Raw genomic sequence first — 144,179 nt, 5'->3', positions numbered from 1 at the left:
ACCTGACCTCCCTCCTCAACGGCAGCAGGAGCACCAGGGAGGGGATGCAGGAGGCATCCCTCCCCAGCGTTACCCGGGAGATGGCGCAGCCGGCCCATCTCCCCAGCAGGAGCACCAATTTTGGGAGGGCATTGATGGGCCAAATAAACTGACTGACTACGGAGTCAACCCGTTTGGGGTCTCATCCTGTGTCAGTCCAATTCGAAGGGGGGAGAATTGTGACGGAAGCCTCCATCACTGGGACCACTGGAGAAGCCTGACTGCCAGCCTCCTCCCTATTGACTATGGGCCCTGGGTTTGTAAAGTCTTCTGTGGCTACCCCCAGCAGTATCATCTCATCACTGGCTGAGGGGATTATCTCCAGCAGACAGCCAGGATCTGCAACCAGGGAGTGACCACCATTCTTTGTTTAATGTTGTATAAATCAGTCTCCCCCCTATTGTATTGTTAATCTCGTTACTGCCCCTGTTGTCTCTGGGAGGCAGATTAAGGGGGCAGTTTGTGTCCCAATATCTTGTTTTATGTAAATATGTGTTTTGCTGGATATATTCAGTCCTGTGTGTCCAAAATAAATCAGTCTTCGTTTGGTTTTACCCTACACTGAGTCTCGGCTAGTGACTGGGGAACCGGGGAAAGTGTTGTCCCAGGCTAAGGGAGCACAAGACAGCGGAGGTAGTCGGTCGGACTAGCCAGCTCCGTGACAACCATATATGCCTTATATCCCCAGATATGTCCCTCCGTCCTCCCCAGATATGCCTTATACCCCCCAGATATCTCATAGTGCCCTCATAGAGTCACAGACCCGTTCGCATCACACTGACACCATACTTTTATAAATAAGTACTGGGTTAATCTTCACTGCCCCCAGGAGTTAGATTCCCCTTAGTTTGCCCCCCTTTATCTCTAACTGCACCTTAAGTTAACTTTATTAAATTAATTAAATTAACCCTCAGTCCTCATTAAATTAACCCTAAACACCCCATTAACCATAACTACCCCTAAATTAACTCTAAATACCCCATCAACCACAACTACCCTAAATTAACCCTAAACACACCATTAACCACAACTGCCTCAAATTAACCCCAAACACCCCATTAACCATAGCTGCCCATAAATTAACCCTAAACACCCCATCAACCATAGCTGCCCCTAAATTAACCCTAAACACCCTTTTAACCATAACGACCCCTAAATTAACCCTAAACACCCCATTAACCATAACTGCCCCTAAATTAACCCTAAACAGCCCATTAACCCCCACTTCCCCTAACTTTCAGCAGCCCAAATATTAATTTTATACTTACAGTTAGATGAGTGTCACAGCCATGTGGTTCTGGAGAAGGAAGGGGTGGGGCCAGTTGTCACAGTGATCACAGGGAGGGACTGGTAAGTAGCAGCTGCTGCTGTGAGTCACTGAAACGGATTATATAATGAGGGGTATTTTTCAGAGCAAATCGATAATTAAATTCTTTGGCAACGATTTTCATTATCGATTATTATTGATTTTATCGATTAGTTGTTGCAGCCCTATATGATTTTATAGTTTTTTACACATTGTTGCAAATTATATAATATATTTTTATGAGATGCTCATTGTTGATGCCCAGAAGCAGGCAATCACAAAGCATAATATAAACGAAAGCCAATAATCAGTCCAGAAGGTCATGAGCAGGCAGCATAAGATCACATAAGGGTTAATTAGCAGAGGTCTTGGAGCAGGAAACAATCAGGATAATTGGTAAAAAGAAAGAAAACAGGAGGTCAAGCAAGTTCCGGTAGGGTAACTAGTTGTAGCAAGGACTCAGGGACAATGGTGACTGTACAAAGACAGGCTTGGGAACACTTAACCAAGAAATGAAGGGCTAGCAGCGTTTATATAGGGCAGGGGTGTCCAACCTGCGGCCCTCCAGCTGCTGCAGGACTACATCTCCCATAATGCTTTTTTCAGCGAAGGACCTGGCAGAGGAGTATGGGAGATGTAGTCCTGCAGCAGCTGGAGGGCCGCAGGTTGGACACCTCTGATATAGGGATACAAGTGATCGGCCTCCCAGTACCTTCAGGAAACTGGCTGCTCAAAGCAGGCTTGGCCAGGTATGTCCTTTATTGAAGTTTAGCTAATAAGGCAGTCCATGCCTCTCAGACAGCTGCAGCTTAATGTTTCCACTACACATGGAATTTGAAGAGTTCTGGTCTGGAGATGCAGCCTATTCTGTGGGTACACCGCCTCATGCGTACAACTGGTGGTTGAGGATGTGGCTTTTTCTGGGGCCGCACTTTTTGTATTTAAAATATTTTTATTAATACAAAAACATACACCATGCATATAGCTTGGGGCTGGGGATGCGGCCTGTTCAGTCCTGCCATATCAGAAGTAGTGATGGAAAGTCCGGATCAGTAAAGTGAATCGCATCATTTCGAGTCGTTCATTGAAATGATCCGATTCTTCGGATCACTCAGTGTGACTCACAGGAGTTTCTATTTCCCATTCCCTTCCTGTAGTCACACTGATGATTGGCCCCGCCTCTTTCATTAGAGTCTATAAATCCTCCTGCCTGCCTACTCTGGTGATGTCACTGAAGGCAGAGAGTCATTCAGAGAATCATTCAGAGATTCAAATCCTTCAGACATTCGAATCCTTCAGAGAATGATTCAGAGAATCTCACTGACACCATACTTTTATAAATAAATATTTTATTTATCTGGAGTACATGCAATTATTTTGGGGGCCGTTATGGTTAATGGGGTCTTTAGGGTTAATTTAGGGGCAGTTATGGTTGATGGGGTCTTTAGGGTTAATTTAGGGGCAGTTATGGTTGGTGGGGGGTTTAGGGTTAATTTAGGGGCAGTTATGGTTAATGGGATGTTTAGGGTTAATTTAGGGGCAGTTATAGTTAATGGGGTCTTTAGGGTTAATTTAATGCTGAGGACTGAGGGTTAATTTAATTACTATAATAAAGTTAACTTAAGGTGCAGTTAACAGTAAAGCTGGGCAAACTACGGGCAATCTTAATCCTGGGGGTGGTGAAGATTAATCCTGTATTTATTTATAAAAGTATGGTGTCAGTGAGATTCTCTGAATCATTCTCTGAAGGATTCAAATCCCTGAAGGATTTGAATCTATGAAGGATTTGAATCGCTTAACGACTCTGAATCAATGAGTCATAGTTCCTCTGTGAATCAATGAGCTTTAAGATGATCCCTGAGTCTGTGTCTGAGTGCTGTGCAGATGACTCACTCTAGGATCAGGTTACCACTGCATGATTCACAGACTGAACTGTTACAAATGAATTGTTCAGTCTACTGAACCGATTCATCCGGACCACTGAAAAGAATTGGATCAAAGGAACGATTCGTTCATGATCCAGACAAAACTAATCAAAAGTGCGAGGGGAGCTGGCAGAGCCATCTGGAGGTAAGGGGCCCCTGTGCCTAGCAGGCCTTAGCATTTGGTAAAAGGACTCTTATTAATTCACGTGTATTGTTACAAAGAAAAACACTTTTCATTACCATCTTAACAAAGACTCACGGTGAGTTGAAACTTTGACACCTGTGTTGCAATAAACTCCTCCTTCCAAGCGTTTGTTTGAAGAGTATACGGAGTGTATATGAGTATAAGAGTGCAGCCCTTCAGCAAAGTATTTGGACATGTAAGGCTTTGGTGGCAGTGTAAGTGTATTAGTGAAACACAACTCAGAGACAGTATTTCAAGAAATAATATACTGTACATGCATGCAGGGACGGCCTTCAAGTGCCCTGTGCGGACTACTTCTCTGGCGCCCCCCTCGACAAAAAAGGGGAAAAATCTTGTAACTACTTTTAATTAGAGATTATTTATGTGCAAGTGCAAACAAGTACAATAATATATAACTGGAAACACTGGTAACAATAATGTACCTTAAATATGTTAAATATAGGAAAAAAAACAATCTTTGTAACAAAAACATTTTTCCTTTAAATATTGAAAAAACTGGACTCTAGGTAATTATTTCCTTTGCACTCCCTCCACGCACCCTAGCATGCAATCACTCCCTCTGCTCTGTTCTTTCTTCCTGCAACTCCTGTAGTTCAGGTATAGATCAAATAAACAACACATGTAAACAACACTTTTGTGAATAGCATTGCAGATATAGTCCAACAAAATAACACACAAACCCAGCTTTGCGGGTATATATCAACTGGGGATCACACGTAAACTCAGCACTGAAGGTATTGATCAAATAAACAACACATGGAAACAGCACTGCGGGTATAGATCAACTAAATAAGATATACAAACCCAGGTATACATAAATAATGTAAATAATGTATGGAAACATAGCATATCAGATATAGATCAACTGGAAATCACATGTAAACTCATTAAAGGTATAGATAAAAAAAACTAAATTACAGGCATAGATCACAGGTCGCACACCCTAAAGCCGGCCCTGGTGTCTACCTAGAACTTGACCAGCACCCAGATCACACACACAAATTACAGCCCAGCCTGAGCCATCTTTGTCCCCAACCAGCCCAGCATGAGCCATTTTTGTCCCCAAACAGCCCAGCGTAAGACATCTTTGTCCCCAAACAGGCCAGCATAAGACATCTTTGTACCACAAACACCCTGCCCGTGCCATCTTCGTCCCCAAAGCTCAAACACCCTGCTTGTGCCATCTTTGCCTTTCCCCAAATCACTTATACATCTATGATACACACAAAACACTTATACAGTCACTCACTCATTCACTCTGTCATTTACACAATTCCTTCACACAATTATTCATTCTCTCACTCATTCACACAAATCATTTACACATATTCATTAATGCATTCTCACAATTCATTCTCACCATTCATCCACACATTAATTCATTAATTCTCTCATTCACACAATTTATCCACACATTAATTTATACTCACTCATTCACACAATTCATCCACACATTCATTCATTATCTCCCACATTTACACAATTCATACAGACATTAATTCATTTATTATCTCACGCATTCACAAAATTCATCCACAGATTAATTCATTTATTCTTAGGCCTCAAGTTCCCACCACCACAGTCAGGGCAGCAGTAGGGAGCAGAGGAGACAAAGGGGGCCGCATGGCACCCCATGCACGATTCCCTACCCTGCGGCCTGCCTGCCTTCCTAATTTGTGAACAATAGTTTCTTATTTATTTATTTTGTGCTTTACAAAAATATGATACTTTGTTAGTAGTGTAAGGGTATTACTGAAACACAACTCAGGGACAGTATTTTAGGAAATGATACACTGCACTCGCCCTGGCCTCCCTTACTTGTGAGGAGCAATATTTTCTCAGGATAAGTAGTTCAAACAAATGGCTTCTAATTTTAAAACGAAAAAGACATAACATTCTGATGCTTCTGATGATTATTGTAGGATCATACCCACAATATGAATTTAAAGAGATAGCCTATATTTTATCTCTGATAAAAATTCAAAATTGTTAAATGTTTCTTCAGTGCAACAGGTTTTACTTTATTCTGTCTTTTCAAACACAGCAGACATGTTAAGACAGGACATTGAGAGAACTTTCTGGTAACTTAGACAAGAAGGAAGTAGTATAAAAGGAAACAGATCATAGACCACCAGAGAGCAGAAGGAACACAATAAAAACAAGATATATCACCCCCTAGTGTCCGGAAGCAAGCAGAGTTGATTCTCTTTCCAACAAAAATTAGATATTAATTTGGCGCAATTAGAAGCAAGAAATAAGTTAAACCCATCATCCTTGATATTTAAAGAGATAAGTTTAATTCAACATAGTATTAAAAAAAACTTAATCGAGAGGACCAACAGAAGCTTATTAAGATTAAAGCAAGACTGGTACTATGACTGGGCGGTTAACATACAGGGGTATAGTCTATTCAGGAAGGTTCGAAAAAAAACGAAAAGGGGGAGGAGTTTGCCTTTATGTAAAGTCCAGCCTAAAGGCCACACTGCGGGAGAATATATGTGAGGGAAATGATAATGTGGAGTCATTATGGGTAGAAATATATGGAAAGAAAAATAATAAAATACTGATCGGGGTTTGCTATAAGCCACCAAATATAATGGAAGCAGCAGAAGATCAATTATTAAAGCAAATAAACATGGCAGCTAATCACAATGAGGTGGTTATTATGGGGGACTTTAACTATCTCGACATAAACTGGGGAACCGAGACCTGTGAATCTCATAAAGGAAACCGGTTTCTGACTATAAGTAAGGATAATTATCTGTCCCAAATGGTACAGGACCCGACCAGAGGGGGCGCCCTACTGGACTTAATATTAACCAACAGACCTGACAGAGTAACTAATGTGCAGGTCAGGGGGCATCTAGGAAATAGTGATCACAATATGATGCATTATAACTTGTCCTTCAATAAGGGAACTCTTAGAGGAGCCACAAGAACTATGAACTTTAGGAGGGCAAAGTTTGATCAACTAAGAGAAGCCCTTAACACTGTAAATTGGGAAAATGTCCTCAAAAACAAGAGTACAGACACTCAATGGGAGATTTTTTAAGAATATCTTAAATTCTCACTGTGAAAGGTACATACCGTATGGGAATAAAAGAGTCAGGAACAAGAGAAAACCAATGTGGATAAATAAAAATGTAAAGGGGGCAATAAATGGCAAAAAAAGGCATTTAAGCTACTAAAACAGGAAGGCAGTGAGGAAGCACTAAAAAGCTATCGGGAAAAAAATAAAATATGTAAAAATCAGATAAAAGCAGCAAAATTGGAGACAGAAAGACTCATTGCCAAAGAGAGTAAAACACACCCCAAAATGTTCTTTAACTATATAAATAGTAAAAAGGTTAAAAATGAAAGCGTTGGCCCCTTAAAAAGTAATGAGGGAGAAGTTATAGATGGGGATCAGGAAAAAGCGAATCTATTAAATATATTCTTCTCTGCTGTATTCACAGAGGAAAATGAAATGCCAGGTAATATACAGCAGGATGAGATAAATGCCCCAGTACATGTCGCCTGTCAAACCCAGGAAGAAGTGCAGTGCCGCCTAAAAAAAATCAAAAAAGACAAATCACCGGGTCCAGATGGCATTCACCCCCGCGTTCTAAGGGAGTTAAGTAATGTAATAGACAGACCCCTATTTCTTTTTTTTTTTTGTTTAAATATGTCTTTATTTGCTTTTTTCCATTATAAAAAGACAAAAATACATAAATCATACAAACATAAATAATAATACAATATAGAAAAAGATACCATAAAAGATAAGTACAAAAGTAAATAAAAAAGCTGCATTATGGATATTTGTAAACTGGTGGTCCCTGCTTGTTCCTTGTCCAGTAATCATTACATCATAAAGAGCGACCAGTCAACACACTCAAGCTCTATCTCGTATTTTCCTCCAGTCTAAATAACCATGATTCCCATATCTTAGATTTTTTTCAGAAATAAAATAAGATTTATAAAGCTGCCTTTCCATTTTTATTTGGAATTTCAGCTGGGAAATTACCATGTTCCATGGGATTGGAAGATTTTGTTTCCACATACGAGCAATCGTGATTTTCACCGCTATAAAACAATGACTAATAAGCTGTTTTTCCTTATTATTACAGTTTGGCCATTCTAGATGTAATAGCGCCGTTACAGGGGATCGATTGATAATTTTTGCTGTTAATGCAAAAATTAGCTCATACATTCTAAACCATATCTTTTTCACGCTTGCACAATTCCACCAAATGTGAACAAAATTTCCCTTGTCTGCTTTACATCTCCAACAGGTGTCTAAACAATTAGGATACATTTTATGCAATCTCGAAGGTACCAAGTACCATCTATTCAGTATTTTAAACTGAGTTTCAACTAATGACAATGAATGTATAGAAACCTTAACATCATATAGGGATCTAAACCAATTATCCTGATTAATCTCTATATTTAATTCTTGTTCCCATATATTAATGACTGGAGAAGTATATTCAAGCATGACAAAATTTATTAATTCAAAACATTTTGATAGTACTTTATCCACATCATTCCCTGTAAATATTTTCTTAATTCGAATTGAAAGCTCCCTACTAGGTTTCCATAGATCTTTCATAAGAAATTTTTTTATTCTCAAATATTTGAATATATAAGCACTGGATAAATCGAACTCTTGTATCAGTTGAGAAAAAGGTTTAGGTCCTATTGAAGTCATAAGTTGCTCTAAAGTTAATATACCTTTGATATTCCAATCATCAAAGTTTATATGTAAAATAAACGATTCTACAGATTTGAGTTTAGAGAAGGACAGAATCCCTTTAAGATTTAATGTTTTTTAAATAAACTCCCAAAATAAAATTAGAATTTTTTATTTTTGAAAGATGTTTTGGAGTTAAAGAGCACCATATGATATCAGCCAGATTTTTCAGACCGCCTGTCTCCCGCTCAATTGCATACCACCCTTCCTTTAGATAATTCTCTGATTGCAATCTGTATATATGAACTATTGTATTTGCCAGGAAGATATTTTTCAAAATAGGGAAGCCCAAGCCTCCATCCTTAGGTTTACGTGCCATTACAGCAGCTTTTAATCTGGGTTTTTTAGCCTTCCATACGAAACATTCAAAGCTCGTCTGTACCATTCTTATCCAAGGGTCAGGCATACTTAGTGGAAGCATTGGAAACATATATGACCATTTAGGAACTATGTAGGAATTTAATATGTTAATCCTTCCCCACCAGAAGAATTCTTTACTTCTCCATTATATTACTATTTCCAGTAATAAAGAAATAGATTTTGTTACATATATACCCAAGTATACAAAGTCATACTTTCCCCACGCAAAATCATATTCTCTTTTTATCTGATCAATTACAGAGCTTTCTAGGTTTTTTCTAATAATGTTGTTTTGTTTGTATTCATTTTATAATTTGAGACTTTACTGTAATGTTCAAATTCTGCCATAAGAAAACTTAAAGAGACCTTTGGATTAGTGATAGAAATTAGTATATCATCTGCATACAGATTCATTTTTAAATTTGAATCTCTAGTATGAAAACCTTGGATTTCACAATTGTCTCGAATACAAATAGCTAAAGGCTCAACAGATAGTATGTATAACAATGGGGACAGAGGGCATCCTTGTCTTGTTCCATTTTCTAAGGAAAACCAGTCTGAACAAATATTTGGTCCAACTGTCCTGGCAACGGGATTAGAGTATAGAGCCATGATTGTCGTGTGTATCCAACCCGTAATTCCAAACTTTAATAAGACTCTACTCATAAGATCCCAATTTACCCAATCAAAAGCCTTCTCTGCATCAACTGACATTATTATAATAGGAATATTCTTCTTCTCTGCCTGATCTAAAATATTAATAATTCTTCTGATATGATTACACAATGATCTGCCCGGAATAAAACCGACTTGATCTGAATTAATAATAGTATTGAGAATAGATTTCAGTCTGTTAGCAAGAATAGAAGAATTTAATTTAGCGTCTACGTTAATTAGAGAGATTGGCCTGTAACTAGCCGGATCTGTTGGATTTTTCCCTTGCTTAAGAATGGGAAGGATATTAGCTCTAGACATTTCAATAGGGAGCTTACCATGGCTAGCAATAGAATTAAAAGTAAGAGATAAAGAATCTAAAATTTGCTGACTAAATGTTTTAAAGAATACATTTGTAAACCCATCTGGTCCTGGTGTTTTATATTTATTTAGTTTAGCTATGGCTGCTCTAATTTCAGCTGATGTTATGTCTATATTTAGACTAGCTCTCTGTTCTATAGATATCTGGGGAAAGTTTATTTTAGCAAGATAATTTTCGATTTCTTCTATTGAAACTTTATTATTCAAATTATATAGTTTCTCGTAATATCGATTAAACTTTTCTCCAATTGATTCTGGTGTATAATATATCTTATTATCTATTATTATCTTATGGACCCGATTATTGCTTTTTAATTTCTTTAATCTGTTCGTCATCATTTTGTCCACTCTGTTACTACAGCAATAATATCTAGTTTTTAATTTCTCCATGTTGTTAACTGTTCTCTCCATCAATTTATCATTAATTCGAGCTTGGATATGTCTAATTTTTTCAATCCTATCTGTAGTGGGATTTTTTTTATTCTCAGTGACTTCCTGGTTATACAATAAATATAACTCCGCAAGATTTCTCCCTTGTTTCCTCCTGATTATACTTTTAAGCTTAATTAGATGACCTCTCAGCACTGTTTTAAATGCACACCAATTATTTTCTGGCGACGTGTCTGTGGGATTATTCTCTTTAAAGAATAAATGTATTAATTCAGATAAGTATTTCACGTTATCTTTATTAAAGAGAATGGAGTCGTCTAATTTCCAAGTGGATCGTACATTTTTATTAATATTATTTCTTATTTCCATAATAATAATATTGTGATCTGACCAAGTGTTATTTCTAATCTCTATTTTTTGGATCCTTTTGATAAGAGATGGAGAACTTAGTATATAATCAATACGAGAATATGATAAGTGGACATGGGAAAAATGAGTAAAATCCCTTTCAAGTGGATGAAGAACTCTCCAAGTGTCCATAAGATCATATTTATTAAGAGAATTGTTGAAAGCTCTTGCTTGGGACTTTATTTTTTCTTCATTGAGTCTTTTTTTTAAAGTTTTAGTATCTATTTCGCTATCTAAGACACAATTAAAGTCACCTGCGATAATACAACAACCAATCTTAATATTGTCTACTCGTTACAATATCTTATTCAGAAGATGTACTGGAGCAACATTAGGTAGGTAGACATTCACCAGAGTAAACCACTCATCGTCTAATTTACAGACTATAATTATGTATCTACCCTCCGGGTCATGAAATTCGTATTTGATTTCAATTTGAAGTATAGCAGAGAAAACTATTGCTACCCCTCTCTTCTTTTTAGTTTCATTTGAAGCATGCACCAAAATCGGATATTTCTTCCCTCCCCAATTATTATTATCTATTCTTCTCCAGTGGGTCTCCTGTAAAAAGCCCACATCTATATGCTCTCGACATAAAAAATTATAAACTATAGAGCGCTTATATGGCGAATTTAAACCTTGGGTGTTGACTGAACACACCTTTATCATTCAAAATTTCTAGGGATCACCCGTCTAGACTTCCTTATGCAGCTTACCACAGACCATATAACAAAAGAAAAAAACACATTCATTGACTAATGACTTCTATATTTGGCCCCCATGGAGCCATTAGTGCCCACATTTAGACCCAAAAGTGCATTCCATAGTGCTACTTATATAATTAATTTGTTGAAACAAAAAATTAAGAATCTGTAGCTTCAGCTTAAAAGTGCCAAACCTTTACTTAATTACTCAGTGCTTAACGCTAAATCATCCATATTTCATTTTTCTATTATGCCATTGAGCAAACTCATTCGTGTAAATCAATTGCTTTGCTATTTACTCCTATCTATAGCCCCCATGTAATCTCTAGAATTCTTGTGTACTTTATCTGTCTAGATTATGCAAACTTGTGCTACATACACAGTTCCCCTCTCTTTTTATTCAAATAACCTTACATGAAATCTATACTAAAAAAAAAAAAAAAAAAAAAGAATTAATTTGTTGAAATTATGTTTAGATTCTTGCACCATTCAGCCAACACGGTTGGGGAATCAAATGATATTATTTGACCTTCCCACCAGAGTCTCACATTGGATGAGCTAGTCCAGCTATATTTAATATTGTTCTGTCTTAATGTAGATAATGATGTAGAAAATTCTCTCCTCCATGTCCGAGTCTGATATGATAAATCTTGATATATTTGAATATTCTGATACACCTCATCCTTCAAATTAGAGTTCCTCTTTGCACGTAGCACTTGTTCTTTAATATATAAAGATGAAAAAGAAACAATGACATCTCGTGGGATTGTATCTGGTATCCCATTTGGTCGTCTAAGTCTGTGTAATTTGTCCATTGTTAAATCAGAATCTTTTAGGGACACACCCAGAGCATGGAATAAATCAAGTAAAAACGGTTTAAGTTTATCTTGAGAGACTTTCTCTGGAATGTTACGAAAGCGAAGATTTAGTCTTCTAAATCTGTCCTGCAAATCTCTGAATTTTGTTTCAATCTTATCAACTCTTTGGGTAACATTTGCAATCGTTTCCTTCATAGCTAAACAGTGTAAATCAAGATTCGAGATTTTATTTTCAACAACAGATAATTTATTAACCAGTTCATTTTTCTCCTGCTTAATTTCTATTGAGCCTTTAGATATTTCTTTCTTAATTTCTTCAAAATGAACAAGCATAAAATCTTGAGACACTGTTGAAGTTGGACTAAGACTGCTACGAGTTTGAAGGTCCTGAGATTCATCCCACTGAGACATTGTTGAGATATTTAGATTTTTTTCTTTATTTCTATCCTGGGAAGGAGAAAAAAATTCCGCCATTGATCCAAGAGGCTTCTCTCTTTTCTCTTTTTTGTCTCTTTTTAATTGTTCTTTAGGAAGGTCTCTATTCACATTCCTTTTAGTTGCCATGTTGCAAGAGGAAAGAATATCTCCACAAAACAGAACAATTTGTTATCACTGTATCAAGTATATTTCAAATAATTTAATTTAAGATAAGAAATATTCCAGATTAATTTTGATTTTGTTTTAGATTTAAATCACCCAGCATACACCTAGCCGGAATTCAGCCGTTTTCACAACTTCACCTCTTAGCCACCGTTAGATCTTTTGTTTGTTTGGCTCCCTTTTCAAAATCAGCCGTCCTCAAGCGGCATCAAACATCATCGGCCAGCATCAGCCGGCATCACAGGGAACTCCTCCTCTCCACCACCAGAGTCGACGCTGAAACCCAGCCACTTCCCCACAGGCAAGAGAGGGGGGTAGACAAACAAGTCCGCTCGTTAGCCGGGCCGGACACCCGTCCAATAAACCGTCGACCGGGCCAGACGCCCGTCCAATAAGCCGGCTCCGTTGACCTGACTGAGCACGATGCCGCTCGATATCGCTCGGTGCCGCTTGCCCAGTTGCAGGCACGAGAGCGCGAAAACATCGGCTGTCTCCGGCTACCCGCCTCTTCCTCCGAACCCTCCTTCCCCGCAGCGAGCGCGCATCTCGACCTCCTACAACGTGCGCGTCATCACGTCATTACCGTCCTCCGACAGACCCCTATTTCTAATATTCAAGGACTCTATAGTGACAGGGTCTGTTCCCCACGACTGGCGCATAGCAAATGTTGTGCCAATATTCAAAAACGGGACAAAAAGTGACCCAGGGAATTATAGGCCTGTTAGTTTAACTTCTGTTGTGTGTAAACTGTTTCCTAAGAGATGCTATTTTGGAGTATCTCAATGAAAATAAATGTATGACTCCATATCAGCATGGGTTTACAAGGGATCGGCCTGTCAAACTAACCTGATCAGCTTTTATGAGGAGGTGAGCTCAAGACTGGATCGGGGTGAATCGCTGGATGTCGTATAGCTTGATTTTTCCAAAGCATTTGATACGGTGCCACATAAAAGGCTGGTACATAAAATGAGAATGCTTGGGCTGGGGGAGAATGTGTGTATGTAGGTAAGTAACTGGCTCAGTGATAGGAAACAGAGGGTGGTTATTAATGGTACATACTCTGAGTGGGTGACTGTTGCTAGTGGGGTACCACAGGGGTCAGTTTTGGGTCCCATTCTTTTTAATATATTTATTAATGACCTTGTAGAGGGATTGTATAGTAAAGTATCAATCTTTGCAGACGATACTAAGCTCTGTAACGTGGTTAACACAACAGAGGACAGTGCACGATTACAATGGATCTGCATAGGTTGGAGGCTTGGGCTGGGATGTGGCAGATGAGGTTCAACACAGATAAATGTAAGGTTATGCACATGGGGAGGTAAATCCAGGCTGGGAATATGTATTAAATGGGAAAACACTGGGGACGACTGACATGGAAAAGGACTTAGGAGTTTTAGTTAACAGTAAATTTACCTGTAGCGACCAGTGTCAGGCAGCTGCTGCTAAGGCAAATAAAATCATGGGGTGCATCAAAAGGGGCATAGATGCCCACGACAAGGAAATAATTCTACCACTGTACAAGTCACTAGTCAGACCACACATGGAATACTGTGTACAGTACTGGGCACCAGTGTACAAGAAAGATATAGTGGAGCTGGAGAGAGTTCAAAGACGGGCAACCAGAGTAATAAGAGGAATGGGAGGACTACAGTACCCAGAAAGATTATCAGAATTGGGGTTATTTACTTTGGAAAAAAGACGGCTTAGGGGGGACTTAATAACTATGTATAAATATATAAGGGGGCAGTACAGAGATCACTCCCAGGACCTATTTATACCCAGGACTGTATCTATAACAAGGAGACATCCTCTACGGCTGGAGGAAAGAAGGTTTCTACACCAGCACAAACGGGGGTTCTTTACAGTAAGAGCGGTGAGATTATGGAACTCTCTGCCAGAGGAAGTGGTAATGGTAAACTCAATAAAAGAGTTCAAAAGGAGCCTGGACGTGTTTCTTGAAAGCAATAATATTACAAGCTATGGATATTAGATTAATAGGGACAGAACGTTGATCCAGGGATTTATCCTGATTGCCATATTTGGAGTCGGGAAGGAATTTTCCCCCTGGTATGGGGCAATTGGCATCTGCTTCCTCTGGACCAACACAGTAGGGACACAATATGTATATAGGTTGAACTTGATGGACTTTGGTCTTTTTTCAACCTTATGAACTATGTTACTATGTTACTATAGTAGTAACAGGGCCAGTAAAATCTTGACAAATAAAATTAAAAATCAATCCAAAAAAAGTAGAATTAACAAAATTATCCTAAATGGTACACATCATGTAACCCCGAAACAAATCGGGGAAGCCTTCAGGACGTACTATAATTCACTTTATAATCTACCAAATATAATAAAAAGTAAATCACAAATAAGCTCTTTTCTCGACACATTGAATTTACCTAAACTTTCTCTAATGAAGAGGGCTAAATTAAACGTTCCTATTCAATTGTCAGAAATAAGGAACACCATACGTAAACTACCGAAATCTAAAGCCCCTGGCCCGGACGGGTTTTCCGCCCCTTTTTATCAGCTTCTGGACCAGGTTATTTCTCCAGTTATCTAATCTAATCTAATCTCCACAAGATCTAATACATCCAGATCAAACGGGATTTTTATTAGGTAGGAACGTGGAGGATAATACACGTAGAATCTTAGACCTTATATACAAATTACAAGACTCAAAACAACCTGCAGCTTTAATAGCTTTAGACGCCGAAAAGGCGTTTGACCGAGTCAATTGGTAATTTTTAGAGGAAACTCTAAAGGCCTTTGGTCTAAGCGGAGATTTCTTTTATAACACTATGGCTTTATACAAAAACCCACAAGCTAAAATTTCAGGAGCCAATTTAAATTCTAATTTCTTTAATATCAATAATGGCACAAGGCAAGGGTGTCCATTAGCCCCGCTCCTGTATATACTCTCGATTGAACCCTTAGCGGTTATAATTCGACTAAAATCAAAGGAGTATTAACGGGCCCATATGAACATAAAATCGTATTATATGCGGATAACATTCTCCTTATTACAACTTTGCCTGAAATCTCAATTCCTGAAGCTATAGACAGTATTAAAGAATACGGTCTATATTCCAATTACAAACTCAATATAGATAAATCTCAGATTGTAGACTTTAATATGGATGTTTCTCGATCACAAAATTTGAAAACTAAGGTAGCTTTTTCCAGGGAACAGACTTCTATTAATTACCTAGGCATTCAAATTTACAACAATCTCTCTGATATAATAAATAATAACTACATGACTCTTTATGAAGACCTGAAAACTCAGTTAGTAGAGTGGCAACGACTAGAAATTTCGTGGCTTGGGAGATTAAATACTTTAAAATCATATGTAATACCTAAATTAATAAATCTATTCAAAAATATCCCACTCCCTGTCCCCTTTAAGATATTAAATCAATTTCAAAATCTTAATGAAAGATCTATCTAAAGATGGACTTAAGTTTCCCAATGTAAGAAATTTATATAAAAACTGTATGTTCTGTCACTTCTTAGCTTGGGACGTTAAACGAGACCATGATCTACCATGGTAGAAATATGAAAAATGGAAATGCCGTAATCTTGACCCTTTTCAATTTTATTTAAAAAATTAGATTTAGATTTAGCCATCTTTTATCCGATAGAAGTCTGGTATTCCGCTTGGACTAATGTCAGAAAAGCTATACATTGTATAAATCTTCACGAACAGTTTTTCAAATTACTGCATAGATGGTACCTCTACTCTATTTAAAATATTAGGCACTAACTCCAACAAATGCTGGAGATGTAAAACCGAAGTAGGAACAGCGGTTCATATCTATTGGAACTGCGATAGACTAAATAACTTAAAATTTGAATTTATGAATCTCTTTAAAAAATTATTTGGAACACAATGGAATCTTTCTCCTGAATCCTTTGTATTTCATATAGAAATACCTCTTAAAAATAAATCAAATCTTTATTTAGCTATCAATATATTTGCAGCCACTAAAATCTGTATTGCGCGTAATTGGAAGTTAGAAGTAGTTCCGACTTGGTCACAAATCTTGAGCCAAATTGATCATCAATATAATATAATATGGAGAAACATTACTTTAGAGCATATCTTAAAAAAATATGATCTAATCTGGCTACCCTGGCGAAAAATATATCCTGATACGGTTGACTCAGTTCGACTTCATTCCCTTGGCATTTAGGTCTACTTTGTTATACCCCTGATAGTCGTCAAATTTGAATGTGATTACAATTTGGATGTAAGTTAGTTTGCCATCTGATGAATGAATGTTTTTTTGTTTATTTCAATTTTTAGTAGTATGCATCCCAATTTGGTTACTGAAGAAAGATATAGGATATACAAGTAAATTTGTATTACTGAGAATATCTCTTTGATAATCTATGATGATGTGATGTATTCTTAAATATTCCTTTTTATGGATTGTATGTAAAAAAAATATTTAAATTTAATAAAAAGAAAAAATGTAAAAATTAGATATTATATCACCACAATACTTAATCCCGGTATTATTTATTGTGAAAACTCTATCTACGAATAATCTATATGATCTGTGCAGTGCAAAAGATAAAATAGAAAAAATATTAATCATGACATAAAATACAGCGGATTCTTGATTGGTTATCAGGTATGAATCACTGGCTTATGGATCCAACACATACAAGAATGCAACACGTGAAGCAGCACATTGCATAAACATCTCTGATTTATCAGAATGATGTCTCTTTATATAAACAGCATGTGTTAATATCAAATCAGTGGAATTCACATTCATTGAGATTAATACTGTCTACTCCCTAAAATTTCTCATACTTGGCATCAAAGACTTACTTAAACTATTTCATAAAAGCTTCTTTGTTCTCAATAAGAGAGAAAAAGAAAAAAAATCCTTTATATGATTTAAGGAATACAAGATGGCTCTGACTCCATTTTGTGTTTGTGCGAGTGTAATATGCACACTGCCCACATAGAACCTGACCAGCACCCAGGTAGCATACATAGGACTGCCATCTTTGTTCCCAAACAGCCCATCCTATGCCCTCTTTGTCCCATAAACACCCTGCTTGTGCCATCTTTGCTTTTCCACAAATTAATTATACATCTATGATACACACAAACACTTTTGCAGTCACTCTCTAAGTCACACATTCATTTACATAATTCATTCACACAATCATTTATTCTCTCGCTCATTTACACAAATCATTTACATATATTCATTAATGCATTCTCACAAATTCATTAATTCTCTCCCTCATTCAGACAATTCATACAGACATAAATTCATACTCTCACTCATTCTCATAATCTACCCCCTCTCCTCCCCCACTACCTTAATCTACCATAATCTACCCTTTCCCCCCTTTGTAGTTCCCTCACTTTCCAGAAGTCCTGCGGTGGGAGCGCGAGGCCTCTGTATTAGACTTGGGCGCCAGGCCAACTCTTCGTGTTCGTGTTTGTGGGGAAAAAAATCTTCGTATTCCACGAATATTCACTCGAATATAAAATATACTTTACAGAGAAATTCACCAGTATCTTTAAGCAATCCCAGTTGAGAGGATAGTTGCTCAGTAATCTTTCCTTAACGAACACCGCGATATAGCGTATAAACAACACTTCCTCGTTCGGCTTACTAACTCCTCCTCTTCCGTAACGGTAAAAACGTGATGATGCACAACGCGTTTCGCTGCAATAGCTTCTTCAAGGTGCATAGGAGTCTGTCTTCACATCTTTATATAGTGATGGTCCAATTGTAAAGGTAATTCCCTACCTTTACAAATCTAACAATGAGTGGATGTCTATTAATCAATAAATTCATGTCTATACATAAAACACTCCTAACAATAGATCAACACTATTATAATATCTTAAAAATATTAAAATTATATGTAAAATACCATGATTCTAAAAATAAAAATAAGTTAATAATCATATAATTAAATTAAAATATCAATGGGGTGCAATTTAATATGATCTCTATTAGGGAACATAGGAAGGATAAGACACACATAAATACACAGAAAAACACCCTCTAAAAAAAAGCGATGTTGTGAAGAATAGGTGGAAGATATTACCATAAAAGTTTTATAAGAAACTATGTAACTCAAAGTCACTATTTAAACCCTTTGTAGAAGTGTCTTCAAATTAAACATTATCCTCATCTCTTGCTGACCTACTTTTTTAGACAGATCATATCCCCTCCATGATCTCTCAACTAAAATTAACCCTATAAATTTTAGACCCTTAGAGTCTTTTAAATGGCATGTATTAAAATGAACTGAAAGACTATGTTTTGAAAAAACAGTTTGGGTATTAGGAAAATATGTAGTGGACGTGATGTCTTTCCTATATATTGAAGTCCACATGGACAAGTTAGCATGTAAACTAAATTTTTAGAGTGACACGTTTCAATTTGATTTTGGGAGCTCCTCTTAACACAACCTTAGGTGTTGTACTAATTATTTTTTTTTTATTCACTATCCTTTTGTAAAAGTGGCCAGTGCTTCTTTATAATGTTCTTCGATCCAATATAGTCCAAAATTATAGGTACATCTACTTTATTTTCTACTTTCTTTTGTTTCTATTCGTGTACATTCTTCTTTTTTGTTTTTTTTTCTTACGCGTTACGCACTACGCAGCAGCTTTGGCGCCAGGATTTTAAAGGTCTGTCCGAGCAACTCTATTGGTCGCTGACAGGGGCCTCCTCTGCCATCAACCAATGAAGTGCACCTTTGTTGCTGTTGATCCAAAAGAAGGCAAAAATATATAAATATATACACCTGTATGTGTGATCTCATGCACTTCATAGTGTGTCCCTGAATGGCAAAAATAAAATGTGGTCACCCTATTTCAGAGAACCTCCTTGTAATTGTGGGAAAGAGATGTGGGCACTGATAAATTATCACAGGTGAGGCTGATCCTGTCATGGTAATGGTTCCATTTTTATACTCTTTTCTCCCACTTCTTTTTTTTTAATTGGTATTATTTTATCTTGTGCTGTTCTGTATCAAACGTATGAGTGTATATAGACCACTGAACACTTTTTTCAGGCAAAATTGTGCTTGATGTAAAAAATATTCAAGGGTGCCTCTAATGTTAATATTTTTTTACTAAATCCAATATCTCAATCTTAACCTGTTTGAGATTAATTAACACTGTGTATTATGTGACTTCTATGCTTTCTTGACATTCATAATGTAACTTCACTATTTTTTTTTAAGGGCAAAAGAGAGTTTGGCAACTTCAAATGCACATACATTCTTTTATTGCTTTGGAAAATATGAATATTTCCATACTGGAAAAATCAGTAAGTAACAAAAAGAACACCTGAAGGGTAAACATTTTGGGGCACAACAAGATACAGGAGCATCTCAATAGTAATTGGATAATACCTACAGTAACTTTTGATTGGGCAAAGTTGTACATGGGGAATAATCATCATGGAAACAAGGTAACGTCAATTTGTGATTGTGCTACATCTAGCACAATTGAAAGGTAAGGTAGTTTACACAGACAAATTAACTTTTTCAATGTCAGACTAAATTAACCCCTTCAGTCAAAGGGTTTTTTCAGTACCTTATGTCCTGGAGATATTTTGACATTTTTACCATATATGGGTATCATTAAGGTTCCCTTTTACATGTTTGATGTACTCACACATAGTACACATCCTTTTTTCCAGAACAAATTGAGTTTTCATTTAAAACCATAGAAACATGTAAAAATTAATAACTGTGATTGCTAAGATTTTTTTTGCAATTTTCTTAGAATTTCTTTTACACTTTAGGTGCCTGTGTTGAACAATGACTGAATTGATGTTCAACACCATCCTCTGATTACAGACAATTATTTTTAATAATTATGGCTAAACAGGTCTGGGGGTAGTGAATAGGGGAGGGGGCTATCCTTTATAGATGTAGAGCTAGGTCAATGGGATATCAGGTTTTCTTTTTTAAATTATTATAGTTTATTTTATCTTTTTTTTTTCAACAAACATGTTTTTATGCCAGTGATGTCACAATAACACCACTTAAGCTCACTTTATTTTATTTTTTAAAATGTATTTTATTATTTTTTAGTGATTAAAAAAAAAATATGAAACTTTTTTTTTCCTTTTTCTACTTGTGGGAAGAGGGAGAAACATTTTTTCTCTCTCTCTTCTGTCATCCCCCTGCACTGATCACCAAGCAAGTCTCCATACACTTGCACTGAGGATTGTAATATGCCACTTAAATTATCTTAATAAAGTGATCCGCTCATTCACAAAACATTTGCCACAAACTTCCAAACTAACCACTATGGAGAACAATTCTATGAGGATCAAATTCTTAGTTCAAGAACTTCAAAACCAATCTTCAGGCCACAATCCAGGAATCCAAAAACCTTTATAAAAACCATCATAACCCACAGCACCCGATGCGTCCAACCATACCAAATGGCCATTTTATCCCAAGAGAAAAATCTCCCACACTCTCAGATCTTTTCTGTGCCAGATTTTCAATCTAATGAAATAATGCGGCAACCTTACACCTGCTGTTGCCAAGGATAGCCTCCTACAAAAATATGTTTGCCAGTGTTTGCATGGGCACCAAAGTGATTTTTGGAGCCCCGCTAGCTTTTGAGACTAGCTCCTTCAATTTCAATACCTTCGTAGTAATTTATTTTGTGTTCAGCAACATCCCCCGAGTACAGTGATACCCCACATGAATGGGTTTGTTGGGTTGTTTGGGAGGTAAAATGCCACATTTAAGAATGTCCTAATAGGGCCATTTTTGAAGCCGGCTAATTCAATTTATCCTATCAAAATATATATTTTTGAAAACTAGACACCCCAAGGTATTTCAAATGCTAGTATTTTAACCATTTCCATGCATGAGATTCTACAACTAGCATTTGCCAAAGTTTGTGGTAGTAATTTTTTGTATTTTTTTAAACAAATTGTACTTCAGGTATAAATTTATAGCTCCAGGTATATGTCACTATCAAACTACACTCCTGGGTACATTGATACCACCCATGCATGGGTTTGTCTGGTGCTAAAATGGGGGGGGTGCTAAAAGACCACTTTTGGGCCCCCCCCCATTTTGGTCAGTCTGTGCCTATGCCCTATCTTTGAACCCGGCCACTCCAATTCACCCCATCAAACCATTCATTTTTTTTTAAATTAGACACCCCGTTGGTATTTGAAATGTTTGTACTTTAACTATTTCCATGTCAAGATTATTGGGAAGATACAGTGCTAATTTTAGCATTTGCTCATAATAATAAACTTTATTTTTTTATTTTATATATTCTTTTTGGACTTTTTTTATATTTTGCTGGAACTGGATGCATAACTGGATGCATAATTATTTTTAAATAGGGGGCATACACATAAGGCTAGCATGACTGGGCTGGCTGTCAGTCACCCAAGACAGCCCTCTTCCTGAAGTGTAGGCCAAATGAGGGCCTTCTCTTAGAATCACCCCCACCCAGGGGTATTAATTGCACCACTCAGAGGATCCCCCCACTTTAGAATAAATACCTCAAATTCAGAATAGGGGACTGGCCCTGCCTGAGGTGCCTGTCCCCTTTTCTAAATCTGAGGTGTTATCCAGCCACAATATTCCTTAGACAACTTCAGCTGTGTTCTCAGCCACAGCGCCCTGTCAAGAGACTTTCCAAACTGTGTGTTACCTGCAACCTTTATCCTGTTCGTGCATTGTTCTTCTGTATAAACCAACCCTGTCTCTAATACCTGATCAGCTAGCACTCATCAATAAAGTTTTTTCTTGTGAACCAGCCTTGTATGTGACTTTAGCCTCTTGTCTATACTTAACCTGTCTGTTGCTATGTATCCTGGAGTACAGACAAAAGTATCAGATATCCCCTGCAACTGGGCACCTACCCTGATTTTCTTACCCCTCCCACAATGTTTCCCTACCTTTGTGTATCCAATCTCCGCTTCTTCTCCTACTCCTTCTTCTTTTTTCCTGTTCTCCACTTCTTCTTTCTTCTCTAGTGATCCAATTCTACTAAGGGTTAGCTGCATTGCCCTGGTCTCCTGGAGCCCTTCTGCATCAGGGTGGAACCTCAGTGATTATCATGGGGATAACCTCTCCCACTAGCAGCATTGCTTCTTTTTCCTCCATGGATCCGCCTGCATTATTTTGGCCTCTTGCAGCACTTCCACATCAGGGCAGTGCTCCAGGATGCCAGGGTAATGCAGGTGATCACCAAATAAGAAAGAAGACATGGAGAACAAGAAGTGAAACTGTTGAAGTAGATGAAAAAAAAACAGGGAGACATTGAGAGCATGACAGAGAGTGTGAGAGAGCGTGACAGAAGGTGACAGAAAGTGAGTGTGGATAATGAAATTCAAATAAAAATTCAGAGCTTCTTTTTAATTTTCATGTGTTTAATTGGGGCCCCTCTGTCACGGAAGCCCCCATGCCATGGGCCCCTGGAGGAGACTAAGTGCCAGGCTCCTTCCTACAGATGATGGGCCCTGGTACGGAGTGCCACGTTTCCCAAAGTACCAGAGACTCTACAGGCTGTGGAGCTCGGACAGATTTGGGGTTCCTGCATTTTGGGGGGGGGGTCATGTGTGGTTCTTGTTTTCCCTGTTGTATACCCAGTGCATCACGTCTCCTTTTGTCTGAACGGGTCCTGGCCATAATCCTCTGGAACTGTTTCTCGGTGTGGTTCGGAGAGGGGCCTCCTAGGGATCCCTAGTCGCTGTGACTTCCAGGAGAGCGGGGGTCAGCCGGCATCCCGGGAAAACTTTAAATTGCTACTGCTCGGTGTCCCCACAGCTGTCCATTCTTTTTGGACAGAATATTCTAAGGACCCCGAGCTATCCATTGGTACCCTGGGATCACTGCCGCTACCTCGGGATCAGCCCAAGAGTAGCGGTTTGGGGTTATACGGACATTGCGAGGCTTGGTGGCCTGAGTGTGGGGCCGGGCTGTCTGAGCAGGGCGTGGATATGTTAATGTGATTTATGTCCCTTTCATTGTTGGACACCTCAACATAAGTGTTGTCCGATGCTTGGGGTGGGCTGCTATGATCCCTTATTGTCCTTTTCACTGTGTAGCTAGCATTCGGCTATCCACAATGCCGATGCAGCTCCGGTGCAGCGACACCCCCCCTTCTATCTACAAGGCTGGTTCTGTCTGGCTCTGAAGGGGTTAATTGTTGGTGTCCCGGCAGGATGAAGCATTGATGGCATCAGTGGGATGCTTCCTTCCTAAGGGAATGTCCAAACCACCATCGGGACTAACGGGCCTGCTGACTGCGGAGATGCGACAACATCGGCGACAGCTGTGGCAGAGGAAACGGCAGTGGTTGCCCCCCTGCTGAATTTGGAATAAAGTCGCAATGCGACTTTAAATGCCACGCATTTAAACGCTGTCTTTTTTTTTTTTTTGATGCGGAGGAGAGAGAGGGACAACTAGCAACCGCTCAGCGCCCCTTTTCTCCACCGCGAGGTCTCTACTTCTGTCGCAGTGCCGGCATTTCATGCTGAGCATCGGAATATGACGTCTTATTCTGGCACTCAGCAGTGAAGCAGCGGGCACCGCAGCAGAGCAAGAGGACAGAAGCTTGTGCTCCCCTCGCTGGACCTAAAGGTGAGAGAACTATAAAGGGGGAGAGGGTAGATAGTGAGTAGGGAAAGGGGAGGGAGAGGGGTTAGAAAGTGATAAGGGAGGGAGAGGGGGTAGAAAGTGATAAGTGAGGGAGAGGGGGTAGATAGTGAGAAAGGGGGAAGAGAGGGTAGAAAGTGATAAGGAAGGGAGAGGGGGTAGATAGTGAGAAAGGGGGAGAGGGGGTAGATATTGAGGAAGAGGGTAGTAGGGAAAGGGGAGGGAGAGGGGTTATAAAGTGATAAGGGAGGGAGAGGGGGTATATAGTGAGGAATAGGGTAGTAAGAATATTGAAATAAGTAAATAGTGTGAATTAATGTGTGGATGCATTGTGTGAGTGAGGGGGAGTATGAGTTAATATGTGGATGAATTGTCTGAATGAGGGAGAGCATGAGTAAATATGTGGATGAATTGTCTGAATGAGGGAGAGCATGAGTTGTCTGAATGAGGGAGAGCATGAGTTAATATGTGGATGAATTGTCTGAATGAGGGAAAGCATGGGTTAATATGTGGATGAATTGTCTGAATGAGGGAGAGCATGAGTTAATGTGTGGATGAATTGTCTAAATGAAAGTGTGAATTAGTGAGTGACTGTAAAAGTGTTTGTGTGTATCATAGATGTATAATTGTGGAAGGGCAAAGATGGCACTAGCAGGATGTTTGAGCCTTGGGGACCAAGATGGCACAGGCAGGGTGTATATGTGACAAAGATGGCACAGGCCTGTCTGTCTGGGGACAAAGTTGACTTGTGCTGGGCTATTTGGGGACAAAGATGGCAAATCTTATGTGTGTTATCTGGGTGCTGGTCAGGTTCTATGTGGGCAATGTGGACGCCAGGGCTAGCTTTGGGGTGTGCAATCTGTGATTAAGGGGGTTTTAAATATACCTTTAATGTCGTGGTTTTGTGTGAATTTATATTGATCTATACCTACAAAGCTGGGTTTTGTGTTATTCTGTAGATCCATATCTGCTATGATATGTTTCCATACATTATTTATGTATACCTGCAAATACAGGGTTTGCATGTCTTATTCAGTTGATTAATACCTGCAATGCTGTTTCCATGTATGTATTTGATCTATACCTGCAATGCTATGTTTCATATATTAGTATTGTATACCTGCAAATACAGCATTTGTATGTCTGATTCTGTTTATTTGTTTATTTGATATATACCTTCGGTGCTGAGATCACAAGTGAATTTCAATTGATCTGGATTTGTGCGTTAATGTGTTGATCTATACCTGCTATCGGCAGCAGGGTTTTTAATAAAAGCTATGATTGAGAACGATATTTTGTTTTAATTTCCTTTTTTTTCAACCTGCCCCCCCAGTTATGCACAACTGCCCCCTGGCTTGCCACTCTGCCCCAGAAATGCCTTATACCCCCTATATGCTACTGTGCCCGATGATATGCCTTTTAGCCCCCTATATGCCACTGTGCCCCATGATATGCCTTTTAACCCTCTAAATGCCACTGTGCCCCATGATATGCCTTTTGACCCCCTATGTGCCACTCTGCCTCCAGAGTTGCCTTATACCCCTATATGCCACTCTGGCATTTAGAGGGTTAAAAGGCATATTATGGGGAAGAGTGGCATATAGGGAGGTTTAAGGCATTTCAGGAGGCAGAGTGGCGTATAGAGGGTTAAAAGGCATTTCTGGAGGCAGAGTGGCATTAAGGGGGTTAAAAGGCATTTCACAGAGCACTCTGCCTCCAGAAATGCCTTATGCCCCCCCATTTAACACTCCCTCCCCCTCCCTCCTCCAAACTTACCGGAGCTTCTGAGTCCCCGGTGCGTAGTCCGGACAGCGTATAGAGCTTTACGTGATTTGTGTACACAACTTCCACTGCAGCCGGGAGGAGGTGCGGTTAGCAGCGGGGTTGTATGCGTCCATCGCGCTGACCTTCTCCGGCTGTCAGAGATCACGGGGAACTCTGATCTCTGACAGCCGGGGAAGGTCTGCGTGATGGACGCAGACAATCCCCGCTTCCCCCCGCTGGAAGATGCCATGGAAAACTGGCACAGCTGCTGAGACAAGAACCTACCCACCCCAGAACAGTGCTTCAGGGAGCTGGTTAAGCTGTGGCTTTGCTTGATGAGGTGGCAGCCCACCGAGGAGGAAGTAGCCGAACTGAAGCGGTTGTTGGAGAGGGAACTCGAGCTTGGGGACCTATACCGAGCATTATATTGGGCTGCAGGCCAGGAGGAGTCGAGGTCAGAAAGTCACTATTCTGGGGAAGGTGGGGACTACGGCGTCCCTGGCTTAGATTGGGAAGCTTTTGAAAAAAAATAAAACTTTGGTAGCTCAGAGAGCTATAGATTCTGGGACCTGTACAGAGACCGTAAGGAAATACTGCCGTTTTCCCGGGATCCGACCCTGACAGCTAATTTAGAAATGCTAGTCCACAGGGAATGGTACCTGGAGATGGACTAGTGTCTGCTAGAAGGCGGCCTCTCCATGACACTAGAGTGGGCAGATCCCATAGCCCCAGCTGAAGCTCTGGCAACAGGACAGAGTGCCACTATCCTCTGCCCCGCACCTGCAATGGCTACAGGGATCCAGGGAGATGTGGCAGCCGGCACATCTCCCCAGCGGCAGCTCACTATTCCAGTATTGTCCTTCCTCCCCAGCGGCAGATGGGAGCGGGGGAAGCAGAAGATCCCTTAGCCCCAGCTGAAGCAGTGGCACCAGGGCAGAGCACCGGAAGCCTCTGCCCAGCACCTGTCAAGGATGCAGAGATCCAGGGTGATGCGGCAGTCGGCCCATCACCCCAGCGGCAGCAGGAGCACCAGGGAGGGGATGCAGGAGGTGGCATCACTCCCCAGCGGCTGAGTGTGTACCAGGGAGATGGCACAGCCGGCCCAATTCCACGGCAGCAGCTCCAAGGAGGGGATGCTGGCGGCATCACTCCCCAGTAGCTGAGTGTGCACTAGGGAGAAGGTGAAGCTGGTCCATCTCCCCAGCGGCAGCCAGAGCACCAGGGAGGGAATGCAGGCGGCATCACTCCCCAGCGGCTGAGTGGATTCCAGGGAGAAGGGGCAATCGGCACTTCTCTCCAGCGGCTGGTATGTTCAATTGGGCTAGGGGACCAGTTGGGACTGGATGGACTGACTAACTTCAGAGTCAACCCGTCTGGGGTCTCCTCTCTTTGGGAAGGGGACTGGAGTTAGCCCACTTTTGAAACGATATTTACAAATGTGCGCATATTATCTGGAGCTTGCCTCCCAACAACAAATCCTACTTAATACAGGTTTATTAAGGATGGAAAACCCTGATTCAACCTAAATTTTGGAATATAATTTAATATCTGAGTCAAGTACTAAAATTGGGCGGAAGTTCTCGCATTTCCCTGGTTTAGGGATCATTATGATGTGAGTGTCTAAGATCTCACTCTGTACAGTACCCTGAGTAAAGATGTAGTGATGTAGTTCATGAAGGCAGGGCCCTAAATGGGGTTGAAGGCATCTATAGAAAATGTTAGACAGGTGCTTTACCAGCCTTGAGTGCTTCAACTGCTGTCTGGACCTCCCCTAGTGCTTGTTTGCGAAGCTCCGACCTAGCCTAAATAAAGGCAGGTTTAGCTGTCTCAAAAGGCTTCTTTTATGTTGGAGTTCTAATGTAGCCAGTGCATTTAGCAGGGTGGGGTATCGTTCCCTATGCATTTTCTGAACATGGGAGCTGTGTTAAAATATCAACCTCAGAGGTATAGTTATCGGCAAATAATTCCTCGATCAGTTTATACAGCTTTGAAACAAGCTCCTTATCATTAAGCAAGGACTCATTTAGACGTCAAGTGCTATGACCCCTAACCGCAATCAAGAAGGGCAAACCTACGAATACCGGTGTGTGATCAGACCATGTTATATGACCTAACTTAGATGCTTTGAGGGCCTGTAAATGTATGAAGTCAATTCTCGAATAGCTGTTATGAGCTTCCAAGTAGAAGGTGTAGTCCTTCTTATTACTCAAAATCTGCCAAGCATCAAAAAGCTCATAGAAAATCCATGGAAACCCGTACATAATTTTCGTAAGGTTAATTTTAAGTACCAAGGTACCAAGCTTTGAAATGGTGGTGAGCAGGTGTGTAGGCTTTTAAACATTTACAAGATCCATATTTGGGAAAAAAGAGCATCCATTGGCACACACTCGTTGACCCAGAAATGATCTTGCCTGATTTCTTTCTCCATTCTAAGCAAAAATGGAGTTTATATGGGCTTTTGTTTTCCTTCATCTGTACTAACAGTGATATTTGGGCTATATTAGGTTATACTTTCTGGGCTTATGCCATTTTTTAAACTTATGTTAGTGAGAAACTGGTTACATTATTTTAGCCATAACTCAATGCCATTTGGAATATAAATAATTAAAGTAGATATTGTCCCTAATGTTATTAATTTGTTGTTCAAAAACAACATAAGGCTTTGGCGTCCCAATTGGTGTGCTACTTTACAGTTAGCAGTGTTCAAATGGTCCTTTCTATAATAATTATCTACTGTATTTTTCTTTAAGATACTCTCTGCAACATCTTCATTGCCAGGGCAGACTACTAAAGAAGTAAAAGTAAAGAAGGTGCTGAAGTTACAGTGAAAGACTAATTCAAGGTTGGTGCCCTACTAAAACAAACACACTGAAAATAAATGAGATAGTAGGATACAAAATAATATTGCAAGGAAGAACTTAAAAACAGAAATAGATGGCAGAATTCAGACACTTGGACAAAAAATGATGACAAAAAATTAAGATGATAACAAGAAAATATAAAAATTAGGAGACGCCAGGTATGTTACAATTTGATCAAAATTATTTCAATATATATATGATAAAGGGCCAACCCCTGTGAGTGCCTTTTGTGGGAAGTGTTTTATTAGTCTTGAACAATGTATAGATAAATTGAGATTTCAGGATTCCTTGTGACATTTTGTCTATGACAAACTTTTGTTAAGGGGAGTATCTGGCAAAGAAGCAGAGAAAATTGTTTTGATTCATTTTTGGCCTATTCGTTTTCACTTTGGCCAGCCAAAAATTCTGGGGCATTTTTAATTCAGGAAAGAAATTTGTTGCTCGGTGGCCACATTAACACTTACACTCTTTAACACTATCATTCTCGTTCACTCTCTCTAAATGTTTCTCTACCTTCTCTGCCAGCCACTTCCATTTCTGCCAACCATTTCCGCTTCCACATCATCTTCTACCTGTTATCTTCTCTCTTCAATCTCCTATCTTCATCCACATCTCCAATCAGGGGAGAGGATGTCTGTTAGGCCTACCTGGTCCATGAGAGAAGGAATCTTGTGCAGAAAGGCCGAATCTTGTACTACCCACTAACTAGAAGGCAGGATGGCAGACTGCTAGTAGTGAGCTGAGCAGGGAGTGGATGTTGGAGAGTGTAGCAGGCGATGAGTAGACCACCGGAACTCTGGCGCAGGAGGTATGGTTCCCAGAGATGTGAGCAGTAGTCAACAGACTGGATGTTAAACAACAGCAGACCAAGGGTTAATGCTGGCGCAAACAAAAGAGAGATTTCTGCTCCTGCATGCTTGATAGACTTGTGCATTCGGATTCGTCCTACTGAATTTTGGTAAATTTGTCAATTCGTATGACGCACCGAAAACAAGGCCAGGACCCCACACGAACTGGACAAAAAGAAAGCAAAAAGCTCAGATTTTTTTCAGATATTCAGGGGAATACATTCACTCACACTCTCTCAATCACTCTCTCAAACTCTCATTCACTTTTTTCATTCTCTTATTCTTGTTCACTCTCTTTATCATGCTCTCTAAATGTGTCCCTACCGTCTCTGCCAATCGCTTCCTCAACTTCATCGCCTTCTATCTTCTCCCTTCTCATCCCTCTTCTATCTGCTATTTTCTATCTTCGTCTGCATCTCCGCGGACATAACCAGGTGGAAACGTCCAACAAAATGGGGATGCTTGTGGTCATTTTGCCTTTTGGTTATATGAGTCGGCCAAAGCATAATTAAGCTCACCCGCCACGTCAAGGCACACTCTCAATAGGGTGAGAACCTACTCTCACCTCCTACATAGTGGGCACACAAAGCAGTTTATACTGTTACCAAAACCTTATTAATGTGTTGGGGAGGTGCAATTAAACCTCCTCCCTATTAACCCCTGGATAGCAAGCTGCAACCAGACTGATGAGGAGCCAACAACCTCAAATATGTGCAAACAGGGAAAAGAAAAATGTCGGTGCGCTAAGCTAGTCACAGGCTCAAATAATACAAATGTATAATACGAGGCCTACCAAACAGGTGTAAGCATGCTGCAAAAACAGTGTATTGGCTGTACAATGTATACAAAAAACAAAAACTGTCTGCGCTTCTTACCCTAATAAAGTTGGCAACAAATATGTAAACATGATATAAATGAGAGGTTTTGGTTATATGAGTTGGCCAAAGCATAATTAAGCTTACCCGACAAGTCAAGGCACACTCTCAATAGGGTGAGAACCTAGATAAAAATTATCTTTGCTTGCAAGTTGTATGAATCTGAACGCACAAGTCTAATATGCATTGACACTTTAAGTGCCAGAAGTTGGGGTACATTTTTTCTCTTGGGTGACTGGGCCAATTTTCCTAGTTTTTTTTGTATGGATTTAGATGACCTCAGTTTGTCCCTCTCCACCAAGAGACGACTTCTCCCGCTAGGTTGACAAACCACCGCAATCCGTCAGCAATATCCTCAAGCAAAGTAAAGGGATATCGCTATCCAGTACCCAAATAACCAGACTAGTCTTTAGGTACAACTAGATGAGAACTGATTTAGTTTAGACACAGATGGCTGGATATATCCAGCAAACACACATTAACTTAAAACAAGATACTGGGATACAAACCGCCCCCTTAATCTGCATCCCGGAGACAATGGGGATGACAAAAAATTAAGATGATAACAAAAAAATATAAAAATTAGGAGACGCCAGGTATGTTACAATTTGATCAAAATTATTTCAATATATATATGATAAAGGGTCAACCCCTGTGAGTGCCTTTTGTGGGAAGTGTTTTATTAGTCTTGAACAATGTATAGATAAATTGAGATTTCAGGATTCCTTGTGACATTTTGTCTATGACAAACTTTTGTTAAGGGGAGTATCTGGCAAAGAAGCAGAGAAAATTGTTTTGATTCATTTTTGGCCTATTCGTTTTCACTTTGGCCAGCCAAAAATTCTGGGGCATTTTTGTCCTGATTTGGAAACCACCCAATATGGCCAGGATTTTCATCTATTTTGACCAGTATAGGGCAAATATTGCAAGGCATGCATCACGTTTTTAAAATGTAATTTTTTTCAAATTTGGCATGGTAGTCTAATAACTGCAATAGTTGTCACAGATACTGATTATCCCCCCAAAATGATATGTTTATGAGCAGTAGATAAGTCAAGGTGTACAACTAGGGTAATTTTGACACTTTTCAAACAGGGATTTTATCGCCAATTGCTGCCAAATTTTGAGGTATTTTTATATTTTTTTTGTTTTTTTGCATATGTTGCAATGTTGCTTTAGATTTCATATTATATTTTGTATAGAAATATGTGCAACTGCAGAAAAAAACACCAAATTGTGTTCACCAACATCTCCCGGTTCCAACAAGGGCTCACATGCATGGTTCATGCATTTTTTGAGGAAGCTATGAGGGCAAAATGCGCATTTTAGTTTTGGGGCCCATATCCCAATAAAAGTGTATATTTATGAACAGTAGAGAAGTCTTCACTGATGTCTGCCAAACTTCACAGGGAAATTATTTTATTGCGTTTTTTAACGCATAAATTTCAATGTTGCATTGAATTTCTTGCACACCATAAGTGCAACAGTGGAAGAAAACACCACATTTTGTTCACCAACATCCCATGATTCCAACAAGGCCTCACATGCATGGTTCATGCATTTTTTGAGAATGCCATGAGGCTATAACTGGAACATGCGCAAATTTTCAGAAATTGGTTTACTGGGCCCATATCCCATTTGGAACATTTTGGAAGGCCCCCGCCCCCCACTGTAAATTACCCCATAAAAGTATATATTTATGAACAGTAGATTAAGAAAGATTAAGAACAGTAGATTAAGAAAGATTAAGAAAAAATGGCAACTGTATGAAATTCCTTAAAACAGTTGCCAGTTTACAGACCGGGCTTATCAGGGCAACCAGAACAGTAAAATACTGTGTCCTTCCTGTGCCCTTTGGCATAACACACCCTGCACCGTTTCTGTGTTTTAGATTTTTTGGAGGTTGGAGGAAATTTGAAAGGAAAATGTTCTTCCTGAATTATCAGAGACACTGGAGGGCCTTGTTCAGATGGAGCTAAGATTTCCTTGAGTAACATAAACTGAAAAGATAAAAATGTTTTTTTTTTTGGGCAGGGTGTATTTTTTTAAAAAGTAAGAAGGCATTGTGAGTTGCAATCTGCATTAAATAAATGGCTACCTTCTTATACCACATATTTGTTTTTCTCATTATGAGGTATGGCTGCAATAACTGATCGGCCAAATCCACTCCCCCCCATATGCCTATTGTAGGCCTTGATGCAGGTTGGCTTTCTCTGGACCTGTGTTTTGCCCCGGACAGGAACAGGAACAGTAGCACCATCATGGATAGTGCTTAACATGCACACATCCTTCTTGTCCCTATATTTTACAGCCAAAAGTTCTTCTTGGCGTAAAGCTAAGGATGCCCCAATTTTTAATTTGGTTTCCCTAATCTGTTTTGGGACACCTATTCTGTTCTGCCTCATGGTGCCACAGGCCAATGTGTCCATGCAAAACAACAACTTGAACAAAGGGACACTTGTGTAATAGTTGTCCATGTACAAGTGGTACCCTTTGTTCAATAAGGGGCAAACAAGGTCCCAGACATTTTTTTCACTTATGCCCAGATGGTCTGGGCAACCTGGTGGGTCAAGCTGGGCATCTTTCCCCTCCTACACCCGGAAGGAATATGTGTAGCCACTACTGCTCTCACATAATTTGTAAAATTTAACCCCATACCGGGAGCGTTTAGAGGGAATGTATTGCTTGAACCCTAACTGGCCTTTAAATTTCATTAGGGACTCATCAATACAAATTTCTTGCTTGGTGGTATAAACTGTAGCAAATTTGGTTTGGAAGTGAGAAATAAAATTGCTGGGCAACACACAAGTTAGTGTGGTAAGCTAACGCCTCCCAAAACTCATTGCCCATGAACAGTGGTGGAACTACAGGGGTCGCAGGGGTCGCGACTGCGACCGGGCCCCGGTGGCAGGGGGGCCCAAGCCAAGGGGCCGCCCGAAATCGGGCCCCGGCGGCAAGGGGGCCCAAGCCAAGGGGCCGCCCGAAATCGGGCCCCGGCGGCAGGGGGGCCCAAGCCAAGGGGCCGCCGGAAATATTTTTTCCGTATTTTTTTTTTTTTAAATAAGGCAAGCCGGGCCACGGAGCTGGCGACGGCCGCCTAGTCATTGATGCAGCGTGAGGGGCGAAAGCTCCGCCCCCTCACGCTCAGAGTCAGAGTCAGGCCCAGGGCCGGATTCACGCAGGGGCTGATGGAGCTGAAGCTCCAGCCCCCTACCTTAAAATAGGCCCAGTCAGGACCGGACTGACTGGGCCTATGTGGCCTCTACGGCCGTCTATAACTCAGGGCAAAAGGGGCACTTGCCCCTTAACCCTGCAGCAGCTGCGACCGGGCCCACCACTCTAGGGGGCCCGGGCAACCCCCACGATTAATTCCGCGGGGCTGGCAGACGCGCGCGAGCCGAGGATGCCGGGGACGCAGGAATCCAACAGTCACGTGACGTACGTGACGTACGTCACATGACCCTGCCGTGCATCTGCTTCCTCCTGTGCACTGAACAGGTTGGTCTGCGAGCGCCGAGCGGCACATACTTTTTACATCTTGGGTTGTTCAGGTTAGGGGAGGCTGCATGAAGGAGTATTTGAAATTGAGTGAGAGAATTAATGAGTATCTGTGAAGGAGTGAGTGAATGAATGTTTGTGAATGAGTATATGTAAATGAGTATCTGAATGAGGGAATTAATGAGTATCAATTTATGAATATCTGAATGATTGAATGGATTATCTGTGAATTAGTGAGTAAATATTTGTGAATTAATGTGTGTGTGTGTTTGTGTGTGTGTGTGTGTGTGTGTGTGAGATAGCATGGATGTGTAAGGGGGGGGCAAAGATACCACAGTCAGGCTGTTTTGGTGGAAAGATGCCACAGGAGGGCTATTTTGGGGCCAAAGATGCCACAGGAGGGCTGTTTTGGGGCCAAAGATGCCACAGGAGGGCTGTTATGGTGGCAAAGATGCCACAGGCGGGCTGTTATGGGGCCAAAGATGCCACAGGCGGGCTGTTATGGGGCCAAAGATGCCACAGGAAGGCTGTTATGGTGGCAAAGATGCCACAGGAGGGCTGTTATGGTGGCAAAGATGCCACAGCGGGCTGTTATGGGGCCAAAGATGCCACAGACGGGCTGTTATGGGGCCAAAGATGCCACAGGCGGGCTGTTATGGGGCCAAAGATGCCACAGGCGGGCTGTTTTGGTGGCCAAAGATGCCACAGACGGGCTGTTTTGGTGGCAAAGATGCCACAGACAGGCTGTTTTGGTGGCAAAGATGCCACAGGCGGGCTGTTTTGGGGCCAAAGATGCCACAGGTGGGCTGTTTTGGTGGCAAAGATGCCACAGGTGGGCTGTTTTGGTGGCAAAGATGCCACAGGCAAGCTGTTTTGGGGCCAAAAATGCCACAGGCGGGCTGTTATGGGGCCAAAGATGCCACAGGCGGGCTGTTTTGGGAGCAAAGATGGCAAGTCCTATTCTTCCAATCTGGGTCCTAGGCAGGTCTGAGTGCCAGGTCTGATTTGATACTAAAGTGGGGCGGCTGGCATAAATACACAATGTAGGGCTGGCTGACGGGGAAATACGCAAGGGCATTAATGTGGGGGCATTAATTCACAAGTGGGTGCTGGCTGGGACATCAGTGCATCACATAAATCAATACTAAAGTGGGGCTGGCTGGGGGGCATAAATACACAATGGGGGGCTCTCTTAAGTGCATAAATACACGTGGGGGCTGGCAGCTGCGGCCATCACATAAATCAAAGGGAAAGCGTCCGTGGAAACCCTCCAGATGCGGGTGTCAGCCTGTCCTGGTGTTTGTGTATAGCACTTTATAAATTGCATGACGTTATGATTAATTTATTATATATTTATGTAATGCTAATTGATTACAGTGACAAAAGCATGCGGAAATATAACTAATAGACAACAAGAAATGGTATATTATATTTGTCAGAATTTGGTTTAACAAGAAATAAATAAATAAATAAATAAAAATGGGCTGCTCAGTCTTAAATGCCCGGGCCTATTTTTTGTCCCAGTCCGGGCCTGCTCAGAGTGCAGGAGCGCCGGATGTCGTGTCACTCACTGACATCCTGTTTGAAAATAAAACGGCAGTCTTCATCTATCAGGGCCCCAAAGTGGAAGGAATATGTAGGTCAGTACAATAATGTATTTAAAAAAAAAATTGTATGTGTGTATATGGCATTAAATTATTATTTAATTATTATTTAAATTATAAACATAAAAATAAATCTGTGTGTGTGTCTGTGGAAGGGGACAAAACGCATAAAGTTTTTTTTTTTTAATTCTTAAAAAAATGGAGATTCCTAGATTTATTTTTATATAGATATAATTGTCTAGACACATATATAAACACTTATATATAGATTAGACACACAAGTTCAGCTCCCCAGTGTCACCTTTGTCCCCATCCAGCCAGACACAGGATGGGCTGTTTGGGGACAAAGATGGCAAACCCTACGTGTGTTATCTGGGTGCTGGTCAGGTTCTATGTGGGCAGTGTGGAGGCCAGGGCTGGTTTTGGGGTGTGCAACCTGTGATCTATGCCTATAATTTAGGGGGTTTTATCTATACCTTTAATGCAGAGTTTTTATGTGAATTCTATTTGATCTATATCTGCAATGCTGGGTTTGTGTGTTATTCTGTTGATCTATATCCGCTATGCTATGTTTCCATACATTATTTATGTACTCAAAGAAAAAGGGGCGCATGTACAAAAGGGGCCCTATGTACATGCGCCCCTTTTTCTTTGATTATGCCCTTTGTATATGCGCCCCTTTTTCTTTGATTTTTTTTACAGATATGATTCAATATGTAAATTGAATTTGTTGAAAAAAAATTGTTGGGTAAAAATCATGTTTTTTGGGGGGGGTGAGGGGGTGGGGGGGGGCCCGGGCCCTTAACAGATTCTCACACCCGGGCCCTGAGGCGTCTAGTTACGCCCCTGCCCATGAACAGCTCCATAAACTGGCATGGGGTAAATTCTGTGACATCCGGTACGTCCTGGTCCTGAAGGGGGTTAAAGCAGGTTATCCATTTTATCAATAACCATGATGAGAAAATGTTTCCTTTTTGCTCTAATTGCTCTACTTATATAATGTAGCATGGGCACTGCACCAGGTAGACTACTAAGATTGAAATGCTTGTACACAACCCTTTATCTTATAAAGACTTGTGACTGCAAGTGACTGCACGTGGATCATCTACCACACTTATAGAAACCTTCCAATTTGTATTTTTATTATGTGTTTTTTCTTTTGCAGGTAGAACACTCGAAGCCAAGACATCCTCTAAGCTACAACATATTCTACAAATTATTTGTGGAGAAGTGGGTATAATGTCTCCTAATAACTCATCCTTCTTCAAAATTGGCTACAGTGTTTAAAACATATTTAACCTCACTGGATTTTCTATTAAACTGTGTGATCATCTGTGTTTTCCAGGTTACATTTTGCTATTTGTTTTCTTTTAAATATACCCTGTCTATCATATTTTATTTGTGTGAGGCTTTCTTCTAACATTTTTTTTGTGGAAAACCATTCTCTTGTAATTAAGTTTAAATCACATAGGCTCATTAACAACACTAAACTCTGTGCAATTGGAATATTTGGAAAATATAACTTTTGGAATATTATTTAGCCATGATTCTGTTACTATCTGATGTTTTTTACATTTGTTTTACATTTGACATGTTTTCTATGTAAAAAAAAATAGATAAAAAATGATCTGATAAGGCTCTATAAGTAAATCTCAGATTATATTGAGTGTCATTAATAAAGTCTTAAAATGAATAAATTATATTTATTTTGACATCAGTTTTAATAGGGTGCTCTCACTTATATTTGAGAAATCTTCATCTACAAAAGCGAATTTAAAAAAAGCCTGTTAAATAGAGTTTAAAAACACCCAATGTTGGTGACTAGCAACCAAACGTAAAAATGGAGTCAGTGTCTTCGTGAGGGCCTCAGTGGGGTTCCAATGTATGGACATTTTGCGAGACAAGTGGGGTCGTTACCTGTTATTGTCGGGACTTTTACAAAACAAACCAGCGGTCATCTTAAATGTTTATGCCCCCTCACCCAGTCGGCCCCCTTCTATCATCACCTCTCGAATCTTCTCTTGCCGTTCCGCAACCACATGCTTACTGTAGGAGGCGACTTTAATACCTATTGGGATGCATTCGTCGATAGGAAAGGTGAAGCTGTGAAGATGAGCTTTTCTCCAGCCTCCAAACAATTTAGGGACTTTGCGAAAATGCAAAACTTTGGACTACACCTTCTTCTCACACCCACACAACTCCTACTCCGGGATAGACTATATCCTTCTCAGTCAACACCCGCCTTCCACGGCTCTTACCTTGCGGATTCACCCGATCTCATGCTCATTTTGCCCCGCAGACTGGACGCCTGGAACCCATAACTGGCGCTTAGACAAGTTTCTGCTAACGGATCCAGCAGTGATAGCCGAAATCATCACCAATCTCGGTGATTTCCTCCAATTTAACGATACTTCTGATATCGATCCACAATTACTATGGGTTACGCACAAGGCTTTCATCCGTGGCTCGCTCCTCCGAATAGCTGCAAGGAGGAAAAGGTTGCGACACCAAGCTATCGACCCTCTCACTGCTAAAATCTCCTCATTAGAACAGATACATAAGAAAACTCTGGACCCCACTACTTTACGAGACATCATCCAACTACGGGGCGAATTAAATGTCCTTTTAAGCAACGACGTTCTACATTCATTAAATCATACCAAACAAAAATTCTTCGCGTCCGCTCATAAACCTGATGCTATGTTGGCGCGCAGACTACGATCTCAAAGGAAGATGCAAAATATCCATAAGATCATTGATTCTGATAACAATAGTTGGGTATCGCCCAAGGACATTGCTCAGCAATTTGCTAGTTTTTATAGCAATCTGTATGATGGCAATAGGGCCCACAGCAATCAACATGAGGGGGACATATTCGCCAATTCTTGGACTCTCTGCCCACCATGCGACTCACAGAATCCTTCCTTGAATCAAGAGATTTCAGAAGATGAACTGCTTGTAGCCATTTCCAGTGTTAGACCAGCCAAAGCACCGGGGCCAGACGGTCTCCCAGGGTCCTATTATAAAAAATTCAAAGATCAATTGCAGCCACAATTACTGCGCTTTTTCAATAGCTTCTTGGAGGGCACTATCCCCAAGCCTGAAATGATGCAGGCTAAAATTATTGTCATTCACAAAGAAGGAAAGGACCCATCTCAGTGCGGCAGCTATAGGCCGATCTCGCTCATTAACGCAGATATAAAGCTCTACGCTAAAATACTGGCCATCTGCTTGGGCAAGATTATCTCCTCCATAGTTCATCCCAATCAAGTAGGCTTTATTCCACACAGGGAAGCGCCAGACAATATCAGACGCACGATTGACCTAATTAAAATGGCGACGCTTACCCATCAACCGACCATGTTGCTAGCGCTCTATGCCGAAAAGGCGTTCGACAGAATAGATTGGACCTACATGTGGGAGACCCTGGAATGGTTTGGTTTCCGTGGTAATATTGTACGCGGTATCCGTGCTCTCTATAATGACCCGACGGCCTCAGTCGCTCTGATGGGACGTGAATCTCAGTCCTTTAACATTCTCAACGGCACAAGACAGGGGTGTGTTAGAAAAATGCTTGTGTTATCGTAAATATTATTGCTGACAAAGACATACGAAAGCAGCTGACCAACTGACTCCGAACTGACTATGATTTTTATAGAAAGCCAAAAGCACCAGAAGCACCTTCAAAGTTATAGGATAGCACAACTAGTACTACTACTAGCCCATTGAGTAAAAAGAAGTGCCTATTGTCCCCAGCAGCATCTTCCTCATCTATGAGCAGCATGCAAGGTACCAAGCAGAGCAAGTTTAGCAGCAAGACTTAGTGTGGTGTTCCCAATCCCAAGCCATCACATTCTTTTTCATGGAGGCTTTTTGTAGATAATGCGCCTCCCAAGGCCACAACCTCCACCATCACTAGTACTGCGCCTGCTGTTCCCACCGGTACCGCCACACCATTTTTTTCTAGCACCACCTCTAGCGATCCACCAAGTCCTTACAATATTTTTGTAAAGACAGTTAGAGAGGGCTACACTCCATCTAGCAAGGTACCAGAGGAGTGTGAGACTGAGAGGCAAAGTTAGGCTCTGTTCTTCCTCCTAGTACTACTAGGAGTCAAACTAGTCATGATATCAGTCTTAGCTCCAGCCTAGCAGGAATTCCATTTGTTCTGGAGGAGAGAATAGAGGAGATGAGTGGTCAGGAATCAGATTCCTCAGGGAACAATCTACAAATGACTAGTGCACAATTTGCCCCTGAGCCTCCACCTTCTCCGCTACTACTATGATGGTGATACAACAAAACCTGGGCGTGGCCTGAGACCGGAGCTGATGGCTTTGTGATTTATGAGCTCCGCTTAACTTACACCAAAAACGGCTCTAAAGGCGGCGATTCAATGCTAAAACTAATTGCACAGATAAGGCAACCGACAAGGACCAAAAGCGTCTGGCACCTCCAACGACAGTAAAAGACAAAGTAGCGGTAAAGAAGACCGCATGGCGGCGGCCATTACGAGGACTAACAAGTAATTGATGGAGCGAACAGAAGGTAATGCCGTGGCACTAGATGCACTCACAGTGACTTCTACAGTTCGCGCATTGCTGCAAGAACTGAGGTAGGAGGTCAAGGGAGACATAAATGCAGCTACAGCAAAATTAGCTAAAGAGATCCACGATAAAGACCAACGCACTGACCATATCGAAATCAAGATGGACGAAATAGTGGATTCCCACAATATACTTGTAGATAAAGCTGATACCCTTGAGACAGAAGTCGCTAACCTCACTAGGAAGCTCGCAGACATGGAGGATTGCGGCAGGCGCATAAAAAATCTATAAAAAATGAGCAACTAGAGGAATATTTCAAAGACTTCATAGCCTGCATATTGCCGGACATGATTAAGGCGGATATGGTAATTGACCGCATACATAGACTCCCAAAAAGTTGTCTGGCTCCAGCGACTGCTCCCAGGGACTCTATAGGCCGAATCCATTTTTACCAGCACAAAGCGGCACTGCTGACAGCTTTGAGGAAGGCCAAGGACATTCCAGAGAGATACCAAGCTATAGAGGTGTTCCCGGATCTGTCTACATACATGCTGGAGTGGAAGAAGCAGACGAAGCCCATAACTGAGATTCTACACAAGAAAAGAATTCTATACTGCTGGGCTATCCATGCAGATTATTAATCATCAAGGGAGGTAGAAGTCAAAAGAGTGTGGCATGTTGGATACAGTTGTTACACAAAAGATACAGAGTGATTGACAAAAAATGCCACAAGGTGCGGGACAATCCAGCGACTCTCACAGTTCACCGCAAACACCTCCTGTATTATTAAGTTGATAAAATAGATACTATTACTTATGATTGCTATAAGCCTGGCACAATAGTAAATTTAGCAAAATTGATAACTCTTATAACTACTGTTAATACAATGTATCGGTAAATGTTGCAAAGTTGGAAAACTATAGAACATACCGTATAAGACGACCCCCCAAAATCTGAATATTAATTTAGGAAAAAAAGAAAAAGCCTGAATATAAGACGACCCTATAGGAAAAACGTTTTACTAGTAAATGTTAATTCATGTAAACTATATTTTTTAATAAAAGCTATGATTGAGAAAAATATTTTTTTTTGTTTTTATTTCCTTTTATTTTCCAACCTGACCCCCAGTTATGCACATCTGCCCCCAGGCTTACCACTCTGGCCCAGAAATGCCTTATACCCCATGATATGCATTTTAACCCTCTAAATGCCACTGTGCCCCATGATATGCCCTTTAATCCTCTATATGCTACTGTTGCCCATGATATGCCTTTTGACCCCCTATGTGCCACTGTGCCCCATGATATGCCTTTTGACCCCCTATGTGCCACTCTGCCTCCAGAAATGCCTTATACCCCTATGTGCCACTCTGGCATTTAGGGGCTTAAAAGGCATTTAGGGAGGTGTAAGGCATTTCAGGAGGCAGAGTGGTGTATAGAGGGTTAAAAGGCATTTCTGGAGGCAGAGTGGCATAAAGGGGGTTAAAAGGCATATCATAGAGCACTCTGCCTCCAGAAATGCCTTATGCCCCCCAGTTAACACCCCTCCCCCAAACTTACCAGTACTCCTGACTCCCCGGTGTGTTGTCCGGGCAAACGTCTACTCGATTCGTGTAGGCAACTTCCGCTGCAGCCGGAAGGAAAGAATTCCCCAGTGAGGGGAACTCTAATCTCTGACAGCTGGGGAAGGTCTGCATGATGGCCGCAGACAACCCCCACTACTAACCGAACTACTTGCCTAAACAAATCGAGTGACAAGGGAGTCAGAAGCACCGGTAAGTTTTTTTTTTTGGGGGGGTTACCAGACAGGAGGATCCAGGTCCCCTGCAGCGCTGCGGGGGATCTGGATCTTAGTCTCATAGTCAGACCTTGAGGTCTGATTATAAGACAACTCTGATTATAAGAGGAGGGGTATTTTTCAGAGCATTTGCTCTGAAAAAAAACCTTGTCTTATAATCGAGCAAATACGGTATATCCTTATGCTTATACCTCTTGTAATGTCAATTCATGAATTGGCATTTGGTATGTCATATAATGTGTTTGTGTATGTTGTTATAGTCATTATTGTGGGCTTTGATCAGGTCTGTCTAACACCAGGCCTAAGCCATAAAATGTACTTAGAAGAGAAGGATCACCAGATCCAAATGTTTCATTGGCTTCATTGGGGCTTATTATATATATATATATATATATATATATATATACACCGTATTTGCTCGATTATAAGACAAGGTTTTTTCCAGAGCAAGTGCTCTGAAAAATACCCCTCGTCTTATAATCGAGGTCGTCTTCTAATCAGACCTCATTCTGCTTCGGCCGTGCGGCTTACCGGGCTTTGATCGCGAGCAGCGTCTGTGCTATTAGCAGCAGGAAACAGGAAGCTAGCACAGTCCTCACATAACTCTACATCCTTCCTCTCGGGGCGGGGCCAGAGAAGTTGCTCGCATAGCCGGGCCCCTGCAGAAGTCTGCGAGTGGGAGATCTGCAGTTCAGGTAAGGGGGTGGGGGGTTTGAGCGTGTGTGTGTGTGTATGTGTGATTAATGGAATGAATGAGTATTTAAGTGTTTGTTAATGAGTGTGTGTGTGACAGCATGGATGTGTAAGGGGGGTGGGGGTGGTAGCATGGCATAGGGAGGCTGTAATCACACTTCTAACATCCCCAGGTTCCAGCATGTACTGGCTGCCTTGGCTTGATAGGAGTGTGATTGCTGTTAGCAGTATATATATATGTATATATATATATATATATATATATCTCTCCAGAAATGCATTTTAACCCCCTATATGCCACTCAGCCCCATGATATGCCTTTTAACCCCCTAAATGCCAGGGATATAAGGCATATCATGGGGCAGAGGGGCATATAGGGGGTTAAAAGGCATATCATGGGGCACAGTGGCATATAGGAGGGTATAAGACATTTCTGGAGGCAAAGTGGCATATAGAGGGTTAAAAGGCACATCATGGGGCAGAGTGGCAAATAGGGGGGTATAAGGCATTTCTGGGGGCAGAGTGGCAAGCCTGGGGGCAGATGTGCATAACTGGGGGGGGGCAGGTTGGCAAATAAAAGGAAATAAAAAAATATATATTTTTCTCAATCGTAGCTTTTATTAAATATGAAAATTAGTTTACATTAATATTTACTAGTAAAACTTTTTTCCTATAGGGTAGTCTTATATTCAGGCTTTTTGTTTTTTTCCTAAATTAATATTTTGATTTTGGGGGGTCGTCTTATAATCGAGCAAATACGGTGTGTGTGTGTATATATATATATATATAAAAGGTTCGGGAAATGAACTTCCCAACATTTCCTATAACTAACGGGGCTAGGCAGGGGTGTCCCATCAGCCCGCTTATTTATATCTTATCACTAGAGCCGTTAGCATGCAAGATCAGGGACTCTGAAGATATAACAGTACTTGTATTCACAAAAAGTTATCCATGCTTGCAGACAACATTTTGCTAATGTTGACCAATGCACAAACATCCTTGAAGGGGTTACAACTAGAACTACAGGAAAACAGTAGTATTTCCTATCATAAGATCAATGTGAAAAAATCCCAGATTTTACCCCTTAATCTACAAAAAGAAGACATTTTATTAAATAGGAAATATTTCTTGAATGCTTTGCCCTGGGGGTTTAACAGGTGAGTGGGTTGCCAATTGCACACTCATTCACCTTTTCCATTTCCAGTGCTGCTGGTGGTGCCAGTGTCTCTTCTCTGCCAGTTCGCTTCCTGGCTAAAGTCAGGCCCAAAGTGCCCCCAAGGGTAATGGTAGTATTACCCTCCCCTCGCATTTGTTTGCAGTGTGGCAGCGCCTGTTCCCTCCGCCGGAGTGGCCAGCTTACGCTAGGGCAGGGGCGCACTCATTTTTCACTGTGAGAAAATATGGCCTTTAATAAGATATGCAGATTAAAAAAAAGTAAATGACACAAAACCTTTACTTTTCCTCTCACTGATTTCTGGGCCTAGAAAGTTTTGCGACTACAAATTCAGGATTCTGGATAAGTAAAAATAAAATAGTTCTATTTATTTTAGCGATGCACTAAAATGAAAATTCTGGACCAAAACCGAAAATTCAGGGTTCACTTAGCCGAAACTGAAAATGACCCCACCCACACTCTTAATAAAAGTAAGTTACACACCAAAATTGTACAAAAAAATTATATATTATGATTGTTAACAGCAATATCAGGCATACCCAGATTCCAGCATGTACTGGTTGGCTGGGCATTGTACCAGTATTTTGTCCAATTTTAGTGTGTAACCACGCTTTTATTAAAAGTAACACACCACAATTGGACAAAACAAATCAACAATATGACTTGGCATGATAGGAGTGTGATTGCTAACAGCAAACACCCTCTTTTTATACCCAGGCAACCAGTAAATGCGGGAACCTAGGCATGATGGGACTGTGATTGCTGGTAGCAGATTGCTGTTAGCAATCACACTCCTATCATCCCAAGTCAGCCAGTACATGCTGGTACAGGGTGGCTGTAAGTGCAGACCCCATACTGCTGGCAGCATCAATACACAAGGGGGGCAGCTTGCCAGGTTTCAGCATGTACTGGCTGACTTGGCATGATAGGAGAGGGATTGTTAACAGCAATCACAGTCCCATCATGCCTAGGTTCCAGCACTTACACATCCATGCTATCACACACACACAAATTCATTCATTCAGATTCATTCCCTCACTGACAATCAGACATACTCATTCAAACATACTCATTCAAACACCCTCCCCCACCCCCTTACCTGCACTACAGCGCTCTCAATCCCGATCACAGCCTTCAGCAGGGGGCACGGCCTCCCTCGTTCTCCCCACAGAGGAGGCAGGACTGGAGCAGAGAATAGACCCTCCCACAAGTAAGCAGCAGGGCTCTTGTGATCCTGGCTGCCGATCTCCCGCGGGCCGCACGTTGGACGCCCCTGCGCTAGGGCCTAGTGTTGAGCTCTGGAAGTGCGCTGCCAAATGTCATTTGATACATGAGTATAAAGACAAATAAGTCGATGTGGCCTGATGGGATAACCCCAAGTTTTTAAACAAGCTTGGTGGTGTACTAGCAAAGCCGTTTACCGATTTATTTAACAAATCATTGGTAATGGGATTTGTCCAGAGGATTGGAAAGTAGAGAGTATAGCACCTTTTCACAAAAAAGGCAGTAGGGAGTAGTCAGGCAACTACATGCCAGTAAGTCTTACATCTGTAGTGGGGAAATCAATGGAAACTAGACTTGTGCATTAATCTTCACGCAGTGCGTTTTCATGTTAGTTTCAATGACAAAGAAAAGATATCGCTGGTGAAACGTAGACACAACAAAGAATCTTCGTGATAGTCTACTTATCTCCCTGGTCCCTTCCCCATCTAGCCTACCTTGTCTTTGCGGCATCGCAGAAGTTGACAGAAGCGGAAATCCGTAGGTTTGCCGTCAGGGGTTAAAGGGCAGTGCGCGTGAGCTTATTGGTTGCCTGCAGGGACATCCTCTGGCATCAACCAGTTGGTCGATGCCAGAGGAAGACCCTGCAGGTGACCAATAGAGTTTTTAACTTGTAAACCCCTGCAATGCTGCGTTAGGTAACGGGAGCGGAAATCCATAGGTTAAAGGGCCGCGCAAGTGACCAATAGGCTCACTCACATGGCCCCTTAACTCCTTAAGGTGCAACCTGACCACTGGTCTCCCTGCTGCAAGTTAGAAGTCCATACGAACGACCAATGTAGTCACTTGTACCGACAATTAACTGATAGAGCAGAGATCAGTGGTCTCTGCTGGACAAGTTGCTGCATTAGGATTTTAAAATTCTATACGAGCGACTATTGGTTACTGTGGTGTTTTCATGATTGCTGTTGCAAATTTCTATTTAGTCAAATCAATCCACCCCTTAAGGCTTTGTTCCAAGTCCAGTTGCTAGCATCCCTGTCAGTATTCTTGGTATACTTTATTTTCAGCCTTCTAGGTCTTAAGTGTGTCCTCAGGTATAACTATTACATTATGGGTCTTAGCATAAGCTTTGCTCCTAGTCTGCTGCAAACCTTGGGCTGTCAATGCCTGGATGTAATAAACTGACAAAGTTATCAGCACAGATAGGGTTGCAAACAGCTCGGGGGAAAACGTAGTATTAAATAACTCCAGTAGTTCGTGCCATCCGAGATGTTAAAAATGGGGTCTATGCACTTCGCTTGTCTTGAAGCTTTTTGCATACAGTAAGTAAAAGTAAAGCCATTATTATGGACAATTTGTTACACTGCACTTAGGAGACAAGAATTTTAAAATGAGTGAAAAATAAAAATCTGTTCTAAGACAAATGACTACTTTTATTGCATAACAAAGAAAAATACAAAGCCAGCTATGACCGCGGCCAATGATTAGTCAAACCACCAGTTAAAAGCAATTAAACATTTTTTGTTACATACCAGTTAATGTCCTTAACACATCTTAATGAATATGGTCAATGTTGCAAACGCATGAGAGGATTCTGCAGAATCTCCAAGTGCATTTGCCCCTTCCTGGCTAAATGCCCCGCAGGAGATTCATTCAGCCAAACGTCAATCTCCCAGCATGTGATGTATAGCCTGCAAATCCAGGAGGGCTCTGGTGAATGTCGCATGCAGGAGTCTGCATGTTTCAAGTATTCCCACTGTTCATTGGGAGCGGTTTCCTGCCACTGATCAGTGACAGCAGAACAATCCCATTGATTTTGCTGAAAGTACTTGGTCTAAAGCTGACAGCAGTACTCGGTGGCAAGAAGTTTCTGATCATGTAGGATAGAAATTTGAGTTCTGTGCCAGGCAATTGTTTTATTCTCACCCCCCACAAGTCTGAACGCATATTAATTTACCCCACAGTTTAAACATCCCTGACACAAAAGACCGTTTAAGACAAGGGGAATACCATTTTAACATTTTTTTAAAAAATTTAAACATTCACAAACCTAACACCCAATAAGATGAAAACATTGTTTAATTGTGATTGCAAAAAATACACAAAAAAGTAAAATACAACAAAATGTTTTAATGATTTGTCTTTCACAAATAGGAAACTGCCACAAATTAAGGAAAGACAACATTTTACTACAGTATAACCACCAAAAATTGTTATGGTCCTCCGGGAGGGGAAGTGTGTCAAGATGCCCAAGGCTCATTGTGGAGATGACAATGAAAACTTATTTAATATGTTCTGAAAAGGGTAGCGAGGTGGTTATTTAAATTTCTCTGTTGAAGAAAGGGAAATATTAGGAGGGGGAAAAAAAAAGTTTTTTTTAAAAAGTCCTGTTGTGTTTCCACCTCCCACTCAAACCCAGCTCATTGGTTTATTCGTATCTTCAGCTACCAGAAGTCTCGGCGGTGATAGCCATCAGGATCACAGTATTTTGTAACCACAACCCTATTAGCAAATTTGCGTCCTGTGAGTCCTTGCATGGCTTTCTGGCAATCGAACACAGATGTGAATTCCACAAAGATCTAAATAAAAAAAATAAAAAAGACAGCAGAGTGAGTTTTTCTAACACTTACAAAAACAGAATGTCTACAAGTTCACTAGACATATTTTGAAGTATGTTACAACCATAACATGCACTTTAAAGCATGATGGCTCTGTGACTGCTAGAAGTGCTGCAGAATCCCTCCATTGCACATCTGCCAGGCTATTTTCAACGCAAGAGAAGTGTGCAGCTTAACAGCTCTCATTGCAAGAGATATACTCAGTGAGATTTGGCTCAGTGAATGTTGCGCTTGGAAAGTGATCCTATGAATTCAAATGGAGTGCTTTCCTACCAGACAGTGGCAATTGTCATTAGAACATGGCAAAGGGCAGTTCCAGCCCCAGCCCCTCAGGTTGGTGCTCTTATCTTCCCATTTTGAAAGCATGTTGGCAGATGTGTGCTGGTGCTAGGTAAAAGTATTGTTACTAATCTTACATCTTCCTAGTGATGCCACTAATAAGGTGATTTGCAAGGTTTTGTGCCAAGATCTGTAATGCTATTGATAAAGGCATGTATGTAATTTTTAGGTCATTAGCAAAAGCACATGTGGGAGCAAACAACTTCATAAAATGTTATTTAGTATTTTCCCCGTTTTCATGTCTTCAACTGAGAAATTAAGTTTAGAATTTATTTTTCCATCCTATAATGGTAGATGTGTAGTTTCCTTCTACATGCCACTGACATGCACAGATCCTGCAGTTCAGAAGTTTAACATGCTTAAAAACATTCTTTAATGGGTTGCTTTACTGACAAAGAGTATTCCCCAGTAGATAAAATTCAATTTCTTCCCAACACTTCAGATAATACATTACACACACTAGTTATGTTTATTGATCTACATACAGGTGAAGCTCAGTAAAATATATATTTAGATAGGCACGCAGTATACAAAACAAATTTAATGAGAGGCCGTTTCTGAAAGTTTTGAAGTAGTGTAAAGGAAATACATACCTTTCCACAACCCGGTACCTCAACACCATCAACTGGCCGTGGAATTTCAATGGACTTGACTATGCCGTATTTACTGCATTCCTCCCTTACATCCTCTACTATTTCTTCATATTCATCATCATCCAAGAGTTCTTCTGGCAGCACCATATTCATAAGACATAAAACCTCTGTGGGATGCCCACCCATTTGAACCTGTGAACTCATTAATCCAGGAACTTGAAGGGTCACAGGAGTCTGGTTTATTGTGCTCTAAAAATAAATAAAAAAAAAAGTTTAAGGACATCTTAAATGCAGTTTTTTTCCTAATAGCATTTTTGCAGTGTTGTAAATTAGTCAATTTATATTAAACATCTCAAATGAAGATTCTAATGGAAATGTGTTTTCTTTTTACTTTAACAGTTCTGCAAGTCCAACTTGCTGCACCCATTTCCTCTTGGCTGCCCATTATGCTAGAATTGTATCAGACAGATGCTCAGAGGCAAGTGAATTGGGAACCTCACATCTAGGGTAGAACCCAAGAACAGGAAAGAAAGCTTTGCTTACTTTAGGATTTTTAAAAACAAATGTTTACCATCTATAGCACTTGCAGGTTCACAATATAGGAAGCTGATGGGGAACTGCTCCAGTTGGGGGTGATTTGTTTGTAGAGTGTAATAAAGACTAGTCAGCTGTGTTCAAGGTCATTAGTAGAGTATTTTGGCATAAGGACAAATGTGTAAGGGGCAACATTTTAAGGGCCAGAAGTTTAGATTAAATTCCAGATGGTAATGAGATAATTAGTCTAGTAGAAAAATGGACTGGAGCAGTGAAAGGTGGGAGAAGAGAAAAGCCAAACAAAAAAAAACATTTTGCTCAATAAGAAGCTATAAACATGTATACTAGTCTTTTTACATAGACAATTAGGTTGTAACACATTTCAGGTACTTTGTACTTTCCTAAAAAGAAAGCTAATTGAAATATACACGCATGAACATAGATATATTTGTTCAAGCATCAGCAGCATATGTATAAATATCTTACCAGTGTTGCATTTTTTGCCCCAACACTTGCTCTTTGAACCAAAAGCTTTTTGTCTCCCAACTGCATCCCGTTTAACCCAGCTATGGCCTAGGAAACAAATGGTTTTGTTGAGAACATTTTAACTTCAAGCATATTATATTTATATGCATATATGTATTACACACAAAAACATTAGGATATGTACTTATAAAAGCAACTTCTACCTTTAGTACAATCCCATCCACAGTTCTCTAACCAAATTCATTAGAACTACCCAGCATGCACTGCTTATGTAATGCAGGACTGTAAAAATCGACAAATATTTAAAGGACCAGTCTTAACTGGCCTCACTTTTTTAAATTAAGAAATATGCTGCTTAGTTTCGATTAAACTCCCATCAACTTCAGCCAGATTGATGAGAATGGGTTGTCCACAAAAGCAGGTGCACCACAACAGCAAAAGCCTCACTGTATGAGCAAGACAGATGTGGGAAATCTAACATGCAAAATACATAACATTTCAATTTGCTTATGGAACAAACAATTGTTCTACTAAAATAACCTGGCGATCTAAAAAGTAACCTATGGAATACCCAAACCCAAAAGTTGAGTGTTATGACAACTAGGTGTGAACTGTTCATAGACTGCTAGCGTTTACTACAAAGCTTTTCAACTTTAACCTAACAGATCATACCTGGTCTGTTACGTTTATATCCACATATTCACAAAAAGCATATCCTTTTGAAAGCCCTGTCGCACTGTCTTTAACAAGATTAAATGCTTTTAAAGGTCCAAAAGATGTCAGCAATTCTTTAACCTGCAAAAGTAAGCAATTGAAAAATGTTTAATACACGAAATCATTTAAGTGCTGTTACAAACATGTTTATTTTACTACTTCTAGTATCACACAATTCTACATGAATGGACAGTGTAAACAATTAACTTTTACAAGCAGAAATGGGACAGGCATGGATATAAGCAATAATGTTCTGTGATGCCCATCTAGAGAAATAGAATAAAAACAAAACTTCTGTTTTAATGCAGATGAAAGCTGTGGAAAAAAAAAAGGTAAAAAAGTTTGCATACCCACCCAAAATATTTTAGAAAAGGTGAAGTGCAGTTTGTGCACTTAAACCCAGATAACCCTCTTATCCCTAGAGTAAAAGGTAGTGCCAACACAAACAGCACAAGACTCCTCATGCTGCTTGCCATTGACACTCATTACTCAGAGCTGAACTTGTTTATTTGTCAATTGTCCATTCAACCTTATGGCCTCCCTGCAGGCACTGACAACGGGGAAGCCGGATGCAATGGAACAAGGGAGGTGGGTCAGTTACTGTGACCTCATTTTTCAGCAAGGCCGCCAAATTTAATACATTCCCACGTATGAAAAATAACAAATAAGTAAGCCTGAAATTACCAACCCATAGGCTTAAGGACGCCATGGTTACCTGGTCATCATTCAGATAGTTGGGTAAACCTCCAATGAAAAGCTTGTGTGCAGAGTCTGGGACAACAGTGGATACCACTCCTGTTAAGAAAGGAATGATATTTGGAGAAAAAAAAAAACTACTTAACATTATGCATGATTTGTCCCTTTTTACATAAAGGACATTTCCATCTATGCCTTTTCAGACAGAACTCTTGGTCTGAAGTGCACTGCTCTCTAGTAGGTAAAAAGTAAAGCATGTTAAAGTATTAGAGACAAGAAGTTTAATTGAAACACGTGCAATTTCCTGTAAAAAAAACCAAAAAAACAAAGGAGTTCAATAAAAAAATATCAATACAAACAGTAAAAAGGCTTACCTGGTACATATACAGATGGGTTTTCAGACATGCCAGGCAAAGGCTGGTAATCATGTGGGCGTCGAATCTTAAGTGATTGGCCCTGGAAAATTATGCCATCAAATGCCATTGCCTGTGTCGTCTCATCAACAGAACGGAACTGTTAAGAAAGTTGATAATTGTCTCCATTAAAATTAGTTCTTAAGCAACCCATCTAAAAATCAAAATATCCTCCACTGCTTGAACAGCTGAGAAAAAAAAGCCTTGCGTCTGTTCTCTATAAAGCAAACAAAACAGTATATTTTGACCATGGCACAGAATGTCACATCTGAAATATGCATTTCGGTGCTGTCAAAGGTCACTTGACCACTGGCATTATAAAGTTTTCAGGAGCACTCTGATTCCCTAACCATCACACTTTACTACTTCACTATATTTCACTGTTCTGTTCCTTATTGTGATTAGTGCTGCATCCACAAAGATATTTACAGCAGGATGTTTGTTTTTTGTGGGCTTCTAGTTTTGTTGGTTGATTGTTCTTAGCTACTAGAGAATGTAAAGCTGAAAAATTGGTATTGTTATTCATACTAAATGTATCAAGCATCGTAAAGGAATACAACTTGTAATAGATGGAATTTATATTAAATGCATACTCACCTCCAGAAAAGCAAAGTTCTTGTCTTGATTAATTTGGACTGCAAGGACTGGGTTTCCAGGGGCTTGTGTTAATCCACCAAGGCGCATTTGTGCATTAAAGAAATCCATCATAGCCTCCTGAAAGAAGGGGGGGGAGTTTTACAAATAAATAATGGTTAGAAGTCTAATATTGCAGCCAAAAATAAACATTAACATTTTAGGATCTATAATTTCCTACTTGCCTTGCATGATGGTAGCAAACTTATTTTGCTACGAAGGGATTTCAGCCCCACATTTTTCACTTTGAAAAGAAATGGAAACAACTTTGATCGTGTTTTTCATTTTTTTTTTAATCAAATTTGTTTGTAAAATAGTGTATTAATAAATCCATTTCTGCAAACATTGGGCTAACAGCAGCATACAAGAGGAACATCCAAGAACTGGATAGTTAATTTTAGGCAATCACATTTGATATCTGAATTACTATCAAGTTATTTACAGTCAATATTGTGGACTGCTGCTGCTCTTTAAGAATTACACACGGCAGAAGTATTTTTTTTTTTTTTAAACGTCTGAAATATTTGTTCAATTTAGTGATTTCCTAAATGCAATAGATGCTAAAAAATAAGACCTTTTAGAGACATTTCTAGGTGTCAATCTGTTAGGCACTTTAGAAATTCACACTTAAGGCTACATTGGTGAGTGGATCAGAAGAACCAAAAAAGGTAACCATTTCAAATGTATCCATCAGCAAATGAGAAGATTACCAAAACCAAATGATTACCAACCATAAAATGCAGATTCTTTTCTCTGCTAACTATAACAGAAATTAAGCTAAAGTACACAAAGTACACATGGGCATAGAATTCTGCAATGCAGCTCAGCCAGTCTTACATGCCAAGCTTCAGATAAAGCATTACCAAGATTTTAAAGAGCAAGTTGTTTTGTTTGCCATCATTAGCATAAATATAATGTGCTTCTTTATAATTAAATTCAGTCAATTTAAGTGTATGCCACTGGCATCCATTAACTAAGGCAGCAGGCATGAGTGGTAGTTTCAACTCACCATGTGTACTTTATATTATGAAGGCCCAACCCCAATTAGCTTCTCGGCAAGAGGAAATAAGGATGGTCCTTGGGCCATAGTTTAGTGTGTAAAATATCCCGAGTTACATTAACCCCTTAAGGACAATGGGCGGTCCCTAAACACATTGAAAACAATGCATTTTGAGCCCTACATGTACGGGCTTTGTCATTAAGGGGTTAAAAACATAACAGAATTACACAGTGCCAGCTCAATCAAGTAAAGGAATTTGCTACTGATGGTTCTTTATCATGCATAGTAAATTGTGTGAGTTGAACACCTATTTGAATAAGGCCCAAGTCTAATAAACCCTATTGTTTCTGAAAGAGAAGTAAATTATTCAGGGGTGGGGGATTATCAAATGGAAGCAAAATTTGACTTAAAAACAGTCAAACAGTAATACTAACAATCAAACCCAATTTTGAGAAGAAATTACATAATACAATGTATACTATATGGAAGTGGAACAGCTTTGGGGATTTTTGATTTATTTAAATATGGCGCAGCAAAGTTAAATTTGGTGCTCTGTTTTCCACATTTACAAGTGATGGACCCAGTATTAATTTACAATATATAAAGTAAAGTAATTCAATAAGGCATTTCGTTGCAACCAGAATTTTCACATGTTGAGGGCGTTCATTTACAATATAGTTCAGAGTAAAAAAAAAAAATATGTCTGGGTAATACATCTAGAAATCACAGTGTGGAAAAACCAAATCTATGTTTAACACAGAAGTTCCAGGAAAACAGATGTTATGTCGTAAACGTGGCTGTGTAAAAAAAAAAAAAAAGTAAGGATATCTAAAACTCCCAATGTTTCTATTACGGATGCACAATTGCTAGGCATTACATGTTACAACAGGGACTAATTTGAACTGAACAGAAGAAACTCTTGATACCTCAGTGATGCCAAAGGGTATGTTTCCAACATAAAGGCGGCGAGCTTGTCTAGTCATCTGACTACCCACAACAGGCACAGGTGTGGGTGTAACCGCCAAACCATCAGGTGTCATTGTTGGAAGAAGAGCTGTAGCAGGAATCTGGCCTGCAGCTGTTGGAAGGTACAAACACCATACAAATTAAACATGCCATGGGAATGAAGAACAGGGTTCCTAATTATGAATCCTATTGCTTAAAGAGTAATAATGTTAAAGTACATTCTCAAAACAAATCTAAACTTTCAGGAAGAGTAGGGCTAAAATTTTTTCATAAAGATTTATTCACAGTTTTACAAGTCTAAAGTATTCACTGGTAGAATAAATGAAGATACCAGAGCTATATTTTGTAGCTTTCATGAATTTAAGAACACATTCCTATATAAATTTTCATTTCTTACCTAACCCTATTTTCTACTACCTACAACCTGATTTACATGGGGGATCTTATGGTCAGGTTATTTTTTGATAAACCTTAGGAATCACTTTTTTTTAGTGGAAAGAGGTGCAGAGAATCTGCTATAGAATGAATTTGCCAGTCCACAGTAGCCGAGACCCTTTTAACTTTTTTTAATAAAATGTTTTTTTTTTTCCAGGACTTACCAGCTTAATCATGAAAAGATGTTCCCTATAGGACCAATGATGTACCTGGTAAGTCATTGGTTATGAATGATAAACATTTAATGTGACTTTCCCTTAGAAGCATACTTTAATCACAGAACCAGTCAGCTTCTTGATCCCAGGGTCTGAAGTTTTCCCTATTTAGCTACTCAACTACTGTAACAAAACAATTTTTAACACATGTATTGGCCCAAAACTAGATTTAGCGGATTGAAAAGGCGCAAGCTTCACTAAAGTAAACTAGACCGCAAATTTACATAGCTGTGCTAAGGAAATACTCAAAATGCTTGCTTGCCAGGTGTTTGTACAGAATTAACAAATGCTTACCTTGCATGGCTTTGTACTGTATTGGTGTGATATGTTCAAAACCAGGAGGGGGGACATCCCAGTATTTACGGACCTTCTTCTTCTTTTCATGCCTTGGTGACCGACTAAACAATTGTGAAAAAAAGCACGATGTATTACATTCTGTACAGAATGTGTGTGTTTAAGTACTCACTGCTTCAGATGCTTAAGACAGATTCTTCCAACCACACTTAAGATACTCACCCAAACAATTAGAAAAACCTTACAGAGTGAGAAGGCATAACTGTACATGTTATTTGTAAACCAAAATAACTACGAACACCCCAAGGGATGCAAAAAACATGCGTAAAACTTTTTTTTTTTATTGTTAGATATCTCCCTCAAGATTGTAAGCAGGGCTCTCTCCACCTAATGTATCTGTTTGTCTTAATCTGTCAATTCTCGTCTTGTCATACCCCTTGAATACCATATTTGCCCGATTATAAGACAAGGTTTTTTTTTCATGCTCTGAAAAATGACCTCGACTATAAGACAAGGGCTATCTTCTAACCAGACCTCAAATAGCTGAAAAAATGTCCACCGGGGCCAGGCTGCTTACCAGTGCTTTGGTCGCGAGCAGCGTCTCTTGTAATAGCAGCAGGAGAACAGGAAGCCAGCAGAGTCATCACATGACTCCGCCTCGCTCCTTCCTCTGGGGGCAGGACAAGAGAAGTTGCTCATGCAGAAGTCTGCGAGTGAGAGATCTGCAGTTCAGGTAAGGGGTGGGGGGAGTGTTTATGAGCAAGTATGTGTGGAATGAATGAGTATTTAAATGTTTGTGAATGAGTACATGTGTGATAGCATGTGTAGGGGGGTAGCATGGCATAGGGAGGCTGTACTCACACTCCTATAATCCCCAGGTTCCAGCATGTACTGGCTGTCTGAGCTTGAGATGAGTGTGATTGCTGTTAGATCTATATATCCCTCCAGAAATGCCTTTTAACTCCCTATATGCCACTCCACCCCATATGCCTTTTAAGGCATATCATGGGACAGAGGAGCATATAGGGGGTTAAAAGGCATATCATGGGGCACAGTGGCATATAGGAGGGTATAAGACATTTTTGGAGGCAGAGTGGCATATAGAGGGTTAAAAGGCACATCATGGGGCAGAGTGGCAAATAGGAGGGTATAAGGCACTAGTGGGGGCAAATGTGCACATAAGAGGAAATAAAAAAACAAAACATTTCTCAATGATAGCTTTTATTAAATATGAAAAGAGTTTACATGAATATTTACTAGTAAAACTTTTTTCCTATAGGGTAGTCTTATATTCAGGCATTTTTTTTCCTATATTAATATTTAGATTTTGGGGGGTTGTCTTATAATCGAGCAAATACAGTATATGTATTATACACTAAATTCTTGGCGCTATATAAATAAGGTCCTTAACCCCTTCAAGACAATGGCTGATTTTATTTTCTGTACTCTAAGATTGCAGTGCTTGTGTTTAGCTATAATTCTCTTCTCATTTACTGAATCCACACAAGTTATATATTGCCAGGAACACTCTTTAGATGCCTTTGACTGCATCATAACTTACTGTAAAAGAAAAAAAGACTGACATTTACTGGAAAAAATATTTTACTATATTATAAAAGCTAAGTTAAGAAAACCCAATTTTTTCTTTTTGCAACTTGTAGGGAAATAAGTACAAGCACCGTTTTGCCATTTCAAAATCTTTTCAAATCTGGTTATTCTGCCTCAATGTGCTATTTGGGACATCTTTAAAGCTGGCCAATTCAATTTACCTCATAGAACCATATATGTTTCAAAACTAGGCACCCCTGGGCATTCCAAATGCTAGTATTTTACCTCATTCCATGTACTTATTCTACCACAAGTCTTTGTCAAACCTTGTAGTAATTTTTGTGACCTCCCCTTCCACACAGTGTACTTTGACAGAGACCTCCCAGGAGCTGTAAAGTTATACCAAACACCCCAATAGGTGTTCAGCAACATCTCCTGGGTACAGTGATACCCCTATGCATGGGTTCGTTGTGTTCTTTGGGGGCTAAAAGGCCACATTTGAGAGAATTTTGACATGTTGAAAATTCTGCCCACATATCTCATTTGGGATATCTGAAGCTAGTCTGTTTAGTTTGATATAATATATATATATATATATATATATATTTTTAAATAAGCCAGGGTTTCCTGTGTCGCTGAAGGCATCGTTATAGGCATCTTTTAAACCAGTGTATGTCTGGGGAGGGGCCTGCTGCCAATCTCCATGTTGCTGAATGCCTCGAAACCAAGGCATTACAGCAACACCATTAAGGTGAAGAAATGTAGAATGTAAATAGCGTTCTACAGCTGTTTAGTCATGACGCACCAGGCACATCAATTGCCGCCAAAAGGATGCTTTACTGTAATGTGCCTGGCACGGTGTAAAGGGATTAAACAATATTCCACAATTTATGCATATATAGACAGATGGGAGAAAAAAATAGCACAATGTCTCATTTAATATTGGAAATTTGGTAACTGAATGACGTGGAGATTCCCTAAACAGACTTCAGTCATTCTGATCTAACTGGGGAAAAAATATGCCTCTTTCATCCCTATATATACATATGTTGATATCTGAAGGGCACACTATTTAAAGACGACCTGTAAGTATATTACAATCCAAAACTTGTTTTACACATCTTTTTATATCACTGGGGCTATTATCATTTTTGTAGATATTTTGGTTTACATATATACACATATTCTATGCTAACTCACTTTAAGTTTTTATAATATTACATTCTGTGGCTAGTCAAGGTTTATTAATGATGTGACCCCAGCACCATGGAGCGATGTATCTTATTCAAATGTGACCTGTATGCATGTATCTAAACTGATAGATAAGATACTGGTCAGACCTTCATCTTGTGTTAGGTTAGCTACATGCAGGTTTAAGCCTTTGACTATGGATATAGTACTAAGTAACAGAACAGCAGTAGTTGATACTATGTCATTTAGCATAGCTTTGACACTCTGATCTTCCATTCTGCCAGCTGGACCTTTAAAAGCATAGGGGCTTTTAAAGGTCCAAAATTCCTAACCAACATTCTCTTAACCATGATATCATTGCTAATCCTCGGGTCTGAAAACACCCCACATTGGATCTTTGCTTATGTTATCAAGTTACAATAAAGTATTAGCATACCTGCGTCGCCTCCGATCCCTGGAGCCACTGCGCTGCTCTCTAGCTCTTCGGTCTCTGCTGCGACTCCGACGTTTTCGTTCACGGCTTCTAGAGCGGCTATGGCTGCGTTTTCGATGACGATTCTCCTTGTCACGCTCTAGCAAGGAAAACAAATAGTACCACGTTGAATTTAACTACTGAAATGTGTCATTTACACAAACTTAGTCCCAACAAAGTGGTGTTACAGAAACTGTAGTCTAGCCAGAGTAAGAAGGGGAAACCAGATGGTATTTGGATGGGGATGCCAGCCAAAAAGAAAAAGCGCTTCCCTTAGCATAAAACTATTCACTGCACAACAACGGCATTGTAGCCCTCAGACGCAAGAACCATGTGCTTGAGGGGTGTTATGTCGTTTGTTGCTTAATATAAATTGAGTCTTTAACTTTGTAAATTCTTAATAGTTTATATAAGTTCCAAACGTCATTAAAATCAACCTGCTCGGTCAGTGCATGTGTACACCTGGTTAGGTTTCATATGGAGAAAGGCATAGACGAATAGAGATTTTTATAGCAAGTGATTTCAACAAATGCAAAAATTGGGTAATTTAAATTGTGGTGCAGCCAACTACCCAGTAAGAACAGAAGTACTTCCCTTTTCATTTTATTAAGATACATTTTTGTAGTTTAAAGTCAAACCATTTATATTTATTTCGTTTACATAGCTGCTCAGCACCCTTAAAACTCACATTTTAAGAGTAGCAGCATCTTGTAGATGCACAGCAGAAATTGACTTCACAGATGTGTCTTTCCCCTCCTAGATTACAATGATGTGCAGAATGTATTCATATGCACATAGTATTGACATTTGAATATACTATTTTCTTCAGTATTCACAAATGTTAGTGTACATACAATGTAATGCCACTTTAAGGATCTCTGGACACAGTGTTGTGTCCAGCTCTGGTGACACAAGGATAGTGAACTTATACAGTTCAAAGGACTAATAAAATTGAAAATTGCAGGTTAAAAGTGATCAAGAACACCTAAACAACCTCAATATGTGTAGCTTAAAGGAAGATGTGCTAACATTTACAGACTTAAAGGGGTTTCAACAGAAACTGCTTCAAATTCAGAGATCTTAGAAAAGATTATCTATAACCAGAGGGTCAGGGGTTTAGGGATTTTACTTAAAATGCATAAAGCTATCATGAATGAAAGACAAGGACTGGTTAAGGACCAAGTCTTTATATTAGGAAAACTGGGCAGACCAGATAGAGTAAAATGGCGCTCCTATTCGTGTGGAGTGGTAGCATTGTTACTGCACCCCAACATCTGCAGTATTTGCATTTTAATTTCTAATGAATTGCTTTGTAGTTAACAGAACGCAAATATCAATTAAAGCTAACTAAGCAAAAATACGGTCATACATTTTTAAATGCAGAAGCATCCTATAACAAACGAAAAAGCTTAAACTTTGGTAGGTTTAGCAAGGCAATATCAAACAATGTTTCTCAAAACTAAGCATCCACACGTTTCGCGAACGGCAATTTGGTTCTGGGCCTTGTAACAGAAACCATCTGAAATGGCGGCCCTGAAACAATGTTAAAAATCACACAGCAAATACTCCGATGCTGCGAAACCATAAAATTAAGAGGGTATTTCACCAATAGTTACGGTTAATTTTAAGACACGGAGCTCTGATGATTTTTGCAGCGAATCTCTTAGCGAAAGAACAAAATTTTACGAGGTGGCGAAACAATGAATTACGATACCGCGTTTTCTTGACAATTAACGTAACGATCAATGCAATCGCTCACAGACTGAACATGTAACACAAGCAACAGCGTTAACGTCCTACATAAGGAAACATGAAAATCCCAAAGCCCAGCTTGGTCTCGGCGCTCCACAATCCTAGGCCTCTGCTTTGGGCCGGTATGGAACACGAGCTCCACCCCATTTGTTATAGCAGGCCGCAACCGCGCACACCTCCATACTTAGGCCATAGCTACCTAAATTTAAAAAAAGAAAAAAGGAGAAAAAAATCCGGCGCTCACCTTGCTTATTTTCGTTAAGCTGCCGCTCAAACTCATCGAAGTCAGACATGTTTTATCGAGGGCGACTCTTCAAGGCCGCTCCACGCTATTCTTCACTCGAGGAAGACGAAGCACGGCCACTACACTTTATCAAAAAGCTTCGACTGTTGCCGGAAAGGAGGGTGGGCCTTATTCATAGCTTCGGCTATTGCCGGAATTGAGGGGGGAGGAGCTTGAAGCTTCGGTTATCTCCGGCATCAAATGAGGTGTCGGTCAACCGCTCTTTCCGTCTTCGGGTTTTTCCGTAAAAAAAAAAAAAAGTTTAGAGATCCGGTTTCGCGGGTTTCTCAAAGTATTTTTATCGAAACACAATGACCCTTTCGTTTCTTTTCCAGACAATAAGCATTGCCAAAAGCCAAAAACTGTGGCGGTTGATTTAATTAACCCCTTAATGACAAGATTGTTTCTTACTCGTGGTACATTTTGGGACAATGGCTCTTTTAAAATTTTTCAGTGTTGCTGTTCAGTTGTGATTTTCTTCTTTCTCATTTCGTGCTCTCACACATATTATGTATTGTTTTTTTCAGGACAAACAAGGCTTTCTTCAGATACCATTATTTTTATCATATCATCTAATTTACTATACAAAATTATAAAATATGGTGATTTTTTGTTAAAAAAATGACCTTTTCCCACTTTTTTAAAAAAGACTTTTACTCATCTGGAAAAACTAATGAAAAAACCTGCTAAATAGATTCTACTATTTGTCCTAAGTTTAGAAATACCCAATGTTTTCATGTATTTTTTTTTTTGCTTTTTTCTGCACATCAGGGGCGTAACTAGACGCCTCAGGGCCCGGGTGCGAGAATCACCCCCCCCAAAAAAACATGATTTTTACCCAACAATTTTTTTTCAACAAATTCAATTTACATATTGAATCATATCTGTAAAAAAATCAAAGAAAAAGTGGCGCATGTACAAAGGGCATAATCAAAGAAAAAGGGGCGCATGTACATAGGGCCCCTTTTGTACATGCGCCCCTTTTTCTTTGAATACATAAATAATGTATGGAAACATAGCATAGCGGATATAGATAAACAGAATAACACACAAACCCAGCATTGCAGATATAGATCAAATAGAATTCACATAAAAACTCTGCATTAAAGGTATAGATAAACCCCCCTAAATTATAGGCATAGATCACGGGTTGCACACCCCAAAACCAGCCCTGGCCTCCACACTGCCCACATAGAACCTGACCAGCACCCAGATAACACACGTAGGGTTTGCCATCTTTGTCCCCAAACAGCCCATCCTGTGCCTGGCTGGATGGGGACAAATGTGACACTGGGGAGCTGAACTTGTGTGTCTAATCTATATATAAGTGTTTATATATGTGTCTAGACAATTATATCTATATAAAAATAAATCTAGGAATCTCCATTTTTTTAAGAATTTAAAACAAAAAAACTTAATGCGTTTTGTCCCCTTCCACAGACACACACAGATTTATTTTTATGTTTATAATTTAAATAATAATTAAATAATAATTTAATGCCATATACACACATACAATTTTTTTTTAATACATTATTGTACTGACCTACATATTCCTTCCACTTTGGGGCCCTGATAGATGTAGACTGCCGTTTTATTTTCAAACAGGATGTCAGTGAGTGACACGACATCCGGCGCTCCTGCACTCTGAGCAGGCCCGGACTGGGACAAAAAATAGGCCCGGGCATTTAAGACTGAGCAGCCCATTTTTATTTATTTATTTATTTATTTCTTGTTAAACCAAATTCTGACAAATATAATATACCATTTCTTGTTGTCTATTAGTTATATTTCTGCATGCTTTTGTCACTGTAATCAATTAGCATTACATAAATATATAATAAATTAATCATAACGTCATGCAATTTATAAAGTGCTATACACAAACACCAGGACAGGCTCTGCCACACTGACACCCGCATCTGGAGGGTTTCCACGGACGCTTTCCCTTTGATTTATGTGATGGCCGCAGCTGGCTCTCTTGTGTATTGATGCTGCCAGCCCCCACGTGTATTTATGCACTTAAGAGAGCCCCCCATTGTGTATTAATGCCCCCAGCCAGCCCCACTTTAGTATTGATTTATGTGATGCACTGATGTCCCAGCCAGCACCCACTTGTGAATTAATGTCCCCACATTAATGCCCTTGCGTATTTCCCCGTCAGCCAGCCCTACATTGTGTATTTATGCCAGCCGCCCCACTTTAGTATCAAATCAGACCTGGCACCCAGACCTGCCTAGGACCCAGATTGGAAGAATAGGACTTGCCATCTTTGCTCCCAAAACAGCCCGCCTGTGGCATCTTTGGCCCCAAAACAGCCCGCCTGTGGCATTTTTGGCCCCAAAACAGCTTGCCTGTGGCATCTTTGCCACCAAAACAGCCCACCTGTGGCATCTTTGGCCCCAAAACAGCCTGCCTGTGGCATCTTTGCCACCAAAACAGCCTGTCTGTGGCATCTTTGCCACCAAAACAGCCCGCCTGTGGCATTTTTGGCCCCAAAACAGCTTGCCTGTGGCATCTTTGCCACCAAAACAGCCCACCTGTGGCATCTTTGCCACCAAAACAGCCCACCTGTGGCATCTTTGGCCCCAAAACAGCCCGCCTGTGGCATCTTTGCCACCAAAACAAGGCTGTTTTGGTGGCAAAGATGTCACAGGCGGGCATCTTTGCCACCAAAACAGCCTGTCTGTGGCATCTTTGCCACCAAAACAGCCCACCTGTGGCATCTTTGGCCCCAAAACAGCCCGCCTGTGGCATCTTTGCCACCAAAACAAGGCTGTTTTGGTGGCAAAGATGTCACAGGCGGGCATCTTTGCCACCAAAACAGCCTGTCTGTGGCATCTTTGCCACCATAACAGCCCACCTGTGGCATCTTTGGCCCCAAAACAGCCTGTCTGTGGCATCTTTGCCACCATAACAGCCCGCCTGTGGCATCTTTGGCCCCATAACAGCCGGCTGTGGCATCTTTGCCACCAGAACAGCCTTCCTGTGGCATCTTTGGCCCCATAACAGCCCACCTGTGGCATCTTTGGCCCCATAACAGCCCGCCTGTGGCATCTTTGCCACCATAACAGCCCTCCTGTGGCATCTTTGCCACCAGAACAGCCTTCCTGTGGCATCTTTGGCCCCATAACAGCCCACCTGTGGCATCTTTGGCCCCATAACAGCCCGCCTGTGGCATCTTTGCCACCATAACAGCCCTCCTGTGGCATCTTTGGCCCCAAAACAGCCCTCCTGTGGCATCTTTGGCCCCAAAACAGCCTGACTGTGGCATCTTTCCACCAAAACAGCCTGACTGTGGTATCTTTGTCCCCCCCCTTACACATCCATGCTATCTCACACACACACACACACATATATTAATTCACAAATATTTACTCACTAATTCACAGATAATCCATTCAATCATTCAGATATTCATACATTGATACTCATTAATTCCCTCATTCAGATACTCATTTACATATACTCATTCACAAACATTCATTCACTCACTCCTTCACAGATACTCATTAATTCTCTCACTCAATCTCAAATACTCCTTCATGCAGCCTCCCCTTACCTGAACAACCGAAGATGTAAAAAGTATGTGCCGCTCGGCGCTCGCAGACCAACCTGTTCAGTGCACAGGGGGAAGCAGATGCGCAGCAGGGTCATGTGACGTACGTCATGTGACGACTGTTGGATTCCTGCGTCCCCGGCATCCTCGGCTCGCGCGCGTCTGACAGTAAGTAGCGGCCCCCTGCGGAATTAATCGTGGGGGTTGCCCGAGCCGCCTAGAGTGGCGGGCCCGGTCGCAGCTGCTGCAGGGTTAAGGGGCAAGTGCCCCTTTTGCCCTGAGTTATAGACGGCCGTAGAGGCCGCATAGGCCCAGTCAGTCCGGTCCTGACTCCATTCGCACAGTGGCTCCATTCGCACAGAGCGGTTCGCTCTGTGCGAGTGGCTCCATTCGCACAGAGCGGTTCGCTCTGTGCGAGTGGCTCCATTCGCACAGAGCGGTTCGCTCTGTGCGAGTGGCTCCATTCGCACAGAGCGGTTCGCTCTGTGCGAGTGGCTCCATTCGCACAGAGCGGTTCGCTCTGTGCGAGTGGCTCCATTCGCACAGAGCGGTTCGCTCTGTGCGAGTGGCTCCATTCGCACAGAGCGGTTCGCTCTGTGCGAGTGGCTCCATTCGCACAGAGCGGTTCGCTCTGTGCGAGTGGCTCCATTCGCACAGAGCGGTTCGTGAGTGTGGGTGCAGGGCAGAGTGGGGGTGGGGGTGCAGGGCAGAGTGGGGGTGGGGGTGCAGGGCAGAGTGGGGGTGGGGGTGCAGGGCAGAGTGGGGGTGGGGGGTGCAGGGCAGGAGACTGGGTGCAGGGCAGAGTGGGGGTGGGGATGCAGGGTGTGAGTGTGGGTGCAGAGCAGAGTGGGAGACTGGGTGCAGGGCAGAGTGGGGGTGGGGATGCAGGGCAGGGTGTGAGTGTGGGTGCAGGGCAGAGTGGGTGCAGGGCAGAGTGTGAGTGTGGGGGCAGGGCAGAATGTGGGGGCAGGGCTGGGTGCAGGGCAGAGTTAGAGACTGGGTGCAGGGGCACAGTGCAAAGTGCTGGGTGCAAAGTGCCAGTGCTGGGTGCAAAGTGCCAGGGCTGGGTGCAAAGTGCTGGGTGCAAAGTGCCAGGGCTGGGTGCAAAGTGCTGGTGCAAAGTGCTGAATGCTGGGTGCAAAGTGCTGGATGCAAAGTGCCAGGGCTGGGGCAAAGTGCTGGGTGCAAAGTGCTGGGTGCAAAGTGCCAGGGCTGGGTGCAAAGTGCTGGGTGCAAAGTGCTGGGTGCAAAGTGCAAAGTGCTGGGGCAAAGTTTCTTGAACAGTAATAGTCCACCTCTTTTCAGAATGTTTGGGGTTATTTTGTTTCATAAATATTGTGTTTGGGTTCTTGTACTTTGAAAATATTGTTTTTTATTACATCATAACAAAATAAGAATGTTAATGTAAATTTTAAGTTGTTTTTTAACATCCAGTTCATTAAATTCTTTTAAATAAACGAAAAATTTGCATATTGTTTTTTTTTATCCGATTAATCGATTAATCGAAAAAATAATCGGCCGATTAATCGATTATTAAAATAATCGTTAGTTGCAGCCCTAGTTATAATAATTTTCTACATGCGGATTGTTGGTGGAATATCATACTGACATATGCCAGGGAAAACATCTGACCTGTTTCTGATAAGAATCTGGTGATAGTTACTTTTCTACATGGGGACTATGGGTGGGATATCATGATTACATTTGCCAGGGTACATATTTCACCTATTTCTGATATGAATATGGGTATAAATATTTTTCAACATGGTTATTATGGGTAGAAAATTGTGGTTACACATGCCTAGTAGTATATTTGATCTATTTCTGTTAAGAATATGGGTATAATTTTTTTCCTACATGGGGATTATGGGTAGAATATCATGGTTACACATGCTAAGTAACATACTTGACCTGTCTCTGATAAGAATATGAGTATATTTATTTTTGTACATTGTTATTATGGTTGAAATATCATGGGTACTGTAATGGTGAGATGAGAGGATATCAGGGGCAGAGACTGGCACAGTTGGACACATGAGAAAAGCTGGCTAAGTAGACCAGCAAGTATCGGGGACGACAGGACAAAATCAGCAGAAAACAAGGTCAGGCAAGCCGGGTAAATAATCCGAGAATCTGTGAATCTGTGGAGCCAAATCAGAAATCAAACACAGGGTCAAACAAGCCAGGTCAAAAGTCCATCAAAATCACACTGGAGCAATACTAACATATACACCAACCAAAGATAACTGTCTAGAAACGGATGGGGTTTAAATAGTGGACTTCCGGGGTCAGTTGAGGTCAAAACCGCCATGTATGGGCAACCTCCTGGCTTCAGTGACGTCACAGATGCGACTGCAAGCTCGCGATCACGTAACTGTGCTTTGCTTAGTGCCACGATCATATGACCAAGTCCCGCGATCAGTTCATTACGGCTCTCCAGCCGTGTAGGTGGCTGCCTGACGACGTGGGACACGGTTGTTGGACAGGTAAGTCTTTACAGGTACACATGCCAGGTAACAAATTTGTCTTGTTTCTGATAAGAATACGAGTATATTTATTTGTGTACATGGGGATTATGGGAGGGATGTCATGGTTTCACACGCCACATAACATATTTGATCTATTGCTGTTAAGAATATGGGTATAATTATTTTTGTACATAGGGATTATGGGTGCAATTCCATGAGTACACATGTAAAGGTAAGTATTCAACCGGTTTCTGTTAAGAATATGGTTATAATTACTTTTCTACATGGGGATTATGGGAGGAATATCATGGTTTCATGTGCCAAGGAATATGTTTGATCAATTTCTGATAAGAATATGGGTATAATTATATTTTTACATGGGGATTATGGGAGGAATATCATGGCTATACATGCCAAGGAACACATTTGATCTATTTTAATAATAATATGGGTATAATTAGTTTTTTACATGGGGATTATGGGTGGAATATCATGGTTACATGTGCCAAGGTATCAGGAACTGACTTCACCGGGACTTGAAACCTGAGTTCCATGTTACTGACTTTCTTCCTTACCGGTTCGTCAGCCTATCTCATAGGTTAGTCTCTCAGTTCTGGTAACCATAAACCTACAAATCTTGTTATAATTGCCAACTCTCCTCGGCTGTCAGGTGTCTGACTCTCTGCCTATAAAAGCAGCTTCCTGTCATTATACCATTGCCTGCATTATATGACTACACTGTCTTCTTCTTCCTACTGACCTCGGCTTGCCTGACTACGCTTCTACATTCTTTCCAAGCAACTCAGCTTTGCTAAAGACCAGATGCCACTCAAAGCTCAGGGGCTCAACCACCTGCGTAACAAGTGGTTACGTCTGGCAGAAGACTTTGCTGATCTGGTTGCTGGACTCCAAAACCTGCTCACATCAGAATCATTACAAAATAATCTGGCCATAACGTGGAGTCCACTGGATCAGATTCTGCATTAGCCCAGTAGGGTGCATTTAATGCAAGAACTGTGCAGACCCAAGCACAAACTAAGCAAGTGATGAAGGATCAGGTAGCTGTCCTACAAAATGAAGTTCGTACTATGCATAATGAATTAACCAGCTACAGATCACATGATGTTGCAGAGGCTGCTGCTGCCGTCACTGCTACTGCTGCCCCTGCACAAGATGCCCACTTGCCTCAGCCAGAAAAGTTTGGAGGTGACCACCGAAAATTCAGGGGTTTTCTAAATCAATGTCATTTGCATTTCATGATGTTGCCCAACAGATATCTATCTGAAGAGAAGGTGGGATTTATTTTCTCCCTATTAAAGGATGAAGCCCTGGCCTGGGGATCCCCTCTACTGGAACAGGACAGCCCAGTCTTGGGAAATTTAAGAGACTTTCTTGATGCCATGAGTCTAATTTTTGATTACCCTAATCGCTGTGCTACAGCGGAAGCCACTGTCCTTAATTTACATCAAGGGGGCGCTCTGTGGCTTAATATGCCGCTGAATTCAGGCAGTTGATTCCTGATGCTACTTGGAACCAGCTCAGAGGTTCCACTTTCAAAGGGGGCTTTCAGATACTATAAAACATGAACTTGCTCTTGTTGACCTTCCTGATGAGTTTGATACTTTTGTACAGTTGGCTATCCCTATAGAGACTCAGAAAGAAGATTGGAAAGACAGGGCTCTTTTAAATCAAGTGCTAGTCTTGCTTTCCATTCAAGACTTTGTACCCAGACCCCACAATTATCTGCAGACTCCGAACCAGGGGCTATGCAAGTAGATCTTGTCAGGCGCCCAATCCCGCAGCCGGCGCCCAATCCTGCTCTCTCCTACCCTGACCTCTGCTTGTTTACCGACTCCGCTTTTTGCCTAAACTTTTGCTGTGCCTGCCACCCTGCCATTGGTCTCCAGCGCATCCCCACAAGGACCAGACAGATCTAATCTGAAGAAAAACAATGGCGATGCAATCACAATTTATGGTTTTATTGTGGCAGTGCAGGGCATTATGCTATCCAGAGCCGGCCTTAAGTGTTCTGGCGCCCTGTGCGGACTACTCCTCTGGCGCCCCCCATCCCCCCAAAAAAGGAAAAAAATCTTGTAACAAACAACTAGCTTTCATCATAGATAGTTTATGTGCAAGTGCAAACAAGTACAGTAATATATAACTGAAAACAATGGAAACAATAATATACATTAAATAGAAATTAAAGGAAAAAACAGCTGTAACAAAAACATTTTTTTAAATATTGAAAAAAATTGGACCCCAAAAAGCATTTCCTTGGGCCCTGCTCCATGCTCCCTAGCATGCAATCACTCCCTCCGCTACCACACCAAAAAAAAATTGCCACAATGACTGCAGATTAGGGGAAGACTGTGAGAGTCAGTGCAGTCTTCCCCCTTCTCACCCTGACCATGACTTTGAGAGGTCCCCTCCCCTGCAATCATTCCCAGTCCCTTTGTCCCTCATTCACTAAGCCATACCTTTCCTTCCTCCCTGTGAACTATAGATCAAACACATATAAACAGCACTTGCATGTATAGATCACATACAAACCCTATATTTACAGGTATGCATAAATGATATATGGAAACATAGCATAGCAGGTATAGATCAATTGAAAATCACGTTAACTCAGCATTGAAGGTATAGATCAAATAAACAGAATGAGACATACAAACCCTCCATTTGTAGGTATACAATAATAATGTATGGAAACAGAGCGTACCAGATACAGATCAACAGAATAACACACACCCAGCTTTGCAGGTATAAATCAATTGGAATTCACATATAAACTCAGCATTAAAGGTATAGATAACCCCCTAAATTACAGGCATAGATCACAGGTTGCACTCCCCAAAGCCAGCCCTGTTGTCCACACTGCCCACATAGAACCTGATCAGCACCCAGATTACACAAAAATTACAGCCCAGCCTGAGCCAACTTTGTCCCCTAACAGCCCAGTGTAAGACATCTTTGTCAGCAAACAGTACACCCTTCATGTGCCATCTTTTCATTTCCCCAAATCACTTAAACATTCATGATAGACAAACACTTACACAGTTACTCGCTATTTCACATAAATTATTTACACATATTCATTAATGCAGTCTCACAAATCATTCAAGCAATTCATCCACACATTAATTCATTAATTCTCGTACGCATTCACGCAATTCATCTACACATTAATTCATTCACTCTCGTACGCATTCACACAATTCATCCACACATTAATTCATTCATCCACTACCCCCTCTCCCCATCTACCCCTCCCCTTCTTATCTGCCCCTTCTCACTATGTACCCCCTTCTCATTATGTACCCCTCTCCCCTCCCCTTCTTATCTGCCCCTTCTCACTATGTACCCCCTCTGCCCATTCTCACTGCCCCCCCCTGCCCCTTCTCACTATGACATCATATTCCGGCGCTCAGCATGAAGCGCTGGCACCACAACGGAGTCACAGAGAGTGAGGGGCGCCAATCGGTTGCTGAAAACTTCACAAGCGACCGCTCGGTGCCCCTGCCCGGGACTTAAATTAAAACATCTGGGTTTTTTTTGTGTTTGTTTTTAACTTTATTTAACAGCCTCCATGTTAAATTAAGTTAAAAAAGAACTTTATTTAACATGGAGGATGTTGAATAAAGTAAAAAAAACACACAAAAAAACAACGTTTTAATTTAAGTCCCGGGCAGCTGCCCCTGCTGCCATGGCGCCCTGTGCAGTTGCACACCCCTAAGGCCAGCCCTGATGCTATCAATTGCCCTAGCAAACCTAAAAGAGCAATAGCTGTGACTGCTGAAGGTGCACAGATGCAACACCAACTCCAGGCTTCAGACCAACTGCATTCTGTCACACAACCCTTGTTTTCTCTGGCACGCAGTAAAGAGGGTTTGATGACTCCTCATTCAGTGGTAACCATCACTTTGCAATATGGTGATATAGAAAATTCAACTTCAGCTATAATAGTCTCAGGAGCAGGAGGCAATTTTATGAACATTAAATTTGCAGCAGGAAATGAAATTCAGTCTAAAGCTAAACCTTCACCTGTGTTAATGGAAATGGTAGATGGTTCTCCACTTACTTCAGGCCCGGTCACATGAGACTGTGCCTTTAGAATAGTTTCTGGAGGTAAATCATCATGAGACCATATCTTTCCAAATAATTTCCTCAACACAGTTTCCAGTGATCTTTGGTATACCTTGGCTTGCCGTTCATAACTCCCTGATTGACTGGAAGACTAGAGCCTTGTCATTCCCTTCAGAACACTGCTTACTTAATTGTCAACCTTCTACAACTATCCGTGCTTCTACAGCAATCAATCTGTAATCAATATGTAATCTCTCCAGAAGGTTTGAGCATTGACACAATTAAAATAAAAGCTGTATTGGACTGGCCAATTCCCAAGAATGAAAGATATTCAGTGATTTGTGGGGTTTCCTAATTTTTACAGGCGTTTCATTAATATTTTTTTCTGGAATAATTGCACCAGTCACCGAACTCACCCACAAGGGCACCACTTTTTAGTGGACCGACAAGGCTGATGCTGCATTTTTACAATTAAAGACTCTGTTTACATCTGCCCCAATTCTATAATCAAATCTCCTTTATTGAATATATGTATGCAGATAACACAATATCATACATGTCAATGCAAAGTCCACAAATATACAGTTGTGCAGTAGGGACAGTGTAATACATTATGATCCAAGATGTAAATAAGTTCCATAGATAATACATCAATGACATTGCATACACACCCAATTATGTCAGATAGTATCTGATGACCAAACAATGCTACAGAGAATCAAAAAAAAGCATAGCTTCTATCGTTAGGCAAACGTTGACTGTGGTACAGCATAACTGTTATTGTTATATACTGAGGCAAACATTGACGGTGGTACAGCATAACACCTATCACCATATACTGAGGCAGACATAGACACTGGTACAGAATAACTGTTATCATTATATACTGAGGCACGCACTGACGGTGGTACAGCATTACACCTATCACTATACATTGAGCCAGACATTGACAATAATGCAGCATAACCCTATAACTATATATGTCAAACATTGATGTGGTGTAGGCCTACCACTTCAGTGGCTGGCTTAGTATAGAAAGGGATGCACCGAACTGAAAATTCTGGACTGAAACTGAAAATTCAGCATTCACTTGGCTGAAACCAAAAATGAACCCCCAACCTTTAAAAAACAAACACCCCCCCCAACAACTTTTAGTAAAAGTAAGTAACTGTCACGTTACAATGAAGTTGGAGACACCGGAGTCAGGTAGGACCCAAGGGTACTTGAAAGTTCAACAAGCCGAGGTCAGGATTCCGGAAGACAGGATAAACGGGTAAACATGCTAAGGATGCCAGAGAACAACGTAATCGAGGAACAAGCCGAGGTCAAACACGAAGGACAGCAATATATAAACGCACTCTGAGGACAAGCACAAGGCTTCTGATGACCATCAGAAGGCAATGATTCTTCACACAGAAGGGTTTATATAGGAACCGGAAGTGCAGATTTCAGATTTGCCGCCAAAACAGTCACTTCCGGCATCAGGATTGGCAGCCATCTTGTGTGTGGCGTAATCTCCCATCATATAGACCTGCAGTTTGGGAAACAGGTTGCCACGCAGAAGGAGGTCCCCCTCTCCTGCGTGGCTCTTCAGAGAACTGCGGCGGTGAACGTGCGGTGGAGGGGGTCTCCCTCTCCTCCGTGGCGGCTGCTCCGGAGGTGGTTGTGCGGTGGAGGGAGGTCTCCCTCTCCTCCGTGGCGGATGCTGTGGCTGCTGTGGTGGAGCGGGGTGTTACAGGGTCACCGTACTCAAGGCTGGGTACCCCTGTTTGAGGGCTGAGGAATCACCAGTCAGTACCCTCATACGGATAGCACCCAACCCCCAATCCCATCAGCCACATCCCATCACAAATCCCATCAGTATACAGGGGATGTATAAGGTGAGGGGATTAAGGAATACAATGGGTTCCCCCACCTGTGTTATCCCCCCTGTAGTGCGGGTGCCGTCTGGGCAGACAGGGTTGTGCTGGCTGATTAAGAGTTCCAGCCGGGTTACCTGATTGTCTCTGATTGTACCTGATTACCTGATTGGGCCGAATACACAATAAAACATCTTATAAAATATTACCTAAACTTCATGTGAACATATGAGCCAGCTAGCCTGGCCCTGTCACAGGGTAGAGCAGCCAGGGTTGGTGGGGACTTGGGTCGGAGCTTTTGGCTTCCTCCTCCTTCTTGCCGACGAGGACCTTGGTTCCTCTCACAAAGGCAGGGGCCGCGGAGTAGATGGGCAGGACCTCGGTCCCACTCCCGCAAGTTGAAATATCATGCTCCCGGTCTCCTTGTAATTCCTGGAGCTCCACTCTCCACAGCAATTCTTTATAGAATTATAGAATAATCCCTAAGAGATTGTTGGTCAGACAAGTGCGTTGTTCTCTATTTTTCCCCAGGTTCAATTTTCTGATTTCATATGGGCCTGGCTCCAGAAATAGTAAGGCTGATGCTTTGTCCAGCTCCTCATGAAATAATATCTGACAGGGGGGTACAGTTTAAGTCACACTTTTGGAAATGTCTCCGTTTTTGGAATTAATGTGAATCTGCTTTTCATCCACAAAGTAATGGACAGACTGAGCGATTCTGGAGCAGGATGACTGGCAAGACTTTCTACCCATGGCAGAGTTTGCCTACAACAATGCCCAATACTGCTCCACCTCTTAGAGCCCAATTTTTGTCAATTACGGTTACCATCCAACCTTTGTAGTGAGTCTGCCAATTACTGCTTCAACTCCTGCTGTGTCAGACCGGCTTACCACCTGTCAGGCTCTATTCAGGCTGCAGAGCTGCTTCTCGCTTGAGCCCCCCCCCCGTCTTGCTAGAGTCCCCCCCCCCATCTCGCTAGAGTTACCCCTTTGCTGTAATCCATTCCTGGATTTCCAGTTCTGCTCTTTGCTTCAGCTCTGTTTCCTTTATAAAGTGTGCCCCACCCATTTGTTATGTTTGTCTTAGTCAGCAGTCTAAAGGTATGTCCTTCTTGGTTTTGTGTTTAGATGCAATGTTTAGTTTTAGCTTATTCATAATTCAGTAGTTAGGGTTTAGTGCTAGGACCCACTGAATAGTGGAATACTTTGGCATAGTGGTGGGCTAAGCATACTATGGCCATAAGATGTTACTAAATCTCCAATTGTTATCATATAGTCCTAGGCTAGTCCTGTATTTATGTGTGTCAGTCTTGTGCGCCTTTGCCCTCTTTTCCTTGAATCATCTGAGGATCTCGGTTCCTCTCTCCTCTCCCCATGTCCCAGTTAAGATATCCTATCCTTGCTTAAAGGAGACGTGTCTGAGGATCTCGGCCCTTCACTCCATCCCTTGTTTCCTGTCCTTTGTTATGTCATGTACATGTATGTACCCTTGCTCGCTCTGTCCCCTTTGCTTGCTATGTTCAGCTGTTAGTCTGCTTAGCTTGCCAAACCCCCAGCCTGCAGCAGCCTTCACACTCGTCTGGAGAGCTCATGCCTGCTCCAGGGTCCCTTTATCACTTTGTTTTGTTCTGGACAACCTCCGCTGCTATGTCAGGGCCCTGGTATGTGGCCGCACAACCCTAGATGCCCACTCGGGGGAGTGCAGTCACCCTGCACCAGGCCCTGTCTATCTCCGCTAATGTGCAATAACTCCTGAACACCATCTTTGGGCGCTCTGGGTCATTACAGTCGTCTGTATGAAACCAGTCCATACAGATGACACCACCTTACAAGAATCCCAGGAACTATTGAAAGAAACACTATTGGAGGCTAAGGACTGTTACAAAAGAGCTGCTGACAGGCATAGAAAAACGGCCCCAGTTTATCACATTGGTGACAAGGTTTGGCTTTCCACAAAAAATATCACACTTAAGATTCCTTCTCATAAACTGGGTCAAAAGCTCATTGGGCCTTTCAAGATCATTGCTCAGATTAATTCTGTCACTTTCCATCTACATCTTCCAGATTCCGTAAAAGTGCATCCAGTATTTTGCATGGCATTGCTAAAACCTTTCCACGCAAATCCTTTCACCAGTGCCAGTCCTGGTGGATGGTGAGGATGAGTATGAGGTGGAAAAAATTCCAGGGTCTTCTGTAATAAACTACAATACCTGGTTCACTGGAAAGGCTATGGTGATGAGGATAGATCATGGGAGCCTGTAAAGAATGTTCATGCTCTTCATCTTGCTTTTCACTGACTGTACCCTGATAAACCAGGGAAAAAAGGCGTCCAGAAGCCGCTCATGTAAAGGTGGGGGTAATGTCAGGAACTGACTTCACTGGGACATGAAGCTTTCTTCCTTACCATTTTGCCAGTCTGTACAAATCTTCTTATTATTGCCAACTCTCCTCAGCTGTGTCTGGTCAGGTGTCTGACTCTCTGCCTATAAAAGCAGCTTCCTGTCATTATACCATTGATAAGGCAAAAAGGTGATTTGGAAAAAGCTAGGTGCGTTCCAATGTGATAAAAATAAAAATAAAAATAAGAATCAATACTTTCCCTTCTGTTTCTTGCAGCAGCCACCTTAAAGAACACCTCTCTCCAGGTGTTAAAAGTACAATCGATTCCGTTGAGCGGCGCTCATGCAAGAGAAGGTAAAACAATATAATAGTGTAGGGTGTATATACAAACATCAAAAATTAATGTGATGTTAGTTGCACCTATTGGTTGTGTCTGAAAACAGAAGAGACACAACCAATAGGGTAATATTGTTGGTTCCAAATTTATAGAATGAAATGAAAAAGAATGCACTCACAAGATTTCATGCACATCCACTATGTGCAAAGGACGCTCAGGGGGAGGGTATAAAACCCTTTCTGTGTCTTGAATGGATCCTCCAATCTCATATGTTGCATTTCTCACCAACCGAACCCAGTAGATATAGACAGACTCCGGAAGTAATAAAAATATAAATTTATTAAGGGAGTGGTAGGAGAGAACTGCAACAGTAACTCAAATAACCACATGTTACAACCAAGGTATGTAGAATACCATCTCTGAACGAACAACACGTCAAACCTTGAAGCAGACGGGCTACAGCAGCAGAAGGCCACACCAGGTGCCACTCCCATCAGGACAATGGAAGACTGAAAGAACGTTCCCTGGTCTGATGAGTCTCGATTCCAGCTGCAACATTTAGATGGCAGAGTCAGACTTTGGCGTAAACAACATGAAAGCGAAGATCCATCCAACCTTGTATCCATGATTCAGGCTGGTGGTGTTGTAATGGTGCGGGGGACATGTTCTTGGCACACTTTGGGCCCCTTAGTACCAATTGAGCAAAAGCCTACCTGAGTATTGTTTCTGACCATGTCCATTCCTTTATGACCACAGTGTACCCATCTTCTGATGGCTACTTCCAGCAGGATAATGTACCATGTCACAAAGCTCACATCATCTCCAACTTTTTTTTTCTAAACAATGACAATGAGTTCACTGTACTCCAATGACCTCCACAGTCAACAAATCTCAATCCAATAGAGCACCTTTGGGATGTAGCGGAATGGGAGATTCACATCATGGATGTGCAGCCGACAAATCTGTACCAACTGAGGAATGTTTCCAGCACCTTGTAAAAAGTATGCCATGAAGAATGAAGGAAGTTCCAAGGGGGGCCAACCAGGTACTAGCAAGGCATACCTAAAAAAGTGGCAAGTGAGCGTATATATAAATGTTTATTTTTATGAGAGTTAAAATACTGGCATCTTAAATGCCAATGGGGTGTTGTTAGTTTTAAAAAAATTGATGGGGTAAACTGAATTGACCAGGTTCAACAATGTCAAATTAACACAGGGGGCGGGATGAGCACATGTCAATTCCCAAATGTGGCCTTTTAGCCCCTAAACAACCCAACAATCCTATGCATGGGTATACCACCTTTACTGTACTCAGGAGATGTTGCTGAAAACATATTGGGGTGTTGTTTGACAGAGACATATACCAGGAGCCGTAAATTCATACCTAAATTACATGTGTGGGAAACATACATGCAAAAAAAATACTACTGCAAATCTGGCAAAGGCTGGCGGTAAAATGTATGCATGGAAAGAGTTCAAATGCCAGCTTTTGAAATACTCTGGGGTGTCTATAAATATTTGGTTTGATGGGGTAACTTGCATTGGTCAGCTTTGAAGATGTACCAAATAGGGCATGGTGACATGATCACCAAATGTCATAGTTCAAAAATTACCAGATTTGGAAAAAATGTTTTTGAAATAGCAAAATGCTACTTGTAATTATTGTAACATAACATGCATAAAAATCCAAATAAACATTAAAACACTGGTTATTTCTAAACTCAGGACAAGTAATACAATCTATTTAGAAGGTTTTTTTCATTAGCTTTTATAGATGAGTATAAGATTTTTTAAGTAAAAAAAAAATTCCTCAATTTTGCAACATATTTTATACTTGTTTGTATAGTAAATGATATGGTACAATCAAAATAATGACATCAAAAGGAAATCATTTTTGAACAAACCAGCATATAACTTGTGTGTGTTCAGTAAATGTGAAAGAAGAAAATAAGTTAAACACGAGCGCAGCAGAAATGTTAAAACATTGTCAGGAGGGGAACAAAAAAATAAAATCAGCCATTGTCACGGAGGGGTTAAATCAGTAATCTAGCCCTACAAATGTTTTGACTTATTTTTCTAGTATTTCTATAGAATTTACTATGATTCCATTATAGAACTGTATATACTTATATCGGCAAGTGAACAAACAATTGCAGCTTCTTGTTGGAACTTAGTAGTTGCAACTTAGTATCAAGCAGAACGGAAAAGTATGTATGTGTGTGAAAAGTGTACTGAGCATTGCAGCCAATCATCCCATCATCCCAATTTGCTGTTTATTATGTCCCCGTTTTTTTTTTAAATTGGAACCTGACTTTTAATTCAAGCGCAGAAAGTAACCGAATATCAATATTTAAACGCCTGCATTTTTCAAAAAGTAAATAAAATGTCTCATTTCCTGTAATATTCGTAAACAAAATCTTTATAAGGGGAAAATGTACTGTGGAAAAAAAAGAATCAAACGAGCAGCCAACTTCCAGCCCAGTGTCAGTAGGGGGCACATTTCCCTCCCACAACTCCCAATGTCACGGCTAGGCCATGTAACGTCACGTTTTGCGACCCTGCTGAAGGTACGCCTTCCATAGCCCTGTGTTAAAGGACAAGCTGTGCCGGCCCTGCTTCCTGAAATCTAACTGGTAAAGCAATTCCTCAAATTAAAATCCCTTTCAAAATAAACACTTTTGACGCAAACTGGCTGAGTATGTGTATGTGCTGTTGTCAGATCTTTAACCGTGTAGCCGAGGTATATTTACTGCTGTTTTTCACAGATGGTGATACTCCCGTAACCAAAGAGAAAATATAGGTTTTCCTTATGTATACTAAATGCATAGGTATACGACCACTAGAATAGCGTTAAACGCTAAGTAGTCCAGTTATGAAAATTAAATACCTAGTACATATGCTCATAATAAAAGAAAGGTCGTATGAATTCGTTTCTGGTTAATCGGGAACCGAAGTTCCACTTAAGTCGTTTTGACTTGTGTTTCCATCAGGACGAATTCGACTGAAACACCTTTCTCTTCCTATGCAGAAATGCACACTCCCGCTGAATCGCTGTTTTGCAAACGCGAATCCATTATTAAGGCAGGACAATTCAGGAAAGAAGCTTTACATAGAAGAGCCCATGATTACACGGAACGCTCACCTGACAGCTAGAAGCAGCAAGTGTGAAGAGGAGCCGTCTGACCAGGACAAGTAGCATATAACAATGGAGTGGGCTGTTTAGTGCTGTACCTATATGCACAATGCTCTGTTGCACGTAAGTTGTATTATATTATTTTCTCACATTTAACCTTTTCAGTTTCCCAGTTTATATTCTTATCCTGTGTTCTTATCTGATAATCTTGTTTACTTGTGAACCTTATTACATTTTGTCCCAAATTTGCTGAATCTATCTTGAATATTATTGCTCTTTGGACGGGGAAATTTCACAATCACCTTCAAATTGGCCTGTTTTGTAAGCAAAATTACCTCCCAGAAAAAAAAAAGTATGAAAAGTTCATTATTTCAAGAATGTTTACTGTTAAGTAACTGGCTCGTCAATTAATGAGTTCATGATACTTAAGCGAGAGGTCTCTTTAAATTTACATTGTGTCCCCCTGGAAAGTGCATGATTCTTCATATACCGTATTTGTCTGATTATAGGCCACCCCCCCTTTAAGTCTTTAAAGTGGCGGTGCGGCCTATAATCGGGGTTTAGTGCAAGGATGCGCAATCGCCCGACACCTGGGACATGCGGTTCCAGGCGCCGGGGAGGTGTTTTAACCCTGCAAGCAGCAGGGTTAGGATCCAGGGGATCCTCCTCTCCAGCAGCCGGTGGATGTCCGCATGATACAGACAACCCCGCTGTCACATGTATCAGGAACTATAAATTTTATACCTGAATTGCAATTTGTGTGAAAACCCCACAAATTAATACCCCACAAATTACTACCACAAGGTTTGCGAAAGGATGGTAGTAGAGTTAGTGCGTGTAAAGGGTTATAATACCAGCATTTGAAATACCTTGGGGTGTCTAGTTTTGAAAAATATGTTTTGATGGAGTAACTTGCATTGATCAGCTTCAAGATTTCCTAAATAGCAACTGGGGCAGAATGACCAGATTTGGGAAAAGTAGTTTTGAAACAGCAAAATGCTACTTGTACTCGGTAACCTCCTGAGGCTGAGGATACATGGGAGTGTGTTTGAGTTTGGGAGGGGGGCACTGGTGTATTCCTGGGGAGACTGCTTACCTGCCTGCCCAGTCACCTCTTATGTCTTTGTAACCCTGTGCTCATTGGGGGGCACAGAGTAAACAGGAAACCCTGCCTGTTCTGCTGGAACCAGACTCCTATGAACTAGCCGGCAATAGGGGCTCTACAAGCTAGGAAACACTCAATGCGCCTGACCGGGACCTAGCCAAAGTAAAAAATGATTTGGCGGATAAATAAAGATCAAAATTGCCTAGAGACCCCCAAACTATAAAAATAAAGTAGTTTAACTAGCAATAAAAAATAAAATGTAGTATTCTAGCTAAATGATAACTGTGGTAGCCAATGTTACCACAGTGATCATATAGCTATGAAAAGTCACATTCCCTTTTTAAAAATGGCCGATACTAAATTTTAATACCAACAAAAAGAAAAACAAGACCAATGGTGTGGTATATTCTTTCAGGTATGTATAGCATAAATAAATAGTTGAACTCACAAGATTCACTGCACATAGAACCATGTGCAAAATGTGCCTGGGAATGATATATTATTTTATTGTTTTATATAGCACCATCAAATTCCGTAGAAGATGGGATCTGTATGTCTCCTTCCGGTGCCTTCTTTCAGTGGCATCCAAGCGCCAAAACCCCCCCCAAAAAGACGGGATCCAAGGGTGTAAAACTTACCAACCAAAAGATGGGGTGTTTTTGGTCAGTGTGAATCCAAATAAAGTGCTGTTGCAATAAATATGTGTATATAAATCAATTTATTATGAGACTAGCCCTTAAAAATAATTTAGATAATTTAAATATACTTGATAGCTAATTATAAAAAGATGAATCTAAAATGCATAATATACATGTATTTAAAAAGTCTGAACAAAAGTGCTGTATTTCCCCATGTATAAGACGCTCCCATGTATTAACCCCTTAACGACCTTTGACGGTCCTGAACCGTCATTAAATTAAATAAGCGTAGAAAGTGATCAACAATCACTTTCCTCGCGTAAACGGCGTTGCTGTAATGCCCCGATGTCGAGGCATTCGGAAACACCGAGATTGGCATCAGGGGCCATGTCTGGCCCCTCCCTGGGGCGTCAACATTCGCCATACATTGTATGGTGGCGGACGCACGTTTTAAAAGAGTTTAGGAGGCGATCAACGATCAACTCCTAAACTTCAATGGTGTCGCTGAAATGCTAATGTGCTAACATTTACAAATAATTATGCAGTGATGTCATCAGAGGAACCATACTGTACCAGCAAAATGTAAAAAAACAATTCCAAGAAAGATTCCAATAAAATAACTAAAATAAAAAATAAAGCTTATTATTTCGATCAAGTGCTAAAATTAGCGCTTTATCTTCTCAGAAATCTTGACATAGAGTACAAATAAAAGCATTTCAAATACCCAAGGGGTGTCTAATTTAATAAAAATGAATGGTTTGATGGGGTAAATTGGAGTAGCTGGGCTCAAAGATAGGGCATAGGCACAGATTGACCAAAATGGAGAGAAAAGCACACTTCCCAAATGTGGCATTTTAAATCCCAAACAACCCGACAAACCCATGCATGGGTGGTATCACTGCACTCGGGAGATGTTGTTTAACAGTGACATTTACCAAGACCTGTATATTTATAACTAAATTACAATTTGTGAGAAAAAAAAATACTATTACAAAATTTGACAAAGTGTGGTTGTTATAATTAGTGCATGGAAAGGGTTAAAATACCAGCATTTGAAATACCCTGGGGGTCTTGTTTTCAAAAATATATGGTTTGATTGGGATAAATTGAGTTAACCGGCTTCAAAGATTTTCCAAAGAGGAGATGGAGGCAGAACGACCAGACTTGGAAAAAACTTGTACTACTTGTACTTATTACCCTATAACTTACGAAAAACAGCAAAAAAAAAAAAAAAACATAAAAACATTGGGTATTTCTAAACTCAAGACAAATAGTAGAATCTATTTAGCTAGTTTTTTTTGCTTCCTTTTGTAGGTGAGTAAAAGATTTTTCAAATAAAAGTCATAAAAGTTGTTTTTTCACATTTTCACCATGTTTTTTTTTAATATAGTAAATAAGATATGATCAAAATAATGGTATCCGAAGACAGCCAATCTTGTCCCGAACACAACAACATATAACTTGTGTGGGTACACTTAATGGGTGAGTCCCACAGGGTACAAAAAGAAAAAATAAGGGGTTCATTTTGGGGCCCGAAATTAAAAAAAAATGTATTATCATAAAATTCATACTCATCATCCTCATCACTCCCATCCATTAACTGCCCCTACATTAACCCTAAAAACCCCATCAACCATAACTGCCCCTACATTAACCCCCACCTCCCCTAACTTTCAGCCCAAATATTAATTTTATACTAACTGTTAGATGAGTTGCTGTCTGAGCAGTGTGGACGCTATAAGGAAAGGGGCAGGGCCAATCGTCAGTGTGACTGCAGGGAGGGACTGGGAAGTAGTAACTACAATCTACAATCTACAACCACTGTATAAAACGCACCCAGTTTTTATTTAAAAAAGGTGCGTCTTATACATGGGGAAATACGGTATATTCTTTGCTCAAAGCATTTCGCCGTATTGGGCTTCCTCAGGTGGTAAAAAGATCCTTCTTCCTTCGTTTGGTTGCTTTATATGTATGTCGGTTTATTCATTTGTTTACATCAATTTAGGTCACTCCTTGATGACGTCCATGCGTCGTTCCTCTGTGACATAATGACGTCCGCGATCTTTTCTGTTTGTTTATACTTGTTGCCTTAGATACACTTTCTCCCTTCAATTTGAATTTGGTCCTCTCTAAGCCTGACTTCTCCTCCTTTCGAGCCTCTAGAATTCTCACCTGGAAGTTGGTCCTGTTGTTTGCAGGACACCCATTACTCTCACACACTTACTAATCCACTCGCACTGAATGTTTTCCTACCATTTCTCTGTCACTGTCACTCTTCCTCTTCGTTCTTCCTCTTCTTCTTCTGTTTCCTGTCCTTCCGCTGCAGTAAGTGCGGAAGGCTGTAGGCGTGGCTTCAGTGTTGTGCGCCAGGATATGACATCAAATCCCGACGCACAGCGTCAGTTGCCGTGCGCATCGCACAGGAGTAGTATCGGATGTCTGCATTAACAGACCTCTCACTCCCTTGATTTTCTTTAAGGCGGTTAGAGGGAGATCCTTGATCTCCCCAACCAAGCCTGCTCCTCTAGCGGCGGACATAACTGGAGTATTGTGTACAGTACTGGAGACCGTATCTCCAGAAGGATATAGATGTGACGGAACCCTCCATTACTGGGGCCCCTGGAAAGGCCTGAGAGCCAGCCTCCTCCCTACTGACTATGGGCCCTTGCCTTGTAGAGACTTATGTGTGTGGATACAGGGGGTCAGTTTCTACTGATTTTATCCAGGTACAGGTTTTGCCCAGGTCAGCTGGACATCCTGTTGTAGGAAGAAGGCTGAATGTCTTTGCATTGGGTACATTCTTGATTTGTATAGGTGTGACGTGTTTCCCCTGTTACTGTGTGAGTTAGCCCTTGTCTTAAGACCCCTTGTAGGTATGACTAGGTGTCACTGCTCCATACCTAACTATCAATTACACAACAGGTAGCTGTTAATCCTGTGAGCTCCTGTTATCTCTGTGTCCTAGCCATTGTCTGTCTCAAGCCAATTATATGTCTATCATCATTCCATGTCTATGTCCCCAACTTATGTAATTATTTATGTCTCATGTCATTCTGTCCTTCCCCCCGGATATTGTGTTGCAGAATTTGATCTAATTACTTCCTTCCTGACATGGTAATTAGATCCTGTGATATCTGCCTTGCCCCTTTTCTTACTTGTGTACATATAGCTCTGTATTTGGTTTAAATAAAGGAGTCCTGTTTTCACCTCAATATGAGTGTTGCCTGATGCTTCACACACTTCAGTTTTAGTTTTGTCAGTCTGTGAGAGAAGTAATACAGGGGGATCTTTTAAAAATTATTTTACAATGCCTTTAGATGTAACCAGTGAGAGACAAAGTACCTGTATAACTTGAGTTGGTGTTTATATAAAACTATTATTTCTATGTAATTTAAAAAGGAACACACAGAGCAGAGGAGAAATGCATTCATTTATCAACGCCACAATGACAATATATAAAATATGTTTCCTGAAATATAAATCGAGCCTTGTTTCAAGACGAAGAGTATCCTGCCGTATATAGAAGCAAACTCAATCACGTTATGCTTCCAATTGGGTTTCTAATTCCCATCATGCTCGTCAAGCCTTTGGCAGCCAATTTTGTAGAGGCAAATGCCTGCATGGCTGAAGTCATTCGCTAAACCACCTGAATCAACACGATAAAGGAAGAGCATTTATTTAAAAGGAGAAATACTACCACACCAAGAGGACATAGTCTTAAGCTAGAGGGGCAAAAGGTTTATTATGATTATCTTTTATTTTTATAGCGCCAACAATTTACGCAGCGCTTAATACAATACATAAATTCAAGGGGTATGACAAGACGAGAATTGACAGACTAAGACAAACCGATACATTAGGTGGAGGAACCCTGCTCGCAAGCTTACAATCTTGAGGGAATGGGGTGACAAACATAAGGCACAGAGAAAGGGTGAGAGGTAGTGTGGGGGGGTATCAGTGATGGGTGAGAGGTAGTGTGGGGGGTATAAGGCACAGAGAAAGGTTGCGAGGTAGTGTGGTGGTTGTCTCAATGACAGCAGCTAAGGTGGAATGCTTCTCTGAAGAAGTGGGTTTTGGGATTTTTGTTGACTTTTGGGAGGGAGAGCGAAAGCTGAAAGTTCAGTAGAAGTAGATTCCAGAGATATGGGGCAGCTCGAGTGAAATCTTATAGATGGGAAAAGGAAGAGGTGATAAGTGAGGAGGTGAGCCTTTGTTAGGGAACAGTTAAGGACTGGAAGGAGTTTATGGTTGGAGATGATAGGAATAAAATTGGTTAGGTTGACCATGTTGGTTATGCTTGGTGGTTGCGAGTGATAGGAATAAGGGGGAATATGTGGGGGACAGAAGTAGCAGAGCAAACACAGGCAGGTTTCACATATAAAGGTTAGTGTAGAGGTACTGGGATAACTGATGGCAGAGAGATGGAGAGGGATGGTATTTGGAATAGTTTAATGGGGAGAAGTGGGTACTAAAGGGATCCAAAGAGTTGGTGCCCTCTACTGGCACGTTTAAATAGATCTGGTAGTTAACTGTCTATATATTAGGCCAACACTGGGCAGGTGGGAGAGGGGCAGGGAGGGTGAGCAAAAAGTCAGTTGTTGTGGGGAAGATGGAGTAGTATATTGTAGGCTTTGAGGGCTGTAATAGAGAGTGTTAAATAGTGTTAAAGTGGACGGGGGCAGTAAGAGGGCAGATATAGGAGATAAGGGGCAGAAAGATAGAAAGTAAAATATAACACACTTAAGTAGCGACGGGCATGACATAAATGTTACCAAATAAAAAGAATCAGTGAAAAAATGCTGCAATTCCCAGTATGGGCATTCCTAGGCTATCAAGCACAGATAGACAGAAAAGGGTATAGAAACAGGAAAATTATAATAACAATACAGAAAACAATAACAGATAATTATGGAAATCTCTTGGTCCAGTCTGTATACCTTTTTAGCAAAGTATGGAGGTTTGCTTAGGCTTCAGTTGTTGTGGGGAAGATGGAGGAGTGTATTGCAGGCTTTGAGGGCTTTTAGCAAAGTATGGAGGTTTGCTTAGGATTCAGTTGTTGTAGGGGAGATGGACTGTTATTCCTTATCTGGACAATTGGTTGCCCCCTCAAAAGAACATCTCTGCATCCAGTTTTTTTCTCTTCCTCATACATTGGCTGGATTATCTATTGGGAGAAATCCCAGCTCTCCCCATGCAGAGAGAGAGTCTGCAGAGAGAGACTGTTATAGGTGTGATTCTATACCTGACTATCAAGAGAACTTTTTTTCCTCTGGAGAAATTCTGGAAGCTCCAGTATTCCGTCCACCAGGTCTGAAGGCAATATCTCATCTCAATCCTCTGTATCGTGTTGCTTTTGGGGCTTTTGACTTTGGCCAGTTTTGTGGTTCCCTGGCCCACATCCCACCACAAATTTCTCCACTCCCTAAAGTGTTGGACTCTTGAAGGAATATCTTGCAAGGTTTTCCATGGAGATTTCTTCAATGGACTCTTGTCTTCACAGACGCCAGCCTTCACGGTTGGGGTGCCACTTGAGGAGATTAGTCCCGGTAAGGGGTCCAGTCTCCCAAAGAAGGCTGTCTCTCAAACAACTACCTGGAGTTTCTAGCTGTTTGGAGAGCACTGTGGTCATTGATTGACTTTCTGGGGCACAAAGCAGTCCATATTTTTTTCAGAAAACGCTACCGTCCAGGGTTTCACAAACAATAAAAGGAGAACAAAGAGTAGAGCATTGTAGTCTCTCATGTCCCAGATATGCTCTTGGGCAGAGGCAAACATACCTCCTTTGTTGGCAGTTCCTGTACGAGCTACCAACATGCAGTTTTTTCAGTGTGCCAGCCAGCTGATCTAAATATACAGTAGATCAGCTGTCAACCTCTTTACACAGTTTTTTTTGTTTTTGCTTCAACTGTTCTGAGGTTCTGGAATGGTCTCTTACTGATCAGCAGAACTTACTACACATGAAAGGAGCATTATTTTAAATATTTTTTTTACTTAGTACAAATTAATGAAGCATCGTGTTCACGAGGCATCGATTAAAAATGAAAGTCTCGCTTTATCATGCAAGACTTTTGACACAGGGAGGGTTAATGACTGTGCCCTGTACCGGGTAGCAGTGTGAAAATGTGTGTGAACCACTACTTTCTTCAGGGTGTTCCTTGGTAAGCAATATAGCTATGTAAAAATGACATAGGTCAAAATTTGGGGTACTCTAATGTAGTGGCAGACTAAGCAATATATGGCCATATAGTGTGATGGAATCCCATATAGTATTCACTGGGTATGCCCTGAATTCAAAAGAATTGAAAATATGTATAGCTATGATTAGTAGCTAAATTCAGTAAGCTGAATGCAGATCTAATGTGCCATAGTGCATTACCTTAACTCGTAACGGCCCGTTAATGTGCGTGGCACATTACAGCATTAAATGAGCATGGTAAGTGACCAAAGGCTGCTTTCTCTGCTCAAATGGTGTTGATGTAATGCCTCGATATCAAGAAGAATCCCTCCCTAGTGCGTCAATATGTGCCATATACAATATGGTGGCAGTGCTCAAATTGTGTTGCTGAAATGCCTCAATATCAAGGAATTCAGTGACACCAAAACTCAAGCCCAGGACCCACTGTCCTCGCGGCTGTATCTAAGAGCGAGCACGCCCCCTTTTATTCATCCCTGAGTGGAGAAGGCGGGGAACGCGTGTTGACACTATGTACAGGGGTGTGTCGCGACCCCTGGAGGTGGATTTAAAAACCAGCACTGACTTTTGCTTGGTGTTCAGTTATTGTGCCATACAGAGCTATAGTGTGCGTTTTCTAGTATTTTGATTCCTGTTACTGACCCTTGGCTACTGTTTACTGACTACGCTGCTCTCTCCGTTCCTGACCCTTGGCTACTGTATTTTGACTACACTGCTCTCTCCGTTCCTGATCTTGCTGTGTTTGCTAATCCAGCCCTGCCTGTTGGGTATTGACCTGCATACCAGGTTTCTCCACCCGATCCCGACATAACTGAGCCACGATGGAACATGCAGGACTGTCTGAGACAATTGCTGCCCTTACTCAACAGTTGGCTAACTTCCAACAGACGCTGCAGGAGATTCAAACCGACCAGCACCAACTAAGACAACAGGTGCATCACCTTCCGAGACAACAGACTGCATCCACTGAGCAAGCTCCAGGTACCCCATCTACTGTAGCATCTCCAGTTGTCGAAGGCGCCACTGCTCTAGAACCTCAGGTATCCCTACCAGAACGATTCACGGGGGACCGAAAGAGATGCATTCTGTGAGATTTTATTCTGCTTGAAACCGCGAACCTACGCTACTGACAGCATCAAGGTGCATACAGTTATTATCGGCCGAACCCCAACTCTGGGCGCATCACCTATTGCACACCTATTGCTGTTGGACTCCTGGCGCTCTTTTCGTGAAGCTATGGATACACTCTGAGGACCCATACAGGGTCTCCTCTGCTACCACCACATTACGAGCTTTAAAGCAAGGCCGGCGGCCTGTGGAGGAGTACATCAGAGTTCAGACACCTGGCCCTGGAGACAAACTGGAACGAACCGGCACTACACGATCAGTTCCGTTAGGGTCTATCAGAGGACGCCCGTACCGTTATTCCGTCATCCTTGGAGGACTTTGTCCGCCTTGCTACCCAGATTGATAGGAAGCTACAAGAGAGGCTCACCCCAGGGCCCCATCTCCCCCCACTACTGAAGAACCTATGCAAATAGGTCTTGTTTGAGGACCACTCTCGACTGCTGAGAAGGACTGTCTTAGATCTATGAACCTCTGTACAGGCCACATGTACAAAGACTGTAGAGCCCGTACCCGTTATGCTCAGGGTAAGAGACAGACCGTCTTACTTCATACTAATTCTGGAGGAGATCCCTACCTATCACCTCATCTGTCTACTTCTGTGTTATTGCAGTGGACTAAAGGCACAGCCCGTTTCACCGCCATGATAGACTCAGGGGCCAGCAGAAACTTCATCAATATCGAGATACTTCAAAACCTGACCATCCCTACATGCGTCAAGAAGAATCCAATTACTATCCAGCTGGTGGACGGAAGTCCTCTCAAGACCGGTCCTATTGTCAAAGAAACCATTCCGCTGATCCTCAAAATAGGGACTGGCCATATCTAAACCATCCGGTTGACGTTGTTCCCTCTCCAGTATCTCTTATCATTTTAGGCCTCCCATGGCTCAGGAGACATAACCCTTATATTAACTGGGAGACTGGTGTGCTTCGGTTTTCATCTCGTCACTGTATTAGTCACTGCCTGAGGGCTAAATCCATCTGCCTCACATAGACCACTTATCCCAAGAGATTCCCCTTCAGTATCAACAATTTAAAGATGTCTTTGAAAAGAAGAGTGCTGTCAAACTTCCTCCTTCCATATCATATGATTGCCCCATCGATCTCCTTCTTGGTGCTGCTATCCCCTTCGGCCGTATTTACCCCCTCTCCGAACCAGAACTCAGTACCTTAAAAGAGAACATAGAAGGCAACTTAGCGAAAGTCTTCATACGTCCCTCTACTTCCCCTGCTGGAGCCGGGATCTTTTTTGTACACAAGAAAGATGGGGGATTATGCCCCTGTGTCGATTACCAGGAGCTCAACAACATTACAGTAAAGAATCGTTACCTATGATGGAACCCTTCATCACTGGGGCCACTGGAGAAGCCTGAGAGCCAGCCTCCTCCCTATTGACTATGGGCCCTGAGTTTGTAAATACTTCTGTGGCTACCCCAGCAATATATCATCCTATCACTTGCTGAGGGGATTATCTCTGGCAGACAGCCAGGATCTGCAAGCAGGGAGTGACCGCCATTGTTTTACTTTATTATCAGACTCCTCCACCCCATGGTGCATTATTATGTTGTCGTCCCCCTTCCCTCCAGTTCCACTACTACAAACATTTACCCCGGCCATCCCTGGAACTGATTTGGGCCTTTGGGCCAGTAATAGATAGTGGAGTTTGGGACCCTATAGTATTGTTAATCTCGTTACTGCCCCTGTTGTCTCTGGGAGGCAGATTAAGGGGGCGGTTTGTATCCCAGTATCTTGTTTTATGTTAATATGTGTTTTGCTGGATATATCCAGCCGTCTGTGTCTAAAATAAATCAGTTCTCCTCTTGTTGTACTTAAATTACTGGTTATTTTGTACTGGATAGCGATATCCCTTTACTTTGCTTGGGGATATTGCCGACGGATGGTGGTGGTTTGTCGTCCTGAAGGGAGAAGTCGCTCTTGGCATCACATTACCCTTTGCCACTAATCCCGGAGCTGTTAGAACATGTATGATCCGCCAAAATCTTCACCAAGCTTGACTTACGTGGGGCCACAGAAGCCATACACACTCGTAGTAGGCACATCCGACACCGCTGTGGGTGCAATTCTCTCTCAGAGACAAGACTCAGATGGTCAACTTCACCCTGTAGTTTTCTTTTCTAGAACTCTTACCCCCACCGAGAGAAACTATTGCAGAGGTGAACGGGAACTACTAGCCATAAAATTTGCTCTGGAAGAGTGGCGACATCTCCTCTAAGACGTTGGTCATCCAATCACCGTTTTCACGGATCATAAGAATCTGGAGTATATGCTCTCAGCTTGACATCTGCAACCTCGATTGGCGCGATGGTCACTATTTTTTTTACCCGGTTTCCATTACATATTACCTACCGTCCAGGGTCTTGTAACACCAAAGGAGACTCATTATCCCGGATGTATGAACTTACCTCATCATCCCCTTTGGACCAGGACACTGTCCTCTCCCCAAACCATTTCTTGGGGATGACACACTCGATATGGGACTCTGTACGTCAACATTCAAGGAGATCTAATCCCCCTGATATTCCTGGGTTACAGTATCAGCATGGCTACTATGTCCATAATGGCCTTGTTTATGTTCCACCCGAGGATCGCCTTCTGATATTGCAATCATTCCATGACACACCTGTTGCAGGTCATGGTGGCATCAGACAGACCCTTGACCTGATCCAACACTCCTTCTGGTGGCCCGAAGTAAAGAAAGATGTCACAACTTTTGTATGTTCATGCCTTACCTATGCCCACTCCAAAGAAATACACAAGAGACCTGCCGGCCTTCTGCAACCCCTTCTGATTCCTTTGAAACCCTGGACCAACATTGCAGTGGATTTCATCACCGACTTACCCCCTTCCCACAGTCGGTCTGTGATAATGGTGGTGGTCAACCGCTTTACTAAAATTGCTAATTTTATTCCCATCGATCACCTTCCTTCTGCCACAGAGACAGCCGCTTATTTCATACAAGAGATATTCCACCTCCACGATTTACCAGTAAATATTGTGTCTGACCGCGGCTCTCAATTCACTTCTCGTTTCTGGAAGGCCTTCTGTGAGCAGTTACGTATACAATGGTCACTATCCACAACGTTCCATCCTCAGAGCAACAGGCAGACTTACGTCCCTTCACCACCCACCTCCAGGACGACTGGGACAACTACTTACCTTTGGCCGAATTCGCTTATAATAATCACATCCATCGCTCCATCAACATGTCCCCCTTTTATGCCAACTATGGGTACCATCCTTCTATGCTCCCAGGTTCTCCCAGTTCCTGCACGATCCCCTCAGTTTCTGAACACATTGGCAAACTTACCAGAACATATGGCATACTACACGAAACACTGAAAAGAACCCAGCAACAACACAAATTTTTTGGCGATCAACGCTCTAGTGTACCGCCCGGGTGATAAAGTTTGGTTGCCAACCAGGCATCTTTGTCTTGACTGTCCTACAAAGAAACTGGGTCCAAGATACATAAGACCTTTTCGCATCTCTCACATCATATCCCCTCTGGCTGTGCAACTCAAGCTTCCTAGCACCATGACAATACATGTTTTTTTTTCACATCTCACTCCTGAAACCATGGACTGCTTACCCTAACCGTAATTCCAGTCCACCTGCTCCAGTCCTGGTCAACGACATGGGAGAATATGAGGTTGAGGAGATACTGAATTCTCGACGACATCACAGCCGTTTGCAATATCTGATCCGTTGGAAGGGATATGACCCCAATGAAGATTCTTGGAAACCAGCCACAAGGTGCACGCTCCTGATCTCATCTCCGATTTTGACCAACGCCATCCACTCAGTGCTCAGTTATTGTGCCATACAGAGCTATTGTGTGCGTTTTCTAGTATTTTGATTCCTGTTACTGACCCTTGGCTACCGTTTACTGACTATGCTGCTCTCTCCATTCCTGACCCTTGGCTACTGTATTTTGACTACACTGCTCTCTCTGTTCCTGACCCTTGGCTACCATATTTGACTAAGCTGCTATCGCCGCTCCTGATCTTGCTGATCCAGCCCTGCCTATTGGGTACTGTCCTGCATACCAGGTTTCTCCACCTGATTTCGACACCTTAACACAACATCTAAAAGGTATAACCCTCCTGCCCCCGTTCACAACCCCCAAACCCATTAAGCCATAAGCATAAAAATTCTACGAATAATGTACATTATTTTTAAATTTAGTAGAATGGTAGAACAGTATTTTACCTAATGAACAGGCATACATGTATTTTAAAATTTTTGGTATCTATTATACAGTTAGTCTGCATATGTTATATACAAACAGAAAATCAATAGCCATTTTAAGGTCCCCCTTTATTCATAATGCACCTTACTTATAGGTATTCCCCTCTGCCCCTGATATGCCACTCTGTGCCCCAGATATGCTTTATAACCCCGATATGCCACTCTGTCCCAGATATGCTGGCTTCTGCTGTCAGAGGGGAGTCTAGGCTGTCAAATGGCAGGACGTACTGGTATGTCATAGGGGGATTCTTGAAATGCGTTTTTTGGACATACCGGTGTGTCCACAGGGCACTGAAGGGGTTAAGGTCTTAGGTACTTACCCAATTATCTAAACTATCGGTCCTTAAAGATACAATGTTCTTATTTTTCAAAAATAAAAAAGTTTTTAGGGCACTGATTCCTAAAACTGATATAATCATTTACATACAAAAACCATACAAATATAAAAACAATTTCCTTTAATAGGAATAAAAATAAATATAAAAATAAAAATAGACCTTCAATGGCAGTTTGAAGGTATATTTGTCAATGTGATAAGTCCCAAATATATAAAGAATGTACATGGAGACGTGTAAATATCTAAAACACAGACGCATATTCAATATCAATAAAAAAAAAACTATGTGTTTAGCAACGTTTCGGTCAAACAGCTTGACAAAGGCCCTGTTTGGCCGAAACGTTGCTTTTTTGTTTCGCTTTCTCTGAATAAAGTAACCTAAGGATTGGAAGCTATTTGGAGTGCTGGGATTCTTTTCTGTAGCAAGTGTGACATATCTATGGACTTCATAATTTAGAAGAAATTCATAAATACAAGAATTATTGCTGTGGCGAGTATTGTCCCCACAGGAAGGACAATAAAACGAAAATGAGTTATTTTGGCTGTTTCCACAACATAAGGGGGAGAACATGGTTCCTACAGGTACACCTTCCCTCCGCTTATACCACCTCTGGGCCGGCTTGGAAACTTGAGATGAACTGGAAAAAAGTAAAAGTTTAATGATAGGGAATCAGTCAGTGTGCTTACTAGGGGCCAAGATCTAATTTTGAGTAAGTCGCCATCTTTCCTTGCCAGAGGCCTACAGACAGAAAAACTGTTACTTTACCATTCAAGTGAGTAGTTAGGTTTTCTGTAATTTCTCCTTTTTATTTTATCTGTTTGGTGTAAATAATCTGTTTATTATCTTTTTTGTATACACTGTGACTATTTTTTGTTCATAATAAATATTCCTTTATTAACCCCTTAACGACAATCCCCGTACATGTACGGGGTTGCCGTGCAACGTGTTAACGACAATGCCCGTACATGTACGGGCTGCCGTTAAGTAGCTGCATCGCCGCTAGTGAGGCTGACCGTGGCAGCCCTCCCCGGAAGAAAAATGGCCGCCGCCGCACCGATCATTGCGGCGGCACCCGGCTAAAACTGCTTAGGAAGCGATCGGAATCGCTTCCTAAGCATAAACTGTGTTGCTGACATGCCTCAGTATCGAGGCATGTCAGCAACACTAACCCCCTACCCCGATCGCCTTGTGATTGCTCCGAGGAGCAACCACAAGTGCCATCCTGTGAATGATGTTGCCGTCATTCACAGGATGGCATTAACAATAGATCTGAGTTCACAGAGGGTCTATCCAGACCCTCTTGAGAACTCTCGAGCTCCTCCTGCAGGTTGAATGCAGGTACGGCATCCGACCGTGCAAGGGCAATGGAGCCCAGCTCACTAATGAGAGTGACTAGTAATGAAAAAAAAAAAAAAAATTGGTCAAAAATGTTTTAAAAAAATGTGGTAACATGTAAAAATCCCCACTGTCACCAAAAAAAAAAAAAGGTTTTTAATAAGCAAGTCCTAAAATTCTTTATCTTTACAAAAATTCCAGCATGGAAAGAGTTAAAATATTGGCATTACAAATGCCCATAGGGTGTCTAGTATTAAAAAATATATGAGTTGATGGGGTAAATTGAATTGGCCGGGTTCAAAGATGTCCCAAATATGGGACATGGGGCAGATGTCTAAATGGCAAAAAAATACACACCTCACAAAGGCGGCATTTTACCTCCCAAATAAACCTACAAACCCATGCATGAGGGGTATCACTGCGCTCAGGAGATGTTACTGAACACATATTGGGGTGTTGTTTGACACGGACATACACCAGGAGCGATAAATTTATACCTGAAGTACAACGTGTGAAAAAAATACAAAAAATTTTTACTACCATAAAGTTTCACAAAGGGTGGTGGTAAAATTAGTGCATGGAAAGGGTTAAAATACCAGCATTTCAGATACCTTGGGGTGTCTAGTTTTTAAAAATATATGACTTGATGGGGTAAATTGCATTGGCCGGCTTCAAAGATACCCGAAATGGCACATGGGGGGAAGAATTACCAGATTTTGAAAAAAAGGTTTTGAAATAGCAAAACGCTACCTGTACTTATTGCCCCATAATGTGTAGAAAAAAGCAAAAAAACATAAAAACATTGGGTATTTCTAAACTCAGGACAAATAGTAGAATCTATTTAGCAGGTTTTTTCATTAGTTTTTGCAGATGAGTAAAAGTTTTCTGTTTAAAAAGTGAGAAAAAGTAATTTTTTAACAAAAAAATCCCCATATTTTATCATTTATTTTTTATAGTAAATTAGATGATATGATAAAATGAATGGTATCTAAAGAAAGCCCTGTTTGTCCTGGAAAAAACAATGTATAATATGTGTGGTAGCCCGAAATGAGAGAGAAGAAAATCTCAGCTAAACAGTAACACTGAAAAACGTTAAAAGAGCCATTGTCCCGCAATATACTACGAGTAAAAACTCCTATTGTCCTTAAGGGGTTAAGTTCTGTCTGGTAAAGACTCACGTTACCTGATTAGACCAATTTATTGGTAATTTGACATCACATAATTATTGTGATTAAAGTATATTGTGTGGGTTTTTAGTCTAATTTATAAATTGTCTTGGTGGTGGCAGCGTTATGATATTAGTTATATCTTTATAGTTAATTGCGGGTGGTATTAAGGGTGGATATTTTTATTTTTTATCACTATTTCTAGGGCAGACAGTGAATTTTAACCCTTTTACTACCAGAACCAAGTCACACGCACGCTTGGAGTGTGGACATTATTGCAAGTTTTCCACTTTACTGCTTGAATGCAGTCTGAAGTCTGTATATTATTCACCATCTTTAATATATTAACAGCACACCATTATTGCTATTTATTTTTCATCTTGAAGTGTGTTTATTAATTTTTATTATTGCGCTTGATAGCACGTTCAGCGGATCTTTAGAAACAGAGTCTGCTTCATTTTGTTATTTTGTGACAATTTAGATTTTTTCAGAGAGCGGAGGTAAAGGCAAAATGGTTACTCAGAACCAGGAGGGAGCCCCTCATTGTAGGCATGACACTCGGGTATGAGCCAAAGATGGTTGGACTCTGGGAATCATTTCCAGAGGTTACAGACTGTAGTTTGTCAGGACACCCCCAGCAAGATTTATGATTTCAAGACCTCCAGCAGATTCAGTAATACAATTTGCTTTTCAAAAGCTGCAATGTGTACCTGTTTGAGTACCAAAGGGCCAGAAAGGAGAATGTCTCTACTCCTCTGGAGGTTTCCGGTTGGCAATAATTCTCAGGTTTCTGAATCACTTTATTGTCTACAGGAAATTCAAGATGGAATCCATCAGATCCACAGTAGTGATTCACTCTCAGGGAGCTTTCATGAGAACGCTAGATTTGAAGGACGCCTACCTTCACATACCCATTCTAGATGAATCTCAGAAGTTCCTAAGAGTGGCAGTTTCTCCTTCTGCAGGGATCCTTCGTCTGCAGTTCCAACCTCTACCTTTCGGACTTTCATCAGCCCCAAGAGTATTCGCAAAAATCATGGCAGCAGTTTCGACTGCTCTCAGAAAAGAAGGTACAAAAGTAATTCCCTATTTGGATGACTGGCCGCTGGCAGAAAGCGCTGAGAAATGTCTAGCACTCCACAGTCAGAGGACTATGTCCCTTCTTCAGAACCTCGGATGGATTATCAACTTTCGAAAATCATGTCTGCAACCAGCTAGAAGAGTGATCTTTTTAGGTTTTATGATAGTGACCCTGCAGTAGATTTTTCTCCAAAAATATAGATAAAAAAATATACCAGACTTACCCTTGCGGTTTTGAACCATCACAGTTGCAGTCTGAGATTATTGAGACTCTTAGGTCTCATGACCTCAACCAGGATGGCTCTTCCTTGGGCATTCATTTATATACATGCTCTTCAGGACTCCATCCTCTGAGTACAAGATCGATTGCTTCTCTAGAAGAGAAGTTTGTTCTCCCTATAAAAGTAAGATACTCCCGGTGGTTGCAAAGTGTTCTTTGGTCTGTCATGTACATGGATGCCAGGGCTGTGGTGCATACCTGGAAGGGCAATCCCTACAAGGTCACCACTGCTGGGGATCTGGAAACTGCTTTTGATCTGGCAAGACAGGCTTCACAGGAAAGCAATAAAGGTACTATCCAACAACCGTACCGTGGTGGCGTACTTGAACCACCAGGGAGATATAATAAGCTTTCTTCCGGGAGACCTTAGCTTCTGGATGTTTATATCAGAGGGACAGAGACTATATCAGTCGATTGCTTCAGCAGAAGACCCATTCTGCCAGAGTCTGAACCACTCAACCTTTGAGACTATTTAAGATCAGTGGGGTTCACCAGAAATCGACCTCATGGCCTCTTCGGCCCACAAAAAGGTGAATCAGTTCTCCTCTCTGTCTCCAGAAGGTCGGCTCTTAGCCATAGACGCCTTTTCCCAGTGATGGATTTTCAAGATTGGTTACACCTTTCCCCGCTACCCCTCATAGCCAAAGTTCCGAAGAAGATCAGAGAAATGCCTGGAAAAAATTATAGCTCCAGATTGGCCCAGGAGGATCTGGTACCCGTAACCTTTGGATGACAAGTCAAATCTTCTTCAACAAGGACCGATCTGTCATCCAAATCCAGCACATCTGAAGCTGACAGCCTTGCGATTGAAAGGGAGAGACTGATTAGACTTTGTCTTTCTCGGGGGGGGGGGCACAGGGAAAAGTAATTGCAAAACATCATCTGTGTTGGCAACTACGAGGGAAAATCAGTAGAAACTGTACCCCCTTGTACTCACACACAGAAGTCTTTACAAAGCCAGGGCCCAAAGTCGGTAGGGAAGAGGCTGGCTCTCAGGCCTCTCCAGGGACCCCAATGGTGGAGGGTTCCTTCACACCATTTTTGTAGCTCTCCTCTGAACTCTCTCCAATGTGTCAATATCCTTCTGGAGATGGGGTCTCCAGAACTGTATGCAATACTCTAGGTGAGGCCTGACGTTAGGTGTGTAAAGTGGTATAATCACCTTCCTCTTCCTGCTATGGCCCGCACGGTGCAGCTTTGTGAGGGGGAACCGGCCATCTATGACCGCTCTCATTCCCCAGCCACTCCCCCAAGTGGCTCTGTCTTGACACGCCCCTTTGTTTCCGTTCCTGGCCTGCTACCACTCGTCTAGCCCGCCCCGTTTTGCATCTTCTGGAATTTCTAGCTCTGCTCAAGGTAAGGAGGAAGAAATAAGTTGTCTGGGAGTGAGTTGTGATGTGAAGTGGCTGGGTGTGGTAGGAGTGAGTTATGTGTATTGGCTGGGTGTGATAGGAGTGAGTTGTGATGTGTGGTGGCTGGGTGTAAATGGGCATTATATGTGCTGGCTGGGAGTCCTAGGAGTGGTGTGTGATTGGAATGAGGTATGATTAGAGTGAGGTGTGATAGGAGTAATGAGTTGTGATGTGCTGGAAGTGATGTTTGGCAGGTCAATGTACAAGAGAGAACTTTACTAGGGCTGCAACTACCTATTATTTTCATAATCGATTAGTTGGCCGATTAATTTTTTTTTTCAGATGAAAATTTTTTTTTTGTTTAAAATAATTTTATGAAAAAAAAAAATCATACCATTAAGACCTTCTGTAATATTAATATGACGTCATATGCCGCCGCTCAGCGTGAAGCGCCAGCACCCAAGACTCACACTCCCACCACTGTGGTCGGGGCAGCGCTGAGGCAGGCGGCGGCAGGGAGCAGAGGAGACAGAAGGGCGCCGTGCGGTTGCTGGAAACGACCGATCGGCACCCCTTGGGCCCCCCTGGCTGGCAGAACTCCAGGGTCTGGTAGCAGTCGCGACCCCGGTAGTTCTGCCACTGGGGTAGTTATTTCAGAGGATTGCAATAAAGCAGCAGGAAATGCTAGCAGAATGTTTGGTTGTAGAGGTATTAGCAGTATAAAGAGGGAAGTGCTTATGCTGTTGTACACAGCACTTAGGAGGATCCAGGTCCCCCTCAGCTGCGGGGGATCTGGATTTAAGTCGTCTCATAGTCAGACCCCGATTTATAATGCCTAGTCTTATAATCGAGCAAATACGGTATTTTTATTGGGTTTTACAATTATAGCAGGAGGTGGGGAAAGGTGTAGAGGGGAAGAACAATACACCAAAAAAGAGAAGGGGAAGGAAAGCGTAAGTCCCGACGCAGCGGGACTGGCAGAATGTAATAGTCATATAAGAGATCACAGGAGGTACAAAAAACAATGCAAATACAAAACGACAGTAGCACGTAAGTGCGTCCGTAATCAAAGTACAACCCTCGGCTGGCAGCAGCGTGGAATGAGCTGACCAGCAGAATTGACATCACAAGCGAGGAACAGAAACATAAGTCCCGACGCAGCGGGAGTGGCAGAATATAATACATTCACATAAGAGATCACAGGAAGTACAAAAAATGCAAATACATAACGACAGTAGTATGTGCTTGCATCTGTAATCAAAGTACAACCCTTAACTGGCAGCAGTGTGGAATGAGCTGACCAGCAGAACTGACATCCCAAGCGAGGAACAAAGAAGACAAGACAAGGGGCTACAGGAAGAGGAAAGGAAACAGAGAAACTGGGCAGTACGGAGCAACGGTAGGGGAAAGAGAGATAAAAAAGGGGGGGATAGGGTGAGTAGGGAGAGCCTCTTCAACAGCACCCCAAGCGCCATGCCCACACCTAGAGTCCCAGCACGGACCGAGCATCCGGACTCACGACATACTCCATCCAATACTACCACATTCTACTGTATTTCTCACTCTGATCATCAGAGGACATAGCTAGTTCCTCCAGTGTTCGTATGCTTTCCACTTTCACAATCCACTTCTTGAAGGAGGGAGGCAAGGGGTCCTTCCAATGAAGGGGGTATAAAGCTTTTGCAGCATTTAAAAGATGAGGAACTACCGACTTCCTATAACTGGAGATCAAACTAGTGGTGTTGTTCAAAACGGTATGGAGCAGTCTGTGAACCTCGGCAAGAGCGCATGAATCTTTTGCCAGAAGGGAACTATCCTCGGGCACTCCCACCAAATATGCAATAGCGTGCCCACCCCCGTCATGCTCCTCCAACAAGTATTGGGCACGTCTGGAAAGGCGCCGTGAAGCGCTTCAGGGGTCCGGTACCAGCTAGTAAGAAGTTTATACGAAGTTTCTTGCAACTTCGTGCTACGTGAACATTTGTGAGGAAGAAGAAAGATACTTTCCCACTCCGGGGGGCTCAAGGTAAGCTGCAAAGCCTGCTCCCAATAGCCCTGAAAGTGTAGTGGGACTGTGGTCAGAGATTGTAATAGGAGCTGATACAACAACGAGATTCCATGAGCAGGCAGGGAAGGCCTGGTACAGAGAAGCTCAAAGCTAGTAAGTTCCCTGGTCAGAGTCCACTTCCCGGGGAACCGTAGCAAAAAAAACTTGTCAAAAACTTGCCGTCAGCCAAAACTCAGAGATCAAGGCCCTGTCCATCGGTGTTGTTGAGAGAAAGGGGCCTGTACTTTGGCCAGGAGGAAAGTCAGGGTTGTTCCTGATAGGCAGCAAATATATCTATATCTCATACATACACAAACACGTACACACACACTTATATGTGTGTGAACACTTATTTAGGTTCTCTAAAGTTACCGTATTTGCTCGATTATAAGACGACCCTGATTATAAGACGACCCCCCCAAAATCAAAATATTAATTTAGGAAAAAAACAAAAAGCCTGAATATAAGACTACCCTATAGGAAAAACGTTTTACTAGTAAATATTAATTCATGTAAACTAATTTTCATATTTAATAAAAGCTATGATTGAGAAAAATATATTTTTTATTTCCTTTTATTTGCCAACCTGCCCCCCCTCAGTTATGCACATCTGCCCCCAGGCTTGCCACTCTGCCCCCAGAAATGCCTTATACCCCCCTAATTGCCACTCTGCCCCATGATGTGCCTTTTAACCCTCTATATGCCACTCTGCCTCCAGAAATGTCTTATACCCTCCTATATGCCACTGTGCCCCATGATATGCCTTTTAACCCCCTATATGCCCCTCTGCCCCATGATATGCCTTATACCCCTATATGCCACTCTGGCATATAGGGGGTTAAAAGGCATTTCTGGAGATATAGATATATATAGATAGATATAGATATCTATATATATATATATCTATATATATATATATATAGATATAGATATATCTATATATATATATATATATATATATATATATATATAGAGAGAGATATATAGAGAGATATAGATATATCTATATATATATATATAGATATATAGATATATATATATATATAGATATATCTATATATATATAGATATATATAGAGAGATATCTATATCTATATATATGTATATATACTGCTAACAGCAATCACACTCCTATCAAGCCAAGGCAGCCAGTACATGCTGGAACCTGGGGATGATAGAAGTGTGATTACAGCCTCCCTATGCCATGCTACCACCCCACCCCCCTTACACATCCATGTTATCACACACACACACACTCATTCACAAACATTTAAATACTCATTCATTCCATTAATCACACATACTTCACACATTAATCACAAAAACCCTCCCCCACCCCCTTACCTGAACTGCAGATCGCCCACTCGCAGACTTCTGCAGGGGCCCGGCTGTGCGAGCAACTTCTGGCCCCGCCCCCAGAGGAAGGATGGGGGAGGTAGAGTTATGTGAGGACTGTGCTACCGTCCTGTTCTCCTGCTGCTAATAGCGATCAAAAGCACGGTAAGCAGCACGGCCCCAGAATGAGCAGAATGAGGTCTGATTAGAAGACGACCTCGATTATAAGACGAGGGGTATTTTTCAGAGCAAATACGGTATAACAAACTTGATGTTTCAGCTCCAGTCTGGGGCATTTATCAAGAGAACTCTCTTGATAATATTGGAGAAAAATCAATTTATTATATAAAATTGATAGATGCATTATTACATTATTAAGCATAATGTAAGCAAGCTGAAGCCAGAAATATACTCAGAGACACACACTAACCCAACCGGACACTCATGTACACATTCCCGGACACACAACACAGGCCACGCTACTCCTGTGGGGTCAAGCAACACAATGTAATGTGACCCTACTGAACCCGACCTCCTTGGTGCATGTCTTGCAGAACCCTAGGTGTCAGAAGGGCATTTGGCAACATGGCATCTGGGGTTTGTCAGGCTCCAGTCAATGACATACATATGAGAAAACATCAGAAATTACACTCTAAGTTAAATTTGACATCACTAAACATCTCATCCAGTAACATTTGTAGTTATGTGACTGTGTTGCTGTATAATAGTGTTGTAAGTTTTTTGTGTCAATGGTGCTTCTAAGTTTCTTTCTGCTCCACTTACCCCTTATCTCCTATACCTGCCCTGTTACTGCCCTGTCCACTTTATAACGGTATTTACCACTCTCTATTACAGCCCTCAAAACCTGCAATACACTCCCAACAACAACTGCAGCCCAACTTTTGCTAAAAGACATTAAAGAAATAGCTCTCTCCTGGATCTCCTCATATCTGTCGAACCGCTCCTTCTCGGTCAGCTTCTCTGGCAAGACATCATCACCCCTTCCACTTTCGCTTGGCATCCCCCAGGGTTCAGAACCTGCGGTTCTCTCTTTATACTTCATCTCTTGGCAAAATAATCAACTTATTTGGCCTCCAGTATCATCTATATGCAGATGAAACCCAAATCTATCTGTCTTCTATCTGTCCTATATTACCAATTGCTTGTATGCTATTTCTTCATGGATGTGACAACGCTGCATGAAACTGAATCTTTCTGAAACTGAACACATTATCTTCCCTCCTTCCATATCCACTCCACTACCTGAATTCTCTATCACCATTAACAACACAACTATCTCTCCTACTAACCAGGCCTGGTGCCTTGGGGCCATCCTTGACTTAAACCTCTCCTTCATCCCTCGCATTCAGTCCCTCGCCAGATCCTGCAAAAAAAAAAAAAAAAAAATCTTTCACATCCGCCCATTCCTCACCCAAGAATCCACAAAAACTCTGGTTCATTCGCTTATGCTTTCCCGTCTTGACTACTGCAACGCTCTTCTGGTTGGCATTCCACTGTCTCGACTCTCTCCTCTGCAGTCTGTCCTACATGCTGTTGCTAGGCTTATCTTCCTTACACGCCGCTCCTCTTCTGCTTCCCCTCTCTATGAAATCCTCGACTGGCTCCCTATTACCTTTAGAATTATATTTAAAATCCTGGTACTAACAAATAAGGCCCTTCATAATACTGCTTCTACATACATTTCTGCCCTCATAAGCAAATACTCTCCTACTCAATCCTTACGTTTTTCCCACGGGCTAAGGCTCTCCTCCTCACTTATCACCTCTTCCTTTTCCCGTCTACAAGATTTCACTCGGGCTGCCCCATATCTCTGGAATCTACTTCCACCGAACCTTCAGCATTCACCCTCCCTCCCAACATTCAAGAAACATCTCAAAACTCACTTCTTCAGAGAAGCATACCATTTTAGCTGCTAGAACTTCCTTGTCACTGATACAACCACCACACTACCTCTCACCCTTTCTCTGTGCCTTATGTTTGTCAAGATTTCATCAAGGTTGTAAACTTGCGAGCAGGGCTGTCTCCACCTAATGTATTGGTTTATCTTAGTCTGTCAATTCTCATCTTGTCATACCCCTTGAATATATGTATTGTATTAAGCGCTGTGTAAATTGTTGGCGCTATATAAAAGATAATAATAATAAGTTGGAATTCATGTAAATTTTTAATGCTATTAGTTGCCAAGCATTTTGTTAATGTCCAACTTTTGTGAGTGTTGATTCTAAATGGAGAAATTAGGTTTTTTACCAGCACTTTCTATCCTTTGATGTGTATTATTAGGAAAGTCATTTATTATACCTTAGGCATTTTGATGAGTTATAATATATGTGATAATACATGTGGTGCTATGTCTGTTAATAGCATTGAGAGAAAATGTCTACGTGGCCTGCCTTTCCATTTTAGATTATATTTTATGGCATTCAGCTTGATGAACAACACGCTTTGTCTTTGTACTGTTACTGTTATATAGCTGTCTGCGCAGGAAATATCCAAGGAAGCAAATATAAAGGCTACGTTCTTGTGTTCAGCTTAGTAAAAAACAAAATAGCACATGATATACCTCATATCTTAATAGATTTTTGTTTTGACAAAATACAAAAACACCTTTTATAAAACTGTACAATTACGGAAATGTGCATTCATAATAAAATAGATTTCTGTTGTAATTTTTCATTCACAAGTACCAACTCTTATACATATTTGGTTTTGATAAATTTGATTTTAAAACGTGCGATAATGTTTTCCGACTTTTAACAAAACTTTGTTGCTTAGGTATTCTAATTTCTGATTTTCCTTTAAATATATTTTACAGTTTTGCAAATGGATACCGAACACAGAAAAAAAAATTCAACTGGCTTTAAATTCGTTAAACAGAAGAGCAACATTGCTGAGCAAAAGAACTTGCTTGGGAATCAGCACGTGAAACTCAATACAGGGAAATTTCTAAAGAAAAAAGCCAGTTCAGGGGAACCGAAATGTAAAACTTGTCCAGAAAGTTCATGGACTGTATGTAGCCTCACTTCAAGAGAACAAGAACAAGGTGAGAGTGGCATACTTCATCTCAAAGAATCTGATATCAAATGGATCAACAAATATTCAGAAAAGAAATGGACGCATATGGAGCATATCAAAAACATGGAAATCAGCAACACTCATGATTCAGAAATTATAGCAAAGGCTAAGAAGTTGCCTTTTGAAACTAGAAATGTTGGTCATTTGTTACTTCCGCAAACAAATATACTAAATGTGTCGAGGGTGGATGTTAAACAGAATCTGTATCACCCCTTTCATGCCAAAGATTCTGCTCCAACCATATCGCAGTTAGCTAAAGTACAGGGGAGCAAACACACTTTAACAACGGAAACTATTTTGCATGGTCATGATGGTGACCTGTTTGAAGAATCCGCTTGTGATATTGAAATTCCTTTTTGTCAGCCCCATAACAACATTCCTGATCCTAAATCTTCTGTACAGCCAATAGATAAAATGCACAAAGACCTTTATGATAAACATTTCATCTCTTACAGAGATATGCCTTCTGTGAATACTAAATTTGAAAATAAAGATACTAACAATAATGTATCTTTCAGGACAACAGTAAGTACATCTGTTACTGAACATAAAGAGATAAAAATCAGAAGGTCATCTCCATCTCAAGATAAGGAAAAAGTAGAAACAATAGTCAACAAGCAAAAAGATAAGCCTGCAGAGAACTCGATATACAGGAGATTTTTGCTTATTGACAGCCAAGGGCTGCCATACACTGTGGTAGTTGAAGAACCAAAATCAGTAAAAACTAGTAACCTATATAATCAGACAAATTTGAATAGTTCATTTAATGGTGCATCTAAATCTTTAGCACCTCGTAAAGTTTATACATGCCCAGTGTGCTTTCGGATATTTGAGTATTTTTCCTACCTCCAGAGGCATAGTATTGCCCACTCCCAACAAAAACCTCATCTGTGCAAGATTTGTGGTAAAGCATTTAAGAGGACTTCTCATCTTACACGCCACAAATATACTCATTTTAGAGGAAAACCTTTCCAGTGCCAGATTTGCCAGCACACTTGCCGGGACATGAGGGAGCTGACACGTCATAAGCAAATCCATACTGGAGAAAAACATCAGTGTGATGTTTGCTATATGAACTTTAGCGACTGCAGCTCTTTGCAATGTCACATTTCCTATCATACAACCATAATATCTGGGGATACAGAGTTGAAATAACTTTATGTGGATGTACAATCCCAGATTATTTTAGTTTACCTTGGACAAGTTGGTAAAGATCAGGCTCCATGTTATGGAATAGTATGGAACTTGTGGCTTTATCATTTGCTCTCCTAAGGACAGCTCAAGCAAAATATGTTAAATATGCATGTGTTTATTTGATTAGCTGTGAGAACACATTAAATACCTAATCAAATATTGTATCGTATATATTATGTTACTGCTTTAGCAAATTGGTTCTTCCTTATTTTAACTTTTTGCTATGCACATTTGCGTAAATTAATGATGCCAGAATGCAGAGTAAAAATGTATTTATTACTCGTAAGTATGCATGTGTCGGACCATAAAATATGCAGAATAATCCAAGTAGCAGATCTGAACTCCTGAAAATCTTTTTCTTATTGTGGACATGCAACAGAACTGAGTTACAATCTTCTTGAGGAAGCCACAGTCTGCTATATTTAACATTGTGGATATTAAGAACATTTTTCAGTTCTTCTGATTTTTATCTGTTGTTCTATCATCTATCTACATGTTACCTATTACAGTGAAAGTGATGGCACTAACATGCAAGTGCTTCTGCCATCTAATATTTAACTATTATATATTCATTGTGTTTTACATAGTTTATTGCTACTGTCTGATATATGTATTCTGATTTAGTTCTGTAATTACTATAGTAAGTGATTGTTCAAAATTTCATGAGTGACGTTATAATCCCAGTGGCAATGTTTTCCTACAGTCACAACCTTTAATATTAGTTTTATGATGGTGTTAGGATTACTGACCAGTTCTAGTTATGACAGCATTATTCTGTATTAACCTTTTCATATAGCAAAGTTAATGATCCATAAATTGTGTTGAAATATTTGATACAGTTGTATTAGTGTAGCATAATCTACATGTTTTATATTTTCAACCTTCTTATTATATTCTCACTAAAGCATTTATAGAATAAAATTCCTTAGTTTATTGTCATTATTAAGCACGGTCCACTATGGCAATAAGGCTCAGGAACTGATTTGTGGCAAACTGTGCACAAAGCAATAACCCCCCCCCAAAAAAATCATAAAAATAAAGCCTAGTACCCAATAGAGCCAGACTAGCCTAAACTGACCAGCCTAAACACATACTAATATAAACATCCCTGTCAGGCCCACCTAAGTCAGGCTTTGGAAAACCTCCCCCAAACAAAACACACATATAGAGGCATATTATTATTATTTATTGTTTTAGATAGCACCATCAAATTCTGTAGCGCTATAAAATAGGTAGACAGGATATAAGTATATAACATAATTTGACTTCCAGAAACAGGTGAGGAGGGCCCTGCTCAAACAAGTTTACAATCTAGAGGGATTATGGCACGTATAATGCCACACTTTGCTGAGGGACCTCTACTTTGATTGCGAGACTTGTGTCAATGGCCTTCATCTGTTACAAGCTTCAAGAAAATTTAGGACTGGATTATATTTATTATTATTATATAGCACCAACAATTTACGCAGCGCTTAATACAATACATATATTCAAGGGTTATGACAAGACGAGAATTGAGAGACTAAGACAAACTGATACATTAGGTGGAGAGCCCTGCTCGCAAGCTTACAATCTTGACGAAAATGGGGTGACAAACATAAGGCACAGAGAAAGGGTGAGAGGTAGTGTGGTGGTTGTATCAGTGACAAGGAAGTACTAGTAGCTAAGATGGTATGCTTTTCTGAAGGTTCGGTGGAAGTATATTCCAGAGATATGGGGCAGCTAGAGTGAAATCTTGTAGATGGGAAAAGGAAGAGGTGATAAGTGAGGAGGAGAGCCTTAGCCCATGGGAAGAATGTAAGGATCTAGTAGGAGAGTATTTGCTTATGAGGGCAGAAATGTATGGAGGAGGAGTGTTATGGAGGGCCCTATATGTTAGTATCAGGATTTTAAATCAGGATTTTAAATTTAATTCTAAAGGTAATAGGGAGCCAATAGAGGGTTTCACAGAGTGGGGAAGCAGAAGAGAAGCAGCGTGCAAGGAAGATAAGCCTAGCAGCAGCCTTTAGGGCAGACTGTAGAGGAGAGAGTTGAGACAGTGGAATACCAACCAGAATATTGTTGCAATAGTCAAGACGGGAAATGATAAGTGAATGAATCCGAGTTTTTGTGGATTCTTGGGTGAGAAATGGGCGGATGTGAGAGGAGATTTTTAGGTAAAAGTGGCAGGATCTGGCGAGGGACTGAATGTGAGGGATGAAGGAGAGGTTGGAGTCAAGGATGACCCCAAGGCATCGGGCCTGGTTAGTAGGAGAGATAGTTATGTTGTTAATGGTGATAGAGAATTCGGAGTGGAAATGGAAGGAGGGAAGATAATTCAGTTTTAGAAAGATTAAGTTTCAGGTAGTGTTGTGACATCCATGAAGAAATAGCAGACAAGCAATTGGTAATAAGGGACATGAGAGATCAGGAGAAGACGGGTAGATTTGTGTATCATCTGCATATAGATGATACTGGAGGCCAAAGGAGTTGATTAGTTTGCCAAGAGATGAATTATAAAGTGGAAGAGGTGATGATGTCTTGCCAGAAAAGCTGATAGAGAAGGAACAGTTAAACTGATATGAGGCAATCCAGGAGAGAGCTGTATCTCCAATGCCTGTAGAAGCAAGTGAGTCAAGACGAAGATTGTGAGCAACAGTATCAAAAAAAAGGAAAGAGATTTGTTAGAGCTGTTTCAGTAGAGTGAAGGGGTTTGAAACCAGATAGGGGGTCAAGGAGGTAATTAGAGGAGAGGAAGTCAGTAAGGCAGGGCAGTAGGTAGTCAGACAGATGGGATCTGAGGAAGGATTTTTTTAGAATGGGTGTGATTAGCGCATGCTTGAAGGTTCCAGATGACAGAGAAAGATTAAATAGGTGGGTAAGTGATGGAGCAAGTGATGGACATAGAGACTTTGTGAGATGGGATGGGGTCAAAGGGACAGGTTGCTGGATGAGAGGAAGAAAAAAGAGTGGCTACCTCTTCTTCAGTTACAGGGGAAAAGGCAGTTAGTATGGGATGAGTGGAGAAAGTGGTGGTGTGTGGGAAGGAGGGGGTTGTAAAGAGGAGAGGTCTGGTCTAATAGTCTTAATCTTGTCTTTGAAGTAGGTAGCAAGATCTTGGGCAGTGAGAGAGGTTTGTGGTGTGAGTATGGAGGGACAGAGAAAGGGAGTTGAATGTGGAAAAAAGCGGTCACAGGTTGGAAGAAAGGGAGGATATGAGAGTGGAAAAGTAGAGCTGTTTGGCAAGAGAGAGGGCAGAGTTGTAGGTGTGAAGCATGAATTTATAGTGACTACAGTCTTCGCTGGATTTGGATTTTCTGAATAAGCGTTCAGCCGTGCAGCAGCACTCCTCAAGAATCCGTGTGGTTTTGGTATGCCACGGTTGGCATTTCAGTTGTCGGGGGTAACATTTAATTGGAGCTATGCTGTCGAGAGATGTTATAAAAATAGACTGCTGAGTCTGGGCAGGAAAGGGTTAAAATGGTATTATGTATTATAATGGTATTATCTGGTAATGGCCTACAAGTATGAGGTGAGCTCTGCAAGTTTGTTTTGTTAGGGGTTAGCACTGGAGAAAAGGATAGAAGGTGGTGGTCAAACAGAAGGAAGGGGGAGATGGAGAAATCTGGAGAAAACCAGATCTAGTGAGTGTCCTTCAATGCGTGTAGGGTAATTAGTCCATTGAGAGAGACCAGAAGAGGATGTCAGGGAGAGGAGTTTGGAGCTAGCAGAGTTGTTAGATATATCTAAAGGAATGTTAAAGTCACCCATAACCAGACAGGGGATATTAGGAGAGAGGAAGGGAGCCAGGCAGAAAAGTGGTCAAAGAACTGTGAGGTAGGACCTGGAGGGCGATAATATTACTGCAATTTGAAGAGAAAGTGGAGAGAAAAGACAGACTGTGTGAACCTCAAATATACAGAATGAGATGGAGGGAGGATGGAGGGTATATGCTGGTAAGTGCAGTGAGGTGAGAGAAGGATGCCTATACCACTCTTTTTGCCATCAGGCCTAGGAGTGTGACTGAAGTGTAATCCTCTGAAGCAAAGTGCAGCAGAGGCGGTAATATCATGGGAGGGGATCCAAGTGCTGTGAGAGAAAAAGATCATGTATACAAGCGAGTTTGTTGCATACTGAAGCAGGCATTCCATAGGGCACAGTTAAAGACGAGAAGGAGTTTGTGGTAGGAGATGATAGGGATAAGATTGTTTAGGTTGCGCATGTTGGTTGAGTTTAGTGGTTTGAGTGATAGGAATAGGGAGGAATATGTGGGGAACAGAAGTAGCAGAGCAAACAGAGGCAGCTTTCACATATAAAGGTTTAGTGTTGAGGTACTGGGGTAGCTGTGAGGGTGGAGAGATGGAAAAGATTTAGAATGGTTTAAGTAAAGGTTAATAAAGGCATCCAAAGAGTTGGTGCCCTCTACTGGCATGTTTAAATAGATCATGTGATTAACTGTCTATATATTAGAACAACACAGGGGCGGGTGGGAAAGGGGCAGGGAGTGCGGGTAAATATTTCAGTTGTTGGGAAGATTGAGGAGTGTATTGCAGGCTTTGAGGGCTGTAATGGAGAGTGTTAAATACTGTTAAAGTGGACAGGGGCAGTAAGAGGGCAGATATAGGTGATAAGGGGTTAGTGGAGCAGAATGATAGAAAGTAAAATATAACACACTTAATTAGTGACAGGCATGACATAAATTTTACCAAATAAAAACAATCAGTATCCCAGTATGGGCATTCCTAGGCTATCAAGGACAGATAGACAGAAAGGGTAATAGACAATTCTGGCACAGAAACAGGAAAATAATAACAACAATACAGAAAACAATAACAGATAAGTATTGGAATCTCTTGGTGCACTCTGTATACCTTTTAGCAAAATCTTGAAAGTTTGCTTGGGCTTCAGTTGTTGGGAAGATGGAGAAGTGTATTGCAGGCTTTGAGGGCTTTTAGCAAAATGTTGCAAGTTTGCTTGGGCTTCAGTTGTTGGGAAGCTCTGCTAGATGCCCACTTGGTCCGTGAGTGGGTCCAGAGAGCATTCTGTCTCCTAGGGAATGCCAACTGCGCCATCTCTTTTCAAATTGGATGCAAAACTTGCTGAGCTGGCTCCGAAGGAGTTAGGCCCTGAGCCAACGACCTCCTCTTCGGGGAGAAATTCATGAAAGACTTAAGTCACCATGTGAATGTATTCGCTTCTTTGAACAAGGCTCGGTCATCCATGAAGCGTGTCTTCCGTCAAGGGGACCATTTTTCCTCCAGGGCTGGTCGGCAGACGGGTCATGCCACCAGCAGAGTCGCCTTCAGCTCCAGACCCCAATTCCCACACGCCTCCGCGACCTACCGGTCCCAGGACCGCACCCCTTCTCCCGGGGCTCCAATAGAGGCAGAGGCTCCTCCACCTACCGAGGGAAGATGTCTGCAGGTAAGAGTCTGCACCCCATTTCCCCTTATTCCTGTAGCGGGCAGGTTGGCGTACTTTTCCCACGCATGGTCCGTCCTCACGTCCGATCCCTGGGTTCTCGAGACTGTGGCTGGGTTTCGCATAGAGTTAGTTTCCCCTCCTTGTCAGGTCTCCCCACCCTTTACCCCTCGTCTTCCGCGCCACTCAAGGGCCCTTATTTATTTGGAGTTGGCCTCTCTACGATTGAAGGGCCCAATAGAACGAGCCCCCGGTCCCCCTTGCTTCCTGAGCAATATTTTCCTTGTGAGGAAGAAATCAGGGGAGTTCCGTCCTGTTATCAACCTCCGTTCCCTGAACTCTCTGGTCGTTTACCGTCACTTCAAGATGGAGGGCATCCATCTTTTGCGGGATCTCCTCTGCGAGAACGACTGGTTCACGCAGTTGGATTTGAAGGATGCTTATCTAACGGTTCCTGTTCACCCGGAAGACCGGAGATATCTCCAGTTCCGTTGGAAGTGTCTGCTATGACAGTTTACCTGCCTTCTGTTCGGCCTCAGCTCCGCCCCGTGGTGCTTCACGAAGCTGCTGAAGCCGGTGATGGAGTTTCTTCGTGCTTGCGGTGTTCGGTGCATCGTCTATTTGGACAATGTGCTCCTTATGGCTCCCGACAGAGATTCCCTGATTCGAGACACAGCCTTGGCGGTCCGCCTGTTCCAGGACCTCGGCTTTATTATCAACGAGACCAAGTCGGTCCTCGTCCCCACTCAGTCGATCCAGTTCCTTGGATTCACCGTGGACTCTGTTGCGGCGATGCTCCGCTTGCCACGGGCAAGGTTCTGGCCATCAAGAAGGAGATTCGGAGACTTCTCCGATCTCTGTCTGTTTCCCTCAGATATCTGGCGCATGTCATAGGTCTTCTATCGGCCTCCATTCAGGCCATATTTCCCGGTCCTTTGCACTACCGGGCTCTTCAGAGGTTGAAGACTCGTCATCTTCGGGCTCCTATGACCTCTTCGTCCCTCTCTCCGAGGAGGCTCGGCTGGAGCTTCATTGGTGGCTCTCCCACATGGACGCCTGGAACGGGCGAGCCATTTTCGGCTCGGTTCCAGATCTCGTCCTGGAATCGGACGCCAGCCTGTTTGGCTGGGGTGCTGCATGCGGAGACATGGCAACGGGGGGGTCTTTGGTCCGACGAGGAGCGCGGACTTCACATAAACTGTTTGGAACTCATTGCGGGTTCCTTTGCCATCCGCAGCTTTACCAAGGACGTCACTCATTGTTCCCTCGTCCTCCGCATGGACAATGTGTCCGGTTCGGTACATCAACCGGCTTGGGGGGACGAGGTCGCGACTCCTTACGGAGCTCACCAAGGACCTCTACCAGTATTGTCTGGACAATCACCTGTACAATCATTGTACCTGCCCGGCAAAGACAATTTGGTGGCGGATTGGTTTTCTTGCCACTGGAGGGATGCCAGCGACTAGCGTCTTCTTCGGGAGGTGTTTCTAGCTCTGGATCACTGCCGAGGTCCTTTTCACCTGGATCTCTTTGCCTCCAGGATGAACCGTCAGACAGATGCCTTTTTCAGCTGGCTGCCGGACCCGCTCTCCCTGGCGGCGGATGCCTTCCTGCAGACCTGGCTCCCTCGGGGCGCCTATGCCTTCCCACCATTCGCCATGATCCTGCGGACGATCCACTGCCTCTCCAGGAAGAGGGTTACGGTTCTCGTAATCACTCTGCTTTGGAGGACGCAGCCGTGGTTTCCGCTGCTGTTGCAGTTGTCCTGCGAGGACCCTCTTCTCCTTCCCTCCTCTCCGGATCTACTCCTAGACACGGAGGGGAACCCTCATCCCCTGATTCTTCAGGATCACCTGGCGTTTGTGGCCTGGCTGGTTTCAGGGGATCCTGAGACGTGTCGGGACTATTGGCGGCGGCTAGGGAGCTGCTCTGGGACTCCTGGGCCCCTGGAACCCGGAATTCCTATCTCCAGGCCTGGGGTGTGTGGTGTCGCTGGTGTGCGGAATTCGGTTTCGATCCCGTTACGGCTCCTATAGTTGCTGTGCTAAACTTTTTGGCGCACCTTTATTCCCAGGGTAAGTCTTACTGGTCCATCAATTTGTTCCGGTCGCTATCTCTGCCGCCCATGTTCCCGTGGCTGGCCAGGGCGTAAGGATCCTTCGGTGTGTCTCCTTCTCCGTGGGATCCAGAGAAGGTCGCACGCCCCCCTTAGGCACGTTATTCCGCTTTTTGTTATTCCGTCTTGCGGGTCCTGGACTTTCTTGAGGCATGGCCGGATAAGGTCCGCCTGTCTTTCCGTCAGCTTTCGGCTAAGACTGCTCTGCTGTTATGTCTGGTTTCCTTTCGGCGGGTGTCCGACGTTTGTGCGTTTTGATGTGGATTCTTTCTCCTTTTCGCCTGTCGGGGTCTCCGTCTCTATTTCTCACAGGACTAAGTCCAATTCGGTTTCTGTTTCTTACCCTTATTTCCCACATAGACCCAAACTTTTCGTAGCGCAGTGCGTTCAGGCTTATCTTTCCGCGTCTCGGCTGTTTCGTAGTCCTTCCTCGGGTCCTCTCTTTATCGCCTATGTACGTCCGTTTCGTCCTGTCTCTGCACCGACTTTGGCCAGGTGGATTCGATGGATCCTTAGATTGGCTGGTGTTGAGCCTTGGTTTGGGGCTCACTTGGTCCGGGGCGCTGCTGCCTCAGCTGCTTTGTCTCTTGGGAGTTCCCTTTCAGACGTCCTTTCGGCAGCAGATTGGTCCCAGGAGTCTACTTTTCGCACCTTTTATTTCCGCCTCCTGTTTTGCTGTAAAATTAGGGATTAATCTAGCCTTGGTGCAGCATTAATCTAAATTTTATTAAAGACAGGAGGCGAGTATTTTCCCTCCCTTTCTCTTTCCCTCCCTGTTTGGTTGTGGGGGATGTATGGGGTTGTCCCTGTTTCAGTTGTTCTTATGATGATATGTGCCAAGGATATCCATTTGTGTGCCTGGTATTGTCACTTTGCCTCTGTTTTTCAGGCCGTTCTGCGACTCTGAGTGGTTCCGGCTCCATGCTCCTGTTTACCTGCGACTTTCCTGTCTGTTCTGACGTTTCTGTTCCAGTCTTCGGCTTCTTGGTGTTTTGCCTTCCTGTTCGGCATCACCGCAAAGAAAGAGGAGGAGTTGCTGGATTTTGGGACTGTTATAGGGTCCTGTCTGTTTTGATTGGTTGTTTTCATGTTGGTTGTTAACTCCTTTGCTGCTGGAGGTTATTCAGTAAAGAAGGATAATACAAAATACTCGCCTCCTGTCTTTAATAAAATTTAGATTAATGCTGCACCAAGGCTAGATTAATCCCTGATTATTGTTTCTTTTTCATGATTGTATTTTTTTTGTTGCATGCATATTTAATAAAACAATTTCCATTTTATACATGGATCCCTTGAAAGTAATTGCCCGCTGTACAAGACTTTAGACAAAACTCAGGTAAGAGGTGCAGTAGCCAGATCACCACTCATGGACAGCTGTTTTGTCGTTAATGGGACTCGTCAGCATGAGGTTGTGATTCTGGCTTAATACTTGAGGCTTGGGTAGCACGAGACTTACCATTACATAAGTTACGGTGGGTAAAGAACTTATGTATTAGAAAGGTGAAGTAATTTGTTTTAAAATAAATAAAATAAAAGTGCAAAAACTTTTTGAACGCCCCTTGTATATACAGGGTGTATAATATTATAATATATATATATATATACATACACACACACGCTGTTTAACCCCTTGATGAAAATTGACGTTCTGAGCATGTCATGCACTAACAGGTGCAGAAAGTGATCTACGTGCGCTTTCGGCACCCAAACGGCATCCCTGAGGCATCAAGTACCACGCCTGTTTTAAAGGAGTTTAGGAGGCGCTCAACGATTTCAATGTCAATGGTGTCGCTGAAATGCCTCGATAGCAAGGCATTCAGTGACACCGAAAACACCTACGACTCGCTGTGAAAAAGTTGGTCTCTCCAGACCCTCCTGAGAAGTTTGGCTCCCCTTGCAGGTTGAATACTGGTACTTAATTCAACCATGCAAGTCAATGGAGCCCAGCTTTCTAATCACAGTGTGATAACTAAAATAAATAATGGGAAGGAAAAAATGGTAACATGTAAAAATAATTTACCCCCCCAATAATATATATATATATAACAAAATATTTCTATGAGCAATTCCTAAAATTAGAGCTTTATCTTCAAACAATTCTTGCATGGAATGAGTTAAAATGTCTATGTTTAAAAAATTTATGATTTCATGGGGTAAATTGAATTGGCCGGGTTCAACAATGTCCCAATTAACACACGGGGAAGGATGACTACATGTCTAATTTCCAATTTGAAAAATGTGGCCTTTTAGTACCCAAACAACCCGCCAAACCCATACATGTGGGGTGTCACTGTACTCAGGAGATGTTGCTGAACACATATACATATACCAGTGTGTAGGAAAAATACACACACAAAAATACAGCAAACAAAGGCTGGTGTGCATGCAAAGAGTTAAAGTACCAGCATTTGAAATACCCTGGTTTTATTGGGCACACTGAATTGGCCAGACTCAACGATGTACTAAATAGGGCATGTGCAGTGGATCGTCAAATGTCCTAGTTCAACATTGAAAAATCCGCCTGCATCAAATGTGACCCTTTTGCGCCCCAAACAGCCAGGCAAACCCATGTATTTTACCCATCATTGTACTCGGGAGATGATGCTAAACACATATTGGGGTGTTGTGTGACGGTGACGTATACCATATAAATGTATACCTAAAGTACAACGTGTGTAGGAAATATACACACAAAAAATACCACTGCAAACTTTGACAAAGGCTGGTGGTAGAATTAGTACATTGAAAAAGTTTAAAAAAAAAACAAAAAACTTCCTCACTAAAATCACTCTGTACTACCGATTATAAGACGACCCCCCAAAATCTGAATATTAATTTAGGAATAAAAGAAAAAGTCTGATTATAAGACGACCCTATAGGAAAAAAGTTTTACTAGTAAATAATAATTCATGTCTATTTTTTTTTGTTGTTTTTAATTTCCTTTTATTTACCAACCTGCCCCCAGTTATGCTCATCTGCCGCAGGTTATGCACATCTGCCCCCCAGGCATGCCTTACCCAGACACTAATATACCCACCCAGACACTTACCTACCCACTGAGACACTTCCCACCCAGACACTTACCTACCCACTCTGACACTTACCTACCTACCCAGACACTAATATACCCACTCAGGCACTTCACTCACCGCGATGCCTCAGCAGGCGCTTGCTGCAGCTCCCACGGGATTTCAGCATGACGCTGTTTGACCCCGCTAGGCCCCGCCTCCTCACGAAAATTGAAGAGCTCTACTGGATCTGCTTTGGGACAGCACAGTGCCGCCGGGTCCCGGTCCTGCAGCAATCTCCACAACCGGCTCTGCTTCCCCGCAGTGGGAGGGCTATCCCGGGAGCAGGAAGGTACGCGCGTATGCAACCTCGGCTGCTGCCGGCACTTTCACCGGCGCTCGGTGATAGACGCCGGCAGCAGCTGAGGTTACCGCACAGGAGGATCCAGGTCCCCTGCAGCGATGCGGGGGATCTGGATCTTAGTTTAATAGCAGACCTCATTTGAGGTCTGATTAGAAGACGACCCCGATTACAAGACGAGGGGTATTTTTCAGAGCATTTGCTCTGAAAAAAACCTCGTCTTATAATCGAGCAAATATGGTAATAATATGGCTAATTCTTCCTTAAAACAGCGACATCTGGTGGTCACTAGGAAATCTAAAACTGAACCACAAGCTGTGAAAATAAATTCTATAATAGGGATACCTATGGGTCAATAACCCCCTGAACTCCTCAAACTCTAACCAAATTAGGTCAAACAAGTGAAAACAAAATAGAAAAACTGTAATGTGATACCTTTTGGGCGTAGCCAGAGTAACCAATTCAAAATTAATTGATATTTGATCTGACAAAAATGATCACAGTGCTTAATCCAAAATAACGGTAAGAAAGAACATACAAAAATCCACAATACAAAACAGTATAAACAGAAACACTGATAAAAATATAGAAAATTTACATAAAACAAAGTAAAATAATCCATGGGAATATCCAGATTTGTTCAAATAGGAAATTCCCATTCTTACAGGAATCTTCTTCCTTCATCTCTGGAAGACTGCACATTTGGCGCCATATGGGGAGGGCAGTGTGTAACCCAGACACTTTACGACATTTCTAATGAGCTGTGCTGTAAACCCTGGCAGCAAACTCCTGCCTGATGTTTTACTACATCATATTCTTAAATTATCATACCACGTACATTAATAACGCTGGGGTGATCACATCTCCCATGTTCTTACAAGTTTACAGGGACCAAACAATCTACCTATAATAAAAGTAACTAGGTGATCAAGTCTTACTATTCATGCCCTGTTTAACCCTCCCCTGCCGTGTTACAAAGCATTCGCCGGGTCATATTATCAGCACACAGAACATGTTCAAGTTATGATTCTGTTATGGAAATTAACCATATTGTTCAAAACATAACTCTGAAGATGCTAGCTGCTGCATCACCTCCATGACCCCAGTCCCTGGTCCCCTGTAGGATTTTATGGCACCCAGAACAGGACATTCTTGAAGATGCACTTCCAGCCCACAATTTTATGTTGTTCGCACAATAGGCCTTATTAACCCTTAAAGCATTTTTCATGACATTTCCCATTAACTGCTTTTTTTTCTATTTCAATAGCAGCCCACATCTAATTCCTGTAGGTAAATATCTAGTTCTATTATTACTCTTAACATTTTGTTAAGAAGATAATTTTTACAAATGAAATAACCTAACAGAGCCCTTGTGGGACTGCAAAATGTCCAGCCAAAGAGGGCTAGTTTAGAGGTCACATACATAGTGATATAGTTACATAGTTATGTAGGCTGAAAAATATCCTAAATCTGTTAATTTGTTGCTGTTGATCCAAAAGAAGGCAAAAAAACCCAGTTTCTCTCTTTCCAATTTTGCACTAACCTGGGAAAAAATTCCTTCTTGACCCCAAAATGGCAGTCAGATTTCTCCTTGGATCAATAAGCCGTTTCCCCATAATTAAAGATTATATCCCTGAATATTATGTTTTTCCAAGTATCCATCCAGTTGCAGTTTAAACGTCTGTACAGACTCTGATAAAACTACCTCTGCAGGCAGAGAATTCCACATCCTTATTGTCCTTACTGTTAAAAAAAACTTTCCTCTGCCTTACACTAAATCTCCTTTCTTCCAGTCTGAACGCATGACCACGTGTCCTGTGCATAGTCCTGTTTATGAATTGGCCCCGAATAGATTTATATTAATGTTATCATATCCCCTCTGAGGTGCCGTTTTTCTAAACTAAACAGATTTAAATTTGTTAACCTTTCTTCATAACCATTCCTTTTATTAATTGTGTAGCCCGCCTCTTCACCCTTTCTAGTGCTATGATATCCTTCTTTAGAACAGGTGCCCAAAATTGCACAGCATATTCAAGGTGCGGCCTTACCATTGATTTATACAGAGGCAAAATTATATTTTTATCCCGCGAATTGATGCCCCTTTTTATACACGACAATACCTTGCTGGCCTTAACAACTGCTGACTGACATTGCACAATGTTGCCTAGTTTGTTGTCTATAACAATTCCCAAATCCTTCTCATTTGTCGTTACCCCTAATTCACTACCATTTAGGGTGTAAGTTGCTTGTGCATTCCATACCCCGAAGTGCATAACTTTACATTTATCTACATTGAATTTCATCTGCCATTTGTGTGCCCAGTCCCCCAGTCTATCTAGATCCCTCTGCAGCACTGTAATATCCTGCTCGCCCTGTATTACTTTACCTAGTTTAGTGTCATCTGCAAACACAGAAACATAACTTTCAACGCCTATTGCGTTAAATGGTGTTGCTGTAATGCCTCGATGTCTAGACATTCAGCAACACCTAGATCGGCATCATGGGCCATGCCTGGCCCCTCCCCGTGGGTGTCAACATCCGCCATACACTGTATGGCAGCGGACGACCGTTTTAAAACTTTAGGAGGCGAACAATGATCACTTCCCAAATTTAATGGTGTTGCTGAAATGCCTCGATCAACACCAAACAAAACAAGGGGTGTCTAATTTAAAAAAAAATTTGGAGTGGCCGAGCTCAAAGACAGGGCATAGGCACAGACTGACCAAAATGTGAGAAAAAGCGCACGTCCCAAATGTGGCCTTTTTATCCACCTGACAAACCCATGCATGGGTGGTATCACTGTACTCGGTGTAGTGATATGTGCATATTAAAGGACTGTGTTGCTTTAATAGGCAGGGGATTCCCTGAGTAGGAGGGGTTTATGTGAGCACATGTTGATGTTAGTTGAGCAAGGACTCTACCAGTGATGTTGTTACTGATTAAAGAATAAACTGTTCATCTGAAGTGAGTGTCAGCATTAATTATTCTGCAAGAACCATAGAAAACACAACATGGTGTCAGAAGTACAGGATTGAAGGGAGAGTTTGGTGTCTGAAAGTCTGCTAAAGAGTGTTCCAACAAGCTGCCATCTTGCTGAGAGCTGCATAAAAAATCTGCAAAAAGCAAGGTAGGAAAACATGGAAGCTCTGCAACCACCACCAAAACTTCAGTTAACTGGGGATGTTGCTGCAAATTGGAAGAGATTTAAACAAAGATTTGAATTATATCTGCCTGCAATTGATGCTGACAGAAAAAGTGAGAAAATGAAATCCTCATTATTTCTGCATGTAGTGGGTGAAGAAGCACTGGAAGTGTACAATAACTTTGTGTTTCCAGAAGGAGATAATCTAAAATTAATCCCAATAATGGATAAATTTGAAGAATATTGCATACCTAAAAGGAATGTCACATATGAAAGGCACAGATTTTTTACATGCATGCAGAAGCCAGGAGAAATGATTGATCAGTATGTAAATGAGCTGAGAAGTCGCAGCAAAACATGTGAGTTTGGAGAATTAACAGATTCTTTAATAAAAGACAGAATTGTTTGTGGGATACCAGATAATGGACTGAGAGAAAGGCTACTAAGAGAGCAAGACCTGAATCTGGACAAGGCCTTAGCATTGCGTAGAGCAGCTGAAACAGTTAAATCACAGGCTAAAGAGTTAGTTACTGAAACATGCACTGTAGATCAACTGAGGAGTGAGCAAAAAAGTAAAATGGAGAATAAAAAGATGCAAAACAGAAAAGGAAGCAGAGTGAATATAGATAAGCAGCAAAAGCTTTGTAATAGATGTGGTACTGAACATGAACAGAGAAAATGTCCCGCATATGGACAGAACTGTAATAAATGTGGTAAATTAAATCATTATGCACGCTGCTGCAAAAGTGCAGGAAAGCAAGTTCACACACTGAATGAAAATGCTGTAGAGGAATTCTATGTAGACACACTGCTGCAGAATGAGAAACAAACAGAGGACTGGATCCTTACACTGCAGGTGCAAAATATAAAGTTGCCATTTAAATTAGATACAGGAGCGCAAATTAATGTCATATCAGAGTCTGTGTTTAATCTGATGAAGCCAAGACCAACACTACAGGAGACTAATATCAGAGTTACAGGATACTCTGGTGCAAATATACCTGTGAAAGGCAGATGTTTAGCAAAAGTGACATATAAAACTAAAGTGCACACTCTATCTTTTATTGTTGTTCCAAAAAATGTTCAAGCAATAATAGGTTTATCATATTGTGAAAGACTGAATCTAGTGAAAAGAGTACTTGTGCTGGAAACTGGAAGTGATCCAGAATATGAAGGCTTATTGGAAGAATACAGTGATTTATTTAATGGGCTTGGTTGTCCACCAGGTGAACACACATCAGGATAGACAAAACGGTACTGCCAGTGGTACATCCCTGCAGAAAAGTGCCATTTGCACTTCAAGACCAACTCAAAGCAGAGCTTGATAGAATGGAAAGCATGGGAGTCATTGCAAAAATAGACGAACCAACTGAATGGGTAAATTCCCTAGTAATAGTAGATAAGAAAAATGGAAAATTGCGTATTTGCCTGGATCCTCGCGATTTAAATAAAGCCATAAAAAGAGAACATTTTAAGTTACCTACTCGCGAAGAGATCATGTCGCAATTTGCGAATGCTAAATATTTCAGTAAATTAGATGCTTCCTCTGGATTTTGGCAATTGAAGTTGGATGAAGACAGTTCAAAGTTGTGTACGTTCAACTCACCATATGCCAGATACAGATTTCTGAGATTACCATTTGGTATTGCATCTGCCCCAGAAGTATATCACAAAACTATTCACATGCTATATGAGCACATTGAAGGTGTGGACACATCCATGGATGATATTATCATATGGGGAACTACTAAGGTGAACATGATTCTCGTCTCAGGAAAGTTCTAGAAGCTACTCGACAAGCCAACTTGAAGCTAAACAAAGAAAAATGCCAATTAGGACTAAAAGAGCTGAAGCTTGTTGGAGACATCATCAGTGATCAAGGTGTAAGGCCTGATCCCATGAAGATATCGGCAATAAAATACATGAAGAAACCGCAAAACGTAAAAGATGTGCAGAGGTTTCTAGGTATGGTAAATTACATGGGAAAGTTTATACCCAACCTGTCAGAGAAAATAGCACCGCTGAGATGGTTACTAGAAAAGAAGAATGCATGGAACTGGAATCATGAGCAAGAAACAGCGTGGCAACACTTAAAGGAAGTGCTTACGCATGAACCGGTGTTAAAGTTTTATGATCCTGCTAAAGCCATTAAAATATCGTCTGATGCATCACAAAATGGAATAGGAGCAGTTCTACTACAAGACCATGATAGTACCTGGCAAGCAGTAGCATATGCTTCCCGCTCCATGTCTGGTGCTGAAACTAGATATGCTCAGATAGAGAAAGAACTTCTTAGTATATTGTTTGCATGTAACAGATTTCATCAATTTATTTCAGGACAATTGGTAAATGTGGAAACCGATCACAAACCGTTGATAGCATTGTTCACAAAGTCTCTCAATGACTGTCCTCTAAGGATTCAAAGAATGATGATCAAATTGCAACGTTATACCCTAAAGGTGACATACACACCAGGGAAAATGATGTATACGGCTGATGCATTGTCCAGAGCAGTGGATAAAAGAGATGGTCAAGATGACAAAGTAGCTGAAGAAATTCAAGCTTACGTGGATATGGTCACCTCAGCTATGCCTATTACAGATGCAAAGATGCAGATGATCCGTCAAGAAACAGAGAAAGATTCTACTTTGGATAGAGTTAAACGTGCTATTCAAATTGGATGGCCTGATGTCAAACAGAGTTGCATAGTTGGAGTCCAAGAATACTGGAACTGCAGAGCTGAACTGACTGTCGTAAATGGAATCATCTTTAAAGGCAGTAAGATTGTGATTCCTCATTGTCTCCGCAAGCTAATGCTGGAGAAAATCCATGAAGGCCATTTAGGCATTGAAAAATGCAGGAAACGAGCAAGAGAAGTAATGTTCTGGCCACGAATGAACCAAGACATTTCTGATATAGTGTCCTCCTGTGATACATGCTTAAAGTACCACATGTGCAATGCAAAAGAACCACTGCAGCCACATCCAGTTCCAGAAAGGCCATATCAAAAGGTTGGTGTTGACTTGTTTACATGTAACAACACAGATTTTGTCATTATCACTGATTACCATTCATTATATCCAGAAGTGTGTGGATTGAGATCAACTTCGGCTGAGAATGTGATTCGATGCATAAAGTCAGTCTTTGCTAGACATGGAATTCCTCAAGAAGTGTTTACTGACAATGGCCCACAATTTGCCAATGCCCGATTCACACAGTTTGCCAAAGAATGGGAATTTGTACATACTACATCAAGCCCATATTTTCCACAGTCCAATGGACTAATTGAAACATCTGTTGGAATTGTCAAAAAACTAATGCAGAAATCTGAAGAGAGCAAAAGTGAGTTTTATAAAGCGCTGCTTGCATATCGCAGTACGCCACTAGCATGTGGTTACTCGCCTGCACAACTTCTTATGGGAAGACGCCTGCGTACTAATCTACCTATGAAGGATGACCTGCTTGCAACAAGGACTGATGCACAGGTAAAGCAGTTTAAAGTGAATCAGAAGGAGAAACAGAAAGTATATTTCGACTCAAGAGTTAAATCTTTACCTGAGCTGCATAAGGGAGAAAAGGTGAGGATTAAGGACAAGGACAATACGTGGACACAGAAAGGTTCCATAGATGAACAAGTGCAACCTAGATCTTACACGATTCGGACAGAGGAGGGAAGGATTATTCGAAGAAATAGAAGAGACATTCTAAAAGAACCAGAGCAGAAATGTTCCAACACTGAATCGGATGGAGTACTATATTGCAACACGGAGACGGAATCAGAGACGGTCTACACGTCGAAGGAAAAGTCCTGAAAGACTGATAAAGTCATGTTAATATATCTATATCCAACAAGTGAGACAGTATGCATACGTAATTATTAGATAGATAAATGTTTGGTTATAACATGTTTTTCTTTTGCATGTCATTTTCTTAAGAGAGGAAGGTGTAGTGATATGTGCATATTAAAGGACTGTGTTGCTAGGCAGGGGATTCCCTGAGTAGGAGGGGTTTATGTGAGCACATGTTGATGTTAGTTGAGCAAGGACTCTACCAGTGATGTTGTTACTGATTAAAGAATAAACTGTTCATCTGAAGTGAGTGTCAGCATTAATTATTCTGCAAGAACCATAGAAAACACAACACTCGGGAGATGTTGCTAAACACACATTGGGTTGTTTGATAGTGATGTATACCTGGAGCTATACATTTATACCCAAAGTACAATTTGTGTGAAAAAAATACAAAAAAATTACCACCACAAACTTTGGCAAAGGCTGGTGGTAGAATTTCATGCATGGAAAGGGTTCAAATACCAGCATTTGAAATAGCTTGCGGTGTCCAGTTTTCAAAAATAAATGGTTTGATGGGTAAATTGCATTGGCTAGCTTCAAAGACACCCAAAATGTCTTTTATGTCTATTAGTGTTGCCAGGAATTACTAAGTGTGGTGTCATTCAAAATATCACAAAGGCTATCAATGGTAGCCTCCAGGTAAAATACATTTATTGGATTAGCTAAAACTGTTTTTGTCAATGATTAATGTTCATTACTGTATGCAGCGCTGTATTTGATGGAGAGTTTTTCCCCACAAGACCCCGCTTTTAAAATATGTATTTTTAAGCAAAGAATACAGGGCCCTTCAAAATTAGCATTACAGAACCGTTGTGGATGCGGCGTTGTTTTTAATGGTACTGTTTGTACCTTACCCTGATAAGTAAAAGCCCTTATTTTAAGAGCTGTAATGATTGCAATTCTTCATTTAAAAAAAAAAAACATGACATGGCACCCTGACAATAACTCATGTTTAAGTTTGGGGGAAAAAAATAATAATAAAAAAAGATATATATATACACTGCTCAAAATAATAAAGGGAACACTAAGATTACACATCCTAGATCTGAATGAATGAACTAATCGTATGACATACCGTATTTGCTCGATTATAATACGACCCTGATTATAAGACGACCCCCCCAAAATCTAAATATTAATTTAGGAAAAAAACAAAAAGCCTGAATATAAGACTACCCTATAGGAAAATAAGTTTTACTAGTAAATATTAATTCATGTAAACAATTTTTTCATATTTAATAAAAGCTATGATTAAGAAAAGCATATATTTTTTTATTTCCTTTAATTGCCAACCTGCCCCTCCCCAGTTATGCACATCTGCCCCCAAGGTTGCCACTCTGCCCCCAGAAATGCCTTAATCCCCCTTTATTTGCCACTCTGCCCCATGATGTGCCTTTTAACCCTCTATATGCCACTCTGCCTCCAGAAATGTCTTATGCCCTCCTATATGCCACTCTGCCCCATGATATGCCTTTTAACCCCCTATATGCCACAGTGGCATATAGGGGGTTAAAAGGCATTTTTGGAGATATATATATATATATATATATATATTGCTAACAGCAATCAAACTCCTATCAAGCCAAGGCAGCCAGTACATGCTGGAACCTGGGGATGATAGGAGTTTGAGTACAGCCTCCCTATGCCATGCTACCACCCCCCCTTACACATCCATGCTATCACACACACACTCATTCACAAACATTTAAATACTCATTCATTCCATTAATCACACATACACACGCTCAAACCCCCCACCCCCTTACCTGAACTGCAGATCTCCCACTCGCAGACTTCTGCAGGGGCCCGGCTGTGCGAGCAACTTCTCTGGCCCCGCCCCCAGACGAAGGAGGGGGAGGCAGAATTATGTGACACTCTACTAGCTTCCTGCTGCTAATAGAAGAGACGCTGCTCGGGACCAAAGCAACGGTAAGCAGCCTGGCCCCAGCAGACATTTTTTTGAGGTCTCATTAGAAGACGACCTAAAAAAAAAAACCTCGTCTTATAATCGAGCAAATACGGTACTTGCGTCTTTACATAGTTGAATGTGCTGACAACAAAATCACACAAAAATCCTCAATGGAAATCAAATTTATCAACCCATGGAGGTCTGGATATGGAGTCACACTCAAAATCAAAATGGAAAACCATACTACAGGCTGATCCAAATTTGATGTAATGTGCTTAAAACAAGTCACAATGAGGCTCAGTAGTGTGTGCGGCTTCCACATGCCTGTATGACCTCCCTAAAACGCCTGGGCATGCTCCTGATGAGGTTGCGGATGGTCTCCTGAGGGATGTCCTCCCAGACCTGGACTAAAGCATCCGCCAACTGCTGGACAGTCTGTGGTGCAACGTGGCGTTGGTGGATGGAGCGAAACATGATGTCCCAGATGTGCTCTATCGGATTCAGGTCTGCGGAACGGGCGGGCCAGTCCATAGCATCAATGCCTTCCTCTTGCAGGAACTGCTGACACACTCTAGCCACATGAGGTCTAGCTTTGTCTTGCATTAGGAGGAACCCAGGGCCAACCGCACCAGCATATGGTCTCACAAGGGGTCTGAGGATCTCATCTCGGTACTTAATGGCAGTCAGGCTACCTCTGGCAAGCACATGGAGGGCTGTGCGGCCCCCCAAAGAAATGCCACCCCAGACTCTGTCACGCCTGTCACACGTGCTCAGTGGGAACCTGCTTTCATCTGTAAAGAGCACAGGGCGCCAGTGGCAAATATGCCAATCCTGGTGTTCTCTGGCAAATGCCAAACGTCCTGCACGGTGTTGGGCTGTAAGCACAACCCCCACCCAGGGGCGTAACTAGAGTATTTGGCACCCGGGGCGGATCCTGTATGTGGCACCCCCCCCACACACTTTAAAACTACCTGGCCGAAGCTGAATATGACCTCCCCACACACCATAAAAAAATCTAACACTTTTAATTAAAGTAAGTAACACACCAAAATAGGACAAAACAATTAAATAACAATATATATATATATATATATATATATAATTGTTAACAGCAATCACATTCCTATCATGCCCAGGCATACCCAGATTCCAGGAGGCACTCGCAGACTTGGCATGATAGGAGTATGATTGCCCTATCTACCCCTTCTCGCTCCCTTCTGCCCTATCTATCCCTTCTCATTCCCTTCTCCCTATCTACCCCTCCTAACTATCTACCCTCTCCCTCTGTCTCCCAGCTCTGCCACTGTATGGAACAGTATAGAGTGATGGGAGTTGTGATGTACTTTAGAGCATAATTATATAATGAAAAATACATTGGAAATGGTACAGCATAACACCCATCATTCTCACACACTTACCAATCCACACAGGGCCGGCCCTACAATGGAGCTGCCTAGGGCAACAGACCTCCGGCTCCCTTGAGTGATTTTAAGCCGGGTTCAAGGGAGATCCTTGAACCGGCTTAAAATCACTCAAGGGAGCCGGTGGTCTGTTAAAGACCTCCGATACCGCTCCCTTGCGAGCCTCCTCCTCCAGCGGCGGACATTACTGTCCGTCTCTGGAGGGGTGCCGGCAAGTTGGCACCCCCCTGATGAGTGGCACCCGGTGCGGACCGCCCCCCCGCTAGGTACGCTACTGCCCCCACCTGTGGACGTCAGGCCCTCATAGAGTCTGTTTCTGACCATTTGAGTGGACACATGCACATTTGTGGCCTGCTGGAGGTCATTTTGCAGGGCTCTGGCAGTGCTCCTCCTTGCACAAAGACAGAGGTAGCGGTCCTGCTGCTGGGTTGTTGCCCTCCTCCACGTCTCCTAATGTACCGGCATGTCTCCTGGTAGCGCCTCCATGCTTTGGACACTACGCTGACAGACACAGCAAACCTTCTTGCCACAGCTCGCATTGATGTGCCATCCTGGATGAGCTGCACTACTTGAGCCACTTGTGTGGGTTGTAGACTCCATCTCATGCTACCACTAGAGTGAAAGCACCGCCAGCATTCAAAAGTGACCAAAACAGCAGCCAGGAAGCATAGGAACTGAGAAGTGGTCTGTGGTCACCACCTGCAGAACCACTCCTTTATTGGGGGTGTCTTGCTAATTGCCTATAATTTCCACCTGTTTGTTCCATTTGCACAACAGCATGTGAAATTGATTGTCCATCAGTGTTGCTTCCTGTGTGGACAGTGTGATTTCACAGATGTGTGATTGACTTCGAGTTACATTGTGTTGTTTAAGTGTTCCCTTTATTATTTTGAGCAGTGTATATATTCATACCTGGGAACTTCTCAGCTCCGGCTACCCAGAGCCTCCCCTTGCGGGACGCGTCTCGGATTGCACACTGACGTCGGGGGGCGGTCCCGCTGCCATCGGGGGGAACACACCCATGTAAAGGAAAAAATGGGCGGGGAGTGTCAGGACCCCGTGACCCAGAGGATTTGGGTCTTGATCCAGAGGAGCAGCGCTCACCCAGGTATGTATATATTTCACACACACACACACACACACACACGTTTCAGTGGCATATATATGCAGTATGATTGTGATACATGCTAATGTGTATAAACACACAACCCATGTTTGCTATTAATTATCTTACTTCTAATTGAACAGTTATCTAGACAATTGACCTGAGTTAGGACTACAATGTTATATAAAAGACAAACAAGTTACAGAATTTTAGTATGATTTTATTTCACATGTGAAATAGATTATAGTTTAGAATACCATATGTTGATCTACATTTTGTTTCCAATAAGCCATGTAAACTATATCATTGAACGTAGAATATGTAAATATAAAACATCCCAATCATTAAACCATTAATTGTTCCTAGAAATCTAAGTTAGGAAAATGAAAACAGCAAGCCATTGCATACAGAATGACTGAGAATTTTTTTATTATTATTAGAACAGGTCTGTTCAGCTCAGACAGTGACAGAGACCACATTACTCTAGGAAAATTCAACAGTGGGTTGAGTGGGCTTAGTGGCACTATACCAAGTCTATTTTTTTTCTTTTAAGTTTCAATTGACATTTAAAGAAATAGCATAATAGACATGTAAAAATTAAGTTGTAGGAAAATGAAATACATGTATTTTTTCTAGGGGCTAACACATCCGGAGTGTGTGAAAATGGGGAAAGCATTTAACACAAGATTTTGAAATGTACAGTTTCCGAAGTTCTGTCTCTCCAATGTTTTCCACTATTTCTGTATTGTTATTTAGCTTATATTAATGTTTGCCTATCTTTTGCAAGAAACCATACCATTACACAAACAGGGTTAAAAAATATCCACAAAAAATAAAAGCTTCATAAGCCAAAAAGGAGAACAAATCATTATTTTAGAGATATCTGGAATTTAAAACCACTTGTTTTGGTAGCAAGTGGATGTTACATTGGGTGAACATTTTTTTCCCCAGGACACATTTTCACATGCTACTGACCAATCCGCACAACCTGTATAAACCATGGCTTGACAAGTCCCAGGAGCCAGCTAGCCATAGCTTCTAGTTGTTGTAGAGTGATGTGAACGGGGGTACTGGTTTCTGGTCCCTAATTTCCATATTTATCTGGCTACTAACCGCTGCACAAATGTGTAAATCCGTGATATAAAACTCAGATGGGAATTGGTTACTAGTGTTATACATCTCACAATGTAGGTCAATATGTATAAAAAAAACAAGCTTGGGCCATCATTTTTGGCCTGATTACCAAAGATGTCTAGCGTGATTACCAAAGGTGTGAGAGGTAGCGGGGCTGTGCCATGTGCTACTCCAGAAAGACAGCGGGAGATTAGGCAGCTAAATGCATGGCTGAAGTCTTGGTGTAAGGAGGGCTTTGGGTTTTTAGAGCACTGGGCTGATTTTGCCTTGGGGCACAATCTGTATAGTCATGATGGATTGCACCAGAATGCAAGTGGGTCCAATGTTCTTGGGGAGAGAATGGTTAGATATTTTGAACTAGGAATGGGGGGGGGTATAAGTGTCAAGCTAGACAGTATAGAAAGGGAAGGTATTTTAGTTAGTAACCAGGTAGGTGGATCTGGGGGCTTAGTTTGTACAGATAATAGGGAGAAGCATATAGAGTGTCCCCCAAACCAAGGACAGAAAGTGCTTGCAGCATGCATGTGTGTGTTAAAATGACAAGCTAAAGGCATGTCTACAAATGCTTGCAGTTTAGGGAATAAGATCCACAAACTTGAAACATTAATGGCAACTGAGAATGTTGATTTAGTGGCTGTTACTGAGACATGGTATATGGAGAAAAATGACTTGGACATACCAGGGTGCTCTTTATATAGAAAAGACAGAAAAGGCAAGAAAGGGGGAGGGGTGGCCCTATATGTGAAAAAATAACAAAATCTAACCTAACACAACACAAATGGTGAGGAGAATAGGGTCAGTTTGGGTTACATTGCAATTTGGTAAGCACACAGTAACTCATGTAGGTGTATTTTATAGACCCCCTGGACAAGTAGAAAAGCTTGATAATCTGACAATTGAGGAAATAGCAACGACAGTGAAGGGGAACGTTATAATCATGGGTGACTTTAATCTTCCTGATGTGAACTGGAAAACCAAAGTAGCTGGTTGTGCCAAGGGTGCAGATATTCTAAACTCCCTACTGGGATTATCTTTAAAACAAGCAGTTGAGGAGCCATTAGTAAGGAGGCCATATTCAATTTAGTGTTCACAAATGGAGATACAAAAAACACAGGAAGAGACAGATCTATTAGATTAGGCAGAAAGAAGCAAAGCAAGTTCTAAAAGCTGCCAAAGCACACACACAGAAGAGAGAATTGCCCTGTCGGAAAAAGGGAGATAGAACGCTTTAGACATATAAATGAGAAAAATTTAAAGTGAAACAAGGAGCGGTAAGATTAAACGCAAAAGGAAGGTATGTAGAAGAGGTTAAAGGTCTAGCTGACTGCTTCAATTAATATTTCTGTTCAGTGTTTACAGATGAAAACGAAGGAAAGGCACCTCAGTTAGGAAAAAAAAGACTAAGTCATTTGATACATGTGAGTTTATCGAGGCAGAGGTTCTACTTCAATTGTCTAAGATAAAGACAAGCAAGTCGAAGGAGACAGATGGGATAAACCCCAAGTTGTTAAAATAGCTTGGTGGTGTACTAGCAAAACCATTATTCTTTAACGAATCAATAACGGAAGTAGTCCCAGAGGATTTGAAATTAGCAAATTTTCTGCCCATTCACAAAAAAACAATAGGGGGAAGTCGGGCAACTACAGGCCAGTAAGTCTTATATCTGTAGGGGGGAAATTAATGGAACCTATGTTAAAGAATAGGATTGTTGAACATCTTAAGTCAAATGAGTTTCAAGATCAAAAACAACATGGGTTTACCTCAAGAAGATCATGCCAAACTAATTGTATTGTTTTTTTTATTGGGTGGCTGAAATAATTGATCAAAGTGGTGCAGTAGACATTGCATATCTAGATTTCAGCAAGGTTTTTGACACTGTCCCACATAGAAGACTTATAAATAAACTGCAATCTCCGAGTTTAGATCCCAATGTTGTTGAATGGATTAGGCAGTGGGTGAGTGGCAGATAACAGTGTTGTAGTCAATGAGCAAGGTCTTGTTACCAGTGAGGTACCTCAGGGATCTGTACTTGGACCCATTCTCCTTAATATTTTTTATTTGCGATATTGATGGCAAATTATATCTATTTGCTGATGACACAAAAGTTTGCAACAGGGTTGATGTTCCTGGAGGGATAAGCCAAATAGCAAACGATTTAGGAAAACTGGTCAGAGCTGTGGCAACTGACATTTAATGTGGATAACTGCAAAGTAATGCACCTAGGGCATAAAACCCCAAGGGCAGAGTATACAATATGTGTCAGGAAAGGGATTTAGGGGTAATAATTTCAGAGGATTTAAAGGTATGTAGACAATGCAGCAGAGCAGCAGGAAATGACAGCAGAATGCTTGGTTGTATAGGGAGAGGTATTAGCAGTAGAAAGAGGGAAGTGCTTATGCCGTTGTACAGAGCATTGGTGAGACCTCACAGTATTGTATACAGTACTGGAGACTTATTTCCAGAAGGATATAGATATGTTGGAGAAAGTTCAGGGAATCTTAACATACATATAGAAACATTTACATACATAAAGGGAATCAACACGATAAAGGAAGAGACTATTTAAACAAGAGGACGTAGTCTTTAGCTAGAGGGGAAATGTTTAAAAGTATCAGGAAATATTACTTTAGTGGATGCATGGAACAGTATTCCGGCAGAAGCGGTAGATGTTAATACAGTGAAGGTGTTTAAGCAAGCATGGGACAGGCCTAAGGCTAAGCTTAATTTCAGGAATGTAGAAGTTGGGCAGACTGCATGGTTCTTATCTGCCGTCACGTCACTTTCTATGTTTCTATGTCTAAGACTTCCATGACAATGCTATCTCACACTCTAAAGATTTAATTATATTTTGATCAAGTTTAGTATATCCACATAACCTATATAATTTCAATACAAATAGGACTTTTGTTTTAAATCATTTTTTTAAACACATATTAGCAGTTCCACAGGGCTTGACAAATTAAGGAGGGTTAAAGTCCTCAAGAATGTAAGCTCACAAGCAGGGCTCTCTACACCTAATTTATCGGTTTGTCTTAGTCTGTCAACTCTCGTCTTGTCATACCCCTTGAATATATGTATTGTATTAAGCGCTGTGTAAATTGCTGGCGCTATATAAATAAAAGATAATAAAATCCATGACTACATGGATTACATTGACTAGATCAGTGTTATGGCGGCATCACTTGGGTCCATATATTTTAGTTAAACGGTTAATGGTCACAGCAGTTAGGACTGCAATCCTGCATTCCTGATCAATGAATGTGCAATCAGCCTGGGGGGGATTCAGAGATCTGGGATCTCTATTACAGTGCGTTCATTAGAAGGGGTGGCTGCCGTTTTTTTTTAGGAGGAGAAATTTCACCTTTGACCTAAAATTCTCAGATGTGCTATTATAGTCTAGTGGTTGTTTAGGCCATGGTTTATAGGACATAATTGCACTGCTTAAGGTTGAGCATGGGTTAAAATTATTTAAGAGCTGCAGAGGCTTTGGCCTATGCCAGATCCTTCCCTGGCTCTGAACTGTTTGCTTCTCCCTTTAAGTACTGCACCAACTTCTTATAGAGTGCCAGTCCCAATTGACAGAGCACTCCTTCACTTTGTGGTCTTTTTTGTTGACAAAAAAGTAAGTGAGTTATGATAAAAACACAATTGATAATTTCACACTTATTCAACCTAGGCAGTGTGGAGCACACAAGTTCAATCCATACACTCTTCTGTTAAAAGTATATAAGTTTTAGACCTTATTGGAAATGTAACCAAGTTAAATATATACAGGAAAGACTGACCAACAAAAAAGTGTAATAGACGATCACAAATACGATGGAACATTGATACTTGTTCCCTACGCTATTTTTAAAACATACTGACTACCATAACATTTCCTTTTCTGGATCTATCCTTGTTATATTAAAAATACAATAAAGTGTACTTCTCACTCTTGAATTTGGTGAACTGCTTTCAAGTGCCGCTTTACCCTGCGTTTTTCCTGAAAGCTCTTCCCACATAAGGGGCAATTATGTGGACGTTCTCCTGTGTGTACCCGTTTATGTTTGGAGAAGTTGGAAGAGTTGTTGAACCTCTTGAAACATACCTCACATTGGAAAGGTTTCTCACCAGTATGAATTCGTTGATGACTAGAAAGGGCAGATGACTGTGTGAATCCTTTGCCACATATTTTGCAGACAAATGGTCTTTCACCTGTATGAACCCGTAAATGCTCTTTTAGATCAGTAGCCCTTTTAAAACGTTTTAGACACACAAAACAAATATAAGGTTTTGCTTCGATTTCAAGGAATTCTGGGTCACACAGGTCGTTAAGTTTGTCAATTGTGCTTGGATTACAGCATTGCTTGGTCCTGTCCTCAGCAACATTCTCAGAATCTGCTAGATCCTTTCCACTACAAATGTCATCAAATTCAGTTTCATGGCCATTTTGCATTTTATACAAAGCCAGTTCGCCAGGGTGAACTGTTTCTATACCATAATCAATATCACATTTTGTCTGTATATCACTTTGAGCTACATTTGAATTTGAAATCTGAAACTCAGTAAGTGCACCATTGGCAAAGTCATCTTCAACTATATGCATATATGATTCATTTCCCTGCTTTTTGCTATCACGTAGACCTCCGTGTAAATGAGTGCTTTCAAATGGATCCTGCTGAGACTCGAGTGATTTTAGATTAAAGTGGTTCTCTAAATTATCCTTATGCACACATATTTTGGCTTCAGGCATGATAATTTGGCTTTCTAAACACATATCAGTTGTCACAGTAGTATCAAGTACAAGAGACCCTATTTTATCATTTTCTTCTCCAGAGAGTTTTTTGTTTTCCTTGGAAACACTATTACCTCCAAAGCTTGCTTGTGGGATACCATTCATTGTGGAACGGTTGCAAATTCCCTGAGAAGACATTTTCTGAAGTGTTTTTTTGTTGTGTTGTTCATTCATTATCACTCCCTGAGGAAGATTTAAACGCACACCTTTATTGCAAAAACCACTATTGATACCCTTTAATCTTCTTGTACCATTCTTGCTTCTTAGGGGCTGCTTGTGATGTGAAAAGCTGCCATTACGCGAGACCTTTGCCAACATATCCCGCACTGAGTGTGTACGCTGATGCTTCTTAAAATTAGAAGAGTTGTTAAATGTTTTGCCACAAATATCACAATGAAAGGGCCTCTCTCCTGTGTGAATACGCATATGACCAGTCAATACAGAAGACTGAGTGAAACACTTCTGACATATCCTACAACGGTATGGTCTCTCACCAGTGTGGACACGTTCATGGTCTTTCAAATCTGAAGTGCGCTTGAAGGACTTTTCACAATATGAGCACCCATAGGGTTTTTCCGGTAAGATCTGGTTTCTTCCCTGGACTTGTCCGCCCTGACCATGAAGCCTCCTGTGCTTTATAAAATTTGAAGCATCTTTAAAGAGTCGTGCACAAAATTCACATTTATAGGACTTTTCCATTGTGTGAGTGCGTTTATGAGTTAAAAGAGAGGAAGACTGAGTAAAGGCTTTAGCACACAACTCACACCTGTAAGGACGTTCACCTGTATGTATATTATAATGATCTTTCAAGCTGGATGTGCTCTGGAACCGTCTGCCACAAAGTTGGCATTCCACAGGATTAGCGGCATTATGGATTTGTTCATGGAGCATCAGTTCAGAGATATACTGGAATGTGTCAGGACAGAGACTACACTTCAGTTCTGTTCTAGACACAGATGAGTGACAGTAGAATTTAATGTCATCTAACTCCTCTTTAACTGTTAATGCTGCAACATCTGGCACTTGTGTATTTGGTGAAAGTCCTAGCTTCATTGCCATTCCATCATGAAGACTCTGCACAGACGTAGTCATCCCCACAGAAGAATTTGAAATAGAATTTTTAGCAAGATTTTCAGCACGTTTACTGCACAGCTTCTCTTTTATTTCTTTTGCGTCATTCACTATGATATTAAACATTGTCGGCCAAGCAACATTAACAGTTTGAAAAAGTTTTCTGAAAGAGAGGAAAAAAAAAAAGTTAACTTTTGCCCAAGGCCATTTCATACATTTTGCATCTCAAAAAACATAACTGTTGTGCAATTGTTCCCATTAGTAATTATGCTAATCGGATGTTCTGTTTAAGCACACACCTCTGCAAATCTTGTGACTACAATTTAACAAATGCCCCTCAAGCTTTTTTTGTGGTATCTGAGGTTATTGCTAGAAAGGAGCATGCATCCCTAAATTCAGGTTAACCGACTACAGAAGTCAATTATACTTGATGCAATGCAATTCAGTGCAGGCATTGGAGTTGTAAAATTAAAATAAATAAAAAAAACTCTCATGTAGCTACTAGAAAAATCTTTGTAGCCATATAGACAGGGCCAATTTTCTCCAGAGTAAGGAAGGGGATGATCTGACCGAAAGTGATCATTTCAACTCTGTCACAACACTGAATGGCTTCAGAACCGCACCACCTGCCTCAAAGTCCATTTCCCTCTGCCCAACTGGCTGGACACCCCAATGCGTTGCTCATAGGACATGGAGTGAAGAGCCCACTACCGTTCCGGGATATGCTCCATCATGTCCAGGGTGGAGTTTGAGCGGCTAAATACTTCCTGGTAGACAGTTTTGGGGAAGATGCATTATAAACCCCAATCCCCCATTTCTAACAGCTTTCACCATGTTTGCTGCCCAGTCACCACCAGTCCCATTTCTACAGCTCTGCCTGTCTGTGGTCCACTCCACTGCACCACAGCATCCTCCCAAGAGCTGCCAAAATGTGAGCAGGTATGCTCATCTATAAGCTCAGTAGGGAGTAGAAAGGATATATAACCCTGATTCCCCTCTGTCCCTCCCATCACCACGTGTGCTACACCAGCTGGTACCCTTCAAAACTGCGTGTTGTCAACAGCGTGTTGCCAGTGAAAGAAAGGCACTAGTGGTGCTCCATATGTCAGAGGTGAAGTAGATGGTCTGTCCAGATGCTTTGGACAGTTCATCCTTCGTCAATGAGACAGAAGAGAATTAATGAGAGCACACTTGTCTGGAAGTAGCAGTGACAGCAGTTGCAGTTTTATTCGTGAATGGCGTACAAGTAATTTTCATTCACTCGATAAAGGTGCTGGTACACTTACAACAAATGCCCAATCCAATGTGTGCTGGAATTCTCAATTTATACTTGAGATTGCATTAAATAACAATTTAAGCATGCTTAGGTGTGCACAGAATTCTCGATGTGTTGCATGTAGCACACAATGATTAGTAGTATGAATATAATTCTAATATTTGTAATGGTATAAATTGTTTTGTGAATAGCCGTGTAGACAAAGCAATGTTTTACATCAAGGAAGAAATCATTTGTTACAAAATGTTTTCAAATTAGCTTTACTTTTTCATGTTTAACATCATTCTCCTCTGCTTATCTTTGTAAAAGACAAGTCACAGTGTGCAGAGGAATAAACATAAAAAAAGAATGCTTATCTTCAATTAGAAGTAGGTCTGTTGTGTTAAATTAATTTAGAAAACGTATGGTTCCTCAATTAGGAATATTGTTATGCAATTATATTTACTGTACTGAACTATAGACTGAAAGGACACATAGAATTAAGGGAACACCCACTTTGTGGCATTGGTGTTTTTTTTTGTTGTTGTTTAAAGTACGATAACGAGTAATGTGTGCCAAGTAGGTACTTTTGACTTTAGGCAGAAAGAAAAAAAAAATGCATAGGTGTCCTTAGTTCCTGCTTTCGCAGCATCTTTCCCAGATGGACTTCTCAGGGAAGTACTAGAACGTCAGACACCCAGACATGAAAGCACATGTCAAAAATAAAGCTGCATTTTGCAGCTTTTCCCAGAACATGTGGCACTATTCATCAGACACTATTTCCCAGCATCCACATTTACATTGCATGCTATGTTGTGCAAGATGTAATCAAAGCAGTGTTTTCATCTGTAGAATAAAAGATTGTGTGGTCATTGGTTGGTGTGTACAAATGCGAAACAAAAGTTTGCCTAGTTTCAGGAACAATATGAATTATTTGCCTACCGAGTTGTTTATAAAAAATTAGATGTATGCCATTGGGAAAGGCATCTTAATCCAGTAATGTTTAACAAAATTATGGATGGATTTTCAAGTAACATTTTTGCAAATCTGCCGTTTCAGGCTAAAAGGGTATGGCTCAACACTATTGTTTACTTAACCTTTGGCAATGATTCACCTGTTTTTTCACTTTTTTTGTTAATTTAATTGTAAGTTGCTAATTTTAATATGATTGTCCTGTATTTTACCTGAAGAAGGGCAGATGACCTTTTGTGAAACACTTCCTGGAGGCACAGTACCAAGCAAAGGAGGATGCTAGGACGTGGGTCATCGGCACTCATGTTACACAAAGCCCACAATGTCATAGAGGCAATGGCAAGTGGCTCACATGTATTGGAGACAGATCTTACTAAGAAATACAGGGGGGGTCAGTGTACATACGTACTAGCTTTCATATCTGCGAGTACATATAGTTGTAGTCAGCGTGTCTATTGTTTAGGAGACTTGCGCACAAGTACCAAGAATGGTCCTCTAACCAGCTCTTAGATCCAAAAAAGTTTTCAACCCCTGCTCTAGCAGAATAGACTATCATAGGAAGACAGGAAGGATCCTTTCCAGCTCCATTTAGATTGAGAAAACAGAAATTCCGTAAATTCTTTTTTCCCCAGAATAGTGGCAGTACCGGCGGGCTTTGCTCTCTTCCCCCGGGACAAGTACTTCAAAAGATAAAGGGTTAAGCTCCATCCCCCCTTACCCTATAACCGCACTCACCGGTGACCGCAAGCCAGTTAATAACAAGAGGACCAACCAGTAGAACAGAACTTACTTTATTAACACGACTTGGGAAGGAAACCCGTACTGCCACTATACTGGGGAAAAGTGAATTTACGGTAAGTAAAAATTTCTGGTTTTCCCGGCATATAGTGGCAGTACTGGCGGGATATATCAAGATCCCCCAAAACAAAAAGGGAGGGAGCTAGCGTTTAACAATGTGAAGAACCTGTCACCTAAACTCTGCTTCTGAGGCAGAGGAAATGTCCAGTCTGTAATGTCTAATGAAAGTGTTCCAAGAGGACCAAGTAGCTGCCTTACAAATCTCTTCCGGAGAGACTGAAGATCTGGAAGCACAGGAAACAGAGACTGATCTCATGGAATGGGCCTTAATCTGGGATGGAAGAACCATACCACAGGATTCATATGCCAGACGGATGGCGTCCGTGAGCCATCTGGCTAATGTAGATTTTGACACTGCTTGACCTGCAGACTTGCCATGGAACTGAAGAAACAGATGATCAGATGAACGAAAGGTAGAAGTACGCTGCAAATAAACAGAAAGTGCTCTTTTAACATCCAGAGAGCGCCAGTCATTTTCTTGTGACGACGTAGGATTTGGGTAAAATGTTAGAAGGACTATAGGCCGGTTAATATTAGCTTGAGACAGCACCTTCGGAAGGAAGGATGGCCTGGGATACAGAACCACTTTGTCCTGATAAAAAATGAGAAAATCTTCCGAGGCCAAGAGAGCCTGGAGTTCCCCAATACGCCGTGCTTATGTGATAGCTACCAAAAACGCTGTTTTTAAGGAGAGGAACTTGAGGGAGACTTCTTGAAGAGGCTCAAATGGCGCAGAACACAGAGCTTTGAGAACTAAGGTGAGATCCCATGGTGGAAAAAAAAAAAAAAATCTAACCGGAGGTCTTTTAATCATGATGGCGTTAACAAACCGATGCTAAATCGACGAGTAAAAAATGGCTGAGAGCAGAAATCTGACCTTTAAGTGTTGCAACCTTGAGGCCCGCTTCAAATCCCTGATTCAAAAAGTGAAGAATGACCGGAATGGACAGAGGTGAAGCCTGCAAGTCTTGAGACTGACACCATTCTAGAAATTTCCTCCAGGTTCTTAGATAAATTGTTGCCGTGGAAAGTCTGACTGAACCTAAAAGGAGATTAGCCATGACGGGGTCTACACCCTGACCTTTCAGGATTACCCTTGCAGCAGCCAAGCCGTCAATTTGAACATTTGAAGAGTGTGGAGAGGAATCCCCTTGTTCTCCAAGATGTCAGGAGATAACGGAAGGTCCCAATGAGTTATCGAAAGTTGGCAAAGGTCTGGAAACCAACTGCGGTTTGGCCAGAAAGGGAGAACCGCCAGCACCCTCGCCTTGTCCGTCTTGATCTTGAGTATCACTCGAGGAATCAGATATCGGCAGGAAGATGTACGCCAGACTGAACCGCCACTTGATCTCCAGACCATCCAGAAACTGGGGGTAATCCATCTTGTATAGAGAGGAAAAAAGGGATACTTTCTGATTTAATCTTGTCGCCATGAGATCCACTTCTGGCAAGCCTACTTTCGCAACCAACATTTGGAAAACAGACAGGTGTAGGGACCATTCTGCCTGGGAGCATCCGTTTCTGCTGAGGTCGTCTGAGAGTATATTGTTCTGACCTCTGATATGGACAGCCGAAACCGCTTCCAGATTCCCTTGTGCCCATAGCATAATTTTGGAGCATAGATTTTGAAGACAGGATACTCTCGTACCCTCCTGTTGATATAGGCTACCGTAGTGGCGTTGTCGGATTGAATCTTCACCGGCTTGCCCGATATCCACGGTTTGAAGAATACTAAAGCCTTGAAGACTGCGTTCAACTCCCAGAAATTCGAGGATCGATGTGCCTCCTGTGTTGACCACTTTCCTTGGGCTGTGCGAAACTGGAGATGTGCTCCCCAACCGGTTTTGGACGCGTCCGTGGTGACTATAAGCCATTCCTTGGGCTGGAACGATAGACCGCTTGTTAAGTTTCTTTTGACCTTCCACCACTATAGGTGTTGAAGTACATCTTGAGACAAAAGAATGTTCGTGTCTAGGTGTTCATCTCTTCCGGACCAGTGGGATAGAATGTACCATTGTAGAGGACTCCTTCGCGCTTGCGCCCAGGCTACCGCAGGAATGGTGGATGTCAGTAAACCCAAGATGCTCATTGCCCTTCGGATGATGCAGAGGGGGAAAGTTTGTAGCTGGGTGACGCTTCGCCGAATACGTTTGGCTTTGTCCTCTGGAAGGTAAAGACGTAGAGACACTGAGTCTACCAGAAAACACAGAAACCGGATCTTTGCAGTCGGAATTAAGTTTGACTTAGCTACGTTTAAAATCCAACCGTGGTCTTTGATAAGAGCAATAGTCTCCTGAAGATCTGTTAAAAGTTTGGCAGAAGATGACGCTTTTATCAGCCAGTCGTCCAGATATGGAACCACAGCTATACCTCTCAATCGCAGCTCCGCTGCCAAAGGAGTGAGGATTTTGGTGAAGACCCTTGGGGCAGCTGAGAGGCCAAAAAGGTAGTGCTCTGAACTGGAAGTGATTTAAGCCTTTGTTTTTATTGCAAATCTGAGAAATCTTCTTGATCTTTCTGCTATCAGCACATGCAGATCCTGGAAGTCTAGAGAAGCCATAAAATCTCCTTTGTGAATTATGCGAGTCACTGAAGAGATGGTTTCCATATGAAAATGTTGGTATGGAATATATTGACTGACAGACTTCAGATCTAGAACTGGACGAAAGGAGCCGTCTGGCTCCGGGACCAGGAACAAGCGAGAGTAAACTCCCCGACACAGATGTTTCTTCGGAATTTGTTCTATCACTCCCTGTTTGAGGAGTTTTGGTGCTGCCATGCATAGCGCCGTATTCTTTTTCCTTGACGGGTATGAGGAGATCAGGTTATAATCGTTTGGGGTCTTGCAGAACGTGATGGTGTAAGCCTTCCGATATTATCTGACGTATCCATGGATTGCTGGTAGTGTGGAACCATGTTTCCCGATACATCTGAAGGCGACTTCCCACTTTGTCAGAATCTCCTCGTCCTCTCGTCTTGTAGTTTTAAATTGAAATCTGGATCCTTTATTTTGCTTCCGAAAGGAAGATTTATCCGATGGTCTAGAATATCGTTGCCTATTATAAAGATATCTACGATTCCACTTAGGTTTGATATCTTGAGGAAGAGCTTTCTTAGTGTCAGACATTTGTTTCAAAAATTCTTCCAGTGGAGAACCGAAAAGCTTCTTTCAAATGGCAGCTCACATAATGAAGATTTTGATGCGGAGTCAGCATTCCAGGATCTAAGCCAGATTGTTCTCCTGGCAACTGTTGAAAGCCCCAAGTTGTTTAAAGTATTTCGAGATAAATGCTCATTTACTCAGATTTTTCCACTCACTCTCCATAAAATCCAGTATTTGAGGCAAAATGGGAAAACCCTTTTTCTTAGCTTCTGGGCTAAGTAATATCCGCTAAACACTGCGGGCACGTCTTCCTCCTGTAGCCGTCTGGAAGAGGAGTATTACACTCTAGGCAAGCTAAATGTTTAGACTTGCATGAAACCTTTTTGGGAGGAGCAGGAGGCATTTTTTCCTTGTCGGGTGACGAAGAGGTTAACATTTTGGTGTATCCATAGATAAGGATCACCAAAAAACGTGTGGGGGGTTAGACAACATGGAAACCTGTCCTGACACACACTCTTGTGGTCAGACAGGTTTGCACAGTATAAATAGGCATCCAAATTTTAAATTTAGCGCCAAAAATCAGATGATCCGAGCCGCACATGCGTTGTAGCACGGCCGGATCATCAGTGGAACGCATAGCCACCCGGGCGTGCGTTCCACTGTACTGCGCATGCTCCTCCACTGCTTGAAACAAATCACCGCTACAGATTCACTCTGTAACGCGGTGCTGCAAAGATCAGCCGAGCTCCCACCCGGGGAGCGAACGGACTTGCAGGAACCCCCTTTCGCCGGACACAACCCGTGTGCCGGCCGATCCGGATCCAAGCTGCCGAGGCAGAAGAATGGAGCAGAATCCCCAGTGCTCGTCCCTGCGGGACAAAAAAGAACTGACTGCTGGTCGCCGGTACGTGCAGTTATAGGGTAAGGGGGGGTGGAGCTTAACCCCTTCTATCTTTTTTAGTGTTTGTCCCGGGGAAGTGAGCAAACCCAACGGTACTGCCACTATACGCCGGGAAAAATACATAATTAACTGATCACTTGTCGGTGACACTTTATTGATCAGTCTCCCTGATAAATATCAGCGGCCTAAACTTGTCTCTTACAAGCGATCTGATAAAAAATATTTTAAAGTTTAAAAATTGAAATGTGCACATTCCAGTTTTGACTCCACCATGTCTGAGAAGCATGACTTTTCGATGCATGTGGGGTATCTCTGTACTCAGGGGGTGTCACTGAACACAAATCAAAACTTATTTTGTTTTTTTCACACATCTACTCAGGAAAATAATCATGGTGAAACCGCAAAGGGGATGTGAAAAATGTTTTTTTTTTTGTTAGACTAAATCTGGAAGGCGCCGGTGTGGAGTCAGCTGCATTGGACAGGCCAATATGCCCCTAACTAGATTCCCTGAGCCGTCTAGTTTTAGGAAATATATAGTTTTAGGGGGTTAAAATGAAATATGAGACGTCTACATGTCTCAGATGAGACCTGGATCCAACAAACTGATTTGTCAAAATTCCATGTTTGAAAACTGAAATGTAGGGCTGCAACAACTAATCGATAAAATCGATAATGAAATTCTTTGCCAACGAATTTCATTATCGATTAGTTGAATCAATTATTATCGATTATAAAATGAGGGTTTTTTCAGAGCAAACGCTCTGAAAAATCCCCCTCATTATATAAACCGTTTGAGTGACTCACAGCAGCAGCTCCTACTTACCAGTCCCTCCCTGTAATCACTGTGACAACAGGCCCCACCCCCTTCCTTCTCCCAGAAGGCCAGAACCACATGGCTGTGACTCTCATCTAACTGTAAGTATAAAATTAATATTTGGGCTACTGAAAGTTAGGGGAGGTGGGGGTTAATTTAGGGGCAGTTATGGTTAACGGGGTGTTTAGGGTTAATTTAGGGGCAGTTATGGTTAATGGGGTGTTTAGGGGCAGTTATGGTTAATAGGGTGTTTAGGGTTAATTTAGGGGCAGCTATGGTTAATGGGGTGTTTAGGGTTAATTTAGGAGCAGCTGTGGTTAATGGGGTGTTTGGGGTTAATTTGAGGCAGTTGTGGTTAATGGTGTGTTTAGGGTTAATTTAGGGGCTGTTGTGGTTGACAGGGTCTTTAGGGTTAATTTAGGGGATGCTGTGGTTAATGGGGTGTTTAGGGTTAATTTAGGGGCAGTTATGGTTAATGGGGTGTTTAGGGTTAATTTAATGATGAGGACTGAGGGTTAATTTAATAAAGTTAACTTAAGGTGCAGTTAGAGATAAAGGGGGGCAGACTAAAGGGAATCTAAATCCTGGGGGCAGTGAAGATTAACCCAGTACTTATTTATAAAAGTATGGTGTCAGTGTGCTGTGAACGGGTCTGTGACTCTGTGAGGGGACTATGAGATATCTGGGGGTATAAGGCATATCTGGGGAGGACGGAGTGACATATCTGGGCGTGACTGATATGGACAATCGATTAGTTGGCCGATTATTTTGTCGATTAATCTGATAAAAAAAATGAATGTAAATTTTTCATTTATTTAATAAACAAATGATGTTAAATACAAACCGCAGAATAAAAAAAAACTTTGATAAAATGCATTTCTTGTCTTTATTTCCCAACCAGCCCCCCCAATTTATGCACATTTGAGCCCAGGCTTGCCACGCTGCCTCCCAGACATGCCACGCTGCCTCCCACATATGCCATGCTGCCTCCCACATATACCACTCCACGCTGCCTCCCACATATACCACTCCACGCTGCCTCCCACATATACCACTCCACGCTGCCTCCCACATATACCACTCCACGCTGCCTCCCACATATACCAATCCACGCTGCCTCCCTCATATACCACTCCACGCTGCCTCCCTCATATACCACTCCACGCTGCCTCCCTCATATACCACTCCACGCTGCCTCCCACATATACCATTCCACGCTGCCTCCCACATATGCCACGCCGCCTCCCACATATACCATTCCACGCTGCCTCCCACATATTCCACTCCACACTGCCTCCCACATATTCCACTCCACGCTGCCTCCCACATATTCCACTCCACGCTGCCTCCCACATATTCCACTCCACGCTGCCTCTCACATATTCCACTCCACGCTGCCTCCCACATATACCACTCCACCCCCACATATACCACTCCACCCCCACATATGCCACTGTGCCTGATACGCCTTATACCCCGATACACCACTCCATCCTCCCCAGACATGCCACGCTGCCTCCCAGACATGCCACGCTGCCCTCCCCACATATGCCACTCCACTCTACCCCCAGATATGCCTTATACACCCTGATACACCACTCCGTCCTCCCCAGACATGCCACACTGCCCTCCCCACATATGCCTTATATAATGTATATGCCTTATACCCCCGGATATGTCACTCCGTCCTCCCCAGATATGCCTTATGCCCCCAGATATCTCATAGTCCCCTCATAGAGTCACAGACCCGTTCACAGCACACTGACACCATACTTTTATAAATAAGTACTGGGTTAATCTGGGTTGGCAACGAATTTCATTATCGATTTTATCGATTAGTTGTTGCAGCCCTATTAACATCATTTGTTTATTAAATTATTTTAAATAAATGAAAAATTTACATTCATTTTTTTTTATCCGATTAATCGACAAAATAAATCGGCCAACTAATATGAAAATAATCGTTAGTTGCAGCCCTACTGAAATGCGCATGTTTCAATTTTGAGCCTGCAGTGGGGTATTCCTGTACTCGGGGGGGGGGGGGGTCGGGTACTGGGTCATTTTATGTACCCAGGAAAATACTGATATACTGTGTTCAGATAGATTGGGTTTGTTAAAAATGAAATATAAATGAAAACCTACGGCAAGACTGGCACTAAAATGGTTAAATAAAAAGTGTTAAAATACTTTGGGATGCCATCTTCCACAAAATATATACTTTTGTTGAGCAGTTTCTTTTCATGGCCGCTATTGGGGAGCAACTCCCAGGATACCACATAAAAAAAAAAAATCTTGTTTAGAAACAGCGATGCGAGTCATTCATATTTAACCCTATAAGTGCCAAAATAAATGAAAATACCAGGCATATGAGGTGTTTCCAAAAACAGGAAAAATACCTAAATACACTTTTTTT

The 144,179-nt window shown here is 41.6% G+C and overlaps 3 protein-coding genes and 1 long non-coding RNA gene across 8 annotated transcripts in view; 2 read left to right on the top strand and 2 right to left on the bottom strand.

Annotated features, from left to right (window-relative positions):
- The first annotated feature begins 19,766 nt into the window (after positions 1 to 19,766).
- On the top strand, positions 19,767 to 37,014 carry LOC128469672 (uncharacterized). Its single transcript, XR_008345985.1, has 3 exons — positions 19,767 to 19,853; positions 28,686 to 28,777; positions 36,787 to 37,014. It is a non-coding gene; the product is annotated as an uncharacterized LOC128469672 (long non-coding RNA).
- A 9,451-nt stretch (positions 37,015 to 46,465) lies between these two features.
- On the bottom strand, positions 46,466 to 60,348 carry U2AF2 (U2 small nuclear RNA auxiliary factor 2). 2 transcript variants are annotated; one of them, XM_053451470.1, is made up of 11 exons: positions 60,197 to 60,348; positions 58,165 to 58,300; positions 54,990 to 55,093; positions 54,006 to 54,157; positions 52,044 to 52,160; positions 51,408 to 51,546; positions 51,026 to 51,132; positions 50,296 to 50,418; positions 49,624 to 49,710; positions 48,604 to 48,852; positions 46,466 to 47,632 (listed from the first exon to the last, which is right to left on the bottom strand). In XM_053451470.1, exons 1-11 carry the CDS (start codon positions 60,243 to 60,245, stop codon positions 47,498 to 47,500), a joined length of 1,398 nt encoding a protein of 465 aa, XP_053307445.1. In that variant the 5' UTR covers positions 60,246 to 60,348; the 3' UTR covers positions 46,466 to 47,497. The 2 variants fall into 2 exon arrangements, with proteins under 2 accessions (XP_053307445.1, XP_053307446.1); XM_053451471.1 differs by having other exon boundaries at positions 51,053 to 51,132.
- Positions 60,349 to 77,427: 17,079 nt separating this feature from the next.
- On the top strand, positions 77,428 to 105,489 carry LOC128469649 (adult enhancer factor 1-like). Of its 3 annotated transcripts, none has more exons than XR_008345976.1 (3): positions 77,428 to 77,516; positions 77,912 to 78,139; positions 79,642 to 79,814. XR_008345976.1 is itself a non-coding variant. In XM_053451469.1 (3 exons), exon 3 carries the CDS (start codon positions 103,123 to 103,125, stop codon positions 104,527 to 104,529), a length of 1,407 nt encoding a protein of 468 aa, XP_053307444.1. In that variant the 5' UTR covers positions 77,428 to 77,516; positions 77,912 to 78,139; positions 103,115 to 103,122; the 3' UTR covers positions 104,530 to 105,489. The 3 variants fall into 3 exon arrangements, 2 of the variants coding, with proteins under 2 accessions (XP_053307444.1, XP_053307443.1); XM_053451469.1 differs by lacking the exon at positions 79,642 to 79,814 and adding an exon at positions 103,115 to 105,489; XM_053451468.1 differs by lacking the exon at positions 79,642 to 79,814 and adding an exon at positions 103,115 to 105,489 and having other exon boundaries at positions 77,912 to 78,146.
- Positions 105,490 to 131,908: 26,419 nt separating this feature from the next.
- LOC128469646 (zinc finger protein 383-like) overlaps positions 131,909 to 144,179 on the bottom strand; it is an 18,397-nt gene continuing 6,126 nt past the window's right edge. For both annotated transcript variants that reach the window (XM_053451466.1, XM_053451465.1), the window contains exon 2: positions 131,909 to 134,026. In XM_053451466.1, coding sequence (XP_053307441.1) covers positions 131,947 to 133,989 — 2,043 coding nt within the window. In that variant the 5' untranslated portion in view covers positions 133,990 to 134,026 and the 3' untranslated portion in view covers positions 131,909 to 131,946. The remainder of the gene's footprint in view (positions 134,027 to 144,179) is intronic.

This window comes from Spea bombifrons, chromosome 12 (genome assembly GCF_027358695.1).
Source record: "Spea bombifrons isolate aSpeBom1 chromosome 12, aSpeBom1.2.pri, whole genome shotgun sequence".
In the NCBI taxonomy this organism is placed as follows: domain Eukaryota; kingdom Metazoa; phylum Chordata; class Amphibia; order Anura; family Pelobatidae; genus Spea; species Spea bombifrons.
Note: the sequence above shows the minus strand (reverse complement) of the source record. Positions and strands in the feature narration are given on the sequence as shown.

What these genes read in the sequence shown, in the direction of transcription:
- U2AF2 (XM_053451470.1), bottom strand. Translation starts at nt 60,245, where the DNA reads ATGTCTGACTTCGATGAGTTTGAGCGGCAGCTTAACGAAAATAAGCAA. An exon ending in GGGCAAAAAATGCAACACTG is followed by an intron (nt 48,853 to 49,623) that starts GTAAGATATTTA and finishes ATTTATTTTTAG; the next exon opens with AGCACAATAAACCAGACTCC. An exon ending in AGGTACCGGGTTGTGGAAAG is followed by an intron (nt 47,633 to 48,603) that starts GTATGTATTTCC and finishes TTTTTTATTTAG; the next exon opens with ATCTTTGTGGAATTCACATC.
- LOC128469649 (XM_053451468.1), top strand. Translation starts at nt 78,119, where the DNA reads ATGCACAATGCTCTGTTGCACGTAAGTT. An exon ending in TGCTCTGTTGCACGTAAGTT is followed by an intron (nt 78,147 to 103,114) that starts GTATTATATTAT and finishes TATATTTTACAG; the next exon opens with TTTTGCAAATGGATACCGAA.